Genomic DNA, 144,179 nt, shown 5'->3' with positions numbered 1-144,179 from the left:
TTGGTCCTGAGAGGTGGCTGTTCGGAGGATGAAGTGGAGGATTTCATGTGGACAAGGCTTGAACACATGGCCCAGAGTGTCCACTGCATAAAAGGTGAGATTCCCCATTGGTTCAGGATGAAGTCAGAGTGGGAAGAGAAAGGGACTGGTCAGGCTAGGGCCTCCAATCACATTCTTGCCCTGGGCCCTGTGAATCTTGGAAGCTTCTACTCTTTGACATCTCGGCCCTTCAGTTCCTTGAGGATTTTCAGCATCCTTCGTTTGAGTTTATCACTGCTCTTTTCCTGCATGCCAGCTGTGGAGAAGAGCTCTCAGCTGGTGTACCCTGGTGTTAGAGCAGGCAGACAGCTAGATATGAACAGAGAAAGGGGGACACAGACCAAATGACAGGAATTGGGCAAAAAGGAGGGGCACAGGCCAAATGCAGGAAACATACATATGCACCAGGTGTCCCTGGCCAGAGAAAGAAAAGTAGGAATCTTTGGGCTGATAAGGGGCCACAGCTTTGGCTTGGGGACCAACAAGGAAAGGTCAGAAAAGGCAGGAATTTCCAGTATCCGAATGTAACCTTTTGCTCATTATGCCCTCATTTCAAAAAATTAGCCTTGCAGATCAGAAGTACCCATCATGCACCAACGCCATGATACTTCTAATCCAGAAAAATAAAGACAAAAATCCCTCCTCGCTTTGGGAAGGTGGAGTTGGGATGATAATCAGGAAATATGACCCCAGCCCTTCCCTCCTCAATGAATATTCCGCTCATTCATTTTACACCCTATGTAACTACCTTGCCAAAGAAACTCAGAGCAGCTGCTCACCTGAGCCTGCCCGCTCTCCCCTTGAGATGTACTATCCATCTGTTAATAAATCCTCATTTTACTCTTTTTAACCTCTAAGTCTTGTCTCTGAATTCTTTCTGGGACGGGGCAAGAACCTGGAACGCCAGTTGGATCCACCGGCAACACTGGGACAGGGCAAACCCAGCCATGTCTTTGCCACCCGTCTTTGCCTCCATGGCCTTCCTCACCCTTGCTGCCCTCCTACTCATCTCTTAGAAGGTGGGGTGGGCAGGATGCTGCCAGCTACAAGGGGGGTCACAGAAAGGAGGTCATGGGGCAGTGGATCAAGACCAACCTCCATATTTTACAGACAGGGACTCTGTCCTCAGGTGATATTGCACAGAAAGTGGAGAGCTTTGGTCTCGAAATCTTTCGCAGACGAGCATTGTGTCTTGGAGAAGCTGGGACTCCTCAAAGACTCCTGACTACACACAAACCAAGGAAATGGTGGCACTGCTGACAGCACTGTTAGAGCCACTGTGATGGGGACAGAGCCCCTGGACAACTTTAGTTTCTGGAAGTTAACGACAACCTTTGATCTCGAGGGAATTAGCATCTTATAACTCTGTATTTACGCATTGTATTAAATGTCTAAGACAACATTTCTATGGTCTATGATGTAATTTGATACAACTACAATCTGCCTAAATTGGACTTGGGAGACATTTTACCATCAGGAGGATAAAGTAACCAATCCCATTGTTCCTCTTGCCTTCCTTTGGCTGAGGGCTCCCTCATCCTTTGTGTCAGTACTTAGGGGTCACCTCCTCAGAGTGGTCTTCTCTGACTACCGTATCTCCCGCAGGTATTCCTGGATATTCTCCCACATTCGTTATTTCATCAGCCACTGCTGAATGCGTGTGAAGTGCCCGGATCCCTCGATCCACGTCCTCATGGAACTTCCGTTAACACACATTTAGTAACGTACCAGGCATTGTGCTAAGAGTGTTACTTAAATTTTGTCTAATCCTATGAGGTACGTACTGTTATCATCACCACTTTACCTGTAAGGAAGTTGAGGCACAGAGTGGTTAAGTAGTGGGCCTAAGGACACATAATTAGTAAGGGGCAGAACTGGAATTTGAACCTAAGAAGTCTGATTCCAGCACAGAGACATTTCCCCTCCCAGCACTGTGTTCGTTTCCTTCATCACGTGTCTCACAATTATAATGTTATCTGCAATAGGATGTTGAGTGAGACCTTTTCTGTTGTCTTGGAATGGCTGTCACGATCCACAGGCGACACAAAAGGTCCTAAACTCTCTCTGTTTCTAAAGAGAGCTCCCAACCCATTTTCAGCAACTGAAACGGCAGACTTGGCCCCAGACTGTCCCCTCGGCCTGGGTCCCAGGTCTAGGAGGAGAAGGCTGAGCCGGAGGGGGTGGGGATCCTCAGAGTCAGCCTGGAGGAGGAGCAGAGCTCCTGGTGAGAATGTTTCCCGCTGGGGCAGGGAAAGGGGCTCCTCCTCCCTCCTCCAAGCCAAGGTCTGGGGTGCACTTCGGGAATCACAAGTGTCCTATTTCCTGGCTGGACATCTGCTTGGGCAGCAGAACTGCTTTCTGCACTGCGTCTGTTTGTGTGCCAGGGGAGGAAAACCTTGAAGAGAGAAGGTGCAGCTGAAAGAAAGGATGGCAGTGGGGCAGGGTCTCTCCCAAGCCGGGGAGACCTGGCAGGCTGCTTGAATTTCCCATGGGTCAGAAAGGCACAAGGAAGTTACTGGCCCCCAGCCATGATGGCCACTCTCCGGGTGAGGGCACCTCCAGCAGCAAGCGTCTGTGAGGTGGGCTGCAGGTGGCAAGGGCCAGGAGTGGAGAGAAAGAGCTCAGGGTCTCCTGCACCTCCACGCCAAGCCCCCCGCCCCCAGCAGCAAGTTCTGGCCACTCTAGGTGGAGGGCAGAGGGCTTTAGATCAGATATGAGATGGGAGTTTCAATTGGCTCAGACTAAATTTCAATAACTGAAAGTGACAGGAAGTAATGGGAACTGTCTGAGATGTTTTAAGGGGGGCACAGAGGGAGGGAGATCATTTGACCTCGCAGAGTTGAGAAAAGCATTTGGAAAAAATTAAAACTATGTCCTGGTTATTCTCTGTTGATTTGGAACTTTTTGGTGAACTGGTGTATGTATTTAATTGTATGTTCCTTTGTGGATCGTCTGCCCTAACCTGACTGTAAGCTCTGTGAGGACAGGACCTGTCTGTCTTAATTACTGCTCTATTCACAATACCTGGTCCAGAGTCTGGCAAAGTAAATGTGCATTGAAGTGAAGAGTAAAGGATGTCATGGCTGGTCTGGAGAAGTTTAACTGGTTATGAATCCTGGCATTCCTGATGACTGACTAGACGCCCCCAAATAGATGCTCTGGAATCTCAGATGCTCAAGGACTCTTAGAAGACCTCAGGGTGGGGGTTGAGAGCATGTGCATTGTGGTCACAAAGATCTGAGTTCAGAACTCAGCACCTACACTCTTCACTTAGGATCTCAGTCAAGTAACATAGCATCAGAGCTTCCCTTCCCTTAGCCACTAAATGCCTCTGTCATAGAGACAACTGTGGATTCTTAAGGAATTTTAATGAGATCATGCACATCAAGCACTTAGCAGTGCCTGCAACAGAGCAAATGTTTAATAGATCATGGCTCTGTTTATCAGGGGTGTGCAAAAAAGTGTGTTAAGGTATACATGGCCTGACCTGTAGGTGATTCTTTTGAGTAGCATGACCTGAACTTGTAGTATTAAGGCTCAGACCTTGGACAGTGTGAGTGTGGGGGACACTTGATTCTGTGCATGGGACTTACGGGACCCTTCAACGTGTGTGGTGCAGGAACCAGGGGAAGATCATTGGTGGGACCGGGCTTTGCAAACCACGAAGTGAGGAAGAGTGTGAGGATTTCTATGTATGCAGGCATGTATGCATGTATGAATGGAACTGTAGCTGATATGCAGTGTTAGTTTCAGGTGTACAGCAAAACGTTTCAGTTATACGTATACATACATATATATCTATTTTCTTTTCAGATTCTTTTCCATTACAGCTTATTACAAGAAATTGAATTTGTGCTATCCAGTAGGTCCTCGGCATGAGGATTTATACACTTACAGCCTGAACACTGCAAGAGTTAATAATGGGCCACAGGCAGGCTCAGGGTCTTATTGTTTATTTATAGAAATGCCTTGGAGAGTTAGAGAAGGGGAGGGAAAGCAAAGAATGTGTTCCTGTGCAGGAGTGAGTGAGTGTGTGTGTGTGTGAGAGAGAGAGAGAGAGGGGGAGGGAGGGAGGAGGGCAAGCTTTCGGGCTTCCATTAACATGCACACCCTGCCTTCGCCCTTGTCCCCTTCTGCAAGCCCTTATCTCCCAGCTGTCTTAATGCCACCTCCTCTGGCCAGTCCTCTCTGGACACCTCATCTGACCTTGGGCTGTCACTCAATCCTTCCGAGTACTGCCTCAGCCAGCCAGGGAGAGCCTGGTGCTGGCAGAGGCCGCACTGAAAACAATTCACTCTGAAAGCTGGGCTTGTTGGCTTCCAAGGGTGAAGCCGGCTAAAGAGAAGGGATGAGGGAGTCCCCCCACCCCCTCCACTCCCTCCCGCACAAGCCCTCTCTTGGAAACTACCCTGCCCCTCCCCGGGATGACCTCCGTCCTTAATGAAATGGGAGAAACAGAACGTCACAACTTGTTTCCTCTCCAGTTGAAAAGATGAACACCCTGGAGTGCATTTTAAATGCTGCCTGGCCAGCGTGGGGTGGCTGGGGGAAGGGTGGAGGCTGACTTGCCCTTTCTTTGCCAGACATCTGGGAACCTAGCCCATGCGCACTTTGCCAGTGAAACTTGAAGGGCAGCGAGTCATTGTGGGAGAGAGACTGCAGTTCCTCCAGATAGAAGCCCACCCCTTCTTAGGGTCTTCATTTACAAGGTCAGTTGTGTTCACTGACCACTAACATTGTTAGTGTTTAGAGAGATGGAAATTGATCAGGAGCCACCAAACAAGTTTTAGGTTAAGACTTTGGCTCTGCTTCAGGGCCTATGCCCTTGACAGCCGGTAAAGAAAAGGAAGGCTTAAAACATTGGGAACTGTAAGGAGTCGAATGAGAGTTGACTGAATCCCTGATGGAGTTGAGAGTCTGTGATACAACTCGCGCGAGAGAAATGGGGCAAGAGAAGATGGCTGTGCTCCAGGCGTCGGGTGGGTCCCTGGTTCGTGCCTCATCAAATGAGGGTCCTTGGCTTCGTGCAGGAAAGAATTCAAGAGTGAGCCATAGTAGAGTGAAGGTAGATTTATTCGAAAAATACATACTCGGTAGACAGAGTGCCGACCATCTTAAAGGCAAGAGAGCGACGGAGGCCTAGGAGATACACATTCCACAGGCAGAATGCAGGCCGTCTGGACAGGCGAGAGGTGCCCCCAGAGCACAGGGTCATTTAGGAAAGTGAGATCCGCCACGGGGTGTGGTGGTTCTAGTTTTCATGGGCTTAGTAACATCATATGCTAACTTCATATGCTAACAAGTGGGAGGATTATTCCAATTACTTGGGGAAGGGGCTAGGATTTCCAGGAACTGGGCCACAGCCCACTTTTTGACCTTTTATGGCCCACCTTGGAACTGTCCTGACCCCTGTGGGAGTGTCATTTAGCATGCTAGTGTATTACAAAGAGCCTATAATGAAGCTCAAAACCTACCAGGAGTTGAATCTTCCCATCTTGGTGCTAACTGCTGTGTCATTCTTTCAGTGGCTGTGCCCTGCCCCCTCCCCTCCTATCTCAGTTGGGAATGGCTTCTTGAGTAGAGAGAGCTGTAATTAACATGAATTGCAGACCTCTTCTGTGCTTTACGAACACAGTTGGCCAGGCCTTTCCAACAGAGATTCACATCAGTGAGGCGGAGGCCCCAGCACCAGCATTTTTTAAGCTCTCCAAATGATTCTCAGGGGCGGCCAGGGTTGGGAACCACTGGTCTACAGGGCTGCAAAGGTTGTTAAGGTGCCCTACGGGTGGGTGACTAAAGAGTAAGAGAGAAAGACCAGAGCGTCAAGGGAACCCTGGTTTGCTCTCCTAGGAAGGCAGGGCCCAGCAGAGAGGCACTTCCAATTGTCCCAGTCTCCGTTTTCCTTGGGGAGGGAGAGGCCTCCCAGGCATGCTGGATACAGCCACCAGGAGCAGCTGCAAAGTGCAAGAGTGGAGAACCGAGACGGTGGAGGCCAGAACTGATTTATAACCTGCAGTCAGCCAGGAGCACAGAGGATCTGGACTCCGAAGTGCTGGGCTGAACCTTTGAAATGCCTCATCTGGCCTCTGAAGAGCTCACCTATGACGTCAGCTGCTTCTCATCTGGTGTCATAATAATGATGTACTATTAATTTTATCTTTCACTCAAAGTCACCTCACAAACTTCTTGTGATGAGTTGGATTTGAGTAAGCTCAGTTTAGAAAACCTGCATACGGTTTGTATTTGAGGATTTCCTCATGGTGGAGGAGACAGGGTGTCCAAGGGAACTGAAGTTTAGAGAGGGGGGAGCATTCTCCCAAAGCCACACAGCGTGTCACAAGTCCACTGCTGTCTTCACTGAGCCACAGTGTTTCTCGGCGATATCATTCCAAAGGGGTTTCCAGGCTGGGGAGTTGTATTTATCATGCATGTAACTGCTCATTGGGGTTTTTTGTACTTTACTCTAGAACCCAGAAAGGTCAATTTGTTCATCTATTTCTTTAGTAGAGAGTGGGCCTTATTGATATACAACAGTCACAGGTCAGCTTTCCTTTGGCCTCTCAGATAGGACTCAGCTGGTCGATCTGGTTTTCCTGTGCCCTGGTCCTGAGTAAAGGATAAAGAAAACCAAAACGCAATAAAAATGAATGGTGAGTAAGAAGTTGCTAATAACTGTAGTTTTGAGAGCGTCCTCATGGCTTTTTTCTTTTCCAATTCAAGTCTCTTTCCTTTTTCTGGGACTTCATACAACATAGCGGGGGTGGGGAAGGGGTTTGCTGTGGGGTAGGGGCAGAACCCAGCCCCCCCACGACTCCCACCCGCACTGTCTCTCTTCTCCTCTCTCCCCTCTCTTCTTTCCTTGGTCCATCTTCCTGCGCCGGTGGAACTGGTCTGTCTTGGGGTGGGAGGGAAAGAGACTGTGGGTTCGGCTGAATATTTTCATCTGTGATCTGGGTGATGGAATCAAAAGGGCTCAACATGAGGATTTTTCCCAGATGAGACGAGTGACCCTTTAGAAGAGGGGATTCAAAGCCCCAATGATCATCCGTCACGTGCCCCCAGTTTTCCGGAGCCTTGATGTGCTGTGTAGGCTCTGGAGATAGACAGGGAACAAGGGATGCAGGGCTTGTAATCTGCCCGGGGGTCAGCCACGGCCAGTCCTGAGAGGGTGGAGACTAGGGGACAAGCCTGGATGAAGGAAGAGGAGTGGGGGGTTGTGGGGAAGGAAAAGTACCCTGGGGGCAGACCCCAGGCACACACCCGAGGCCAGCGGGAAGCAACGCAGAGTTGGCGAGGCAAACCAGCCGAGGGCAGAAGTCAGATAGATTAGTATCTAAGTGCAAGCCTGTCTTTACAAGCTGTGCGAAATAATGGGTAAGCATTTTCCCTTTTGAGCCCCATTTTCCTCATCTATGAAATGAAGCCGATATATGTACTTGCCTTCTTAGGCCGTTGTGAAAGTGAAAGGTGTATCGCTTATCTCAGCTCCTGACCCTCAGCAATCAATATTCAGCCAATGTCCAGCAGAGAAAAGTCGACCTTTCTGTCTTCCTTAATGCATTAGGCTAGAAAACAGAAGATTGAGCCGTGGCAGAAGTGAATCATGTCTCTTTAGATGTCTTAGCAGGGAAACTGACAATCAGCATTGAAGAAATTCCTCCCCTCATTTCTTAAAATTGATGTCTTCTTGCGAACAAAGAAGCAAGCAAAACTCAGATGTCTCAAAGGGCAGCTGTAAACACGATCATTCCTTTGTCCAGAGAAATCTTTCCTTTTGAAATCAATTATTTCAACCCACATGACTGCGCTGGGCTATTGGATATCTCTGCTTCAAATTATATTTGCTTTGGGCAATTCGGAATTATAGGAGAATCAAATGTCTCTTAGCAGATTCTTTGCTGTATTTGGAGAGTAAGAGAAACCTCTGCCAGTAGACCTCACAGCTACATTTATGATTTGTTTTCACTGTCACTGGTCCCAAAAGTTGGGCTTCTTGATGGTTTTCAAGTGAGTTTATTTTCACAAAATCAGTATGTGTGTGATGAGATCCGATAAGGCCTTTCTACAAAAAAGAACAACATTCTGCAGTCTGACTTGCTCTTAAAAAATCCGTGGCCCTAAATCAAAGTTGGAGACATATTTATGTTTGGGGTTTAAAGGACTAACTGAGACTTGGTAAACAAGCAAATGAACATGGAACTGGACCGTAAGGAGAAGAATTGGAGCTTTGATAAATGGCAACCTGATTTGGAAAAGAGATGCCTTTATTTAAACACCATCGAAGCCAAGTAGTCTGGGATGAAGGTTTTGCAATAGGTTCCCGAGTGGACCACACGAAGGGCTCTGAACTGCAGTGGAGTTCAAAACTGCGCCAGCTTCTGAAAGAAGGTTTTCATACTGAAAAGAGAATTTAATTGCAAGAACTTGTCGAATCTCTTATATAATTCTGCAGAACTTGCCCCTGTAGGTCAACCTTACTGGTGTTAGAACTAACTTCGCAGCACCTTAAATATAGAACGGTTCAACTTTGTTTTATTCCTTTTTGATCTGGAATTTGGGGGAAGCCAGAGTGTTGCTGGACCGTGTTCCCCATGTTCAATTTAAACACATGATTTATCTTCTATGCTTTGGAGGTAACAGTGCAACCTTGTACGAGTAGCAGCCATTAGAATTATAAGCAGTTATTTGTCTTTGCTCATTGTGGCTCCAAAGAAGGAATGAGTTGAAATGGATAAACCCGAAGTATGCAGGCTTGGCAGCCTTCTTGCTTGTCATGTATTAATGGAGGGGAGGGCGGTTTCCTGCTTTGGGTTGCAGCCCATTCTCCACCTTCTGTGCAGGGGGAGGAGATGAATGGTGGTGATTGAGAGCCGCAGAGGATTCTCTGCTGTGCATCTGTTACTGAGGGCTGTGTGTCAGGCACTGGGCTAGATCCTAGAGATTCACCAGTAAAAAGAAACAGGTACAGTCCAAGAGAGAGCCCAGAAGTAAATCCACACATATAAGGTCAACTAATATTTTTTGTTGAGATAAAACTGACATATACCATTAGATTAGTCTCCAGTGTGCAACATAATAATTTGATATTTGTGTATACTGTGAAGTTTAGTTACCATCCATATGGTCAACTAATCTTTGACAAGTGCGCCAAGGGTGCACAATGCAAAAAGGATAGTCTCTTCAATAAACGGTGTTGGGAAAATTGGATATTTACATGCAAAAGAATGAAATTGGACCCTGTCTTATACCATACTTAAAAATTAACTCGAAATGGATTAAAGACTTAAATTAAAGACCTGAAACCATAAAACTCCTAGACGAGAGCAGAGGAAAAAAATCTCCTTGACACTGGTCTTGGAAATGATTTAGATATGACACCAAAGAGATAGGCAACTAAAGCAAAAATATACAAATGGGACTACATCAAGGTAAAAAGCTTCTGAATAGCAAAAGAAACAACAAAATGAAAAGGCAACCTCTAGAATGGGAGAAAATATTTGCAAAGCATATATCTGATTAAGAGTTTAATATCCAAAATATATACAGAGTTCATACACCTCAATAGCAAACAAAAACAAAAACAAAAACCAAACAAAAAACCACAAACCACAAATAACCCAATTGAAAAATGGGCAAAGGACCTGAATAGACAATTTCCCAAAGAAGACATACAAATGGCCTAATAGGTACATGATAGGTGTTCAACATCATTAATCATCAGGGAAATGCAATCAAAATCACAATGTGATATCACTTCACACCTGTCAGGATGGCTACTGTCATAAAGACAAGAGGCAAGTGTTGGTGAGGGTGTGAGGAAGAAGAAACTTTTGTGCACTGTTAGAATGTAAACTGGTGCAGGCACTATGGAAAACAATACGGAGACTCCTCAAAACATTAAAAATAGAACTACTCTACAACCCACTAATCCCACTACTGGGTATCTTATCTCACACAAAAGTATGGTAACTATGTGAGGTGATGGGTGTGCTAAGTAGCTTCGTGTGGTAGTCATCTCACAGTGTATACATATATCAAATCATCATGTGGTACACCCTGAAAAAGAAAAAGGACTAGATACAGAAGCTCACAGTCCAGCTGGAGAATCCCACATTAATCAGACACTCTCTCACATTAACTCTTTTATTTTTAATTGAAATATAATCAGTTTACAATGTGTCATTTTCTGGCACAGACATAGTAAACTCTTATTTATAAGCTGGTGTGTTATGAAGGAAAAGCAGTTGGTATTAGGAGAGTTTTAATAGGAAGCCTGACCTATTTTGGGGGTTTTGAGGGGCTGAGATCTGAAGGCTGATACTCAACAGGTAAAACCAGGTTATCAGGTAAAAGGGGGTAAGGTGTTAATGGGATGTTCTACGCAGAGGGAATAGCATGGAAACAGTTCCTGGCTGCATGGAAACTCCATCTGGGTTACGGGAACAGCCTTCTTACCCATGGAAGTCACCCAGTATGTAACTCCTACTGAACTCCTACCTGTCACTCAAAGACCATTACAAAAGTTGCCTCATTTTAAAATGTATTTTTCTTTACTTAATTCTTACTGAAGTATAGTTGATTTACAATGTTGTGTTAACTTTAGTTATACATATATATTCTTTTTCATTATAGGTTATTACAAGCTATTGAATATCATTCCCTGTGCTATACCATAGGACCTTGCTGTTTATCTGTTTTATATATAGTAGTGTGTATCTGCTATGATGCTAACCTCAAACCCTGAAGTCAGCAAAAATTAGTCCCAGACCGGAACTTCTCTTATCCACCTGATAGGACACCGTGAAGACCCTTTGCTTTGAATCTGAGAGGCAGTATATGGCTATGGAGCCAGGCTTTCTGAGTTTAAACCTGACTCAACTATTAACTTTCTGTGTGACCTTGGACAAGCTGCTTAGCATCCCTGTATTTCAGTTTTGCCATCTGTAAAATGGACATAGTGATAGTACCTTTCTCGGAGGTTTGAAGGGAGGGTTGGGAGAGCTCACACATGCAAGGGGCCTGGTTTAGTGCCTGGCACATAGTGAAATACCACCAACTGTAACCTATTCTAATTAGTTCTGAGCATGTCTGAATCCTTCTGAGTTTTGCCTAAGTGCTCAGAGCAGGCTAGAGTCCAATCAGGAAGTCTACTCATATCTCTTAACACCTGGTCCAGTGTTCATCCTGGAATTTCAAACTGTGACCATCACAGTGCCTCTTGAACTTTACTCATATTTGAATGACCAAGGAATCTTATTAAAATGAAGGTTTGATTCAGTTAGTCTGCGGTGGGACCTAAGCGTTTGTATTTCTAATAAGCTCCCAGGTGATACCCCTAGAGCTGATCTGTGGGGCACACTGTGAATAGTGAGGGTCTATGTCAACCTCAGTGAATTCTCTGAGGCTACCTGAGTCTTTAGGAGAGAGACAGGAGCCTATGGAAGGAGGAGGGATTCGCTCTAAAACACATGCCCCTGGGTACCATATGGCACAGTCTGCTGCCTTCTCTTCGTCTGGCCCAGGGCCCCACCTGGGGTAGTTGGTCATGTGAGGGAAATGTCATCAGGCCACCAATTAGTGGTCCAGTTGGTAAGGAGTGTTATCCGTCAGGGGAAGGGGCAGAGAGAGGGAGAGACAGAATTTCGGCTAGCAAGCTGGAAGCTTATAGGAGCTGATATTGAACTGAACTCTTGAGCCTGAAATCTGTAGAGCAGGCCAGCAGGCTGGAAACTCTGGTAGGATTTCTTGCATCAGAATCCCTCCTTCTCCCCGGAAAACTATAGTTTTGGCTTTTAAGGCCATCAGTTGATTGGATGAATCTCTCCTGCATTAATGAGGATAGTCTGCTTTACTTAAAGTCAACTGATTGTAAATGTTCATCACACCTGGAAAGTAGCATCACTGCAAAACCTAGACTAGCATTTGACAGACAGCTGGGCATCAGCAGAGCTGCCACCAGGTTCCAACGAGGGCGGCCTGTTGCATGTCTTCAGACCTTCCCCACCATCTTACAGTGTGAAACCCGCTTCTTTTCTGGGGTAAAACCTCTGTGGTTTGAGGGGCGGCGTCACAGTTGAGAGTTGCCTGTGACTATGGTTTGTGCTCTGTTATACCTGACTGGGACTTGGTCGACCAACTTTTTGGCACTGGAGCCCGAGTTTCTTAGTGAAAAACAGGAAAGTCACTCCAATTCAAATAGCACTTGTCTTGCATTGCCAAGCTCCGGGTTGAGAATTCAGATCCTGTTTACGTGGAGCCATACCACCAGGTTGTAAGCAGTGGGCAGTTCCTTCCAGGGGGTCCTGGAGAGCTGCTGAGACCCCTGCTGTGGCCGTGACCAATTGTGGCCACAGAGCAGAGATGAACAAATGCCCTGCAGTCCTCAGGCACATTCCCGGTGAGTAAACACCATGATGGGGGAAGGCTGTAGCAGGCTTAGAACACAGGAAACTTATTGTTCCACAGTTCTGGAGGCTGGAAGTCTGCAAAGTGTTGGCAAGGTCGCGCTCCCTCTGAAACCTGTAGGAGAAGGATCTTTCCCTGCCTCTTCAGAGCTTCCTGGAGCCTCGATGTTCCTTGACTTGTGCCAAAGCCCCCTGGCCTGTGGCACTTCGTTATGGCAGCCCTAGGAAGTTAATACAGAGGCTTTTAATTTTTTAGTTTTTAAATATCAACTAGTCATCACTTCATTCCTCTGCGTCGCTCTGTCTGCTCTCCTGGGTGGCAATGAAGATCCCGTAAGCCAGGGCGTAGCCTCTGGGAGCACCCTTGTGACTGGGGTGGGGCAGGGCGTTTAGAGAGTAAATCCTCATTCCTTTCAGGAATGTGACAGTGCCCCATGAAGTCACAGAGAAGCTAAAACCTTAATGTAGAAAAGGCAGGTTGCTTGTCCCCTTTCCTGCCCCTTATGAATCTGACCAGGCATTTTCAGTGGCCAACCATATAGTAACAAATGCTGATTCTCTAAATTTGGAGTTTGTGATTGTAGGTAGGGGAGGCGCTCTTCATATCCACGTCCAGGTAAATTCATAGCACGGAGGTGAGCAGCAGGGCTCTGGGGCCAAACTGCTGGAATTTGGATCCTGCAGGCTGCGTGGTTTGGGGTAGGTCGCCTGGTTGAGGGGGCCTCCACCTGTTGGTGTGCATGGGAATCACCCTCAGGGCTTGTTGCAATTCCTTGCTGGCCCCGCCCCGAGGGCTTCTGACTCAGTAGATCTGGGATGGGGCCTGAGAATGTTCTCTTCTTACAAGTTCCCAGGTGATGTTAACGCTGCTGGGCCAGCGACCACACTCTGAGAACTACGAGCCTAGTTTCTCTAAGCCTCTGTTTTCCCATCACTAAAATGGGGTCCATGATGTTCCTAAATTATAGAGTTTTTGTGAGGATTGAGGTGATGGATGATAAGCACTTAGCACACGCAAGGCACAGAGCTTGGTAAATTTCAGTGCTCACTTGCTGTAATTAACACAAATTGAAGCCCTCTTCTGTGCTTGGCTTACTAAGTCACCCCAAGATGAAGAGAAAACGTACACGAGAAGGAAGAATATGAGGATGTTTCAGAGTCAGGGAACATGCAAAGGTAATTCCAGACGGGTTACCTCCTCTTGGGGCTTTCAGAGGGGTTCATTATCCTCCTGAAACTAAGGCATACCTGTTGCTATGCCGAGGATGCTTCTCCTAAACTTTGGGCCCTCGATGAGGCCTTTGGTAGAGTTGGGAATAGAAAAGAGGTTGGGTCTCACCTCCAGGCTCATCGAGCAGAGACCCTGGACTGTCGTGCTTGGGAGCTGGGGAGCACGGCGCCGCCCAGGCCTGCAGCTGGCAGCCTCTGCTTCTCCACACAAGGCCTTGCCCATCCGTTCAGAAAGCATGCCATGTTCTGCGCCCTTTCCCACACTCCCAGACGAAGACAGTGATTGTCTTGGTGTTCAAGCGTCAAGTGTTGTAGCCTTTCAGAAGCCTCTGCGTATGTTTGCCCTGTGTCTCCTCCAGTCTGGGCTGAGCACAGAGAAATGGACTGTTCATGGGTTGGCCTTCCTAACTCAGTATGACATCCTGGCACTGAGTCTTCTCATTAGCTTGGTTCTGGGGATTCCAGCTTCAGAAGCAAGACAGTTTATGCTGATAAATAAGGCTTTGTCTCTGGGATTCTGGCCCTGTCAGAAGGCTGGGAGCTCTGGTTGGGAGGTGCTGGCTAAGGTGCTTGGAGTGTATCCAAATTCACATTTTCCAGGATGGTGGAGAATAGTTAATGATTACAGAGTTCTGAAAATGTATATGCTGGTTTCTTTCCAACACCACTTAAAAACACTAAATTACCAAGAGGAGGTAATTTCTGGTTTTGTTTGGCTTTTGTGGTAGTTGAACTTTGAGGGTAGAACTGGAGTTCTCTTTTTCCGTGTGTATTGGTGAAAGCTCCCTCTATCAACACAGTGAGCTCTTCTTGAGCACTTACAAGTGCAAAGTAAAAATGGGAGGGGCAGGAAGAAAAGGTAAGACTCTTCCAGTTTCTTTGGAGAGCGATGTACCCGACTGAAGAGGCTGTGACATAAAGGTACTGAGAAAGGCAGCTGACATTGGAGGGAGAATGTGTCAAGACATCTTGTTTTCTGTTTCTGTGATTTAAAGTTTTTCTTTGCCCCAAACATGAATCTTTCCCCTTAACTACTACCTGCCATAGGTCTGCTTGAATATCTTGGAAAATATTTCAAGAAAGCTCCCAGTGGTATCTTTTTGAAGCAAATTGTCTCTGAGTTACCCACCCTCCCTACCCACCTACTCCCCTAAATTCTCGTTTGGCTGCACAAACAGATTCACCATGTAAGTTAACGGGGAAACATTCGTTTTCTTGCCTGCTTATTTGTGGATTTTTCCTCTCTGGTACTTCCACCCGAATGGGTTTTAGCTGAATAGTTTTTCATTGTCTCTCCCACTAGAATGTGCAACTCTTGTGGGTCAGGATTTTTTCAGATAGTCGGGCTTGGCAGCCAAATTGAAAAAGGCCAAAATGAAATCATGGGGGCCATTGTATGGCATATTATTCACTAAGTCCTAATAGACTAGAACTTGGGTTTGCACTCTGAAGCTAAACGTTTTGTTTAATGCAAATAAAAAGCAGGCCTGTTTTTTAGCTGTACCCTGTGGGAAGTCATCTCATAACTTTTCTTCTCTGCTGTTTTATGAGATAATGCTGGCTAGAAATATCTTTCTAAATACCAGGCTTACCAAATCTAAACACAGTGTTTGCCATACGACCCAGCAATCGTGTTCTTAGGTATTTACCAAAATGAGTTGAAAACTTGTTGAAGACACACATGCAAACATTTACAGCAGCCCTATTTATTACTGCCTCAAATTGGAAGCAACCAAGATGCCCTTCAATAGATGAATGGATAAACAGTCAAACAGATCTCCCCACGCCTCAGGTAGAGGAGAAATCCAGCATCAGTCACTAGTGGGGCTCCCCCAGATCCTGTCCATTGGATTGTACAAGATTCCTAGTTCTGGGAAAATGTGGGAGGCACTGGGCTGTAACCCATGGTGGTTCCATTGCTGCACTGTTTGCTTCCCAATGCTGCTGTCTGGTCCCATGATCTTCATTTGCCCATGCTGACTTCTTGGAATGGACTGCCAACTGTTCTGGTCTTACTCCACCTTGCAAATCTTCAGCCTTCCACTGACCACAGGGGCCCTATCCACAGCTTAAGGCCAAGGTGCTTAGTGTTCAGCCTCCAGAGCGATCTGGCTGTCACCTCCCATCCAAGGTCAGGCCTCTTTGGGACCCTACGTGGGAACAGGGTATACAACCCTGCCTTTCAGATACTGCCCACTCCTCTTTCTACCATTCTCTTTCTCCAGGAACTTTCCTTGCCTTTCCCTCAAGAGTCTGCCACCATCTTGTTTCAGCCTGGTCTGTATCTCAGTAGAGCTGGGCTTTAGAAAACAAAAGCCCCAAGCTCTCCCGTGGAGAACCTCAGATCTCCCGGAGTAAAGGGAGACTGGAGACGGCAATAGGGGAAAAATGCTTTTCTTTCTTTCCTGGAGAACCTCTGTGAGACATTTCCCAGGGCAGCTATCCTGCCACACCATTAGTGGTACCACTAAGGAATTTAGCTCTTTTTATTTTGAAAACAAAACCACTTTTCATGAACTAAATATCAGTTCCTTTCAGACCGCAGGCCCTGGGTACAGTGACATGCCTCACCATACCACGCCTCCATTGACAGCGGGGTCTCATCCACCGGGGGGTAATTCCAAAGTCAGTACAGAAGATTAAAAGCTTACATGGCTAAAATTCTCCAAGACTCTGCATTAGGAAAGTAGCCCTTTGCAGAATTTCACTCAGACTGCCTCAGAGGTCTTATTTTCTGGTATTTGGGTACATCACATTATAAGCATTATGGAGCTCATAATGCAGGAAAACACCTACCTTTAAACACAGCAACCACTCAGTGTCATCTGAGGCTCCCTCTAAGAGGGAGGGGACCTGGTCTCCGGAGGGACAGCCGACCTGCCACCTCTATTCATAACTAGGGGCATGTGTTCCAGGAGTACAATGACTGATGGAGCCAATGGCACCATTGAAGGGTTCTCTCTCTTCTTCTTTCATCCTCCTTTTCTCTGTCTCCATCTCCACTCTCCCAAGTGCGTTTAGCTGGCTTGGGATGTGAAGGGACCCCACTGTGCTACAAATTGTCGCCTGCTCTGTGCCGGGCCCTGGGTGAGTCAGACAAGCCTCGCTCTGTCGGTCTCCCTCCCTCTCTGTGACCTTCCTGTTGGCTGCTATCTTGGATTGTCCTTTGGTGGCTCTTGCTGGGGTTTTTTGAATCCAGAACTTGACTGTCTACTTTTCACTCAGTCTACAATGGGCTTGGTGATCACTTCTGACTTTGGGTAGCCTGACTTTGGCCCAGGCCCTGTTTGGGGCCATGACAATAGCCGGAAAGACTGCGCTCTGCAGTGATGTAACAGATCTGTCTGTCCCAGTCTCCTGGCCCATTCTCACCAGCCTTTTTAATCTTTTTTTAATTTAAATTTTAATTTTTTCTGAGGTACTATTTGATTTATTAAAGGAAAATCAGCCGCTATTTTCATATTAAATGATTTTATTTTATCCCATTCTCAAGGCCTTGGATGGCCACGAACTGTCAGATAACTTTCATTGCTGGGTTTGTATAGGCAGTGCGGGATAAACTGTGAACTATTTGTACAAATCCTAGCAATTTTCTGTCTATAACTAGATATTTAGAAATTGTTTTGCAAGTGGGCTGATTGACCATAAAGCCAGAAAGGCCTGACTTAGTTATTAACATATGATGTGGTCTGGGTTTAAGCTAAACTCACTTTTTACAAAGGTATTAGGACTTAAGTCCCTTGCCTCTTGCTTCCTTCTCCTTTCTCTCTCACTTGGGAATCCACAACCACGGTCACATCTGGTTACATCCACCTGTCTGCCTGGAGCGGGTTCCTATTCCTGTGAGTGGAGGAGAGCCCAGGAGCCTGCTCACACACAGGTCGTTCCCCTCCGCAGGTGGGTCCTCGTGCTGCCTGGAAATCGTATTTCCCTCCTCCGTTCTCTCTCCCGTCCGCCTACAGCTAGTGCAGACTTTATGTTCCTCCACCGACAACCTTCCTCCTTCCTCCTTGTTCAGCCTAGAACTTGGCTTCTGACTTCACTGCAGGAAATGAAGTGATCTCTGCATCTCTGTCTGTGCACCCTGCCTTCTCTCTCGCTGCTGTGAATAAAGAGCTCACGCACCCGGCAGAGGCCAGAAGCCATCCCCTCACACGTGCCGGAAGGGACTGCTCTGGTGACTTTCCCCGCCTCACCCTGTCATCATTAATCATTTACTGTAGGCTAGCTACCCCCACCACTGCTCCTTGTCTTTCCTTTATGGGACAGACTCCTTGAAAGGGCTGCCTGGACTTGCTGTCTGCCCTCCCTCTCCACCCATTCCCCTTAAGCTCACTTCGATCACCCTCCCCACTCCACAAAATAGTTTTCCCTTTTTAGAGATAGAACCACCTTCCATATATTTCCTACGAGATCCTGCCTCAAGATGAGCCCTTCTCAGCTGAGCACAATTTCTGAGGTCCTTTCTCAGTGATCTTCCCAGAGTTGTAAGCAGTACACTGACTGGTGAGATGCTCCTCACTTCTAAGGTGATGACAGTGGGAAAAAAAAGACTGCATCAAGACAGAGAAATATTGGCTCTGCCTCTAACTGTGTGACCCAGCACAAATTCTTTAGCTTCTCTGAACATCTCTTAAGACCCCACTATAAAATGGAATTGTATTGCCTTCCTTGGAGGTTACTGTGAGGAACAGAGTTATACAAAAGCTGGTGGTACACATGGATGGAGCAACTGTTAGCTCCTCCAAAACCTTAGGATGACTTCATTCAGTTGGGCTAAGGGCTCTGTGGGACCGCTCCTCCTACCTGGTACTCTTGAAGCAATTTCTTCTCTTCCTTTGTTAGAGCTGAACCTGCTCTGCTCTAGACTGAGGTCAAGCACACACCTGGTCTCAGTCCCCACTCTGCCACCCACTTGATGCGAGACTTGGGTGAGCCTTTGGTCTCTCTCAGCTGCAGTTTTCTCATTTACGCGATGAGAGAAACAATACCTACCCGTCATCATCATTGGGAGAGTAAGAAGTGAAGTATGTAAAGTGAGGCTTGGGTCAAATCTTTTCACCTGCTATCCAGGGCACACCTCTCTCAGGTCATAAGTTCTTTGTGGGCAGAGACATGGCTGAGTCACTCCTGGCCCAGCAGCCAGTGATGAGAAAACAAACAATTCTTCTCTCTCTGGTTCTCAGGAGACTTGGCTTGAAGTTTAGCAATTTAAAAGATAAACAATTTAAAAGAGAAACAATCTCAGAATAGGCTCCTACAGCATTAAATACAGCAACTTTCAAATGGGTCACGATGGAAAAATCAAAAATCTCAACTACGTTATATAAAGGAAGGCTCATAGGACTTGGTTCGCATAAGGAAAATCCTCTGGCAAGTTGTACCAGGGATTTCAAACTGAAGACAAATACATTCACAGTGAAACTATTACATATGATTTGCCAAAGGAATTTTTTAAACAAAAACCCCAGAGTTTTAAAGAAAACCACCATGATCACAGCATCCCTGTAAATGTCATGCTGGGACTCAGTTTCCCTTTTTCCAAAGTCTGAGGGCTGGGTTAGTCCATGGGGCCTCATAAGCTTTGGTAACATATTTGAATTTTCCTCTAACCATAGGGAGAAACCAGCAGTGTTTTAAGCAGGGGTAGACCATGATCTGATTTATGTTTTTCAAAGCGCAGACTTCTCCTTGCTTTTCCCCTGCTGCCCTCCGCCCCTTCCCCGTGCTGCCTTTTGTGCTTTAGCTCACATCACCTTTTCCTTCCGCAGGGTCCCTTCCCCCTCCAGCCTGTGGCAATTGCTCTTTTCCCCGAGCCCACAGCACTTGCTGGGAGGCTACTCACACTCCGCCCCGCGACCCGCATGCTATTATTACCTTCCACATATGTTAGTCAATTAATTAATTCAGCAAGCATGTTTTGAACAGCTGTTGCGTGTTAGGCACTGTGCTAAGTGCCAGGGGCGGGGAGGTGATTAAGACAGGTCTCTGCTCCCCAGTAGCCCAGAGTCTGGGGGACGTGGGGACAGCTACATAAACAAATCACTGGAGGCTTAGGTGGTAAGCCCAGTGATATGCATGGCAGGGTTTTACGCGATCCAAGATACGGGGCTTCTAACCGGTGGGGTGGGGGACTCGGGTGGGCTGGGGAGGGCTAGGGTGAGACTTCCTGCATGAGAAGAGGTTGGACTGGCACTGAGGGTGAAGGGATAGGGTGCAGGGGCTGGGGTAAGCCAAGGACGGGGAAGAAACAGAATGGTGAGAAACTGCAGCATCTAGTTAATGGAAGGCTGAGAAGAGTTGGGGATGAGGCCAGAAAAACACGACATGAAGCCAACAACACAATGCCCAGGACGCCTGTCTTCTGCTGGGGAGCTCCTGCAGCTGAACTGGCAAATGCCTATGTGGGCTTCACTTACTTCTTCACTGAAATGCCCGGCTACGGGGTAGCACAGGGAGCCAAACTGACAATGCCTTTGCCCTCAGAGACTGTAGAAGACCAGCTGGTGACCAAGCCAGTAATACAGGGGGATAAGTGCTACATACTGTAGGAAAGAGCCCTGGCCCAACCTCAGGGCCCAGGGAAGGCTTCCTGGAGGTGGTGTCCTCTGGTCAGTACCTCTGGAAGTTGGGCTTTACAGGGTCGAAGGCGTAGGGAGTGAGGAAGGAGCGTGCAGAGGGAGGCCATGGTGGCCCACTTTCCCCTGAGCCCCTCAGGCTTCCAGGCCCAGGAAACCAAGCTGCGGGCCCAGGCTGGAGCAAGGGGTTGGAAAGGAGGCTGGAAATGGCCTGCGGAGAATTGCTGGCTGTTCTGTGGTCTTCCTGGCTGTCTCCTGGCACACAGGCCTGTTTTGCAAATGCAGCAAGCAAGTTAGGTCAAATATGTGGGATTTGGCCCTGGCTCAGCCAACCCAACTCACCGAGCAAATAGCAAAATATTTTTTTTCTCTTTTCTTCCTAAACGAGATCTTTTCTGGGTGCATAATTTATAGAACTCCAGCGAACTGCAGTTTGGCTTGCTTCCCAAGACAGGAAGACATCTCCTCAGATTTTCCACGCACCCTCCCCATACTGCTGGCCGCAGACCAAGACTTCCCAGCCAGGCGGGGGCAGGGCTGCTGCTGTTCCGGAGAAACAGATGTCCCACCGCCCAGAGGCAGCGTGGGCCGTGATTTTAAAGGTAGCTACAGCAGTGGTGCAGGGGGGTCTTCCATTCAGGAGTAGGAGGGTGGAAATCGGTGTGTGGTGGGGCAGGGCAGGAAACCGTGCGGACAGCGGGGTTGCTGGGTATATGCTGGGACCAGCAGACCCAGGAATAGTGCATCAGTGTTTACAAACCACCTTCTCATCCAGTTTGAGTCTCCCAATAACTACATGAGGGCAGACACATATAATTCCTATTCCCGTGTTGCTGATGAATTGCTCAGAGAGTGAACAGGGAACTTGTAATTAACCTGACCAAGTTAGAATCCCACCTCTGTCACTGAGTGACCTTGGGAAAGTGGCAATACCTCTTGCAGCCTCATCTGTCTGGTAGAGACAATGGTAGCCCTTCCCCTGAGGGGTTGTGCTGAGGGTTGAATGAGATACTGCAGGTGAGGAGCCCACACCATGCCTGGCCCCAGCAGATGCTCTCTTGTTTTGATTCCTATGGCTGGAGAGGTTACCTGACTCCTGTGAGCACTTCTGGGACTGTGGTCCAGGTGTTCTGATCCCCAGCACGGCCCTTTATGTTGCCTGTCACCCGTGTGCCCGCCAGGCCAGCCCATCCCAGAGCAGACGCTGCAGGCTTTCCCTGAGCGGTCCCCGCTCAGAGCTCTTGGCTGAGAGCTTGGTCCTTAAGCCCAGTAGATCAGTTCTGAAGTCCAAATGCCTGCCGTGCTCTGTGGGAGCAAATAGCTCTAGAAACTGCGTAGCTCGTGAAACTTAAGCTTCAGAACATGAGCCCTAGCTCACAATCAGCCTGTTTCCTCTTATAGTCAAGGGAGAGCATCCAAACCCCTGACTTCATTTATCATTGTCATTGCTGCTCGGAAAGGTCAGCAAGCATTCCTCTCAGTCGCTTGCAGCCCCTTGGCTCTGAGCCATGATTCCGACTTACAGGCGTTGAGCCTTGCACGCAGTAGGCATTTGTGAACGTTTGCAGGTCAGGTCGTGCCCCTTACTAGGGGCTGGAGGTCTGTGTCATCACAGCGTAGGTGAAAACAGCATTTTCTCGTCCAGGCCAGCTCGGTGGCTCCTGAAATATAGTCCCGGGCGGTTCCCCCAAGGAAAATTTTACAATGTTTTGTAACTGTAATCTCTGCCTGGCACCCTCTTCCCCCAAGGCTGGCTCCTTGTTCAATTCTCAGACTAAACGTGGCTTTCAAAAGGGCCTTGTCTGACTATCCCAACAAGGCTACTTCCTCTGCCCCACCCAAGGCCCTGTCAATCTCTGCATCTCTCTTAATTTCTTTCATGGTATTCCTCACTGCCCAGACTGATTTGTTTATTGTCTCTGTGACTAGAATGTTACGCTCCATTGAGAGCAGGACCAAGCCTGTCTTGTTCATTGTGGTGTCTCCAGCGCTTGGCTCTCCAGGAGCTCGATAGTTACTTCTATAACGGGTAAATGAAACAAGCTGCAGATTGTGGGGTCCAATGTCTTCATCTTGCAGAAAAGAAAAGTGAGGCCAAGCAGGGTTAAGATGCCCGATGTCAGTTCGCTTGCTTCAGACATCCCTGCCGTGAGCTTTCCCCCAGTATTTTCTTCCTTATTTCTCAAAGATCTCTGGAACCAACCTATGATAATGGTCTGCCTTTCTATCTAGGAAGGAGGACCATTTCCTGTTTCTGAAAAAATATCTGATGTGCACGCCAATAAACTAAAGGACAGTTTGCTCACTTGGGCTGAAAAATGGAAAACACACAGAAGCACATATAAACACCCTGAAAAGAAATTCAAATGGGCTAACATGGCAGGGGGTAAGGAATGATTATATAACATGACGTCATCCTGCTGGATGTCAGCTAGCCAGGGACACACCATAAATGCCTCATATTTATGGATGTCAGAGGAGACATTTCCCCCTAGAGGGGATTGTGAAGGAAGAATAGGAGGCTCATGAATGGTCCACGTGGAGGGCTGGCAGCTTCCTCACTGAGTAATTCTAGGATTAATTCTGAAGAGGCAGGTAAAAAGTCCAGCTCAACACTGCTCAGTCAGGGGTAGTTCTGTTATCATCCCTGAAAATGGATCATTCTAGCTGAGAACTCACTTGCTTCTGCATTTCACTGACTCCCGCTGGTTTTCTCATATTTATCCCAGGGGATATGAGATGACTCATACTAAGCAGCAAAACGAGCCAGTGTGCTAGCTCAGGTAAAAGGTTATGCACAGCGGTAAGGAACTAATAATAATGATTATTATAACAGCCACTACTTCATTTATGTTATGCTTTCTGTGTCCCAGGCAATGTGCTAAGAGCTTAGTTGTATTATCTCATTCAATCATATAAGGTTGGAGCCATTTTTGTCCTGCTTAACACATAGGAAACAACCACTCAATCCTAGGAGGAAGAACTATTTTTATTCCTATTTTGGAAATGAAAAAAAAAAAAAGACATTTGGAGAGGTCGAGTGGCTTGCCCAAGTTTCCTCAGGTGGTAAGGGACACAGCAAGAATTCCAACTGTGGCATATGGTCTGAGAGCAAAAGTGATATAAAGTGCAAAAAGTGATATGGTTGGGGAGATGCAAGATGGGGGAGGAGATTAAGAGGTACAAACGATGTATAAAATAAGGAAGCTACAAAGATATATTGTACAACACAGGGAACATAGCCAATATTTTACAATAACTATAAATGGACTATAATCTTTACAAATTGTGAATCACTATGTTGTCCACCTGAAACATATATTATACATCAACTATACCTCAGTTAAAAAAAATTATCTAGTGATATAGGAGGCTGGAGGTGATGGCTAAGGTAAATTAGAGGTGGTAGGGTTTTGGTAACTGGTAGTTGCTCATGGTGTCTCTGGCCTCTTGCTTTTAGTGATTGACTATAACACATATCTACCAAGAATTCCCAGGGTGCATTGTTATAAATTAAGGGAATTGGGTTTTAAAAGAAAACACTGGAAGTGGAGTAAATGACTCTCATAGTCATGACAATCCAATGAAGTAAAGTTTCAAGCACTGAGCATCCTGTGCCCTCAGCACATCGCCTTGCCCCTAAAACACTCAGATTGCATTTTATTTGTCTTTAAGTGAAAAATTATATGTTAAAGCACCTGGCTCAGACCTTGCCCAGTGCCTGGTACAAAGTAGGCACTTGATTGATGGATATTCTCTTCTTATCTTTATTTCCCTACTGCCTCTCACAGTACTTGGCACATAGTAGGTGCTTAAAACACATTTTGTTTTGACTAGCAAGCACATATTACTTAAAAAAAACTAATATTTATTGAGGCTCCATACTAAGCATTTCCAGGCACTATCACTTCTGGCCCTTACACTCATTCAATGAGGTCAGAGAGGTTAACCCCTCCATTTAAAAATAAGGTTCCTTTAAGAGATGAGAAAACAGACTTCCAGAGTTTAAATACTTTCTGAAGGACACTGAGCTATTAAGCAGGTAAGTGGCAGAGCCAGGGGTTTGAATGAATGGGGACTCAGACTCTCCTCTCCTGGTTCCCATAGTGACCAAGGAGGATGAATATCTGTCACTCTCTAAGTGTGAGCCATAGCTCAAAGCTTGACATTCTTAGAAATCTTATCTCTTTCAAAAAATCCATACCATCCTCCCTTTCTAATATACCCATTGTTAATTCAACCTCAGTTAATGTTTTAAACTATTGATCACTTTCATTACTTAATTCGCCTTCTTCCCCAACCTTCATATTATCTGATGCTTCAGAAAGAGGCATCATGTTTGCTTTGTGACTTCATTCTCCTGGCAGGTAAGAATGTGTCTCCAAGGGTACAACATGCTCCAGGTTGAGCAGAATTCTGGAGGAATCTGGTGAGTTTCCTGGGAGAAGTGATTTGTGAATTAGAATTTAATGCGCTGGCAGAGGGAGTCTGGTACCTGGATTTTAAAGCTCTTCTTCCACCCATCCCCCACCTCACCCCTAAATCCTTCTTCAATTTATCCCTAAATCCTTCTTCACTTTATCCTCCAGTAGAGTGGAGGCTCAATATAAGAGTTCAGAATATATAGTAGGTCCAAAGTGGGAAATAAACGAATGAATGACTGGGTGGATGGGTGAGGTCTGGTTAGTGATGGGCATCAGCATTCTCTTAGAAAGGCCAATGACTTGAGAGAGGCGAAGGGGGACATTTGTGTTATAAGGGGGCTCCCTGGAGAAGGAGGCTACAGTCACAAAAGACACCACAGCCTTATCACCTTCATGAATCCTTTCTAGCCCTTCTTAGTCTATTTTGATGCTGCTGTGACTCTAAATGCCAGTCAGTTTGGGAGCATCTTCTGCCACTACCACTAGGCACTCATAATCAGTTGGGATGTTAACTTGGAGTGCTTCATAGATCTTCTAGTGCATTCTTCCCATTTTACAGAGAAGGAAAGTAAGGCACAGAGAGGGAAAATTAATAACCAAGATTACATGGTTTGGTAGAACTTTTCATTGCCTATCCAACAGCCATTTCCTGCTTTGTTCCTTCCTAGCAGAACCCCAGTTTTGTTTGATATTGGGTAGCCATGATTCCAGGGATGACCTTACCTACCCTTCTCTGTCCCCAGAGAACGAATCTTGATTAGTTTGAGCCAATCATAAGAATTCTACTCTCTTTGTCAGTGACTGGTTTGAGGATGAGTGTGTGGTGCAGCTCTAACCAACATGAGGGAAGCCTGTTGAGGGGGATTTTGGGAAAGTTTTCCTCCATCTTAAAGAGCAATGATAGTAAAGGCTATGGTCTTAGTCTCTATGGCTTTGGAGTTTGTTGGATGAGGACAGGATGCTTGGACTAATTGCAGCCAAGAAGGCTCATATTATGGGAGAAAATATTTGCAAATGATGAGACTGACAAGAGCTTAATTTCCAAAATATATAAATAGCTCATACAACTTAATAACAAAAAAATAAACAGCCCAATCCAAAAATGGGAAGACCTAAACAATCAATTCTCCAATGAAGATATACAAATACCCAATAAACACATGAAAAAAAATGCTCAATATCACTAATTATCAGAGAAATGCAAATCAAAACTGCAATGAGATATCACCTCATACCAGTCAGAATAGCCATCATTCACAAGTCCACAAACGATAAATGCTGGGGAGGCTGTGGAGAAAAGGGAACCCTCCTACCATGTTGATGGGAATATAGTTTGGTGCAGCCATTGTGGGAAACAGCATGGAGATTCCTCAAAAAACTAAAAACAGACTTACTATGTGATCCAGCAATCCCACTGCTGGGCATATAACCAAAGGGAACTCTAATTCAAAAAGATACATGCATCCCAGTGTTCAGAGCAGCACTCTATGGAAGTTTGAGATTTGCAGATACTAACAACTATATATAAAATAGATAAACAACAAAGTCCTATTGTATAGCACAGGGAAATATATTCAATATCTTGTAGTAACTTATAAAGGAAAAGAATATGAAAAGGAATATATGTATGTATATGTATGACTGAAACATTATGCTGTACACCAGAAATTGACACAACATTGTAAACTGACTATACTTCAATAAAAAAACAAGAAGGGTCATATTGAGGATGAACACTGATGTAATGTGGGTGGCAACGTGGAATGATGGTTTGTCGAATGAAAAAGTTTTTCGAAATTTTTTCTTCTTCCTGGAGGACTGAATGAAACATCCAGAAGAACTGGTGAAAGACAAAAGCATGTATATCCTTGTCATTTTTAAGCTAATTTTTCCAGTACTTTATTTCTCTCTCTCAAACTGGCAACTTGAAGGCAGAGATTGTGTTACCCATCACATCAGCCTTTCCTTTATAAGGAGAGTTTCCCAAAGTCCCACATGACACGGCCCCTTACATCTTATTGGTTAGATCACAGTTATGTTGCTGGGAACCTGGGAAATTGAGTCTTTTTGCTGAGCGGCAATTGCACAGCTAAAATCTGGGATTCGGTTACTAAGGAAGAAGAGGGAAAGGATATTGGGAAGTCACCAGCAATCTCTTCCACATGACCCTAGAGAGAAAACTAAGGGGCACTGTGGCTGGCAGTCACTGAATTCTGTGCTATAGTAAACAGCATGACTTCTAGGATGTCAGAACTAGATGTGGTCATAAAGTTTCTGGTCCAACTCACTCATTTTACAGGTAGGACGTTTGAGGACCGGAGTAGGAAAGGGATTTACCCAGGGTCACATGACAAAAGAAGCTGTCATTCCAGTTCTCTCTTGTACCCAGTGTCTTCACTGGCTCTTACTAATGTTCAAATTGCAGCATTCAGCCCTCGTGATTCGTCCCTGCCACTGTGATGCACCCACACGCCCTCGCCTCATCGCCACCATCTCACCCTCTTAATCAAATCTCCACCGCTGTCTTTTTCATTCCCTCCCACCCAAAGACAGCTCCTGGTTTTCACCATAGGGAGGGATTGGTGTTCACTGGTAGAGGCTTCCAGGGATGGTCTCCCATGGGAATTCTGAGGGCTCCATGGAAAAGATCACTGGGATTGATCAACGAGGTCTGCTGCGATTGTTGCTCAAGAAATGGAGACTTTGAGGGCAAGGATTTGTTATCTAATCCCTGATTTCCTTTCCTTCTGGAATGAGGAAAAAGCCTTCTTCGTGGGCTTATTGGTCAGGTGCCCGGCACTCACACGTGACAGTCCCGTTCCTGCAAGCTGGGTGAAACTCCAACCACGCCGTAGCCATTGGGGAGGAGAGCGGGTGGTGGCGTGACTTCTCACGTATCAGAAACTCAAGGCCATTCATCACCTGGTGCCCAGACTGCAACAGTCCACTGGGCAGGTCCATCTGACCGTGTCTTGCATCAGAAAGATAACGTTTATCACTGCTCTACAAACTGAGCTTACAAAAATAGACAGGATTAGGTTGTGACCAGTGCCCCGGAGTAACCAAGGCAGTGAGGTTCTACTGACAGCTCTGGCACAGGCCAGATGCTAAATATATCTTGCCCACAGTGACAAGGACAGTGTCAGGGTGCACACCGGCCACATGATCCTTCCCAGTCACAAGGGGAGAAGCCCCAAGCACTCCGCTCTCAGAGTCTATTCCTGAACCAGGCTCAGGCCCAGACTGAGAATCCTGGCTCCTGGCCAGCGGTCCTACTTGTGGTCCCCAGATAAGGTGTCCCGTGTCACACCCTGACAAGCATGTGTGCAGCCATGGAGGAAGTGGCAGGACTCCTGGGCATGGCCGGAGAGAATCCTTTGGATCAGGGAGGGCACACCTTCTACCTGCCTCATAGGCTGGGGTGGGGGAGCCCGGGGCTGGAGGGACTAGAGTGGGAAGGGAGCTGGGAGTCCTCCCCCACCTGCGATTCCACAGAAGGTGCCAATCTGAGTCACCCCTAAGCAGATCCATCGTTGCTGACTTGTGTCTGGTCAGATGTGCCCATTCTTTCCCTAACATTTCATTTCTTTGAAAGGAATACATCTGTTACCAGCTCAGTTAAAATTTTAATTACACAAATATTACATTAATATACCTTGTTGTAAAAAACTTTAACACACAGAAGTTAGTTGAGAAAAAATGAGAATGTCCCTTTTCCCTTCTTTCTCTTCAGTTCTGCCTTTGTCCCCAGGAGTAACTGTGGTCAACACTTTGATATGTATCTCCCATATTTTTTCTATGCCCACACCACACAACACTCCAGAACACCTGCAACACACACACAGTATAGTACACAAGATTACAAGTAGTCACTCTAAGATTGCCTGGGTTCAAATTGCCATACATCCCTCCGCAGATTACTCTGCTTCTCTGCCTTGGTTTCTTCCTTTGTAAAATAAGGGTAACATTGGGCTCTATAGGGTTGTTGGGGGGATTAAATGTAGGTACTTTAAAAATGGTGATTAACACAGAATAAGGGCTTAAGTCTTATTATTTATGCAAATAAGGAGGTCATATTAGTTATCCATCACTGCACCAAAATTACACCAAAACTTAGTGTCTGATAACAGCAAATATTTGTTATCTCCCAGTTCCTGTGGGTCAGTTATTTAGGAGTAGTTTAGCCGGGTGGTTCTAAGTCAGGTCCTCACATGGTTGGATGTCGGCAGGGGCTGCGATCATCTGAAGGCTAGACTGGATGTGTAGAACCTTCTTTCAAGATGGCTCACTCTTGGCTGTTGGCAGGAGGCTTCAGTTTCTTGTCACATGAATGTCTCCATAGGCTGCTTGGGTGTCCTTGTGACTGGCAACTAACTTCCCCCAGAGTGAGCACTCTGAGAGAGCATGAGTGAGGTCGAAGCCACAGCACTTTTTATGATTTTGTCTCTGAAGTCACATACTAGATTCTACTTAGTTCTATTCATTAGAAGTGGATCTTTGAACCCAGCCCACACTCATGGGGAGAGGGGTTGAAGGGAGTTGTATCACAGCATTTATGGACATGTTTACAATCACCACAGACGTTCTCTTAGACATACGTGGTGTCATGCTCTATGTGTTGTCTCACAATTTGACTTTTTTCATCTAACAAAACACCTTGGAGATTTTTCCATGTCAGCACGTATAGAATTGCATCATTCTCTCTAATTGCCATACGGTATTTCATTGTAAAGATATACTACAGTTTCTTTAACTATCCCCCATTTGGTGGGAATTTAGGCTGGTATTTCTTTCTTTGCAGAGAGCGAGTACCTAAGTAAAGAAAGGGGGCACTTAGAGATCTACGGTCTAGGGAGAAGCTTAGTAGGTGCCTAATTCCAAGGAATTAGCTGTAATAGCAGAGAAGACACTTCTAGTGTCTCCAAGTAATCAGACAGGTTATAAGCCCAGGACACATGTAGACAATTGAACATTAACACACAACATGGTCACCACTGATGCCGCAGCAGTGGCTGCTGCTTCTGGCCCTGGTTCCACATTCCCCGCTGAGCGAAGCATGCCTGGGGTCCCAAGGTATGTCCTCAGCCAGATGGGCAGCTGGGACGGCCAGGTGTTTACAGCCTTTGACAGTGAACTCCAGTGGGGTCTCCCCATGTTGGTTTGAATCTCACTCACTGTGACAGACAGTTTTAGTCAGCTACCTGCCATCCCTCCCTACTCCCTGCATGCCAGGACTTTGTTTAGCGCTTCTGATTACCCTGGTTTTGTTCGGGATGACAATGGCCTAGTCTCAGAGGCTGAGTTATGATTAGTCATTCACTGTAATTCCGTTCACCAGCTACTTGTATTTCCAGCCCCCCTTGCACAGCTAGGGCTGATTCCTGCAACCACTTTGGCCAATGGAATCGAAGCAAAGATTAGCTGAGGGACTGCTTGGGAAGTCTTTGCATTTTGAATAAAATAATCAGATCTGGTTGACTCTACTGTCTCTTTTTGCCTTAAGCATAGATATAATATCTAGAGCTGTGGCTGCCATCTTGGGACATGGCAATAAACAAAACTGAAGAGCTATCGTGCTGAAGATTTGGGGTGAACAGAAGGAAACACACAGGGACTTCGATGATACTGTTGAGCTGCTAAAGCAGCCGTGGACTCTCTACCCGCAGACTTTTTGTGATGGAGAAAAATTGTTCTACTTTTTAGAAAGATACTGCTTGCTGGATTTTCTGTTACTTGTAGCTGAGAACATTCCTGATGCATTCCTGTTTCTCTCTAAGCTCTGTAAGTGTAGAGACTCTGGCTAATATGCTTCACATTGAATTATCAGTGCCAAGAACCGTGCCTGGATCACAGAAGGCACTTGATGGATGAGTACACTGAATTAGTAAGCATCTTCTTAGATACTGGGAGTTTCTCTATAAGAATTTTAAACTTTAGGAGACACCATTCTCCTGATCCCCAGACAATTCCTACATTTCTGGCCCAGCAGAGATGAGGGTTCCCTGGACATGCAGTTTTATTCACGTTACCTACGCCACTGCAGACATGTTTCTGCTATATAATGTCTTTTAATTCACTTAGTCACAGCTTCATCACTGGGAAAAATAAGCCATCAAATCATACTACAAAAGCTGAGAAATTAAGTTTCTTTGCATCCTTTTCTAACCAAACACTCTGGGATAGAGTAGAAGTAGACCAGTCATATATCAAATTCTGCTCATCAGCAAATAGCGTCCTAGCAGGGGAGAGACCAGGGAAAACCTCCCACTTGGTGGAGCTGAATCCAGGAATGCTGGCTGGTACATTATGCAGGCGGAAGAGTGATCTCTCCTGGAAAGTGAAGTGGTTCTTTAGTGAAGTGGAGAGAAAATATTTTGAGAGTCTGATTAACTACTGACGTCAGAAGAGATTGAATTTTTAAAAAAAGCATCCTGAGTTTGTTGAATGTAATTGGACTATTGTGGACAATTTTAGGACCAACTTAAATATAACTGGGACTGGTAGCATTTTCATTTTTAGGTGTGTTACAGCAGAAAGGATATCTGGGGTTTGCAAACCTAGATGGAATCCAGTTTCCAGCCCCTACTCACTAGGTGACTCTGGGCCAGTGACTTTCTCTGAGACTTTGTTTCCTCCTTCATAACCTCCAAACTCACAGGGTTGCTATGAAGATTTAAATAAAACCACAGAGGCGAAATCCCTGGCATACATTAGCGCCCCAACCTCTACTACCACTACCGCGACGGCTACTATCACCACCACCGCTATTCTTTATCACGGAAAAGACAAAGCGGGCTTCCCACCACTGTGAGTTCTCTTCTGTTCCAGATGGAGTGATTTTAAATGAGGAAGACAAACCTATCTTTTGTGAATGATAAATATTGCCGGCCATATCAGCAAACAAAGGGTGTTGCTGTCATCAAGCTGTCACGTTGCAGCCACCCCCAGCAGTGCCCCACAGGGAGACTCAGGATGGGAAAGAACAGGATCCTGGCCCTAAGTAGCTAAGGTGCATATCAAAGGAATGATTTCAGTGGGCCCAGAAGTTTACATCTTCCCCTACATAGAAAAGGGCTAAATTCCTTAACTTGGGCTATCTGGTTTTTCCTAATTAACAGTGACCTTTTGACGTTCCCACTACCTGGTCCTTGCAAAATCTTCTAAGAGCAGTCCCTTAGACTGATCTGAGAGGCTGCCTTCCGGGCTTGGTGCCCTCAGAAAGTCTGCCGAGTGAAACGTAACTCTCAGCTATTAGGATGCGAAGTTTTTTTTCCAGTTGACACTTTCAATGAACTCGAGGGCAAGAAGCATAGGATCAAATTCCTTTTCCCTCTTGAAAACAAACCACCTTCCTTGGGCTTTTGGAAGGAGCATCTTGCAAGTGAATTGTCCTCATTGCTTTCTACTGAAGGAGACAGGACAGACGCTATCTGCTTGCCCCAGCCCGGCTCTGGACTAGAGCTCTGGATTGATGGCCTTGCAGGAGGCACACCATCCACCTCAGCTGCCTTCTCTCTGCGGGGCTGGGAGTTTCCATTTTGGTCCCCCAGGGAGAATTGATGATTTCCGCCCTCACTCCCTGTCTCTTCTGAGTCCCTGAATGCAAGACATGGCTCCCCTCACCCACTGTAGATGCTTTGGGGGGTCATTTAAAGTCTGCTCACGTGGCGGGTGTGAGGACAGCCACGTGGCCAACGTGGAATCCCATCCTTTGGGCCCCGCTCCCCCAGCCACGGGGGGCTTTCTCCACGGGTGAGTACAATAATGGTGAAAGCAGTTCTTCTGGTGTGTAAGGAATGCTGTGTCTTTCTTTCTAAAGAAATGCTTTTTCCTTTTGAGAATTGTAATGTGCCTTCACTATGGAAAATACAAATAAGTAAAACAAGGACCATAAACCCACCCTTAGTCAGAGTTACCAGAATTCACAGTGTGCGTGCTTTCAGCCTTTTTCCTATGCATATTTGTATACTTCAATTTTCAAACTGAAATGTAATCACACTTTGTACTGCAGTCTTTGATGTGTCTTCATTCATCAGCGAGAGATCACCAACAGCTCCCCACATCTTTCCTGCGTACTTTCTTTACATACATACTTTCCCACATCCATGTCTTCAGCAGTGTTTTTCACATCTCATGGAATTCTGTTCTGGGCGTACCGCCATTTACTAGTTTAACTAGTCCCCTGCCGTTGGGCATCTGGGTCCCTTACAATTTTCCACTATTACTCACATGCTATGGTGACTAACAGCCCTTGCACTCATACAGGATTCTCTCCCCAGGGTCTATGCCTAGCAGATGATTTGCTGGGAGGAGTGAGTGTATATTAAAGGGTTAAAAACTTGCAGTATATGTGGCAGCCCCTCATGCTTTCAAAGCGCTGTTTCAGCAGATCCTCACTCCAGCCCTATGTGATAGGATTATTCATATTTTGGAAGCGGAGAGAACTTCCAATCGAATGCAAAGGGGTTACAGAAAGTACCCCCAGGTAACCAAGTGAACTGCCACAGAGAGACATTGCAATAATACAACAATGAAATGCTGAGCGACAGTTAATAAAACAGAAGGACTCGGGTAGCTGCTCGGAAGCTCTTCTTTTTGGCAGTAATTAGATCTTGGGCACAATTTTCTGGTAAGGATTTGGCAATAAAACCTTGTCATTGGCCTACATGAGAGAGCTTATCTTTCTGTTTTCTGTCCTCAGAGCAGCTCTTGGACAGTCAGCAGTCCAGCTCGTCCCAAATTCCAGAGTGGGTAAGTGACTTGGTCAGGGACTCCTGGAGAGATAGTGACCAAGTCAGAACCAGAAGCCAGGTCTCCCAGGTCTGGGACCAGTCTCTGTGACACACGGTGTGCCTCTTCAAGACAACTGGGAGCTCACCATTGACCAAGCTGCTCATATGTTGACAGTTGCCTAGACTAGATTAGTGACCCGGGGATCTTGTTAGAATGTGAGTTTTGATCCAGTAGGTCTGAGGTAGGGCCTGAGGTTCTAAATTGCTAGCAAGTTCCCAGGTGATGCCTATGGGTCCTGACCATTCTTTGAGAGGCAAGCACCTAGAGGATGGCTCAGCTGAAGACAAAGCAAATGACCTGGCTAAAGACGGGGCTGGTTGGCCAGTAATACAGCATTTTACACACTGACTGCAAAGGGTGTTCTTGTTGTTATGAGTCTTAAAGGTCTTGTCCTTCGTCCACCAGAAACACCCTCATGTGAGATCAACCAGCAGGTCAAGGGAAGGCCTGGGGCCATGGTGGCCAAGGGATGCTCAGACACACTCACCCACAGCACAGCCAGACCTTCAGGGTGCAGCCTATCAGCCAGAATAAAAGCCACTTTGTTTAACATTCCAAAGGCGTTCTCGGTGTCTCCCAAGTCCTCATTAACGACCTGGAGAACTACCAAGGGTGCCATGACAGCCTCCTTCCACTGCGATTTGCCAACCCTTGTGACACAGGGATGATGAAAAAGCCACCCTTGATGAGGAGAGAAGAGAAGACAGAGCCCGGGTGCAGAAACGGAGGGGTTGGGCTAGTGAGATTTCTCAGTCACAGGCGTGGCTTGCCCTCTTACGAGCAGAGGCAAAAGATGTCAGCATTGTCAACAGTTGTGGGCATAAAGTTTTGGGTTGCAATCATGATAGTTTTCATGGCCTGGAGAGGAGGCGAGGGAGGGCCGCTTGGTGCAGGGAGGAGTGAGGGGCGGGCGCCAGGCTGGCCCAAGCCCTGGGGCCGGGGAAGGAGGTTGTGAGTGACGGTTGTTTCTTTAGACTTGGGACCAGGAAGTGCTGGCATTAAAGCTGGAACAGAATCCCAGGAAAGGCTCTTAGAGGTTACATAACTGTGATGTTTTTAATGTCATGTCCCCTGAAGCTCTAAAGGTTCTATGTGTAGAAGTTTGGGGGACCGCTGTTTGCTGTGAGGCATAAGGGGATGTGGGGCTAGTCCTTCACCCCTACTTTTGTACCACACTTTGTATCCATTTTATACTTTGGGGTTCTGACTATGATTTATTTCTGCAAAGGGTTTTGTACTAAGAAATGGTTGCTGTCCAACCTCTTCATTTGCCAGCTCAGAAAAGGAAGGTAACTCTGAGCCTTAGAGCCAGTTCATGACCTGACCCCGTGGTGTTCACCTCCCCTAGGTGTGGTGGTACTTACGGTGCTGTGGGTCAAACAGGACCCAAAACAGCAGGCTGGATTCTTTCCCCTCACAGAGGCCCATTTATTTTGCTCCATTTCCCCAGTACTAACCTCACCAAAACCCAAACTAGTGGCCAGATTTACAATATTCCATTTACACATGGTCTGGAAGTAAGACTGGCCTGAGGTTTGGTGGGCACGGTTGCCTGTGTGGTGTGATACGTTGGGCCTCAGTCAGCATCCAGTAACTTCCCATCTAACCAGAATTCCCACAGTGGGTTAGGCCAGCAGTTTTTAAGTAAACCCAGGCACCAGTGCACCTGTGGACACTGAATGATTGACTTAATTCCTTCATACAAATGAGTAGCAACTTTACCAGCAGAACATCTAGCTGTATTATAAGCACACAGGATAAGGTACAGAGAACAAACTAGTGGGGACCACTGGTGGAGGGAGGAGCAATATAGGGGTGAAGGAGTGGGATGGACCAACTATGGGGTGTAAGGCTCAAGGATGACTGCAATATGGAGAATATAGCCAGTATTTTGTAATAGCTGTAAACAGAAGTAACCTTTAAAAGTTGCATAAAAATTAAAAAAATTTTTTTTAAATTAAGAGTAAATTTTAAGAGTCCTTATTACAAGGAAAAAATTTTTTCTTCTTTCATTTTGTGTCTATATGGGATGAAGAATGTTCACTAAACTTATTGTGATAATCTTTTCATGACGTAAGTCAAATCATTATGCTGTGCACCCTCCCTAAACTTATACAGTGCTGTATGTCAATAACAGCTCAATAAAACTGGACTGAAAAAAATAAGCACACAGCATAACAAGGTAATCATACACACTGTGTCAGTTGGTAAGCCTAGTCATACATATTCTGGTTCTCTTCCCGGGCACATGGTGAGATTTTACTTCTCCATTTCTTTCCATTAGGCAGGGCCACATACCATGTTTTGGCCAAAGAAATGTTAATGGAAGCTTTTAAAAGTCAGTGTATGATTCTCTTCACCCTCTTCCCGGTGGTGCAGACTTTGCGAGAGGCCAACGTTGGGGTGGAGGCTCTGTTCACCAGAGTCTGGGGGCTGCTGTGATGAGAAGTGCTTTAGACTTGGGACCAGGCACCTCTGCCAACCTGCAGCCAAGGTGGTGTGAACAACAGATGCATCTTTGTTTAAGCCATTAATACACTGGAGTTTGGTTACCATAGCAAAACCTAGCCCATCCCAACTGATACAGACACATCAAAAAATAAACCAGTAATCTGTTAAGTGGAACATTGCTGATTTCCTCATAACTTTGCTGTTAATTCAATAGTTTATCTCCAACTTTGGAGGTATAGTACCAAATAGCCATGTGATTGGAGAATCCATATTTGGGAGATGTAGAACTGTACAGGGAAATTATTCTAAATGGGCAGTGATGGCAGATGAACAGATGAAAGCTTATGAATCACCTGGTGTTTATTAAAATGGATCACAAAGACCAGCTTATGAATCACCTGGTGTTTATTAAAAAGATCACAAAGCATAACAATGACAAAATCATGGTACTTGATATTTAATGATATCAAATACCCATACAATGATATTTAATGCATGTGAAATTAGTAACAGTGGGGTCTGAACCATTAATTTTCATTTCTCATCCCTTATTCAAGAGGACTTCTTCAGGGTCACTCTTCTTAACATGCTAAGGGATTTTTCTTCTGGTCCTCTGTTTCAGGCTCCACGCCTTTCTGATTTAATGACAAGAAGTGGTTGACCTCCACCTCCCTTAGTCCTGCCCTAGTACCAGAGAACTGAAATAATTTGGCTTTTGGAGATTGGAATTATTTTGTGCACTCCATGTTTAATTTTCCTCTCCAGCTCTCTTGCTGGTACATACCCCTAAGCCCTGCTCACGCTAGTGTCTCACAAGCTTTTATGTGGCTTTCAGATAACTTGGTGCCAATTTTGGTTTCAATTTCACATGACTGTATGGCTCCAAATAATGACTCATCCTATAAGTCTTCATTCCTAATTCCTGAAAGAGAGTCGGATTGGCCCGACCTGAGTCAGGGGTGTACTCTTGATGTTGGGGAAGGATCACGTGGTACATGGGGTTGCCTTCTCCTAGCTGGGAGGAAGATGGAATCCCAAAGAGGAGGAAGAAAAACATCAAGGACTCTTTAGCGCAGAGAAACTTGTATACTTAGCAGGAAATGCTTGTGGTTACCAAAAAAAATTCAAATTACATATTATAGAGTTCCATGTGAGGGATTGGAAGAGGCTATTGTTTAGTTTCGTATTTGTTTTGTTGACTGCTAGCATTCACCAGTGGGACGCAGCAGTGAGTGCCAAAAGTAGAAGAAAAAAAATCACTGAAAAACTTAAGTTTATCCACCAATTTATATTTTGTACAAATTAGGGAAATCTTTTTTTTTTAATTTTAGAGGCCTAACATTTTGGGTTGGCTTGTAGAATATCACAGAAGCAATAAATTAGATAGTAAAAGCCCCAAGGGGTCATGGGAGTGGGCAAAAAGTAGAGGTTCTGATCCTCTTCTGTCTATTAGAATCACTTACAACAATGTGATCCCCTCACACACCCACCAGGATGACCACATCATAAAACTGATGATACCAAGTGCAGGTGAAGATGTGGGACAACTCATACAATTAGGTGGCGGGTATATGTTGGTAAACCGCTTTAGACAATTGTCTCACAATAACTGAGCTGAACATAGGCATATCCAATGACCAAGCAACTCCATTCCTAAGTATATACTCAAAAGAAATGCACATATGTTCACCAAAAGAAATGTGCTAGAATGTACACTATTTATAATAGGCCCAAACTGGGAACAACCCAAATGTCCATCAACAGTAGAATGGATCACAAATTGAAGTTCATTCACACAACAAAATACTCTGCTGCATGCAAATGAACAAACCACAACTGTAGCAACAACATGGATGTTGTTGCTCTTACAAGCATACTTCTGAGCAAAAGAAATCAGACATAAAAAAGAACATTCTGTACATTTCATTTACATGAATACAAAAGCAGGCAAAAGTCATCCACGTGCTGGAAATCAGGACAGCATTTATCTTTGGTGAGAGTTTTAGGTGCTAGAGATCTGCTTCTTGGCTTGGGTTTATGGGTGTTTGAAATCCATTAACACGTAAATGTATAATTTATTCACTTTCCTCCATATATATTCTACTTTGATAAAAACTTTTCAAACATTAGTGTTGCCTGGACCCTACTCCAGACAAGTTAAATCTGATTTTCTGGGGGTGAAGCCTGAGTACAGTCCTTAACAAAGCCCTCCAGGCGATCGTCATGTACAGTGGTGAGAACTAGTGATTAATGGGAGGAGCCCTGGCTGGGAGCTGGGAAAGCTGGATTTAGAGTCTCATTTTGGGCAAATCATTCTTATGCCCCGGGCCTTGGTTACCAAGGAGCTTAGCAGGTGACTGCATAGTCCCTTCTAGCCCTTTGAGCCTAAGGTACTAGCATAGGTGTTAATCCAACAGATTAGTTGACATAATAGGTTCTGAAGTGGATATGGTGAAAAATCAGATATTCTGGGAGGCGAGTGCCAGGATTGTGCTCCAGCTGTTTACTGGCTTAGCACAATAGTGTGTCCAAGGGTGGTGACGTCAGAGTGAGGGGTGTGCTCAGGGCATGGGGACCTGCCTTAGTCTCTTCCACAGTTTCTCCTGGAGGGGGACTAAGAGGACACTGAGTTCACTTTTTTCAGTTTGACGTCATCATCCCTTTGGAACAGGCTATGGAGTGACAATCCAGGGAATTAAGTTTCAAAAAATATCAGTGCTTGATGGAATCCTTACAGACCGTCTGCTTGGTAGTTTGCAACCATTTAAAAATAAGATCTATCCCACTGGTTTTTTTTTCAAATAAACTTACACAGAATCCAAATTCATACCCAAATAACAAAAGTGAATGGATTCCTAAGGAGCTAAGACATTCATTTTTCAGTGAACAACATTTTATTTCTCAAGAAGGTCTCAGTACATAGAACAACTTATATGGTCCAACTTCCTAGTTGTATAATTGGGCAACTGAGGTCCAACGAGGGGAAATGACTTGTCCCTAAGTCACCCATTCACTAGTGACAGAGCCACAGCAAAGCCTAGCCCCCTGACGTGGATTTTTTTTCTCATTCAGCGAGCATCTGCTGACCATCTACATGTTCCAAGCACCGTGCCAAGCCCATGAGAGCTGATGATGAACGAGCCACAGGGAGCATGAGCTTACCGGTCTTTCATCGGAGCCTTGTCACTTGGGGTCTAAGCTGGTGTCTGTCACCTTCATCTCTGACTATTCCATGGGCAGGGTCTGACTCTCCATGTCCACCCTTGGGATGACATCTATGGTCCCTGGCGCAGTGGGACTCCGAAGAGGCTCTCCTCTCTGAGCATGCTTTGTGGTGGTTCAAGATAAGCTCGGCTGCAGGAGGTGTTAATGGTGGGAGCGGTGCCACTATAGTTTGCCCGTCACTGACGGATGGTACACAGTCTGGGAACCAACGTCAAGAGATGGCAGAGCCTTGGAACAGTAGGCATCAACTAACCCTCATGGAAGTACTCATATGGACATATGCGAGTGGCCTGAGAGGAAGACTTGTGACCCATTACTGTAGTTGGACCAGTGATCTCAGCCAAGGACAGGGACTCTCTCTTTTGTTCTAGGATTGGCTATGGGTTAGGAATCTTGGCTTTTAATGCAGGTTCCTAAGAAAGAAGGGACTTAGGGTCTGTTTTGCCAGACTACATCTCCTACCCTTGCAGTTTTTAAACTGTGTGCTACCAAGTCCTAGGAGACCCCTCAGGGCCACCACTGGGGGGGTGTGGGGTGTACAATGGAAGGCCTCAGTATTCAAGGTTCAGTGGATCTTACTGCTCCTAGATCCAAACTGCTCATCTTTCTCTAGATTAAATATTGAGCTTTTGCATAAGAATTTACTCTAATAAAGTTTTGTATGACTGACAGTGTTTGACAATCATGGCCCTACCCAATACCTTTCCTGATGACCAGTGAGAATCAGTGATTATTCTTATTATATCTTCACAGAATGCAATCTCACAGCCTTTCTAGATAATCTGTGTTATGAGAGTCTGCCTTACATAAAAATTAGATTTCTTGTGTGGTAGTTTAAGTCTGTTCTAAATATCTCTGTAAACCTTGCAGGGGAGATGGGGACCAGCTGATGCCAAGGTGGTCCCTGGGCTTAGACCATGTGTGTCTTGTGTGGCCCCAGCCCGCCTTCAAGCTCCTTCCTGCTGTCCTGACACAGCCCTTTGTCTTGGGGTCCCACCTGATGTGCCCTTTGTGGGGTGACCACTCTCAGGCTCCTCCCTCTTCTACTACATTGCATCTCACTGGCCACCTGCCTTCTTGCTGCTAGATGTGGCTGGGAGATGTCTTTGCCTGTTTCTGGAAGACTGTGATCACAGCACTAGGTTGAAGTACCATAGGGTCACATCACAATCTCCTTTCTTCCAGTTAGTTGTTCTAGCTTCTCTGCTCTTAGTAGGAGAAAGTCTGATAGCCTCCTTTGAAGTGTATCTCTTTCAAAATTAGCTCTGAATCACAAGTGGCTGTCAATACTGTTTCCAAATCTGGGTGGAGAGAGGGCTGGAATGCCTGATCGTGCCGTTAGAGCCCCTGCTTTGGTGGTGGATTCCATCCTCACGGGGCCGTGCTGCAGAGGGCTGCTCTGGACCCAAGGTCACGGTTCCCAGTTCTCTCATGTGCTCAGTGGATGCTCCAAAGAATAATACTAGTCAAGACGGCTGGGGCCTGAGGGACACTGTGTCCTGTGTCCTCATCCGGGCCACACCAACTGCCTTAACTTTGTGTTAAACTCAGGACCCCAGCCCAGGCCCCTTTTACCTTGTGTCAAGTTCCTCCTGGGGCCACTGGGCCCCTGTCCTGCTGGCTGGGCCGGAGTCAGGGCTACTTACTCGTACCCTCCTGCTCTGGGAAGCAGGGTGTGGCTGTGGTCCTTTCCCTTCCGGTAGGGCTTCTTTGGGAACTCCCTCTCATACCCTCCTGGCCCCAGTGCCCCAGGGCTCCACAGGCAGAGGGGCGAGGGATGGGGAGCAGCCTTGGCTAGACCATGGGAAAAACTCCCTGTTCCTCACTTCCCCAGCCAAGGGGTCACTTGAGTGCTTTTTCCCAGAAACCCAAAGTCTGCTCCAAGGTGACTTGCCGTCTCCACGTCTGGACACAGAAGAGGCTGGCATTGTACAACCCTCCCTCCCCAGCTGCCTCCTTACAAGTCCACGTTCACTCCAGCCGGGACTGTGCCAGCGGTGACTCATGGGTCACACCCTGTGGCGTTCATGTCCCAGGCGGACAATTTGTTGTCTCTTAAACATGCTCAGAATAGTCCCATTTACTGGCCTGTGCACTACCCTCCTTCATCCTTTCTCTTCCAGAAATGCTCTTTTCAATCTCCTCCCATACGTGCTGCTCATCCCCCAGAGGCCCTCTCAGAACCCCCCTTCTCCCCCTTAATCGCAGGTCGCAGAACCACCACTTCTCCTCTTCTTTGAGGTCCCCACCCCCCTTCACGTGTCCGTCTCTCTCACTGCACTGGGCTCTCTGGGCTGAACCCTGGTTCTCTCTTTTCGGCCTGTGTGGCCCCTGGAAATGTACTTAACAATTGTGACTCTGCCCTGGAAAATGAGGGTGGTGATGGTTCTTGCCTCATGAGGTTATTGTGAAGCTTAAGTGGGAACAGTCATGCTTGGCACGTAGGAAGTTAGCGACTCATTCCATAGACATTTACTGTGTGCCTACTATAAGCCAAGCCCTGAGGATGCCATGGTGAATGGACCAAGTGCCTGCCTTCCTGGAGCTCACATTTTAGTGGAGAAGAAACACAAGAAAAAAATGAGTGAGGACAATAGCTGTCGTGTATCAAGCAGTCTCTCTGTGCCAGTCATTGCTCTAAGTATTTTCATTAATTATCCCCGTTGGTCCTTGCAAGAACCCTCTGCGCTACATACAATTATTATCTGCTGACAGACAGGAAACTGAAGGTCAGGGAGTTACTAATCAGTCCGAAGTCACACGGCTGAAAACTGGTGAAACCAGAACCGGCAGCAAGACTTCAAATCCGCCCTAAGTACTAGGAAGAAAAGAAAGCCAGGAAAATGAAATAAAACGAGGAATGGGATGGAGAGGGTGTGTGCGGAGGGGACAGGGGGTGCCAGGGAAGGACTTAGAAAGTGCCCCTGAGCTGGGGAAGGCCAGAAGAGGCAGAGGGAGGGGCAAATCCGGAGACTCAGAGGCAGAACTGAGCTGGACTTGTGCGTCCCTGCCAGGCTGGTCTGGTCAGACCTAGTGACCGAGGGGAGGAGGGTGCGGGGTGAGGCTGAGGAGCTGTTCCTATGGACTGTTGTAGCTGCTATTAGAAAATTTCCAGCCGTAATAATGACAGGTCACGCATCCCCCTTAGCCTGTGCGGCAGGGACTGTGGGTCTTGTTCATGCTCACAGGCCGAGCTCTAATGCCTTGTTAAGGAGCAGGCACTTCATATCGTTGTTGTTGAATTAGACTTCCTGTCTAACAGGGAAGAACATAGGCCCTGGTGGAAAACAAGAGCTGGTTTGCATCATAACTCGGCTGCTTCTGCACCCGTGAGGCCGCTCACTCTCTCTGAATATGTTTCTTCGTTTGCCAAATGCAGAGAGGTCACGTTTCCTTTACAGCATCTTTTTCGGAATGAAGAGATATTCCATGTGAAACAGCACGTGCCTAGTATATATTCAATAATTATACTTCTTAAACTTTCCCACCTCCTAATACCCTGATCTTTTGCCCTAGAATCATTTACCAATCATTCCCCGAGAACTTTTTCTTTTAATTCCTTGAATGCCTTGGGAAGCTGGACTATCCTAGGCAATGGCCTCTTCCTATTGTCTGGGCTTCACGGAAGCTGGCGGCTTAACCCTGGACACGTCCCAGCCAATCCTCGCTCCACGTGTCCTCCGTGGGGATCACCTTGACAACAAGCTAAGATTTCAGGACTGTGCATTGCCTTGAAGCTCACCCAGACAGCGGCTCACTCTCAGCTCACTGATGCCGGCCAGCTGGGGGTGGCGGGGGCGTCCGTGGGATCCACCACTCAGAGGAGAGCTGGGCTGTGGCTGGGACCCTGCCCATGGGTACAGCATGACTGCCTTCCCCCTGCCAACTGGCCGTTTAGGAGGCCTCGTGGTCTCTCTGGTAGACAAATAATTCTTGTAGCTCGTGGTCGGTCCCTGGATGATCACATTATCCGGGACACCATCAACTCCCCAAGGAACTGAGACCTTTTCCTTGTCTCACCTGTGACCCAAGGCCTAAGATTGGACTCCTTGTTCCCCTTTCTCCCTTAAACTTGTTTGTGGTGACTCATCTGAAGCACATGATCCTTCCAGAGCTAAATTTGACTCCCCTGTGCGGAATTTCAGGGCATATGTGTTATGTAGGAAGGCAATTTACAACTAAGCTCCAAGGCCTCCGAGTCCAGCCGGGCCCGGCCGTGTGCATTCAACTGGCTGCCCGTCTGGCCAGCACGTTTTTTCACCCCAGGTCCTGGTGCCGCCCGGTCCCGTTCTGGCTGGCTCTCCAGCCCAGCGCGTCTGCAGCCACTGGGTGCTACTAGTTCTTTCTCCTGGATTCTATGCGTACTCGGAAACCTGTAATATTTCCTCCACCTGGGCCCCTGAGCCTCGGGAAAATTTTATCAGTATCCAGCATCTCAATCAACTTCAAACAGCTTTTTTTTTGGAGGCAGGTACCCACTTACTCCCAGGCCTTCCTTTTTCTTTTACTTCCCCTTCACTCAAAGAGGAATTTAATTTTACAGAACAACTCCATGTATATTAGGGTTATTATTAGTCTCAACAAAAGCAGAGAAAGTCCAGAAGCTGATTCTTTATCAGGCCACGTGGAAGTCACCATGTAAACATTTGTGGAATTGAATCCGTTTTTTGAGAACTACACCAGGTTTTATCCTTTTCAGAAAGCCAATCCAATCCCCAGTGGGTACTGGCCAGCTAAGATGCTTTCAGCCATACCACTGACAAATATTTCTGTAGCAATGATAGGAGGTCCTCTTTCACGGTTCTTTCAAATGGAGCAGGTGCTGATGGGCTGGGGGCAGAAAGACCTAACAGCAACGATCGCGGGAAGGCGGGAGCTGGGCTGCAACCTTCTCTATCATCCACCAGCTTAACTGGAACAGTGGGCCTCCTGCCGTTCCAGCTGTGGGCATAGGCCTTTGGCCACTGTCCTACTGACCAACACAGCCCGATATAGAATCCTATGCCTTGGTAGGTTCTGGAGGCGGAGGCTGTGACCAATTTTGCATCCCCAGTGCCTGGGCCTGGTATAACATTCATTCAATAATGGAATAAATCAAGATATGGACTGTATATAAGCACTATAGGAACTCTAGAGGAGACATTATTTTAGATTTTCTCGGGGCCTTGAAGGAAGAGACATGAGGTGGCTGTGTAGTAAGTTGCTAGGTAGGAACAATCTGAAAAACAGCTTAGAGTGGGATGCTGCCAGCCTCAAGAAGGTGGACACAGCCGGTCACCTTTGTTCACGAAGAGCCCCTCAAGTGGCGTCTCCCAGTGAAGCGGGTCAGCAGACCCTACTGGCCTGGGGGAAAGGTGAAATGAGGACTCGTTCTCTTCTGTGGCTTAACAGCAGCTGCTTCCGCCCTTGGTTTGCAGGGCTCTGAAGGAGCTTGGTCAATTCGCGTCCGAGGCCCAGGAGTCTCCTGGGTTGGAAAGGACCAGAGCACAACTTCCCTGCAGAGTTTGGAAGAGAAGGGGGGTGGCCTGGGTGGCCAGGACCTTTGACTGACTGGCAGAAAATCACTCCGAAACCCACAGGGAGCGACTTACTGTGAGGGAAAGGGATGTCTGGCTTTGTGACTTGGGCTGGACGCAGAGGGCTGTGGAAAAGCTGCTAGAATCAAGCTCTGGGGACCTGGTTCAGGTGTGATTATAGGAGCTGTAACCTGCCACCTGGGTCAGGACCGACAAATGTTCTAAGATGGTCCAGGGGCGACCCTTCAACTGCATCAGGGGATGAGAAGCAATGGCAGGAGTGAACAGATTATATTTTCTAGTAATGTTTCATTTGTATTAAAAAGCCCCTGGGATTCTTAACGCAAATTTTAGGAGAACCTAAAGAGGGAAATACAGTTCTAATAGAAACAAAGAAGACCTGCAGGGGATTAGTTGAAAAAAAAAAAAAAAGAGAGAGAGAGACTAAGCTTGCAGTCTGAGCTCATTAATGAAGCGGGTCACACCTGTTCCAGGCTGAGAAGCGAAGGAAGCTTGTCAGGTGAGGGGCACCCAGTGAGCTGAGGTTTGGAGATGGAAACAAGTCCGCTGTGTGGTTTGTGGGGTGGTGAGAAGTCTTGTCCCCACGTTGGGAAGTGGGGAGTTGGCCAGTGGTCAAACATGAGCCTGTGTGCGTAAATGAAGTCAGATTCTGGCTGGGTTACCATAGGGACAGGCCAGGGGTGTGTGTGTAATTCCCAGGAGGCCATGGCTTTTGGAGCACAGAAGTCCATGAAGTCATTCTGAGGGTGGCCTCAGGGCTGGAGGGGATGGGCAGAAGCCGGGGTGCAGGAGGCCAGCAAAGGCTTTGTTCCAGGGGACGCTATGTGATGCCATGAGGGCAGGGATTGTGTCTTCTTCACCATGGATCCCCAGCAGAGAGTCTGGCACATGGTAGGTATTCAATAAAGGTTTGTTAAAATGAACACAAGAGTTGCTGTCACATGGCAGGAAGCAATTGCTAGGTGTCACACCGAGTTCCTTATCAAAGTCAAAAGACCCAGATTCCAAGTTCTAGCACTTCCTGTCAGTAGAATGTGGTCCAACTCACTTTGCCTTGTTGGAATTTCAGTCCCTCAGGTGTGACGACCCTTCTGACACTCATTCACCGAGCGTTGGCTGAGTACTCATCACGTACCACGTGTTGTACTCAAGTCTCAAAGAGCAACAACATGGAGCCCCCATCTCTGAAGAGCTCAGGACTTGATCGGAGAGACAGATGTGCAAGCAAGTCACTTATTCCTACGTGTGGAGTGTGCTTTTGTGGCGGATAAACACTGTGATTCTAGAACAACCATTAGGGATTCCAGAAGGATCCCTAACATTCACTGAGCACTTACTCTGCATGTGCCGTACATTGTTCAAAGCACTTGCAGGTATGGGCTCATTTAATCCTCAGAACAACCCTGTGAGGTAGCTATTTATGTGAGCCCCATTTTCTAGAAAGGGAACTGAGGCTCAGAGAGTAAGTAATTTGCCCATGTTTCCACAGAACCAATAGCAGATGTGTGTCTGTTATACAACAGATTAGATAGATGATAGATAGATAGACAGATAATCTGAGAAGTCCCAAGATCTGCAGTCAGCAAGCTGGAGACCCAGGAGAGCCGGGAGCCAATGTTCCAGCCTGCAAGTCACCAGGCTGGAGACCCAAGAAGAGGTGATGTTTCAGTCTGAGTCCAAAGGCAGGAAAAGACCCGTGTCTCAGCTCAGATAGCCACACAGGAGGAGCTCCCTCTTACTCAGCCTTTTCGTTCTATTCAGGGTGATCTCCATCCAGTTGATCAGATGAGCTCCTCCTCACTGGGGAGGGCAACCTGCTTGACTCAGTCTACCAACTCAAATGTTCACCTCGCTCAGAAATACCCTCCCAGACACACCCAGAGTCATGTTTGGCCAAGTGTCTGGGCACCCTGTGGCCCCGGGCAAATGACACAGTGAATAACCATCACAGGTATGGGGTGTGAAAGGGCATCTGTACTTGAAGTACACGCTGAGGGCTGTCCATCCCTTCTCCTCTGCTTCCCTAACAGAGCCCCAGTTTTGTTCAGAAATGGCTTTGGCTCCACACAGCCACCTGCTTTGCGGACACTGACCCACCTCCAGCTGGAGGGGGACTGATCAGGGGGAAAGGCTGTTCCCTTTATGTGGTTGATTCAGGAGTGGACACGTGACCTTATTGTTTATCCGTTTTGAGTTGATATTTCCGTCTCTTGCCGCTGTGCCCTACCTGATGCAATCATAAAATCAGACTGGGGGCTTGGCTTAAACAAAGTGAACGAGGGCTTCTTGATTCCAGAACATCTTGAGGCAACAGCACTTATACGTGGATGTGCGTTGCAACTGTCCAAGAGGAGGGTGTAATGTGCAGCATTTCCCAAACGTGTGTGACCAGGCAGAGCATTGCAAAGAACCCTGTGATACTGATGCTCACAGAAATGCTGCTGCAGGCAGCGGGGAGACAGCATTGCGAGCTCAATAAACTCCACCCTTTCCTTCTCCTGCCAAACCAAGAATTATGTCTGATGACCATAAAATTTAAGGAAACTCAAGTAGCTCCCCCAGAAAAAGGGAACAAGCCCTGACTTGCTCGACTAACTGATCTCATCTCTTAGTTCTCAAATTCTCTGGGGCTTGTATAATTTGGTACATTCATCTCTGAGCGTTGAACAAAGTTTCCCTTCTTTTTTTAGTCACTTGCTAACATCTGTGAATGAAGTTAAAGCTGGTGAGAGAGAGATATATATATTTATGCACATGTACTCATTCTTTTTCTGGAGTGAATTATTTAAAACTGAATGAATCCCTGCTCAGCGGGTTTCTGACTAACATTCAAGTTTCACTAAGGCTCTGATCACATTTTTCATTTCTCTGGTTTTCTTTTTTTGGTCCAAGAGCCCCAGGGAAATGGCTTGAAGCCACAAAGGACAGTGTTAGAATGTTTTCTCTGCAGTTAGTGACAGGCTGGACAAATGGCACACAGGCGAAGACTGCTCCATCTCAGATGAGAAAAATTCCTTCTGTGGCTCTTCTTGATCTGTGTTAAATGCATCATGGTCTTTCCAAGCGAAACCACTTTGGCCCCAAAAAAGGCAAAAGGAGAAAAGGAACAGAAAAATCTGTGGCAGATCCCTGCAGGATGCAACCAGATCCCGTGGGGATGTGAACTGGGCAACCGTGGGCAGGACCACTGTCCTCAGTTGTTTCCTACCCACCCTGCACACCGTGGGATGCTGGCTGTGACCCCCAGGAATGGCATGACATTGATGTGAACTAAGGAATGGAGCATGTAGCACCTGCGATGATGAGGTGACAGGTTCCTGCCGTTTTCTGGCCCCAGGAGCTGTGATGAAGTCACTGCTGAGAACAACTGGGCTCCAGGGTGTGAGCGTGTCTGTGGCAGGTGGTGAGCTGGGGGCCATGGGGAAAAGCACTTTCTGTCACATCTCTTCTTTGTTAGAGGAAAGGCCCTGTCCCTACCTTGAAGCTGGGGTCTCACATTGCGCCTGGGTCACCCAACTCAGAAGCCCCTATTTCTCTGCTAAGGTCAGATCGATATGGGAGCTGCCTGAAAAAGCCCAGTGAGGGCCAGGAAGGCCAGACGACTGAGTGGACTTTTCTGGTTGAATAAGGATTGCGTGTTCCTTCAGATGAGGTAATTTTCGGTTATAGGACAAGGAGGAAGCCCGATTACCAATCCACACAGGGAAATTAAAAATTAACATGCTGTTTGCTGAACTGTAATCTTTGAATTAATCAGTACCCAGCAGCTGTGCCAGTTACCCGATTTGAGGGTGACCACAGATTCTGCTCGGAGACCGGCCCAGGTAAACAGTTAAGGCTGAGACCAGTTGAGCTAGACTACGATGAATACATCTGGGGGCCGGACCCTCCCAAGTGCTCAGAGGTTTCTTGAGGGGAACTGGCATTTGTGGTGCTGGTGTGGTAGGCTTGACAGAACCAGAGCCCCAGTCTTTCTGGATGACGTTTATCCCAGCTGTCCATTCCAAGGGAGGCTGAGGTTACAGGCCACGCCTTTCCCCGCCCCTTTCTCTTGTCCCAATCCAACGTGGCAGCCAGTCAGATGGAGGGAGCTGGTCAGAGCTGCGGGGAGAGAGGTGCAATTCTCCCGAGCTGGGGGTGACTCACTCCTACTCCCCTCTTTATTTTAGGTGTGAAAATAGCTGTGAAGTTGTGGGTGATGGTGGAGAATTTAGTTATAGCCTAGTGTTTATTTAAAATAAATCTCTGAACACAGTTCCTAGATGATGGTGAGCACTCATTTTTGGTGAATGAAGAAGAGGATGAATTCATGGACTGGGACCACAGAGGGCTGGGAATCAGGAACAGGAGTTGTAACTTACATTCAACCATTTATACGCAGCTGCCTACACCTATGTCTACCCATCACTCTCTCTGCTCTGTTGCTCTGGCTTACTTGTCCTGTCCCCCGCTGTGTGTGTGTGTGTATGGAATGGTAGTTCTCAACCAGGGGTGATTTTGCCCCCCGGCCCCAGATATTTGGCATGTCAGAAGATATTTTTGGTTATCGCAACCGAGGGGATGCTACTGGCATCCTCTGGGTAGAGGCCAGATATGCTGCTAATCATCCTAGAACAAAGAATTCTTTCGCCCCAAATACCAACGGTACAAAGTTGAAAAAGCCTAGTTTAAAAGGATGTTTGTCACCAAACTGTTAATAACGGTTATTTGTTGGGGAGGAGGATGGGATATAATTTTGGAGAGCTTTCCCCTTACCAAGTGTAATCATTTATGTGATGTGGGACTTTTTAACAACGTGAATGTGTCATATTTGTATTAGTAAGACAGGAATATTTACTGATACTTAGAGTATCTCAGGAATCATCTAGACCATGGGATAGAGAGAGGAGTGTGTAGCAGGTGCTGCATTTAAGAGGCCCAGAGCTCAACAGGGAAGCAAACAGTACCCACTTAGCAAGGTGCAAGTGCTCAGTGCTTGGTGAAACTCAGCACCCCATCACCTTAGCAGCCTCCAGATGTGTCTGCCTGGCCCTGAGCTTGGTCCGTGTTCCCAGGCTAAAGTTTTTATGCCTAGAAGTTTTGGTGGGATTAGGGAGATCCAAGAGCAGCCTGTTCAGACTCACAGGCTGGGCCAGGTGGAACGCCTTCGACCAGCAGAGTCCAGCCAGTGAGGTCTTAAAGGTGGTTATGAGGGGGAACCTCATGTTTGGTAGATGCTGGACACTGCCAGCATGAATAGCCTTGGGGAAGAGTGCGTGTATCATTATACACACGTCTGGGTTCGCACACGTAGATGTGGATTAAGTGTGTGTGTGCACAGCCATTAAAGAGAGTTAGAAATTTTCATACATTGAGATATAGGGAAGTCATTCTGGTGTATGCAGGAGTTAACTTGAATTTTATGCTCCCTAAAATAGCCTGTTAGCGGCCTATCAAACATATACTGTACACCTGCTTTAATTATTAAAGAAAAGTGCTCACTGACCAGAAGTAAAGAATGTCCATGTTAAAAATAAAGACTAAACACCCCTCTCCCTGGGATGCAGTGCTGGCCTTCCTCGGCTAAGGCTTCCTTCCCAGGTGCCAAGGCCATGCACTATGTGCTAGTCTTTTTTTTCTGAAAACTTAAAGAAATGTCTCCCTGACTTGTTCAGTGTTCTTTGTTCTGACCCGATATAAAACTGCTGAAAACCCTGCTTCTGTGGAGCAGCTTCTCAGCGTCATCTGGGAAGCTGGCTTCCAGCTGGTCCTCAGTTGGGTGCAATTAAAGCTCTTTTTAATTCTTATTGTTTACTGGTTATTTTCGTCAACAGAGGCAGCCCTGCCCTTGGAGGGTTGTGCTGGCTGCACCTGGCCGCAGACCTCTGCGCACACATGCTCTAATGGAAGCCAGCGGTTCCAGTGAGAAGCTGTCATTCTTGCCCAAAATGTCCCTGCTTCCTCCATCCCCCCCAAGGCTGGCTGGCAGCAACTTGGGGAGCTTGAGAAGGAGGTGTTCCCTGTGTCATTGGGCAGGTTTTGGGGGTTGAGGTGGCCGGAGCCAGGCTAGTGGGAGCAGCACACAGAGGTGTTTTTGGCGTCTTCCTGATATTTCTGGGCCCTGTCAGTGGGTGGGTCTGTCCTCTAAGGACTTGGGGCACAGAGGAAGGGAACTGTGGCTGCTTTTCCTGCCAGAAAGGCAGAAAAGGGCAGGAGGAGAGGGAGGAGAGGAAAAGGGATGTTCCTTCAGAGAGGCTTCCAAAAAGCCTGGAGGGACATCGCCGAGCCCCTTGCTGACCACCTCAGGGCGTCAGTGTGAGGGTTAATGCCGGGGAAGGGTGGGGGCGGGGAGTGGCTGTGCGTGCTCACGAGGGAAAACCCTGGTCTCCTGGGCAAAAAATCCTGGCCTCTGTGCTCAGTCCTGGCGCCCCTGCTAGAGTGCCTTCACCAGTGCTTCTCCAACCTGCCCAGCTTTGGTTCTGGCCACATCGCCTCCCTCCGGCCCCTGTTCTGGGGGCCGGTGCGGGTTGAGGGGCCGGGGCGGGTCTCCTAGTCATTCCCCTTGTCTCCAGTTGCCCCCCCCAAAACCGGCCACACCACTGCCCAAGAGCCTGCATCAGCTGCCGATGGCTAGTAGGCCTCAACCAAATTCAGCCTTTTCGCTCTGTTCGCCTCTTTTCCGCCCCTTCCCAGGCCAGGTTTCCTGCTTTTCTTCCCCTCAAGCCCTCGGCTGGTCTCCCTGGTGAGCCCTGAGTAATAGACTTCATCTCTGCCGCCGTCCCTCGCTTTGCTGTGGTTCTCGCCCCCTCCTGCGTCAGTCTAGGGCCAACTCTTCTCTCAAGAACTGTTCAAGTTCTGGAAGCCCCTGGAAGCCTCCCTGGTCACTTTGGCCCACGCTGACCACCCATTTGCTGAATCTGACTGCATATGCGATTCAGAGCACCCACAATTTTGCTTCCCATTGCTTTTGTCCCCAGCCATATGCAGGCTCCTTTAAGGCATAAACCATGTTTTTTGCTTTCCCCTCCACCCCAACCCAAGACCGGGATCATTGACTAAAACAGGGAAACTATCACAAAAGAGACTAGGGGAGGCAGAGTGCTTAGAACAGCCCAGAATCTTCCTCCCAGGCCTTCTTTAGCTGAAGGTCATCTTCCGGGGCTTTGTCCACATGCGTGGACACGCTAGGTTTCGCCAGCACTGTGGCAGACCCTTGGATGCTCAATTGCGTGGAGCCATTTGTTTTCTCCCTCCCCGTGGGCACTGCCCAGGTGGCTATTACAGAGCCACAAAACATCAGAGTGAAAGATAGATTTGAGAGTCATTTCTCCTGCTCATTCCTTGATGAAAGTTTGTTACTGAGCCAGGTTCTTTTTGCCCCACCACCCAAGAAGCCAAAACCCTGAGATACGGAGGTTTGCAGCAAAGAGAGGAGTTGTTCACAAAGCAACCAAGTGAGAAGCCAGGAGAGTAAATCTTCACCTTCCCCCCAGGCCAGGGGCTGGGGTATTTATAGGATAAGGAGTAAAGCAGCAGGGCGGTTTGAGGCGTGGGGGGCGTGGGGCGCGTGGGGAGGGCGGGGAGAGGTGACTGGTATCGTTCTGCGCAGGCGTAACTAGGCTTCAGGATTCTGCATGTTCGAAAGGTCACGAGCAGGCACTCACGCATGCCCAGTTGGAGGGTCCGTGGTCCTATCCAGTCTTACCCAGCTCAGCTCCAACTAGACACAGCTGACCTCAGGTGCCTGGAAAATAATTCGGGCAAACATCTTACTGTTTAGGCTACATGCCGCTTGGGGGCCGTGCAAGTCTAAGAACAACCTTGACTGGTAAAAGCAGGTGAGATGGATTTGACCAGTCATTACACGGGGTTTCAAACTGAATCACTGCAGCCAATTTCAGTGACCAGAAGCTCCCTGGCTCTTCAAACCATCCACTGAATCTCCAGTATTTCCACGTGTGGGGGCATTTACCCTTTGTCAGAGGGCAACGTGCAGTGGGGAAATGTGCTGGCCGTCCTGTCACTGGCTTTTGGAATTTTCCCCTGTACTTCCTCTCTGTGATGTGGTGGACTCTCTTTTCACAGAATAAGAGGTCAAGGAGGGTGGATTTGAATGAGCTTATCAGTAAGGTTCCTCACAATCTAGGTTTCTGTTCCAATTATGATACAGATCTTTATTACCTTTGTAATGAGTCAGGAATCTCTGGTTCCAAGTGACAAAAGCCCTCCAGGTGTCTTCAGGGGCCCACGTTCTTCCAGTAAGTCCATCTGTCAACCAAGTATCAATATGCCTGGTGGACACTGTTGTCACCCCCTACGGCCATTCCACTGGTCTTCTCCACTGACGGAGCCCCAGTGTGACCAGCCCCAGGGGCTGAATCTAAAACTGGGGAAGCTGTCTGTGGGGGGGGTTCTTAAGACCACTCCCCAGTTCCAGTGATTTGCTAGGAGGACTCATAAGACTTAGCTTATAGTTGTACTCACGACTAAGGTTCATTACAGTGAAAGGATACAGAGCCACATCACAATGGAATGAAGTCCAGAGGAACCCAGCTTCAGGAGTTTCTCCCCGTGCAGTCACACAGGACATGCTTAATTCCTCCAGCGAGTTGTGACAATCCATGTGAAACGCTGTCTAGCAGTGAAGCTCATTACAGACTCAGTGCCCAGGGTTTGTAGTGGGGGCTGGTCACAGAGTCACTCTTCGCCTAGCACATACCAAGGTTCCAGACTCCCAGAAGGAAAGCAAGTGTGCAGCATAAACCATATGATTTGCACACACAGTTTCCACCCAGTGCGCCACTCATAAGTTCTGGGAACGGTGGGAAACCCCCAAGTCCAAGTTCTCAGATGCCTGCAAAGGGTCAACCTCATAAGCAAGACTTCCTAGAGACAGCAGTCTCAGGCCTGCTACATTCACACTTTTCTGCAGCCTATCCATTTTTCTTGTTCTGGTACTTGTTTTGCCACCCTCCCTTGCAACGTGAGTAGTTACATGACACTCAATTCTGGCCAGTCAGTTGCAAGGGAGGAGTGTCATGGTAATATCTAAACTGTGGTAGCCATCTTTTGACGAATGTGAGGACAAAACCCCAATACATCAGAGGTAGCACATGGACAGGTGAAAAGAAACCAGGTCCTTGGTCAGTGCACCATTCTGGAACAAAATATCACCACGCTTCTTTTGTTATGTGAGATAATAAGATGTCTTTATTACTTAAGTAATTGTTATTTGGATTAAGTTGAATGCAGGTTAAATGCATTCCTGTGTAATATGTTTTCTTCTCTGCTACAGCATGAATTTTGTCCTCTCCAAATTCCTATGTTGAAGCTGTAATCTCCAGTGCATCAGAAAGCGACTGCATTTGGAGACAGGGCCTTTAAAGAGGTGACTATGTTAAAAAGAAGCCGTCAGGGGTGGGCCCTAATGCAATATGACTGGTGTCCTTGTAAGAAGAGAAGATTTGTACATAGACAGGTACAGAGGAAAATCACGTGAGGACACGGTGAGAAGGAGGCCATTACTAAACCAAGGAGAGAAGGCCTCAGAAAAAAACAAACCTTTCAACACCTTGATCTCGGACTTCTAGCATCCAGAACTGTGAGAAAAAATGTTTCTGTTTTAAGATACCCAGTCTATGGTGTCTTGTTATAGGAGTCATAACAAACTAACACCCTCTGTATGTGGACATAGGATGAGGAAACACAGCGAATTATCACTGACAAAAGCTGAGTCTTAGAGAAAATGGTCAGATCTGGTGGTCACATACAACTCCGAGGCAGGAAAAGGGTGCAAAGGGCTGAGGCAAGAGGACGAATCATCCAAACACCTTTAGAGGAGAGGGGGCTGCACCCACTCAATCTCTCATCTTCCAGAGGCTACAGCTTCTGTATAACTGCGCTCATTGTAATGAGAGAGTCATGAGGCCTAACAAGGTAGATGGAGACAGGACATCCGGTGACCGTAAGCTGATGGACAAAGTAGAGGAGGTGGCAGGGCATGGGGATGTTCCCGGAGAAGGGGTAGAGAGGAGAAAGACCACACCCCTGGACCGTAGATAAGCCAGTTGCTCTTTACATCCCCAGGTCTTGGACAGACCACAGCAGGTCATGGGCTTTCTCCTGAGATAAGGACCCTCAGGTGGGAATCATATGGAAGTACTTACCACCGTGTGGCCTCTGCTTGTCACAAGGGAAGATGGTCAGTTTCTGTGGGAGGCCTGGGATATGTCCTTCTGGTCATCATTCTGATTTGGGGCCTTTGGAGGACACTGTGTGCTCCAAGATTACTGGCTAATGTATGAGTGAGTCAGATTACACAAACTCAACTACAAACCCAACTCAGATTAATTTAAGCAAAAAGAGGAATTTATTGGTCTATGAAACTGGAAGGTCCAGCCCTGCAAGTGGCTTCAGCTGGATCAAGGAGCTCATGGGTTGGTTTTCTTTCTCTACCTCCCTGTTCACCTTGTCTCTGTGCAGCTTCTCCTCTGACTGGCTCTCCCTACATGACTATCAGGAAAGCTGCTGGTACTCCTGCCAAATGTGAATCCAGTCATGAGGAAACAATCAGACAAACCTAAATTCACAAACATTCTACAGAACAACTGGCCTATATTAAAAAAAATATCCAATGTCATGAAAGACAGAGAAAGGCTAAGAACTCTTCAAATCAAATGAGGCTAACGTCTCATTTTCACTTAAGAAAACTAAATGCAATGCATCAACCTGGATCCTAGACTAGATTTTGGACGGAAAAAAAGGTTATAAAGAAATATCCTGCGTTGTGTCAATGTTAAATTTTCTGAATTTGATCTTTGTGTTGTGGTTATGTAAAAGAATATCCTTGTTCTTAAGAGAGAAAGGCGAGGTAGGGATAAAGGAGCAAGATGTCTGCAACTTACTCTCAAATACAGTAATAATAACAACAGCAAGGTACTATAATATCATAGAAAAGAAGAGAATATGCAAAGAAAGGTAATGACAAAGCAAAATAAGAACCAGCATATCCATCACAATCCTCTGTCAGTCTTCTCTCTTCTCCCAGCTTTCAGGCCCCTAGATCCTCTCTTGCTGGTCTCCCAATATTCACACGGCTCCATCTTTCCAGAGCATCCCTCCCTCCAAGATGGCACCAGACAGAGGAAGAGTCCCCTCACCAAACAGCGCCACACTTGGGCTTTGGGGGATTCCTCTCTCCTCTCATCACATCCATCTGAATCTCATTCCTCTTGGTCCTACTTTCTTAGTTCGATGATGAAGGAATCTGTTCACGTAAAACTGTCACCAAGGATTATCTGTGTGCTCTTCCTCTCAGCTTCCAGAGTCACATTTTTGACCGGGCCTCACTTACTCCAGGCCAGAGAAGCCAATGGCAGGAGTTTCAAGCACAGAAGCAGTCTAAGGAGGTAAGTAATTTTGGGCAGGTGGACCTCTGGCTTCCTTCACACCCCACTGTGTTGGTGGCCTTTTCCTTCATCTCAGGCCAGAGTTTCTGATAGGGGGCTGAGTGCCGTGCCTCCAAGTTAGAGGAAGCCAGGGGAGCCAAAAGGAACCAGGCCACCATCACTTCATTTCCCAAACAGGCAATTTTGACAATTGATTTGTTCCCAAGCAGTAAAGCAGAGTGAGCAAAGAGGCCGCTGGAACTCAATCAGTGCAGTCTTGGCATGGATACCTCGGCATTCAGCCTTCTTAAGAACAAGGCAGCATTTAGGGAACCCATCGGCTGAGGGTGAAACTAGAAAGAAGAAATTAAGAGAATTCATTCACTCTTCATGTACTGATCCGCTCATTTATTCATTTATGAAAGGCTGAGTAGTATCGTGGTAAAGGTAGGTCCACATGAAAATTCTTAAAGGTTGTGCTGTGTTCTGCACAACTCCAGGGGGTGCTGTTCACAAAGATCGTATATGGCAGCCCTAGGCTAGAGGCACTTGTGCTAGGACTGCATCACCTGGTTTCAGATCTGCCTTCATCACCTCCAGCTGTGTGACCCTGGGTAGATTTTTTCATATCTCTGTGACTTAGTGACCTCATACGTAAAGATGCTGTCTGCCTCGGAGGGATGTTGTGAGGAGTAAGTGAGCGAATACATCTCCAATACCCTGAGCAGTTTAGACAGCATTGTAATGATCAGTTCCTAAAGGATTGGTAGAATTTTCAGGATGTTGTCTGGGCCTGGGGCTTTTCTCTGTGTACGTTTTCCTGGACATTTTAAAGGCAAATCCCAGACAGCATATTATTTCACCCATAAATACTGTATGTGCCTATAACAGAAAAGGACTAAAGCAAAAAACGAACATAATGACAACACACCCATATACAATGCCATTATCACATAAACATAGTTAATTTCTAACATCCAGTTCATAGTAGAATTTCTCTGTCTCCATTACATTTTTTCTTTTGGTATCCAAAACGTGACTATAGGGAGTTTCCCACTCATCCCCATGCACAGGGCTTTCGGTGCTGCTTCTGTCTGAGGAGCATCCTTCTGTAAACCTTGCTTTGCCTCCTGCAGGCTGGCAGCGACAGTGCAGTAGCCAGCACACAAAATTACCATTTGCGCTTGGCCACAGGCGGTGGCAATTTGATAGCATCTGGGTATTTCGAATCCATGAAGTGGGAACCGAGGCTCTGCACCAGGCACGCCATGTGTTTCCTCTTTTCCTCTTCCGGAAAGGGACGAAGGCATGAAGGAGATGCTTTGAGATGTTCTCATGGGAAGGTTGTCACTGCAAGAAACTGTACTTTTCATAGTTGGTTTTCAATTCAGAATCCAAATACAGTTCACAGATAGTATTTATGTGACATTTTACCCGACCTGTGGTATCTGGCTTCAAATGCCTCAAACCCCCGCCCCACAGACTGTGGACGGCCCTGGGTCCTGTGCCTTTTTCCGGACACTCATCTTGGTCAGCTCCCTTTTTTAAATTGAATTTAAAATGCTGTGTTAGTATCTGGTGTACAGCATAGTAATTCAGTTATACATTTATGTATATTCTTCTTTTTACTTATGGGTTTTATAAGATATTGAATATAGTTCCCTCCTGCTCACCTCTTCTTCCAATTTTCTCCTCTGAAGACTCAAGATCCACTTTTCGAGGCTACTTCCTTTTTTCCTCCAAGTGCCCAGGCAGACATGGATCATGGCCCAATTCCCTTCATTTTCTCAAAACACTACTTGCCCGTAGCTCTCCGGGGACTCGAGAGAAATTATAAGCAGTCGTAGTATGGGTGGAGAATTCATTAAACAGTAGCAACCCACAGCACAAAACCAGATTGTGGTTCTTACCTGTCCCTCTGCTATCCGCATCACCCGAGGCTTCTCACTGGTCCTTGCTTCTCTCTGGAATCCTGGCCGCTCCCCATCTTGCTGCGCTACCCACCGCCCCACCTCCGTTTCTCCAATGTCTCTCCACTCCAGTGCCTCCTTGTCCCTTCCTTTGGGATTGCCCACAGGGACCTGAGCTTCTTCCCCCATTATTAGGCCAGGCACCTGGTTCCCTTAGTCTTCAGCCTCTGGATAAGCCCCAGGGCCTCTTACTACAATGAAAAGGCCCATCAGAGTGTTTTGTTAAACAAAGAGTTTTCAGCTCCCCAGCTCCCTTCCTCTCCTATAGCCTCGGGTGCTGTGCTGATTGAGGCTGGCACCATTGTTCATTTGGACTATGGCAGTAGCCTTTGGCCTGGACTCTCTGACATCATTCTCGGTTCTCTCCGACTCAAACAGTATACTGATTGTAGAGTGAGCTTTCCAAGACATTAATGTGCTCACATGGCTTAAAATACATCAGTGGTGTCCCACTGTACTTCAGACGACATTTTACATCCTCAGTGTGCTCACAGTCTCTGCCTGAGGCCAGCCCTGTCCACTCCCCTCCCCCTTGCTCTTCCTCCTGCTTTCCCCACCCACTGGTCCCCGCTCAGTTCCTCAAATACCCGCAGTTTTCTCTAGTGGCCAGACCTTGGCCAGGCTTTTTCCTCCACCAGCTCTGCTCTCCTCTCTCCTTTCCTCTGTTACCGCCCCCTCCTCTTTTGAGTATCTGCTCAGAGAGAACGCCCCTGACCTCGGTGGGCACCTGCACCTCCCTCTCCCTTTGTAGTACTCAGATACTTGTCTCGTTTGCCTAACGTCTGTTGTCACTGCTGGAGTGTGACTTGTGTAAAGGCAGGGACCATGGCTGTCTTGTTCATGACTCCTAATGTCTGTTGTCACTGCTGGAGTGTGACTTGTGTAAAGGCAGGGACCATGGCTGTCTTGTTCATGACTCCATCTCCAACACTTGACATGGTGTCTGACACAAACACTCAACAAATAATTGCAAATTCAACTGAACATCTAAGAGGATACTACTGGTGCCGTGGACGCTGAGGATGATGGAAAAACCCCAGTGACTCCAAAGTGGAATCATCACTCTTAAGGAAATCAACAATGCTGCAGGTGCCAAGATTCTGTCATTTCAAAAGGGAAAAAAGGAAAAAAAAAAGTGCATCCAAAGCTGTCCAGCTGGTGCTTACAGAAACATTGCTCTGCAATTTTTCTTTCTTCACCCAGGAGAGAATTTTTTTAAGCCACATTTCCAGAATTATACAGTTGCATGCGAAATGCCTCAGCTCCCGCTGATGAAGTGATTTCTGCAGAGAACTGGCTGCCTTCCAAGAGGAAGGAAGGGCCCCTGAGATGTCTCTAAAAAAGATGAAAGAATTTCCAAAATAGCAGCTTAATGTTGTACCACATATGGGACTTTCAAATTCACAGCTGGTTGGAAAACCATTTCCGGCTTCAAGCCATTGACTTGCTGTCTCCATGGCTTAGAGCACCCAAAGATTTATGTATCTTCTGGTTACCCAGGGGGTTTCTCTGCCTTTTTTCTCCCCCATTTCTTCCTTCCTGTTGAAGATTTCCAGTTGTGTGATACTAGTATTTGAGTAAGTGTCCACATACAAGAGAAACTCCATGGAGCTGGTACCTCATTTGTGCTTTGTCCCTTTGATCTTGCATATAGCTGTATCGTAATATGTATTCTTGAATAAATGAGTCCTCAATCAAAAGGTTAAATGCCAATCAACAAAGCATACAGAAGAGAATCACCTATCAATAATAAGAGGACACTGTTACCACTCTAAACCTTCAACTTAAATATGCTCACTCATGCTTGTGTTATGCACACTCCAGTTACTACTGCTGTGTACTGGACTACCCCAAAACTTACTGGCCCAACTGCCATTTTTATTATACTCACAGATTCTTTGGGTCAGGAATTTAGACAGGGCACAAAGGAGATGGCTTGTCACTACTCTGTGACATCTGGGACCTCAGCTGGGAAGACTCAAAGGCTGGGAGAGACTCAACAGGTGGGAGCTGTCAATTGAAAAAAAATGCACAATCTAAAAGCTGAGAATTATGTTTTATTCAGTGGACGTACTGAGGCCTTGTTGATAGCCTCTCAAATAGCCCTGAGGGACTGTTCTGAAGAGGGAAGGGAGGACCCAGGAAATACAGGAGTTTTTTGGGGGAAAAAAAAAACCCAGGTTGTTGGAACATCGAAAGATTACTGTTAATTAAAGAAAAACAGACATTTCAAGTTAATGAATTTAGTGCTCTACTATGTATGGGAAGACGCAAGAGTCTGGGCTCACTGAAATCACTTTGATTTGCACCTTAACTCTCTAGGATCAGTGTCCTGCTTTTCTTCATCCTGAATCCCCTCAGGGTGCACAGCTGGGGCTGGCTGCAGTGGCTGATGGCTTGATGGCCACAGCATCCCTTGTTTACTGATATGACAAGTGACATTCTCTGACCACAGGGCTGTAATCATCTGCAGGTTCTTCCACTCACATGTCTGGTACATAGGCTGATATGACTTCGAGCCCAGGACTGCTAACCTACATGTGGCCTCTCCTTGGGCCTTGGCTTCCTCACAGCATGGCAGCCTCAGGCTAGCTGGGCTTCTTACATGGCTGTGAATTTCCAGTGAGCAAGGTAGAAGCCGCCTCACTTTTTATGACTCAGCCCCGGAAGTCACACAGCCTTACTTCCCTGCCACATCCTATTGGTCAAAGCCATCACAAGGCCATTGAGATTCAAGATGAAGAGAAATTGATTCTGCCTCCTAATAGTATCTTAGCAAGTCTGCATTGTAGAAAAGATTGTGGGTCAGGAGATATTTTTACAGCTATCCTTGGAAACTTCAGTCTGGCCTTACTCCCTCAAGCCTCACCCACTGAGAGGTGGGTAACCAACTTCCAGTCCTCAGGTTTAGGAGGAAGGACCTGGGGCCAAGGTCATCTCATGCTCATACTGAATCTTAACTTGGGACTTATTAGGATGTTTTTTCCCCAGAAGAGGTCTCTGTTTTTATCTTCTTAATCATGACTGATTTTTGGCTTAGGAAATGATTACTTTTTAGATGCAAATAGATCAGAAAGATGAGACCAACATTTCCCATCTGTGTTATTTATTAAGGCATTGATAAGTGTTTCTTATGAGAAGAGGACTTAAAGTTTGGAAAAAGTATTATAAATGATTTTACTCATATATTAATGTACATTACATGAAGACTGAAAAATCCTACAATAAAGAAACACTTTAAATTTTAATTTGTGCACCTATCAGCTGTTCAACAAAATGCTAATTTGGGGAGACCAGAGTCTTGTTCCCAGCTCCACACTGACCATCTCATGACCCTGGGACGTTGCTTCCCTTCTTTGGGCCTCAACTGATTCTGTTTATAAAATGAGAAAGGCAGATTAAGATGACACGGAAGGTCTAGTCATCCCCAGGGGCAGCTATTGGTTCCCCAGGTCACCCCCAAGACAGTCTACAGCAGTGTTCTTTCATGCACACCAAGTCTCAGGATGGTCCTCTTTCCAGATTGCTGATCCAAAGAAATGGCAATTTAGAAAACCTAGCACAGATGCCAAAGGTCCATCTACTCTTAACCTCCTGGGACAGCCTTGCCCCACTGGCCTCATGGGGTTGCTGGGAGGACTGAGAGCTCGTGTGTAGCAAAGATGCTGCTTGTGCTGGACAGATGTTGTGTCCCACTGTGTCATCATAACAGCTTAGAGGCGAGATCAAAGTCTGACCTGACCCATGTTTAAACTGACTGAGTTGAGGAGTGGGTGGACTGTTGATGATATATACCACTGATTACTTAAAGTTGAACTTTTAAACCACCTGTTAGAAAGTTTCAGACAGACAGGTTAGAATTCACAGGATGGAGGCAGAGCCAAGAGGCGAGTGTTGAAATCAGTTGAGCAAATAGAACTTTCCACAAAGACTTGGTGACATTGGGCAGAGTGGTCTTTGATGAAGGGATGCATCAAAAGCTTGTGGTTGTGCCTGCTCTCTCTGTAGCCTCTGAGGGACCCTTACCCTGTGTCCCCACTAGATGCCATCTGGGATTTGTGTTGGGGAGTGATGTGTACCAGTCAGCCCGGGCTGCAGGAGTCCACAAACTGTGACATTTAGCCAACATTTAGTAAGTGCTTAAAAATGCCAGGCTCTGAGGTAATCATCTGACAATCTTCTTCCTTCTAGTTCTCCCAGCAACCCTCTGAGTCGGGTCCTGTTATTCCCATTTTAGAGCTGGACTCTCTAGGCACGAGTCCCATAGAACTTGTGCATAGAGAGTTCAGGAAATTCACATCCTTTCTGGAGCACCCTGAGTGAAACTGAAAATGTGATGTGCAAAGGTGGTTACTGCCCTGAGACGATCCCCAGAGCTGTGAGAGCCTTATTTGCCTAACAGCATCCATCCCCTTGGCGATCTTGTGTACAGAGCCCCCAGCGGTGTGACTGTGTTCTGTCCTGGGGGGGGGGTCTCTGAGTTCTGAGGTTTCTGTGTAGGTTCTGGTCCTGTGGGAGCCATCCGTCCTCCCTTACAGCCAGGCTGCCATACTGGCCACAGTAAGGAGGCAAGAAAGCAGCAGGCCTTCAATAAATCAACCCCTAGTTATACAGAAATGACTTCACCGTGGTCCCCAGGCGTTTGAACAGGGGAGCTCAGAAGGAACAAAATGTCTCTGACGGGACATAGACCTTCCAGATGTTTGAGATCTGGTCTCAAATCTACCATACACCCCATACCTGCCATCCTGAGTAGGATTCTAGGTGGAAGACCTGGGGAGGGGCTCCCCACTTACCAACACTTGCAAGGCTTATAAGCAGTGGGTGTGTGTTGGAGGGTGGGAGAGAACAGCTCCTTTTCCCTGACCCTCTGTGCTCTTGGCTGGGACAGAAGGACCACCCCTCCGGCACAGAGAGCAGCTGGTTGGCTTCCCTGACTGGTGAGTCCATGGAAATGGGGATCAGTGAGAGCAAAACTGTAGGCAACTCTGGAGGAGCTGCTTCTGTGGTAAAGAATGCTGAGTCGGGGTGGATGGTCCATTCTTATTCATCTCACCCCCACTGAACAACGCATATGTTTCCAGCTTTCAAAGGATGGAGCAGTGCAGTGGCTGGACTTCTAAGCTCTGGCCCTGGGATTCAAGTTCCTGGGAGACGAAGCTTAGTGCCTTCCTGGGGTCAGGCTTTGCTCACAGGTGGTGACATCCTGAGGTGTCACACAGAAGCATCTCTACCCAGCTCACCAATGCCTCATGTCCCCAGCATCCGCCATGGCATAGCCTGTCCTGGTGGGGAGAGGGGATGGTGGCCACATCCATACTAGCAAAGAGTCTAGGAAGAAAATGCCAAGCAGCGTTTCCAGGCTGGTTACCAGCCGGGCTACCTTTCTGCCTACACTCCTGCTCACTGGTGAGCCCCAGGGCAAATGCTGCTGTGTCCTGGGACCACCTATCCTGACCCTCTGGGTGAATCTCCCAGCTCACCTGATGCTTGGTAGAGAATATAAACACCACTCCATGATTCCTGGAAGCTGCTCCTGCTTGTCTGCATTGATGGTCTTACTGACCAGAACCATTCTGGGGTCCATGAGTCATATCACATTTAGTTCAGTCAAGAGAGTGGCCTGGTTGTAAAACTTCACATTTAAGGAGCCAAGAGCGACCCAAGGGATTGTCAAGACTGTGATGTTAACCCAGCTGGTACTGCTTTGCAGCAGGAGCAGCCCGCCACTTGTGACAGGTGCATCTCCAGGCCATTTGGGTGACAGATGCTCCCAGTCACTCCCCATGGTCACCAGTATCCCAGCCCAAGGTGCAGTGGGCCACGAGTGGGACCACTACTGCACATCTGGGCTGTGCCAGTCTCTGGAGCCCTCGGCTGGAATCCTAGGAAGGACCAGGGGGCAGTCAAGCGGCAAGAGCATGGCATCAGGAGTGCCCCAGACCTGGTATGACTCCCAGCACTGCTGCTTACTAGCTGGTGACCTAGCTCTGGGCCTCAGGGTACAACAAGGGCCCTGGCTTGCAGCAACCCCAGCACTCCTCCTCTCGAGAAAGCTCTAGGATTCTGCCCTCAGGAATCGGAACTGGACTATTTTGCCCGAATGTACTGAGTGTTTTCCAAAGTAAATAAACCCTGGTTACTAATTACCTGACCTACATTCCCTGTGATTGCAATGACAAGAGGGAGAGCTAAGATTTCCAAGGAGGGATTGGAAAGCAGGGACTAGACAGCACTCAGAGGTGAGGCCTAAGGCTCACATTGATTGGCCAGAATACTGAAATTCTGGTTGATGCAATTCTCCAGAAGAAGCTGTTTTAGAAGAGCCCCTTAGTCTTTAAACACAAACAAGCACTGTCCTATTTTTTCATAGTTACAAAACTAATATGAGTTTACTATATATATCATATTGTATAATTCTATTATCTATTATACATTATGTTACTTATGTTTTATTAATACAATTATATTGTTTTATATTTATATATAATAGAATTATATTAATGTAATATAACTTATATTCTTGTGTTATATATGTATTATTATATTAATACAATTATATTTTTATAATTATATATAAATTATATATAACAATATAATCGTATTAATGTTATATATTCTTGTAATTATATACAACTATATAATATATATAATGTATAGAATTATAATCAAGCATTATAGATATTATGATTTAGAGAGTGAAACCCTCCTGGAGTTCTGCCTCCTCTCTGCTGCCTCCAGTCCCCAGGAAAACACATACAGTTAACAGTTCAGTTTATATTCTTGTGGGGATATTCTATGTAAAAACAAAAATACATCTATTATTTTATGGAAATGGGATCACACTAAACACGCTGCTCTGAGGCGTGTTTCTCATACTGAACCACCTATTTTGCACGTCTGTCCAGGTTAGCACATGTCGATCTGTTTCATTCCTTTTAACAAGAAGAGGTCTTCTCAATGCATTGGGGAATCTAGAAAAGGGAGGTCACCAAGAAATATATAAAGCTTGTTTTTTTTTTTCATTTCCAGTATTATTTCTGCCATATTTAGGAAGTGGAGAATATCTGAAATTAGTTTTTGGATGCTGCAGATACAGTTAGTTAAAAAACACATCACAGGAAAGATGGTTGGCTTGTTGTAGGAAACCAGTGAAGGAATGGAAGACTCACTGTGCCGTTTGGACCATTCCTTATTATTTTGTCCATTTTGTCTTCTACTTGACAGTGGAAATCTTTCTATGGCAGGGAGAATAGTGGCCCCCAAAGACGTCCAGGTCTTAACCCCAGGAACCTGTGATTATGTCACCTCACACAGCAAGTGGGATGCGATTAAATAAACCACAGTTGTGATTAAATCAGGGATCTTGAGCTGGGTGGTTGATCCTGGATTATCTGGGTGGGCCTAATGTAATCACAGAGCTCTTGCAAGTGGCAGAGGGAGGCCAGAAAGTTCACTGCCAACTTTGAAGATGAAGAAGAAAGGGGCCACAAACCAAGGAATACGGGCGCCCTCTTGGAGCTTGAAAATGCAAGGAAACAGATTCTCCCCTAGAGCCTCCAGAAGGAATGCAGCCCTCGGACACCTCGGTTCTAGCCTCGAATCTAGTGAGATCCATTTCACATGTCTGAGCTCCAGAACTGTAAGATGATAAATCTGTGTTGTTTGAAGCCTCTAAGTTGGTGGTAATCCATCACAGCAGCAATAGGAAACTAGTACACCTCCAACCACTCGTCCGTCTTGTGTGCTGAGATGACATACGATCCTCCCTTGGATCCAAAGGCAAATGCTGTGTCTGAAATCATGATGCATCTGTGATTCTTGCTGACCAGGAACTAACCAGAGTCCGCTGGTGGTTATCACTTTAGGTTATCAAAATCAAAAGGAAAAATGACAGAGGAGAGCCCACTGGCCTCTGGGAGGATGTGCATGGAACCCCTGGTTTAAAAGGTCACCAGATAGGTAGATAGACTTGATATTCTCACTCCATTTAACGGCTGCATCACAGAGGCTCTGTGAGATCACCCGCCCAAAGTCACAGAGTGGGCTAGGGCCTGAGCAGGGAATGAGATGGTCTCTTCCCCGACCTCTGTGATGGTTCCTCTACTCCTTAAAAGGAATGCCAGTTTTGGGTACCACTGAGGTGGCAGGAGGAGGAGTGCGCCCAGATTTGCCCAGCCAGCCAGGCCTGAGACTCACCCACCTAGGCCGGCAGTCAGACGGGTTCCCGGCTCAATAATCATGATTCTGTGGCACATCCCTGCTTATTTAATGCAACTACTTCTCATTCCTAATCGGGTGTGTTTTTCCTGATTAATGTTTGCTAGAAGTTTGTTGATTTTATCAGCTTTTTCAAGCTCAAATATGCTTTTGGATTTATGTCTCAATTATTGTGTTTTTATGTTTTCTAATTGAATTATTTCTTGATGCTTTTATCTTTTTCTCTTTATTTTTCTTTGTTCCCAGCTTGCTGTCCCCACCCCATCCCAAAATTTTAATTTATTTGTGAAATTCATTAATTTTATCTTTTGGTAATAAAAATATTTAGAGCTATAAATTTCCTCACAAATACTCTTAGCCTATATCCCAGGTGATCAAATACACCACTCTACCATTAAGCTATACCTTCCCCACCTCTGCCCACTGGTTTTGTTTCATTTGATGAGCAGGCTGCTCAGTAACTGGAGGTGGACAGGCAGAGGCTCTGTGTGGCTGGAAGTGGAAAGGCCGGCCTAGACTGATGGGAACCTGATGGTGGGTGGGGGTTAAGAAGGCGTTTCCCTGAGGCTGACACACCGAAGTCTTAATAGTCAGGGTGAGAGCGGGTCTGTGTGAGGCAGGGCAAGAGGCTATAACGTAAAAATGAAACTACTTACCCGTGCAGGTTTCTGGTTCACTCCACTGATTCAATGAGTGTTTCACCTGCCCAGTCAAGTCAACAAGTCAGGTAAGATTTTCTCTGAGTTCACTGACCTGGCTCTGTGCTAGGTGGGGACACAGGAAATGTCTCTATTCTCAAGTTGCTGATCTGCACACAACGAACCCCACGCAAATTTGAAATAGTAAGAGTCACCTGAGCAATAAAGGTAGGTGGGATGGGTGTTAAATGAGGGACATGTGCCTTCCAGCTAGTTTTTTTGTTTGGGGGGTGGTGGTGATTCAGGGCAAGGTTTGGTTGGGGTGAGAAAATTCTAGTCTGGGGAGGTTTGGACGGAAGGAGACCTGAGCTGGACTGGGCTAGGGCTGAGGGAGGACTTGGTTAGTTGGAGAGGAGCAGGAAGAGCACCTCAGAAGCATGAGGCTGAGCAGCGATGGACTGAGCAGGGTATGTTCAGGAGACAGTAGAGGAGCCATCCTTCCGGAAGTTGGCATTAGGGAGTATGCAAAATAAAAGTGGATCACACACTAGGCTTTGGAGTTGGGAGGGGGTTAGATATACCTTAGACATTGGACAGCAAGACACATGGTAAAAACAGACTTTTATAAAGATCAGCTGTGGGAACCTTAGGATAAATGGGGAAAGAGTAAAGCTATAGTCAGGGAGGACAGTTAGCGATGAAGGATTGTGGGTCTAAACCAAGGAGGAGCCTGCAGGAATGGAGCAGAAAGAAGGGTCAGATCTGAGAAACAGCATGAAGATGAAGCTTGTGGACGCAAGGCAGAAGAGAAGGAAAAGTCAAAATGAGACCAATATTTGCAAGCCAAGCGAATCAGGAGAATGAGATTGCCAGTGACAGAAACAGACAAGTAAGGAAGGCGTACTGAAGATCTTACAAGAGCCAGCCTATATGCAGTGGGAAACACAGCACAGGATTATGTTCCTTGAGGAACCTTACTGAAATAATTCTGTATTTTTTCTATCATAATTTGTGTGTGTGTGTGTGTGCACGCGCATGCGCATGTGTGTGCGTGCATGCGTGAAAAAGTCAAGATGCGTTGCCAAAAAAACCTAGCAGCTTAACTCAATAGTGACTAACGCTCCCCAAGTATGTATATCAGAGTCACAGTATCTAAATGGCATGGAAACACTGAGTTGTATAATTGTCATGAAAATTCTGGAGAAATTTTCTTGCTATGATGCACATTTTAATGCTTCATAAGGTAAGTATTCAGAATCACATTTACTTCTTATGTTTGTGGGGAATAAGCAGATGATGTATGGTGCCAAAGATCAGCCTCCAGCTGAAATGTAACAGGCACTCAATAAACAAGGGTTAAATTAACAAATAAACACTGGTAAAAATGATCTACAGAGAACAGTGTATTTAAAAGTTTTATGCATTGGATGGGGTAAAAAATAACCAAGAAGCAGGCTTATATAGGCTGAGCTGAAATGGAAGAGGCCATTTTCTGTGATAAACTTTTATAAATTTTGGGCAACATATAGCTACAGAATCTTAAACTATAAACGTCCCAGATTAAAAGGAAGGGAGGCAGGGAAATCATTAGTCACAGGAAATGAGGAAGAAAGGAAAAGCCAGAGTAGTAAGCAGGATTCGGTGACTCATGAAGGTCATGAACCCTCTGATGGATTTTAATGCCCAGAGAATTCAATACACATGTCTGAAGTCTATTCAAAGTGAGGAACCAAAACTGATCCCACTTCCTAAAGCCTAGAATTTAAGAGCATTACCATGTCTATGAAAAGGGGATAGAAAAACTTTACCCATGAACCCCAGCCTGTGCCACTATAGGTGAGGGGGTCCAAATTTATACAAGTGGGAAAGGAACCCTAATCCAAGGAAAAGGTAACATAAAAATTGGTGTGGGAAACCTGTGGGGCCTTGGTTGAGAACAACATGAAACTACTCTGCTAGGGCACAAAATGAAATAAGAAAGCAAAAATACAAAATTATAAGTCACATAAAGAAACAAATCACTATAAGAGCCAGTGGATGAACAAATACAAGAATTAGCACTTCAGGAACTGAGGAGAGTGAACAAACTAAATGTATCAAACAAGTATGCTGAACAATATTTTAAGAAAACTGTATGAAAGAAAGAACAGTATGAAAAAAGAGACTTGAAAAGGAACCAAAAGAGTTTCTAGAAATGAAAAATATAGCCCCTGAAATAAACATTGGTTAAAAACAGATTAGGCACAGAGAGAGATTTAATGGTTGAATGAGATGGTACAACACATGTTTAACAGAAGAGATGAGAAAGAACAGGGAGGAGCAATAATAAAAGAAAATGGCTGAAGAATTTTCTAAACTTAAAAGGTAGAAATTCATAGCTTGAAGAACCATAATGAATCTTAAGAGGGATTAAAAAATACACAATATACACATTGTCTTTGATGTTTTGCAGTTTCATGAGAGAAAAAAAAATCTTAAAAGTAGCCACAGTAAAAGAGATCATCTACCAAGGAATGACAGTTATACTGACAGCTAACTTTGTATCAAGAATGAAACCCAAAGACAGTGGATTATACACTAAAAGTCCTAAGAGAACAATAACGATCTTAATAGAAATGCATGAAGAATCTATCTTTCACAAGTAAAGGTGAAGTTAAGTCATTTACAGACAAATGGAAAAAATTTACTACCAACAAACCCTCATAAAACAGTTTCTAATAAATATAATTTAGGAGGAAGAAAATTGATCCCAGGGGTGGGTATGAAGAACAAGAGAAGAGAGAATGGTGAGCAAAGAAACTATAAAAATGCAGTTAAATCTACACAAACATTAACTATATAAAATAATAATTTATGGACTATATTAAAATCTAAAAATTCATATTATTAAAGAGAAAAATCAAGCTACAATGCGAAGATTTCTGTAATCCATGAGCTATAATAGTAGTAATTACAAACACATATGCTTATAGGTCAGACATAAGTAACTATTATTTATACACATATATAGGTTAACTACATTTCTAAGTATATATATATTTTATGTATAAGCATATATGTATATATCTAATTCATATACACAATTATTACATGTATTTATATATAAGATATATACACATAAGTATATGCACACACATATACTTATATACACTTCTACATAGACTTATTTCACAACTCTGTCAGCTATGTATTATTATTTTTACTTTACAGATGGGTAAACTGAGGTCAAGAGATATTAAGTAATTTGTCCCAAGTCACACAGTCAGTGGCAGACCTGAGATTCAAACTGAAGCAACGCAGCTCCTAACTGTTAGCAAAGGATGAGTATCCAGAATAAAGAAAGTACTCCTAAAAACCAATGGGGAAAAGAATAAAAAAAAAAAAATCAAGCAAAGAGTACTGAGCCGGTGATTCACAGAAAAGATCTGAATGGCCTGTAAATGTACCAAATGGTGCAAGGTCATCATCAGTTTTGGAAATATAAATTAAAACACACTGGTCAGATTAGCAAGCAAAGGTCAGCTGGAACCTGGTGTAGGGAGAACGCGGAGAATTACAACTCCTGTAACGTGGAAATTCATGCCGGACAAGTGGATGATACCTGGTAGAGCTGAGGATGTGCAGCCTGTGATCCAGCCGTTTCACACCTGGGCTGGAACCTCGAAAGGCAGCACATGCACACTCAGTCCAGCAAAGGTGCTCACCACACCTCTGGGCCGCAATGGAGAAAACACGGAAACGTTAGTCTGTAGGATGGATCGATAAACTATGGTATATTCATTTCATAGGGTTCCATTCTGCCATTAAAATGGGTGAATTATAGCTTTCTGTATGTATAATCAGGAATAAGGCTAGAGAAGACAATATTGAGTATAAAAAGTTGTTTAAAGACATGGAGAGTAAAATATCTGGGATATGAAACTGTAACAGAATGATGCAGTTGACCCTTGAGCAACATGGGTTTGAACTGCACAGGTCCAACTACGCATGGATTTTTTTCAGTAGTAAGTACTACAGTACTACGTAGATTGTGGTTGGTTGAATCTGATGACGGGGAATTGTGGCTACAGAGGAAACTCAGATATGGAGGGCCAACTATGAGTTATGTGCGGATTTTGGGGTTTTGACTGCATGATGGTCGTGACCCTAACCTCGAATTGTGCAAGGGTCAACTGAATAGCACTTAGAGAAAGACACATGTATAATACAAACGTAGGACAGCGAAAGAAGGATTTGCACCAACTGCAGTTTGATGGGGAAAAGAGAGAAAACATTGGGATTGCAGAAGAGCACAAAAAGGGGCTCCGACTCCATCTATAATTTTTTATTTAAAAAAAAATCTGGCAAAATGTTTGCTAGATCTGAGTGTAGGACATGATATTTTATTCATCTCTGAAATTTTTCTCTACATTTGAAATGTTTCATTAAAAACAAACTGCTCATTTGTGAATTTTCAAATGACATCTTGTCACACAGCTGCAAAACAGTATTAAAAAACCCTTGCCTAAGGAGACATTTATAAGGATAAATTCTAAAGCATTGTTTCTAGAATGAGAGATATTCTCCGAACATGATTTTAATGCCCCCAAAGCACTTTGCGTTCTTTAATCTGTGGTCACACCTGGTGTCTGAAAGTCAAAACCCTCTAGAAGGCTTCAAGCAGTGGTTGGAAGATGTCACCCCACTGGCACCATGATTCCTCCGGCGACATGTCATACTGCTCACCATGCGCCAGGCACTGCGTACATGCTTCACACACATTAATTCATTTAACCCTCCCTGGAACCTTATCACTAAGACGGACGGGTTTATTATTTCCACTTTACAAGTTATTTTCACTTGGCAATTGAGTGAGTCATGGGCAGATTACATAACCTGCCCGAGGAAATGCAACTACTTAGCAGGAAACCCAAACCCAGGTAGTCTGGCTCCAAAGCACAGTTCCTAACAGTTGCTCACTGGACTGAAGGCTGTGTGTCCTCCGGGTGAACTGATCTTGTACCCAGCCCTGTGAAAACCCACCCTAGTCCCCCATCCAGCTCCCAATCTTCCATCCATCACCCATGACACTCTCTCCTACAGTCTCCTAATATCCTCTCTTCTTTCTTTAAGCATAGAAAATGTGGGCAAGGGAAAAAAGGGCCAAGCCAATGGTTTTGGGGGGGAAATATTTAAGATTTGAAGTTACCTACCTTTGGCCAACGACATGTCATACTTAGTTCATTTCTGGGTGGTCTCCATGGCGTTATGATGTTCATTTGATGGAATGTCTGTGTGATCATCCAGACACTGGATATATACTGCTTCATACTGAAAAATAATGCTAGAGACTGGTTATATTTGGTAACAGCATGCATCTTTTAAAGTTGTATACATTAGCAATCTTCCTAAGCACTAGTTTAAGAGACAGTGTAACACAAAGAATAGTTTGCATCTGTAAGATTTTAAACTTATGGTTTTAATTCACTGCTTAATGTTCAAAAAATGAACCAAAGCCTGGAGGATTATATAACTTTAATACTTGAAAAATTTTATCCAGAAATTAACTTAATACAATACATATTTGTACAAAAAAGAGGGACTGTTAAAAACTTCTCATCAAACAGACAAAAATATGATTAAGCTAAGATTAAAAAAAGGACAGGACATTTTGTAAATACTGATAAATACTGTGCAATGCTTTAATTTACTGTGGCAGATACAAAAATCAAGAATTCATTAACAGATTATATTAAAAAAAAAAGCAACTGCATGAATTTTCTAGCTGTTTAAATTAACGAAATATAACAGTAGTGGTTTTTTTTTAAAAAAATGAGGTATTAATTACACTGTAAACCAAAACCAGAGCATAAATAAATAAAGGCAATGTGCAATTTAGTGATAAATGGTTATAAATTTCATCAAGAGACAACAGAAATTTTCCAGTTATTTATGGACTTTGTCATTTAAAAATTTAGCTTGCTTGTGTATTTCTTATTTAAAAATGACATAGCTATCGATATACAAGCACATCATTAAACATGCAGACCAAACCCACACAATTTTTCCATCTCTACCAAATAAAAACTTTGTTTACATTTTTAGTTAAAACACTTAAATCTGGTTTCTTATACATGATTCTTTTGTGCTTATCAGTTAGTAGTAGCCTACATTAAACATCTTACTTTCTAGTTCTAGCAGTATAAGAGAGAAGCAGTTTTATTTGCATATGGATTAAAAACAGAGCAAACAAAACAAAACCATCATGCCTTTAACTCTCATAGGCATTCCAAAAATTTTAAGAAAAACCCTCTAAATAGTCTCTCCAAGTGGAAAAGCAGAGTCACTTCTGTCTCTAAGAGAACAGTAAACTAACTCCTTTTCCTCAGAGATTCACACGTTGGCTTCAGAACTGCAGGACAAGCTGACTAGCCCCTCCACCCTAAAAGAAGCCTGCTGCTGGCTGGACACAGGAAGCAGAGCAATAACCGCATAACTCAGAAAAAAAATTGGGGGCAAGTAGTATTTGCATGTGAACCATATGCTGGTACAAAATGCTGGCTTCATTATTATTGCAAATATATCTTCAGAGTTTTCTGAAGGAAAGCTATCAACATATAATAGAGAAGTCTTGACTTGGAAATATTTGTAACATGCTAATAAAACTGCTTCATTTGCTGGAAATTAAAAAGAAAATCATTTACTGTCTGACTTAAAAATGCAGTTTCTTTTTACATGCTACTTTATTAGAAACTCCAAAAAGGGTACTTCTGAATTTGCTATATTCAGAATCCAGTGAAAAACAAACATTTTGGCCAAAATGTTGAAATTTATTTTTACACCAAGCTACATCATTTTGACACAAATGTTATTATTGTATTCACTTTTGTCAGATACCTTAGCCTACCTTTTCTAAAAACTGGTGATCAAAAAATATTAGAAATAAATCCTGTACATCAATCAAAGTAGATATAAAAACAGCTCTTTTCTTTTGTGCTTGTAATTGACTTAAATTTATCAGTGATTTGTCAGATATGATTTCCTTTCTAATATTCTGACCCTGAAGAAGAAATGACTATACAAGTATTACAGAGTACTCAAAGTAACTAGTTTACTGCCCACGTGCATGCAGACTAACAATACTTAAAAGAATATAACCTTGAATCCAATTAGTCTGAAAATAGTTACACTCTTGTACAATCATCTTTATTGATTTGTAAAAGCTGTATACACATCTAAAACCCTGAATTTACTTTGTAAAAATAAATCTTTAGCAATAAATGGCACTATCAAAATCCCATTATTCTCAGGCTATTATGTAGTTATTTACATGCTTTTCAGTAACAGTTGAAAAGAATCTTATAGGATCAAAGCCAGTATATCAAAAAACCCTGTAAATTGCAGCTGCAATTATACTGTTGTTTGACCGCTATATGAAAATATGGCTACATGCCTTACATTAATGATAATGTAGCTATCTGTGTTGCTACTGTGTGCTAGCAGCACACAACCTGCCACTGGGCTTCTCTCTGTCATCAATGCATTCTTGACTGCACGATGCTTTCCCAGTGGAACACCTGTGACAAACTACTTATGGAGAATGATAAAGTGCTATAAAAAAGAAGGACTGGACCCACACCTGTCTCTGCCACCTGGTCTTTTCCTCACTCAAACAATGTCTGTGTCTTTAGGAAACCATGCCTCCACTGAACATACTTCATACTTGATTAAAAGGAAAATTAGTACTTTAAAGTTGCTGAGCTTTGCCAAGGTGTTTTGAGACAGAAACATGAAAAGGTTAAAGGCACAATAAGAGGGAGGTGAATGCTACATATAAAATATATTTCAAGTCTTTTAGGTTACTCAAGTCCAAAACCTTCTGAATTTGAAATTCCAATGATCAATTTCTGTTTCAGGTCTTTTTTGCTCTTGTAGGGGGGAAGGCAAAGTTGATTGAAGCAGGTGTGGGCCACAGGCAACCTATGGAAGAAAATTTTTTTAAAGATACTAAGTCTTAAAACACACACAGAACGACTGCTAAGCAACTTTCAGAGTTACCTGGACACACACATTCAAATCTATTTGACTATGCTAAGAACTGACTCATCCGATCCTTTACTGAATAAAAACTCCTGGAGTAACAGGTACACTGTAGACACAGGGCTGGATTTACAGACAAGTCAGTCAGTGTCCCCGCTCTCAGGAAACTTTCATTACAGAGGCATTATTTTTGGAGTCAGATAAATCTGAATTTGAATACCATCTCCCCCACTTTTCTGTTTCCTCCATCACTGTGATAAGGTAAACTATTCAAATGAGTTGTTTGAAAGATTAAAAGAGGTGTCTACATAAAACACCCAGCAGGGTAGTAGATAATGTAACTCTTATTATTTACTTTAGTCTTGACTGTCAAAAAATAATAAAAGGAACATTTCTGGGATGCTTGATACCCACACTTCCAATGTTGCTGCCCTCAAAGTACAGGCAACATTCATCTTCCAACCCTCTACCCGATGACACTGTTATCTTTAGTCAAGATTTCTACAGGTTTCTGAGACCCTTTCCCTCAGTCTTTATGCACTCCACAGCAACAGAATAGCTGTTGGTGGTGGCAGTGGGAACAGTGGGAAGGGAAAGGATAGATTCCAATTCTAAAATGAAAGGAAGAACTGACAGGACTCAGGGAACATATGGGGCAGGAGAAAAAATGATTACAATTAAAGTAGTGTCAACTCAAATTAGCTTTAGAAATTACAAGATGATTAGTAAAAGAAGTAGGTCAGTATTAACCCATTAATACTATAGAAAATAATTTAAAGCCATCATCATCATCATCATCATCATCACCACTTTCATATGCAAAGAGCACTAGATAAAGAAAAAAAGACTAGCACTAGAGGTACTTCCACAGTACAAAAGGACTTTCTGGTACTAGTTATGATAACCAAAAGACTCTCCGGTATTTTAAATAAAAAATACCTTTAAGTATTTTTAAATACAATATACTATGAAAAGCAAGCAAGAGTCTAGAAACAACCATAAAATGGTTGACTTAGCAAAGTAAAAAGCTGATTGAAAGGATTATTATCTGTTAGTATTGGTATGTCTCAAAATTAATATAGAACTTAAAGCTATAGTCTCTCTTCTCTCAGGGCCATGTTTACGCCCAATATTTTTCTAGGAAAATGATTTCAGATTAAGAGAACCTTCTAATTTCAAACATATTATTAGCAAAACCTGTAGATTAAAAAAAAATTACAGTCTGGAAATTTACCAGTTAGTAGAAGTTTCATTCTTTGAGATTTTAAAGTTCAAATCAGCCATTCCTCCTACAGGTACTCTGTCACTTCCTGTAGTAAAATGTAGCAACTTCTTTTGAAGATCAAGAGGAAATCCAAGCACAACATCCCAAAAGTATCTAGAGAACACCAAAGAAATTTATGTAAAATATTGTGACAAAAACCTTGCAGATGAGAATACAGTAATATAAAGTAAGCTCTAGGGAAACAACTGCCCTTAAACATACACAGAACTCTTAATGTGAAATTAAGGAGTGACAGGCTTCTAGATATGAATTAGATTTCTTACTAATATTATTATAAAAATAGTCCAACAATGAAGAGTACAAATGCCATTTTTCTCCTCTATAATTTTTCTTATTTTTTTCAACCCGGTGCTGTTAAAGTGCTATTTGTAAGCGCAGCATCCCTGTGATTCTAGAACCAGTCATTTTTTAAAAAAGTAAAATCTCTGTGCTTTTGTAGAATCTTATTCATACCACTTTCTCCCAGGGGGATTGCCAAGTGATTTCATATTGAACATTCTTGCATTACTTTCAAGAGATAAAGGGTATTCAAATAAACCAGTTGCATTCTCTTCCCTTCCCTCTTCCGCTGCCTCACTCTCAGAAGTAGAGAGAGCTCACCGTATAGTCAGGTCAGTTTTCGCATAGCCATCATACTGAGTGCTTCTCTGCAGAGCATGCATGTCCAGTTCAGGACTTCCACAGACCAGGATTTCGACCTCTTCTGGACGAAGCAGCTGCCAATAATGATTCATCAAAAATGAGAATAAAAAGTGATGATTTTTTAAAAAGGGAAATGAGAACTATTTTCACTGAATCAAATTATAAACATCATGACTTTCTAAGGTAAATCAAACCATTTTTCCCAAAGGAAAAAATCTGGTTATATTTTTCCCACTGAGGTGAGGTATTTTTGCTTCTGAAAGTTTATAAATCTTGTCAAACTGTTGGGTTCCCCCTCTTGCAAATAGCAGTCAGCAGCTTTGGCAGAAAAACAAGCAGATGAATAAGCATGAATCCAAATCATAACTCTTCCCCAAAACCCAGCTTGAAACTCTCTCAGCTATTCCAGCATCTACTGGCAAGCCTGGCTCCAACACTCCATAATGCCTCCTGGGTAGAGTCTGGGTACTAGGTCACAATCTGTCTTGTGTTGTTCTCTTGTTTTTTTCACCTACATAGGTTGTCTCCCACCTAAAGAGATTAAGACTTAAAACTAGAGACCTGCTCTGCTATTTATTTATTACCCACTCCCCACCCCCATCACTACAGTGCATCACAGACGAAACTCAATTAGAACTCAACAAATGCTCCACTTTCTAAGGTACTTTCAACAGATATGTGACAAAGGTCACTCTAAAATAAGCTCTCTCCTATGAAAAATAATTCACATGGAAGACCTCACTCCAAACCCTCCTGATAAAACCAAAGGGAGGAACCAACGGCATGATGGAGTGTGCCTGTGCCCAGGGCAGCTGGGGAGAACAGAAACGAGGCTTTTATCTCATGGTCTTTCCGACACAGTGTTCCCGACAGCAGCTGCCCCACATTCAGGTGGCTCAGAGAAAGTCAAACCAACCGGAGTCCATTATGACTCCGGAAACAAACTACTTCCGGTGGGTAAAAGGCAATTAAGAGTCACTGGGGGACCCCTGAAGCGGCAGGAAGCAGTTATAAATATGTTCCTTAATCGGTGAAAAGTTGTGGCTTTTGCTTTGGAGCTTATGTTAACTCTGTTTTCTGGGCTTTGCCCCTTAGTATTAAAGACCCGGATGCCTTCCTCCACTCTACCTGGGGAAAACAGCTAAAGCCCTAAAAGACACAGCGTAAGACACAGCATAAGGGCGGGGGCAGGGGAATGTCTTTTTTTCCTTTAGGCTGAAATGAGAGAACTATTTTTATTTCTAGCTCTATCTTTAAAAAGTATAAGATTTATTTTCAAAGCTTATCTACGAAACTATGTAAGGAATTATTTGTTTATATTATACTATTACAAAACCTAACTGAAAGCATACTTTAACATTTTAAACTCACCATTAGGGCATTTGAAGCACACACACTATGAAATCCATAATAAAATGCAGCAAACTGCTTATAGATGGATTTGTTGAGAAGGAAGTCAATATAAAGCTGTACATATTCTGCAAAGCAATTTTACATCTGTTAAATGTAAAAGTAAATGCCAACAACTCTAATGCACTTTAATTAAGAAATGGTGTCTTAGCTTACCTTTCCTGTTTTGGTTGGTGACTGGAATTTTATCACCACCTGGCTTTAAATTATAGGACTTAATTATTCCAAATTCTTCTTGAAAAACCTGATGGGACATCCCAACACAGCATATTTACTGGTATGACTGACATATTAACAGGCTTTGAAGAACAGGTTTGTAAAATGAAAAAAGAACATGGCTATCCCCTCTTCTAAATATACAAACTACAGAAAGGACAGGCTCTTGTGGTATCTGTATTAAGGATGAGGGGTCGTGAAAGCATTTTGGGGTAAAAAAGTAGAGTCTTAACCCTCTCTGTTGAATGATGTTAAATACAGATGTTTTCCAAACTTGCGTGGCCATCTAGGTAGCACTCAGGTCTTTGGAGCTCTGTGGATTACTAAAATTTTCACTTCCCTATTATTATTAGGGGAGTAGAAATGGGAGTTTGGGTCTGACCTGTTAGTTTCTGCTCATAACTTCCTGTGCTGAAGCTACAAGAGAGATTTGTTTTTCAAAGCTGAAAAGTTCTAAGGCAGTAACTGGGTCAAGGGCAGAGGCCAGGTGCCTGGCAGAGTCCCCTCACCCTTGGTGACTTTCAGCGCCTTCCCTGACTGCTCACCTACACGTGTCTGCTTCACGGTGTCTGCTTTATCAGGTTAAGAGTCTTCATGAAAGGGGATGGTATGTGTTGATCAATCCCTGCTTGTCTTTTCTAACGATGGGTGTATGGTTAACAAATGGTATTTTTCATATATGAAATACATGGTTAACAGAAAGCTATTTGCCCTTGATGGTACCTGAAATGTTGAAAAGAAATCTTCCTCAACATTGCCTTCATATGATAGGAGTTCGCTTAATCCATGGGCCAACTCCTGTAAAGAGAAAGCTGTTACCTGTGTTTTTAAATCAAATAGAACTACCCAAAACAGTTAAGCAGATCAATTGTAGTTCATTTACATGTGAGATAAATGGTTTCAGATTCTGAAACAAAGATAATATTAGAGGTGTATTTTCCAGGGCTGAAAATGCTTGTTAATGATTTCTACCATGTACAAGACGTGGAAAAATTCACTGGAAAAGGTCACGTAAGAGGAAAACATCTAGTCAAAACCATGGAGCATAACTCTAGGTCTATTCTTACGCAGCCGGCTAAGAGCTCAGTCTCCATCATGAGTCACTGCTCCCTGCAGCATCACTAGTGATGAATTTATAGTATTTCTCACTTTCAATCTATATTTTTTAAAAATCTGCTAATGTTTTAGGATTCATCCTTTAAACATAAAAATACACAGTTTATACATGTTAAGTGGTTTTTACATTTCACTTACAGCACCCTCCTCTCCCAAGAAAAAGTTGAGAACACTGGGAGAAAGTTTTCCTACATTATAACTCATGTTTTCCATGAACAGAGATTTAAAAACAGAAAAAACAAACCAATATTAAAAAAATTTAGGTTTTATGAAAAAAATGTTTTATTTTAAATATTAGAAGAAATAAAGAATAGCATGATTAGAAGGAGCTTACATACTTTTAATAATAAATTTTCTACTCCATTAAAACCAGAAATTTTAAAATAGATTTAGGCTGGCATAGATTTGATATGATTTTCATCATTTGTTTTAATTATTAATAAAATTATAGATGCTGAAAATTATAACTTATTATAACTGGGAGATATGCAGTTTTTTTTTTCCTCTAAAGAATTTCAGGGACTAGTAGGTGAATCCAATGGAAAGGATTTACCACCTTCTTTCAAATATTAAACTTTTAATGACAAAATACAAATTCAATTAGGTAATGAAATTATATACTCAGATCTCTTTACTCAGGACTGTAAGCTTTTTATTTGCAACCTCTGTATTTTCAAAACCCAATTTTTGTTGATTTTTCAAATCTATAACTGTATATAGATAACTCTTAATTGTAATATGCTATCTCTAAAATATTAATTACCCATCTATTTCAACATTTTAATGATTTTGTAAACCTAAAATTTAAAAAAACAGTGTGTGAAGATACAGACTTGGTTTTCACACTGAATACTCCAGTCTTACTTAATACCGAATATTTGAGAGTGACTTAAACAGAAAGAAAAGAGCTATTACAGTTGCTGGTTCAAGTTAAACCTCTCCTCCACTGTCAACTAAAACCCTCAAGTGTGATTTTCATAAGACTGCGTGGGGAAGATCTGTGGGTGGTGCTGGACAATTCTGATGCTTTGAGTCATGGACTCCAGAGAGAACCAATGGGAGTTTTCATCAACATGGTCATGGAAAAGCACTGGTCTATTAACACTATACTGAAGGCTCCATAGTTGAATATTTTGCTTACTTTCTGTATTTTTTGTCCTTATTCACAGATACTGTGTTTAGATTAAGAAATGTATCACCATATGCTTCTTTTTGCTTTCCTGTTTATTTTTCTTGAAACACATAGTGTACAAATACAAATGGTAAAGTACTGAATAAAAAAAGCATTTAAAACTTTTTAATAGCTGTTTTACCATATGTGAAATGGAAATTAGGTGCTAACAGATGTCATTAATGAATTGATAATCCATTAGAAGCTTTTTAGAAGAATTACCCACATTCCACTATCCTAACACAGCAGCAGTTTTCTTGCTTCCTTTTAAGCTTTATTCATGCATGTATTGAAACTCAAGCTTTTTCTACAGTTGATCTAATATATGCACAGTCTGGGTTCATTATTAAAGAGCCAGTATAAGAATATAAAATTAATTCAGTGTCATCTTCAGTTCTATAATATAAAACAACATATTGGCATAGTCGTTCATAAAATATCCATTATTATTAATTAAAAAACCTAGATCTAAATGAGTCAAATTCAAATAGCTTTACCCATAAAATTACATCATTTATTGGTTAAAAAAAAAAATAAAATTAGGGAATTTATTGGTAAGAAATTTGGTAAAAACTGCATCTATGGGACAAAAAATCACAGAAATCTAAAATGAGAAGGTAGCTTGAACATTAGTATATATTACATACTAATTAGTATATATTAGTATATATAGAACAGTAACTCCCATTTTTATACCAACAAGGAGATTAAGTGACTCACCCAGAGTCATAGGTAGTGTGTTGCAAAAATACAAAACCATAGAGGGCAGATCTTTCAGTTTCTTAAGCAGAGCCTGTTCTATTATACCTTTTGCAATTTTTTCCAACTTTTGAGATCTTATGAAAATATGAATTGAGGCTTGTAATCTGAAAGAACCCAAACCAAATTCCAAAAATGTGTGATATCACATGAAGAATGGTTTGCTAAATTGGTCATGTTTGGAGAGGTTTCTCAACTTTGGTAGGAAGGTGCCACCCCTACACCAAACTCACCTGTCCATTAAAACACAGAGATATTTAGATAGGACCTTAATGAGCAAAGGAAATGTTCACCTCCAGGTACTTGGTAAGAATATTATGGGGAATTCTCTGCTGACCAACAGTTATCAAAACTCAGCTGTAAAAAGTACTATTATTAGAGAGGATTGTCAGGATGATGTGTATACTACCGATTCGTCTACTGAATTTTAATACTGAATTAAATTTGATGATCAGAATTCTAATTTCTGGACTGAGAAATATTATCAGACAGGCCTGTGAAATTCACTAATTTTATTCAGAGATGCTGTTGCACACATTGTTAATGATATTGCATAGTGACATGTTAACAAATCCACAGAAGCAACCAAGTACTAACTCCCTTATTATCTCATGGAATCCCTCCAATATATATATTTTACTATCCCATTGTTCATATGAGGAAACTACAGCTCAGAAAGGTTAAACAATTGATCCAATTTCACAGAGCTAACAAGTAGCAGAGCCTGGATTCAAATCTCTGCCTCTGACTCAAAGCCTATACTACTATGCTGTAGGAGCTCAGAAGTGCTGCAAAGTGGGTTATGTGTCTCTATAAGGAAGGAAATAGCTAGATGAGAAAGGAGATGGGTTACAAAGGTAGGGGGAAACCATATGTAAACATAAGAATTGTGTTAGGAGGACAGAGACTGCAGTAGAAAAGAGATGATTTAGCATTAAGGGATAAGATGCTAAACAACGTCATACTTACAGGCATAATTTGGCATAAATCATCCGTGGTAACATTGCAGATGCCCACTGGAGTATTTTGATCACTAGGAACGATGGGAGGGCTCAATAATTTCTTGTAGCAGCAGGGCGGGAAACGAATATCCAAGGTAATGCTGTTATAAACAGCTAGTCCCATAAGCTATGCATACTAAATGTTAAGCATTAACATAAAATCCATGACAACAAATGAGTTGTGAATTATGCATCAGTCTATTTCTTGCATACTTCTACCAGATCTAACACTGACTTTCTAATTAATCCCACATACTTCCTCTTTCCTTTATTTTCCCTTTATTTTACACAGTGTAATTCCTTGATTACGAAACAGCATGTAAAAAGGACAGGTTCAAGTGATAGTACTGAATGATTTCCCTAGGAAAGTTTATCTAAGATCACAAGAGATAGAAATTTCATACATTTCTATAAATTATTTAACACATAAGAAAGCATTTTCTAAATCTAAACAAAGATGTTTATGATTTTATAGGCAACAGCAGCAATTTACTCAGTAGAACTCACTGCAGAACACACCACTGATTTTGGTGATCATTTTAGCTATTTAAAAACTAAATACAAGCTATGCAGAGAGAGCTGTATTAAATAAACATATGGACACACACAGATGTGTGTACACATATGCACATACTATTGATAAGCTAATAGCACAATTAATGTCCCACAGTAATACTTGAAAGACTTTCATTACTTGGAGTTTACTCAAAGTGTTAAAGTTAAAAAGCTATAGAAGCATTTCTAAACTTGGTCCAATTGCATTTTGTTTATCAGTTCTATGGCAGAATGTAACTTATCCACTTGCTAAAAGAGAGATTTTAGATCAAATTTCATAATATTTCAACTATCAAAGATTATAATATTAAGTTCTTAAGGAAGTCATTAATTTTACAGGCTCAAAAGGAAATCTAAACATTTGGGCTGGATAAATTCTTGAAAACAATTAAAAAAATTAGAAGACAGACAACATTTTAATTTGCTATGGCAGAATGAAGGCTAATAGTAATTTAAGAAATAGATATGCTATTTTATAGGTAGCCACATCAACAGAGACAGTGTGTTCTAGGGGAAAGACACTAAAATAAGGTCAAATGTACGTCCATAATTGCGGTAACAGCAAGAACAGTAGTAACTACAACACTACTGTGGTCACCAGCTATGATCATGTAGTAGGGTGGCAAGTTTTCATTAAAGCTTAAAAAAAAATTACAATCCTGAAGGGAGGTTTTTGACAGGTGAGGAAGTAGGTTCACAGGATTTGCTTTTGGGCGCTCTCATAGGAAGAAGCAGCATGTTTCGTTTCACACTAAATCAAGCTGCTCTGGTTGAAGCAGAAATGGGGGTGGGGATTCTGCTGGAGCCACTGAGGTGTCATGTGATGCAAACAGACCAGAGTTTGCAAACCGTGCACAATATTATATCGCCCCTACCCTTAGCTACAATGTCCCTTTGGTGTAGGCCATTCTAATTAAAAAAAAAAGGTTAGATTATGGCTGTTAATGTAATCTTCAAAACAGTTAACAATTATTTATATAGGTTTTACTATATTTCCTGTAAACCTCAAGCCTTAATACTTAAAAATAATTGCATTAGAAACACAATACTATCACACCTACTAAAACAATAAAACTTTGGTTCTGAAATTTAGAAACTGGAAATATGCATGGAACTAACTATATTTTCTTACTCATCATGCCTGTTACTTCTCAGTTTCTAATTCTCACCTTTGACAGATTTCTCAACCACTTAAATGATCACAATCTACTATTATCTCACATTTTTTCTATACATCATCATGCTTTTTAGAGTATCAACCTTACTTTCTACAATTTATTTTTTGTGAGATAAATACATATGAGACAGTAGTGGCTATAATTTAATTTTAGATTCAACTGTTTAACTTGTAATATGCAACATGAAAATTATACTTAATATGCTCTTTGAGGGTAATGATGAATAGAAACTAATGTCTATTGCAAAAAAAAACCTATAAGCAAATTTATGATATTACATATAATCCCACTCTAAAAATGTGGTGTAAGATCTAATAGTTTATTATAAATATTAGAAAGCCAAAATACACCCAAATCCAAGCCATGATAAGAATGTAAAATATGACAAACAGATTTATCAGAGAATTTAACCAGTTCACACTGTAGTGAGAAGCATCGACGACTCAAGCCTTCAATGAGGCTGAAACATTCAACAAATGATTACTGTAGATAACAGAATGAAAACAGAAGACTAAGAATTGTTAAGCATTCCATACTGTGGACTTAGCACTTTGGACCTTAGATATGACAACATATACAAAATTTTAAATTTATTTTACCATCTCAATGTGTGATTTTCTCCCTACTAACTTTCCTGCCACTCCGCCTCTCAATTTTCATATTTATTCCTCAGGATTGATTCCAACAAATGCAACAAAGACAGACATTCAAAGCCCTCTGTCAGGTGGCTCTTCTTTGACAGCTCCTTCCATAAATCTCAGAGTATCCCCTGCTCCCACCAAGTGGCCCTACACATTGCTCTGTAATAGGGCCAGCACCACGTGGACTTTTCCCCAGCCATTCTCCCACTCTCTGCCCTGCTCTCTCTAGTCCTGTGTTAATCAAATATATTGGTTGCACTTAAAAATCTCTACTTACTCTTGAAGGAATACATTGAATCTTTTCCTTCATAGAACTCCTCAGTATTTAATGCCAAATGGTCAGTTGACTCGGGGAACAGATTACCCCTTACATGGGTAGTCATCTGTCCATCTAGACGGTAAGCTTCTTAAAGGTAGATTTTTTTCCCTTCTTTTAATCTATGTATCTCCAGTGCATGCTCATTTATTTATTCCTCCCTTCTTTCTTCCACAAATACATTTTTTTAGAATTTAAAAAGGTGATGAAGAAGGCACCCTGTCCCATCTCCCACCCAGTGCAGGGATGGCCTCTCCAATATACCTGACAGGGATCAGAGGATGGCACAGGCATTTATGTAATCTTGAAAAACAGTGTAAAGTAATGCCATATGCTTCAAATGCTCCCATTCTATTCAATTTTTAATTTTTATGACTGCCTCAGGATTTGAGGCCATATTAAGAGTTTTAATTTAATTTAATTTCTACAGTTTCAATTAAGAAAACTAAGTGAAATAAACACAAAGTGAAAGAACAGAAAAATAATTATGAGAATAATTATGAATAGGAAAGATACTTTGACTTTTTAAAAAATGTCTTAAATTTCTGATAATCTACATTATATATGAAATAGGAAATAATTTTTATTTTGAGATAAGGTTTTCAGAGAAAAATATTTAAAATTCAGTTATTCCTCTCAGTTAACTAAATATGCTGATACTGTATAACTGTGATATTACAAACAATAAACATTACTGAAAGTCTACTAGTAAATTTGACAAGAATATTTAATCTGAATAAAATGCTTAATGAGAATAGTTTTCCAAAATTCAGATAGAATTTTTAAAAATCCTCAGTCCACTAGCACCTCCTAGTGGAAAGTTTAAAGGATACAATTCCAACCAATCGGAATTCAGAATAGTTATCACATTTAAAGCTGCTAAACCAATGGCAGTATGAATCCTTATGATATGTAAACATGCCTGGAAAATAGAAACAATTTTATTAATATGATTGATTTAAAAAATCAGAGTGGTAAACACATACATGACATCTCATCTATTAGAGGCAAAACAGTTCAGCAATAGTTAACAAACCATCTTTCACTTTAAGATGTATCAAATATATGTCCAGAGAGTGTGTAAGAGTATTTTATTGTTCATTGCTATCCCGAACCAAGGGTGAAAATGCAGAACAAAAAGACAGTTAATTTAATCAGTTGATTTTCTTCTATAAAAACTGTAGTTTTATACTTTACAGGTTATGGTCAAAATTAATTTTGAGCATTTCTGCAGATTTCAACTTATCCGTGTCATCCCTATTTCCCATTGCCAGAAAGATGATATATATACATATATATATATATTTAAGATAAATAAAGAACAAGAAAAACACTTAAAACTCTTCCTTGAAGAAAAACATTTAACAGTTACTAAAGATTACTTAGGTGTTGTCTCTAAATAAAAGAAAACCAAATAAATTTCAAAGGGTTATTTAATGATTCTTATTTATTAAAATGGCTCATTATTTAAGAGGCTTCAAATATTAGCGAAGAGCAAACTATAGTTTTGTTTTTTATTTTGAATGTTCTTTTTATTTCAATGACAAGTTATTATGTATTTGGCTTATTCAGAAAAGATGTGGATGCTTCCTTGCAAATACGTACTTTCAGTCTTTATACATTTTGTGTAGGATTCCCAGTAAGATAATGAATATTTTGATTGTCAATTTGGTCAATTTTTAAAATGCAAATAAATCTTTAAATTATTCAACATTTATGGTTGACCGAAAAATCTGGAAAATCACAGGGTAGATTAAAAATGAGTGACTACTTGAATCTAACAATTATGAAGAAACACTGTTTATAAAACTTTACTCACCATAATCTGGATGAAAAATTTGGCGAATGAGAAGAAGAAACCATTCTTTAGTCAAGCCACCCATATCCAAACCAGCTTCCCCTACAAATGTAACTTTCAACTTCTTTTTCAAGTCTGCTCTTTTCCGGGTTAACTATTTGAAGAAATTATATAACAGAGGACAACAAAGGGCAATAAAAAGGAAATTAACTTTTTTAATCTGGGGAAATGTAGTATGTACGCATTCTTTATCTTATCTAAAATGGCACAAAACTCCATCCATCCATCCACCCATCCATTCAACATATCTGCTGAACACTGTGTGAACTAAGTATTCTGATGTTTGTTGTATAGATCAAGAAACAGAATTAGAGAGGTCAAGTACCTTGCCCAAGGTTACTGCCTCTCAGTATCATTGCCTCCAAGATTTTAATTTAGCAAATTACAGTATAAAGTAATTCATTTCCTTTTCTTTCACTTGCCTTAACACTAAACTTCAAAAAAATCACATAACTAAATCAGGTATTATCTTATAATAGCCACATGAAGATATGGGTAAAGAACTACACAGCATGAAGCTCTATAACACATGTACATACAATCAAACTATGTTCATCCTAAGTAGACCTAATACACCGTGTACATAGGATGAAATTTTTAATTTTACAGATGAATAGTCTGGGACTAGGAGAAGTTAAAATGACTTGTTACACAACAAACCCAGAACAAAGATGGTCTAGAATCTAGGTTACATATTCAGAAACATGAATTACTCACTTAAGTGTCCTACATAAAATCTTTTTCTGAAGATTTAACAGCAAACCATTAATAAACATATAAAAAATGAACATAAGGTTTAATTGTGAACACAGAACTGTTTTTAACTATGGTATCAAAAGAAATATATAAGAAAGCACACTTACTGGTATGCAGAAGTAAAAGTCAGACTACTAAGGTTTTAGTAATAAACCATATTGTCAAATTTATTTAAAGCTTTAATCAATTAATATCATTTTGGAATAAATGATCTATACCTCATCAAGAGAATCGCTAACCAGATGTGTCCGCCTTACTTTCATATTTAGAAATAGCATATTCATATCAGGTCTCTGTCTTCGAGATACTTTATCCACCAGACTTTGCTGATTAAAAAAGAAAGCAAACATTTTCATTTTTACTTAAACTATAATTTCATTTAAAACATTTAAACACGTTAGTAAAAATCACATATTCTTCTCTATGCATCTCTTAAACAATTTCATGAACTCAATTACACAAACTTTGATTTATGAAAATGCCTTATGCTTATTTCATTTTGGAACAATGGTAACCAAAGGGGGTCCAAAATGGAGGACCAAAAATAATTCACCACCTATAGTAAAGAATGTTGTATTATAGCTTCTATATGTTTCATCTCTTAAGTAGCAAGGTTTTCTGATTAATAAATACAAGCATAAAGTGGGAATGTTTGAAACAAGGTATATATTTTTGATGATAAAATTTGCTTGAGCTTTTTTTAGATATTGAATTTACTCTAAAAGTACAATTAGTCTACTTTTAGGAAGTAATTTGTCAACATTTATCAGAAACCATTAATTATGTTCAGAGCCTTAGTCCCAGTAATTTCACTTCTGAGAATTCTAAATACAGAAAATACAGTGAGATGTTCATCACAACATCATTTATAAAGGCAAACCTCTAGAAATATCCTAAATATGTATCTACCTAATGGAAGATAATACACTTATTAAAAATAACGGTCATAAAAACTATGTAAATAACACAGAAAATGTTTAAGGCAGGCACAACTGGAAAAAGGGGGAACAAAATAGCACATACAATACTGCTTCTACTTCATTGCCTTTTAAAGATGTATAATATAGATAATACAGATAAAAATATCAAAAGAAAATTTACTAAAATGTTAAGAATAGTTATGTTTGGGTAATGGAAATATGGATGATTTTCAAAATATAAGGAAAATATCAATATCATTTATCATATAAAGTCTATCTGCTTGCATAGTGAATTGAATCTAAAGCTTTTTCAAACTATATGATCTTCTTTGGTACAAAGAAAATGAATTATTGTGCAAGTTAAAGATGAACATTTCAGACATTTTAAATATCTGCAGCAATAAGCTTTATAGATCAAATTTTAATACCTCAAATATATATAATAAGGTGACTTTCATTATTTTGTAGATTACTATAATAAAACACTAATTCAAAGCCCTTCTTTATCTCTCCAATATCCAACTTTAAAGGTTTTTAATAGTTTTTTCTTCTATGGGTCCTCCCTTTAGTGCTCAAGCAGATCTGTATTTCCAGGATAGTATCCTCTGTCATGGACCTGTTTTCCAACCCTTTCCTATCTGCTGTTCCCAGTCTAGCTCCTGGGAAGCTGTCACACTGGAAATACCCAACACACAAATTTAAACTAGGATGCTCATGGAAGACAAGGCTTAGGGCTATTCCTTCCATCAGGAATTCATACTGAATAGAAAGTGCTTCTAATGAAAGAAATAACTCAACGATGGTAGAATTTTAGACATAGTCTGATGAGGAAGTTATTTTTAGGTTAAGGAATCTCTTGCAACTTCAGATTATGCTACATAAATTCTTGCTTACATTAACTACCTATAGGGCTGTCCTTGGGTCAAAATAGTCACCAGCCATTAATTCCAAGTGGTATGGCAGTTCATCAGTTAAAATGTTGGGAAACATCCATAACTGGTAATCCCACTTGACTCTTTCAGTCTGTACTCATCTGTTTCTGTGCTCTGTGGAAGACTCAGCCTGTGACACAATCTACAGCTGCCACTCTCCTTTTAATTGGAAGAAAAGTTTCACAAAAGAAGACACTTAACATCTTACGTGTCAGTGACACAGCAGAAAACTGCTCAGGGGAACTTAGATAAGCTTCTAGCTCTTTAGAGTTTTTCTTATTAATATGAAAAATCATAGCCCAAGGTAGATAAAAGTATGAAAAATGCACATGAAACTGCATCAATGCAACTAACAGAAAATGTCAAAATGACTACCTATATAGACTAATCTTTAAGCCAGTATCTACCCAAGATTAATAATTCTGGTGCTAAATATACCTGTTTAAACTTACTTTTCAGGGGGGTAGTGTGGCTATGTTACTCCCTTGATACACACAGGCAGTAAAATTTCTTCTAATATTCCCATAATCAGTGTAAGCTGACTCTGGGATGTCAGGAGGCACTTAAATCTTTTGTCTCGCTCTCTGATAGATAAAAATACTCACCTTCTGGTGACCTACTGAATAATAAACACTTTTTTGATCTTTGATTTGATTTAGTAAGTTATAACCATTTTTTTCCCTTCCACAGATTAGGTTTTAAAGTATCAGCTAATTACATTCAGTAAGGTAAACACTGTTTCTTGCACATTTCTTTCAGTTATATACCATTTATGCATGGGCACACTAAATTGTTTTGAAAATCATATTATTTACTGGGTGCAGCCCAAAAGGTATGAGAAACACTGACCAACTCTGTCATCAATAACCGTATCACTTCAAAAATCTTGATTTTAAACATCCCGTTTTCTAACTACCACCTTCTCATTTTAGAGCTAAACAACTCTTACTTTTTATGGTATTTTGAAGTCTCTTGGGTCTCTTTATTTGAAGGAGACTACAACCAACCTTCCCTCTAAGTTTAAAAGTTGTAAGTAATCATGTCACAAAAGCAGATCTTCAAAATACATGAGCATTTAAATGTACAGTTTAGAGCTCTAGCTTTTTTTTTTTTTTTTTTAAAGCTGGGTCAATCTGGTCTGTATTTAGAGCAAGGCCATAACTGTGCTGTGCTGAAAACACAAGTGGTAGCGAGTAGAAACGACAGGCCCAGAGACCAACTTCATCCTGCTCCATAAGGTGCCTCACACCAGCCTGCCTGCTCCCCCGGTTTCAATGAGCCTCCGTGCACGTGGTCTCCTAAGAATCAGTAAAACATCTCTCATCTTCTTGGGATATATTTCTCAGTTTTCCAAGATTATATCTTTTGCTACATCTTCTAATTTTTCGTTTGTCTCTATTTGTTTGTTGTAAAACCTAGAAAACGTGTCAGTGGTCTGAGTGGTTTGCTGTTAAGGACAGGCCTTCCCTTGTCCTCAATGTAGTTCTCACCCTTGCTCTGCGAGTTACCCCGGAGGATGGGATCTACAGAATAATGTCCAACAAGCTCCCAGGACTTCGGATCTGTGAGAGGCATTTGATCTTCCTGCTATGCATTTACGATATAATGAGAAGCTGATGAGGGGTATCTTTTTCCCATATCATGAATAGGTAGGTTTAAGCACTTTTTGAGGGAGTATAATATAAATTTTACTTTTAACATTTCCTGGTTATGCTAGAACAATTCACAAGACAGTTGACTTATTTGTTCAATTATTTACTATATTGATTATAGTCAGCATAAATGTTTTCATAGCTGGCTTACCCTTGCGATGCTTATCATCTGTTGTTCTGAGTCTCTTTGAATAATGATTTTTTTTGCAGCTATAGAAATAACGAATGGGTACTGACAGAAGGAAAACCTGCTCAACAAGTGAAAACAGAAAAAGCAAAATGGTGTATTTTTAGCAAAATTATACTAAGGGAATCTAAGGTACCCCTTCTAACAATATTAAACATTACTTTTGTATTGTGTTTTACCACTTACAAAATGATTTTATGTGCACCATTTAATCCCCACAGCCCTGTGAAGTATGTTCCATTAGTAGATGTGCAGTGCCTTTATTCTCTAGAGGAAGCTACATCTAATGTTCTGAAATAAGCGCTAATCTACTTACATTGTTTATAGACAGTAATTTCAGTTTACACAGTCACTTGTACATCATTACCTGTGAAAAATATGGACAACACCAGAACCAGAAGGCAGAAGTCCTGATGAAGGATTAGGACAGAAAATTCATGTGCAGAAATTAACATAAGAATCCACTATTATATGGGTATTTCTGATGTGTGAGCTTCAGAAATCAGGAATTCTAGCAATAACTACAGTAGGAAAAGTGAAGTAATAAATTTAAGAGAATAAAATGAAAGTTAAGAAAAAGTGTGTTGCTTTAGCATTGTATTTAATGCTATAGAAATATGAAATGATATGTATCTGTAAAAACCAAACCAAGGATATGAAAATAACTTTTTTCTGGGGTCAGCGATCACATTCATTGCTTTGTAAAAGAGCCACAAACTTCACTGAGAGAAATGCATTTAGACAGAACTAGTATGGTGGCAATGACACTCAGGAGTTAGACTCCCAGCAGAAGTGGCTGCAGTGACTCAATCGGTTATAGCTGGAACACATCCAAGTAGTCAAGCAGCACATCTGTGACCACTGGGTGCAAGGCAGGCATTATGGGGAAAAAGGAGACAGCCCTAGTGCAAACTGAAAATAAAATGGCTTTCCCTTTGGAACGAAACCATTAAAAGGCAGTAATAAACTGCTCACGAGTACTACTGTGCAATAATTTTGAATCACTAAGTGCTCACTAAAAATTTGGAAGTGAAAAGAAATGTAATGAACTTCTTTTAGCAGGATGGATGTTGCTCTTATTATGTGCTTTAAAACAGTGTGTCTCAACCTTTCCCTAGTCATGGCACACAGGCAAATGATACCGTGTGTCTGACACACTGAGAAAACAGATGAGGCCGCCCATGGCCAGACATGTGACTTGCCCTGGGCCTCCAGGTCCCTCTCTAGGTCCAGACTGGCTTCCCAAGGGCTGAAGGGATCATAGGCTCAAACCTCTGGAACTCATTTTTGGGACACTAACAATATGGCACAGTGGTTAGAGGATTAAAATATGTCACTGAAATATGCACAATAACTCTTGGAATTGTTTTGTGGTTTTTGTCTACATTAAAATTATATTAAAGTGGGACAAAAGGTGTGTTTGTAGAACAAATTTGGTCAAGAAAATACCCATTAGACTGACCAAGTTCCCCAGAAATGGAATTCTTATTCAGTTCTGAGTGTTCAGATGTGGACTGAGATATGTCCAGAAGGCCAGTCTCTGTTTTAGGCCAATTCTGGGAGAAAGGATCCCTGGAGGCTTGAACCAATTTATGAACTAACCTGGGGTTTTAGGTTACTTATATCCACACCATATTTCTTGGTCAGTCTCTTTTAGATAATGCATTTGGCAGGATATCTCATGGTCTGGGAACAAATTATGTCTGTGACAGTCTTGCTGGTTTAATCCAAACTTTAAGTGTGGCTATCAGGTGCAGGATAACAAAGAATTTGGTCAAGTTTTTTGAAAATCTATTATATTGTCATAATAAATCATTTCTGGTGAAGCCCTTTCGCTATAATACCCATTCTTTTAATACTATATATAAAGGACAACCACTTTATCTACAGAAAAAGGGAGAAAAGGAGTGAGTGTATGCATGTACGTGCACACGTGAGTGACTGCTGTGTTAGATCAGGCACCAGCAAACTATGGCCTGTGGGACAAATGTTGCCTATGCTTGTGAATAAGCTTTTGGGACACAGACACAACCCTTCATTTACATAGTTTCTAAGGCTGTCTTGTGCTATAATGGTAGACCAGAAACTGTACAGCCCAAAGAGCCAAAAACACTTATAATCTAGTATTTGGCAGAAGAAGTTTGGTGACTGCTGTGCTGGATGACAGCACACAGAATAAGAAGATACAAGAAACTGCATACTAAGACAGAACTTTTCTTTCTTAAAAAGATGTTATTAATCAAATCCAAACCATATTAACATATATATATAAATTCAAAATATCACAGAAAAAGCTTTAAGAAATATAGTATTTCAAGGCTAGATATCTACACTACAAGTTTATATGTAAAGATATGTGTATATTTAAATTTATTTACACAAACTTAAAAGCCAGTCATTACTTTGTATAGTATTTTATTTTGTGAGTAATCAAATGAGCTTTTGACCATACCTGTGAGAGTTTCCAAAGCTCTGCCAGGTGTGGTATTCTTCCATGAGATCAATGTGATCCAGGGTGGAATTATAGAAATCAGTGTAAGGAATAAGGGGAGGGTGAACCAGACTGTTTGCAGAATCTGCAAAGATAAATTCTAACATAATGATCTTTTCCATGTGCATGATTCATTCTAATAAGAACATTTTAAAGTCTACCAGATAGCTTTTATCTAGAAATTCCTATTTCTAGCGATTGTAGCTCTGAATTAAAAAGGCAGTTTTAAAACTGGTCAAAAGGCAGCCAACAATTTCTTGCTTTTTAAAAAAAACTTTTGGTAGGGATTACATTAGTATAGCAAAGGGAGTGTGCAGATGGCAAGCTACCCATACTAGTCCCCCATCAGTGTTCTCTCTGAGGAGTCATCAGGAATTAATGGAAGTTTCAGTATTCCTAGAAATCACTACTTAGCAGGTCATAAGCAGGTGACAGTCATAACACAGAATACTGCCCAATAAAATGCATAAAGCGTTTTCATTCTTATACATGACTTGTGAAATCCATTAGCAAAACAGAAAACAAATTACTACAACTCTTCTCTTCAAAGGAATGGTTAAAGATGTAAGAATGCAACTACAGAATTTTGAGATCCTTATGGAAATACTCCTATATTTAACAAAGAAAAGTAAAGATGATGGAATAATAAAACCTACTAAGTAAAGCCAACACTTTAGATGCTGAGGGGATCCACCAGGAACACTTTGATATAGGTGGAAATTCTTCAGGCTTTGCAGGAAACAGGCGCAAAGAGATAAACTGGAGCAATCTCTCTACCAATTGTTTGAACCTCTTCTGGGATAATCTGGTAAAGATTTTTGAAATAACTCCAATCAAAATTCACATTTGCTATTTTGGCAATATATTTGTTAGATATCAAAGTTCATCCTTGATGCATACAATTTTAGAATAGTGCCCCAAATTCTATTAAGTTGCCAAAAATTTGAAAAGATGCAAAATCTTACCTCGAATATTATTTCTTAATATGAAATTAAACACTAAAATGACCATAAAGTTAGCATTAAACATTTCACTTTTAAGGCTTTCAATATTCAGTCAATTCTCATTAGTCATAGACTCTGTATTTGCAAATTCACCCTCTTGCTACAATTTAATTCTAATCCCCACATCAATAGCTGTGGTGCTTTCCTGGTCAATTCACGGCTGTGGCAAGAGTGGCAGAAAATGTGAGTCGTCAACAGTGCTGATGCTGAGGCTGAACAAGGCGATGCTCTGCCTTCCTGCTTCAGCTCGCATACTGCAAACAAGCATCCTTTATGCAGTCTATTCAGTGTCATGTTTTTCACACTTTTATGCTTTATGTTTGTGATTCTGCTGTTTTAAAATGGCCCCTAAATACAGTGATAAAGTTCTGTCTAGTGTTCCTAAGTACAAGAAAGCTGTGATGTGCCTTATGGAGATGGTACCTATGCCATATAAAATTCACTCAGGCATGAGTTCAATGTTAATCAACAACAATTTAATATCAAATAAGGTGTCTTTAAATAGAAATATAGATAAAGCAAGGTTATGTACTGATTGGTTGATGAAAATGTCATGACCAAAGGCTCGCAGGAACCTAACACTGCATTTCTTGTGGAAGCAATGGTTCAGGATTCACCAATTCAGTGTTCACAGTAGCTTTACAGAACACAACTATTGTGAATAATGGGAATTAGCTGAATATAAAGTATTTCTGAAAATATTTTGCTTCTTAAACTTTTATCAATCATAGGGAAAATGTTGTTAATGTAAGTATAGTTCTGTGAAAAAGTGTTATACTGTTTAAAGTTGATATTAATGGCTAACATATTTTATAATGACACTTTTAGGGAAGATAAGGCATTATGTAAATAATGGTGAAATAAAAAGACACAAATTAAAACAGTAATGTCTAAGCAAATCCAATCACCACCTTTGAGATATATGAAAAACCAATGATAGGAATATGCTGCATAAAATGCAAAAGCAATGGACAGAAATCTCAACACCAGCTGGCACAAGTAGAATGGTTACTTATATTAAAAACAGATTTTTAATGTATCCTCTATGTAGTACTAAAAAGTATGCTTATAATTGTGAATTATAAGTATCATTTCTAAAGACCTGAAAACATTTGAATTGTGAGTATCATTTCTAAAGACCTGAAAACATTTAATATATTTTATTATAAAACTACTAATAAACTTAAAACTGTAAGATTATAAAAATTCTTAATATCATAGAATAATTTACTTTTTAAACCAGTGAACTAGGAAATGATGGTCAGCTTCCACTAAGGTAGCTATCTGTCGGAGCAAGTGAGCATAGATGACATACGTAGATGTGTTATTAAATTGAGGATTCTGAAAAAGATATTAAAGATAATTGTGTTAAAATTCTGTCAACATGTAAAAGGAAAGATACTAGGCTTAATGAGCTAAGTGGCAAATGCAGAAAACTAAACTTGAGATTATAAAACAGTAGGTGCAGTCCTTTAAAACACTAATCTATTTGTTTAACTCTCTAACAGAGGCTTGGATTCCCACTGTGGTACAGTGGAAAGAGCACGGGCTTTGGAATTGATACAGATCTGGATCTCAGTGCTAATTCTGTCACTTACTAGCTATACACTCTTCGGGATGTTCCTTAAACTTTGATTCTCAATTTCCTCATCTGTAAAATGGGAATAATAATATCTTAGAGGTTGTTTTGAGTATTAAAAAAAAATGTAGGTCAAGCACTTAGCTTAGTGCCTGGTACAAATGGTGGCAATCACTCCTACCCAATTAAACAAAAACCTGGTTCTTCCTTGATTACAAATAGGTTAGGGTGGAGAGAATGCTAGAAAAAATGAAATAAAAGCTGGCTATGAAAAACCTGCCATTGTGAAATGAGTTATTTGCATATCTCACAAAGAAAAAGGGGAGAACCACATAATAGCTTCTAAGAACTTTTAAACGTTAAAGGAGAGCTTGTAAAGTAAGCAAAACCTCGAGTTATAGTCCCCAAATCTAAAACTCCATCACCATGTACATTTCAGAACTCCATGGGAAAAATGAATATTATTGAAAGATAAAATGAAATTGTGAAAAATAGAAGAGCAGCGTGTATTTTTCAAAACTGACTGACTGGCAGTTAAGTTCAAAATTAGGGAGTGACCCCAGCTGAAAACCTCACCAAACGATAGCTCAAAGAACAAGATGTCATGAGCAGAGCTACTGCTGACTAACGTACTCACTTAAAAATCCAAGCTTCGTGTTGTCACTTTCTAGCTTTTACCATCTCTACATATATTTCTTCTTTTTTCCAGTTTTGTTTTTCCCTTCTTACCTCTTTACTTCTCCTTGTATCTCTTAACTATCTCTTACCTATTTTTCCCCTTTTTCCACATTTTCTTTTTTCCTCTCACCTCCTTCTATCCCTAGCTTGCGTATTTCTTTTTATTGACCATAATATTGAGCTAAGTGCCATATCTTAATGTAATTTTTTTATCTTTAAAAATGAGATAATAATCTGCATGAACACCTTTTGTAAATTGTAAAGAATAATACAGTCATAGTATGCTAGCTATGGGAATAACACATTTCCTTTTCAAAACACTGAAATTGCTTTTCATTTGTCTGGACCTTATTTTTTCATGTCAATGACTATCATTTAAGAGGAAAAAGTTCATCATCTTTGCTTTAGCAAATAAAAACAACCACTTTGATTTTTTCCATTAGGACTCTATCTTAAACATTTATTGAAAATACACAGAAAAGTTAGAAACCACTAACTGGGAAATAAAAGAAAATTTTGGAGCCCCTTAAAAAACTAGTTATAAGAAAGGAAACTTATTGATGGAGGAAGTTCTTTGACTCTGTTCCTGAATCTCACAGGAAGAACGCAAGAACTAAATTAAAATATTAATCCGAGAGATAATTTAGCCTCCCACTGTTTATCTGTTCTAGTTTTAATTCTCTGGTTATAAGTAATTATAATTTAAAAAGTATCAAAAATGTTGTTAAAAATAATACCTAGTATTTGACATAAGTTCACTTACAATTGCATAGACTGAGATATGAATTATACAACTTAGTTCAACCAAGTTCTTGCTTTCTTACCTGTAAAAGTATAAAATATGCTCTAAGATCATCTTTTGTTCGTGGTCTGAAAAAGAAATAAGTGTAACTGATTACAGATGAATGTTTAATCTTAGAATACCTAATAAAAAATGATCAATAAATGTTTCTGTGAGAACTTATATGATAAAAGCCAAAAACCAGGCTTAGGTTAATATGTATTATTATTAAGACAGTAACATATCCACATTATGTTGGGAATATAGGTTCCTCTGTACTTACTCTAGACTGGTTCTGAAGAAACCTAAAAACTAAGTTAACTAGGAGGGAGAGAAAGCAAAGGCAAATGTGGTAAAAAGGTAATAAATGGTGAATCTAGGTGAAGGGTGAATGAGTTTTCATTGTCTCCTTTAACTGATCTGTAGCTTGAAATCCTATAAAATTAAATATTGGAGAAAAATGGTTCACCACCAACTATTTCCTTGAATTTCCCTTAAGAAAATAAAATGACCAAGTGATTATTTACTTTTCTGTTATAGTTACAAAATCTGAAAACATAAGTCATTGCCCAAAATGTACTAGATGACCTTTACAGAATGTAAAGCCATATCATCTGAAATATAAATATAAGTAACATGTATTAAAATTCGAAATTCATATGCATATATATGTATATATAATTTTCAAATTAGTAGTAATATTTCTCTGTGGAAGAATTATCTCAACTGAGTAATGATTTAAATTATTTAGATTTAAATCAAATCTAAACTATTTCTTTCTATAATATTCTACATAATTGTCAGATTATTTTCTCAACAGGACTACTGTTTTGCTTTAGAAGCTATGTTTGAAAAGATTTTTTAAAAGCTCAAGGCAATTCCTAAATATGAAAATTCCTGATGGTAGAAGAGTCCAATTTTTTTCCATCTTATAGCTATACCATGGAAATTTCCATTTTCCTGTCCTATGCACCAGTATTTTAGTACAGTATACAGTTCTGGGTACAGAAGTTGTGGTTAAGATCTCAGGCCCTTTCTTGCCAGACTGCCTGGGTTCTAATTCTGACTCAGGCACTTACTGTGTTAACTTGGGCAATTTACTTCTCTGTGAATTAGTTTCCTCAACTTTGAAATGAAAATAATCATATTCCCTATTTCACAGGATTGCAGTGAAGATTCAATGAGAACTACATGTAAAATTTAGAAAGGTGCCTAGCCCATAGTAAATAGTCAATCAACTTTAGATCTTGTTGTTACCACCATAAACCCAAAATAAACCAAGATTTTTAGGGTCAAGACCACATGTTCCTTTGACAAGTAAGTCCCATCAGATTACCATTTCACTCTGTCTTGGGCACACAGTTGAGGAGCAGGGGTTAGGCAGCTGTGCGAGTGTGCTTAGGGGGGGACTGAGGTCCCTGCAGTGCCATCAGACCACTGGACTTCTTTCCTCCTAAGCATTCTCTTTACATTCCAACTTTTTTTCATTTTCAGTGAGGCATTTGTATTCAACCAGAAACGTAAAATTCAAAGAAAATGCAAATGTATTACTAGAATGATAAACTAGGAAAATACTGTTAAAGTTAAAAATCACATGAAAAATATAGTATGACTTCAATTGTTTTTAAAAAGCTGACTAGAAAAAACTGTAAAATGTTGACTTTTACTTTTTTAATACTATTCTGCCTTTTCTAATTTTTTTATAGTAACTATGAATTTCTTTGAGAATTGGAACAACGTTATTAAAATATATAGAGTACACTTAACATATTTAAGAATTCTAGTTTGGTATTATTTTTAACTTGGGTTTAATACAAACATTTAAATTATAATTTAATGGTATTCCTTTGGCTTTAGTAGAAGCTATTATTTAAAATATAATGTTATTAAGTAATATAAATTAAAATAATATGTAATTTTAAAAGTATATTTTTGTGTTCTGCATATTCACAATTCAAAACATTATTAATTATATTGTCCATCATTCCTAACAATTCAATATTCAGTGCCAAGAAAAAGACATTTCAGTAGCTAAGCTTACTTTTCCTTATATTGAGAAATAAGAAAATTTTGCTCTGGCTACCAGAAAACCCAAGGCTAAATGTAGTGCCCAAATTATTTCATTCTAGGTTACTGATGTAACTACCCATCCTAGTTTTGTCAAACACATGTCTATCTGTACCCAACAAATTTTATATACAATTTTAAAGGATTCACAGATCCCTGAAGCTCACCTGCGAACCCTCCTGAGAAGTCATAAATTTTGAGGTAAAAAGCTTTGTTACATATGGTTTATAATTTCTTCTGATCTGTTTTTATTATAGAAACTAAAATCTTTTCTGAGAGTAAAATACATACATATATATTAGAGATGCATGAGGTGTATAAATTAACCACCTGAACTAATTAATTAGCCAAATATTAGTTCAAATTACCCTTTCCATTCTCGTAACAGGCTGTTAATGATTCCCTTTAATACTGTCTTCTGAATGTCTTGAGGCTGTAGGCAAAAGAGAATCAAGACATAGTTAGGATTAGCCACTTAGGTGACTTTTATATGTTTATTATATTTACAGATTTGTTTCAACAGTTAAAATCAGAGTTGATGACTGAGGACTGCCATTTACAGTGGTCTCAATTTCATATCTGAGAGCCTGAGTGAGCACCAATGACACAGATCTCAAGAACGCTCCCTGGGATGTGCACTGCACAACCTGCACAAACATATGGTGCCCCTTTAATGACCAACATCAGTTTTATATGGCAGTGAAAAACAGAAAAGCAATCTCCCTTTCTCTGGATTCACAGGATAAAACCATGAACACAAGTCCAAGAGTAGCATGTTTAACAATATAAAATGATTGCATAAATTTTGGACATATTTCACCCTACCAATACCAAGTTATAATTAGCAGTTAAACCCACAATTCATTATTAAGCACAACCAAATTATATTCAAGAAAAAATAAGGTAACAAGATAAAAATGTTACAGGATTTGAAAAAAGCACTACATAATATTCCTTTATAGTTTAATAATTCAAATACTAAAAATATCTTATTTACTACCAAATGTGTCACAAAAGAATGAGTAAAAATAAGACACATCTAGATGGTGCTTTAGTATGAGAAATATGACTAAAACATTCATTAATTTAGAAGCTTCAAGTAAATAGTCATTACACTTTCTCTGTGTCATGTTGTTATATGAAAGATGCATATGTCAGGAAAACAAGTATCTGTCATGGATTTATTTTAAAGAATGACAATCACTTTTAAGACATTCTGCACTGTCTGTTCACACTCATTCAGCCTAGTATTTTACTTTATACACATACTAAATATGTCATTCCTTTCCTCTCCTCTGCTTGGAGTGACCCTTCACACCCAGAAGGCCACCACCACCCCTGAACAGTGGACAGCTGCAGAAGAAAAATCAGACAAATGTGCTGACTGGACACAATGAGTTTATGACACAAATCTCAAAAGGATGCTCAGCATGTTTTCTGGCTCCCACTACTGCTGGGAAGATGTCTGTGGACAGTTAACTACTGTTCCTTTGTGGATGATCTGTCTTTTCTCTGTGGTTATTTGTAAGATCTTCTCTTTATTTAGATGTTACACAGTTTCACCTCAATGTGTCTAGGTTTACATTTCTTTTAACTTGCCTGGTATATATTGTGTTTCCTATGTTATTTGTGGATTCACATCTTGTGTCAGTTCTGCAAAACCCTCAGCCATTAAACATACCTTCATTCTTTCTATCCTCTGTATCTGAGACTCCAAATGAAATGTATCCTGTTATCTTTACTTTCTTCACACTTCTTTCTTTTTCCCTGTGTCTATGCTGAGACATTTTTTTCTCCTCTAATTCACTTCACAGCTGTCTCTAATCTGCTATTTAATGAATGCATCTACTGATTTTTCTACTTCTAAAAATTCTATCTGGTGTCAAATCTAATTATTTTAGATAGTCTGTTGATAGTCTCAGTATCTGAATTCTCAGGGGATCAAAATCTGTGTTATTTTTTCTGACTCTCATTTAGTTAATTTTTCATCTAAATGCTTATCCTTCATATTTAGTTTATTATATTCTGTGGGAATCCTAGGACCCTAAAAGTGAGGATTTTAATTTTTCTTCTAGAAGCTGGTGGGCAGGGGGGCAAAATGGTGAGGACAGTGGGGAAAAGACACTCTTTGGACTTGGGACTACTTTGGCACCCACCCTTTCAGAGTCTCTGGTTTATCCTGGATCGCTTATTCAACTACCTCAACTTGCTGCTGAGACAAAGCTTAAACTCCAAGTTTCAGTGTGATGCCAGTACAGTGATTTCTTACTGCTCTCTCCAGTCTCAACTATTTTTCAAAACTTTCTTTTTGAATAAATCCAGGTTTAGCAGTGTTGTCAGTAAAGTACAAAGAACTCTTTTTTTTTTCGATCTTTCAATTGAAGATATATAAAGCACAGTGTATAAAAGTTACTTGGCTTAGGTTTTTTTTCCTCCAGTATGGTTATGGTATTCATTTGAAATGTAGTTTTTTTCTTGTTTCTATTCCATTTTTAAGAGTTTTTCCTCATGTTGTAGATTTAATTTTTTTGGTGTCTATAGAATATTAACATCATCCCAAGTTAAAAGAGGTCAGAGAAACGTCCCTCAGAGTGGAACTTGGGGTCACAGTGTATGCATATGCTTAGTGCTAGTAATAATACCAGGCAGTTTTCCTAAGTGGTTGAACTAGTTATACTTTATCAGGGTAGAAAAGTTCCAATTGCTCTACAATATTGCCAATTCTGGGCAAGGTTTTAAACTTTTTTTTAAAATTAATTTTGAAATGTGCAATGTTAACAATGATAACAAATGTTAGTTACGTACCCTTCCATGTACTTAAAAATGAAGTGCTGAGATTAGGAATAAGACAAGTATGTTTGCTATTACTTCTCTTATTTGAAATTATACAAAAAGTGTTAGCCAGTGTAATAAGGCAAATACGTACATCCATCCATATACACATACAAGACACAAAGGATTGGAAAGAGACAAAACTCTTGCTTTTCACAAACGACATGAGTACAGAGAAAATCCAAATAAATAAACTGATATATTAGAATTAATGAGTGAATTTAGCAAGGTAATTAGATAACAATAAATATATGAAAGTATTTTCATATACTAATAACAATTAGAAAGTGAAATTATAATAGCATTAAAAAAAAATCAAGTTCCTAGAAATAAATAAAACAAGAAATGTGTTAGACCTTTACCCAGAAAACTATAAAACATGACTAAGAGAAACTAAAAATTTAAGTAATGAATCTTAAAGGGATATACCACGCTCATAGACGGAAATGGTGTCAAATCTTCATAAAGTGATCTGTAGCAGTGAGGTTCTCAAAATCTGGTCCCTGGGTCAGGAAGATCAACATATCCTGGAACCTGTTAGACTTTCATCCTAAACCTGCTGAATCTGAAACTCTGTATATTAAGAAGACTTTCTGCAATTCTGATACATGCTAAAATTTGAGAACCACTGGTCTATAGATTCAGTGTTAATTCCAACACAATTGAGTAACCTATCTCCTTTTGCTGAGTCAGTAAAATATGATTTTTATTTTAGCAAGTCTTTCTAAACAAGGACTGGACATGAAAGTATTTTCTGCTGAATTCTTATTTAGTTAGAAATCTAACTTTCTGAGAACTCCAACTAAATTTACCATAAAATTATGTCAGAGTTTCTAATGTAATTATGTTACAAGATGACTTTTACAATATTTATGTGGCTATTTTTAAAATACAGCAGAATCAAAGAATTACACTATTTGCATGTGTTCATAAACAATACTTACAGTATTAAGTAAGGCATCATATACAGCATTCACAAATTTAGCATTAATCCCAGAGTCTTCAATAGTATTAAATGAGGCGGAGGCATCTTTCTGCAAATTCAATTAAGAAATTATGTGTACATACCATTTTATGAAGTAGTCTAAGTAACATCTGAACCATAATGATTCCTACATAACTTCTAATAATTTTAGTATAATGATTAAAACAACAACTGTTAGGGCAAAACTGCTAAAAATAAAAATAAATATATAAGGATTATTTTAATAACTTTTTTAAAACTGAAAGAATGGAGTCAAACATTAACATCAGTACAAATAAAAACAATCCAAGATATCACTTAAGTAATATTTACTTGTGATACATGTAATTTCAGAATTAATACATATTTATGTTGCTTAAATAGTTGCTTAAGCCCACACTTGTTATAAAAAGAAGTAAACTTATGTATCTCTTTTTGGAAAATTTAAAATGACACCTGCACCCCAATGTTCATAGAAGCACTATTTACAATAGCCAAGACATGGAGACAGCCTAAAAGTCCATCAACAGATGACTGGATAAAGAAGCTGTGGTATATTTACACAATGGAATACTATTCAGCCACAAAAACGACAACATAACGCCACTTGCAGCAACATGGATATTCCTGGAGAATGTCATTCTAAGTGAAGTAAGCCAGAAAGAGAAAGCAAAATACCATATGAGATTGCTCACATGAGGAATCCAAAAACAACAACAACAAAAAAGAACATAAATACAAAACAGAAACAGACTCATAGACAGAATACAAACTTGTGGTTGCCAAGGGGAAGGAGGGTGGGAAGGGACAGACTGGGATTTCCAAACTTGTAGATACTGACAGGCATATGCAGAATAGATAAACAAGATTATACTGCACAGCACAGGGAAATATATACAAGATCTTGTGGTAGTTCACAGAGAAAAAAAATGTGACAATGAATATATGTATATTCATGTGTAACTGAAAAATTTGTGCTCTACACTGGAATTTGACACAACATTGCAAAATGACTATAACTCAATAAAAAATGTTAAAAAAAAAACAACTAAAAGTGAAAAATGTGTTTTATGTATTATTACCTTAAATGCACCATTTAGTTCTGGGAAAGAATCAAATGTTGTGAGATAAAAATCATGTACTGTTTTCCAATCTCCTGATGACTTAACTTTTTCTACATCTTCCCTAAAATAAAAACATTTATTAGACATAATTAATAAAAATATTATTCATATAAAATAGCATTAATTCTTTACAAAGAAATGTCACCAAACTTGCAACTTGACATAACAAAGCTGAATACAGAAATATGTTCCAGTTAATGTAAATAGTTTATAAATTTATAATTCCTAATTGGAGTAAGATATTAATCCAGTTTCAACTTACCCATTTTTTGCTTTTTAAAAAGCCGATTTTCAACATCCTCCTTATAACTATCACTCTTTTCTTCACTTTACAGTCAAATTTCTTGACAGATTTTATTTACTTTATCTCTACTTTCTCATTCTCACTTAGTCCTTCAAGTTACCCATCTGGGTTTTTTTAGTAGTGACATAGTTTTTATGGTTTTTGTGACAAACAGTAGAGGAAAAAAATTGTTTTTAAAAAGAAAGCATTCTATTATTTTATTACCACCTTTGTCTCCTTTTGCTTGCTTTGACTCATTTTCTCTTATTTAGTGTTTCTTTTGCTGCAACATTATCTACCCCTTTACCTGTTACTTATATGTTTGTTTTCATCTTCAACTTGAGATACCTGAGTCTTTTGTGCCTTGGCTAATACCTTATAACAAGCCGTAAGTTCAATTAATTTCTCACCAAAACACATTAAATTATGTAAAGTGCTGACATGCGGGTGACTGTATGTCTACACATAACAGTGAGCCAAACTTACAGAAAGTCTTTCATAGTTTTGGGCTGAACTGGAAGGACAGGTTCTGGAAGAACTGGGGCCTTTGTTTCGGATGATCCTGCATCTACAGAGATGCGCTGTTTCTGTCTAACATCAAGGCAAATTGGTGGTAGGTCTCTCACTGTGAAGCATAAAAAAGCATTCAGTGTAATTGATCATAAAATTTCCCCAAACTACAAAATGCCAGACTAACTCAACATGAACAAAACACAAACAGATTTTTTTGAATTGCATTCACCTTGGGATCATGTAACAGAGAAACCTACCTTAGAGAAGGGCACTTACCGAAGGGTCTATTGCCAGTTCCCTCCAACTTCACCCACAACAGATGAATTAGGCTGTATTTGACATTAAAAGTTATCTATAGATGTCATAAAGAATTTTTCTTTCCCCTCCTCCCTTCCCCTAAGTTGCCTTTCAGGACATGTTTCTGTGACACTGGATGTTTTTAGTTGTTTGGCAGCTTTCTGACTAGAGCTGACCCATCAACAATGCAGGAGTTTGGGCACTGACCCCCAGTGCGGTCGCAAATCCACACGTAACGTTATAGTTGGCCCTCTGTATCCACAGATTCAACCAACCATGGATCCTGCAGTGCTATAGTACATATTTACTGAAGTTCATTGAAAAAAATCAGCATATAAGTGTATCTGTACAGTTCAAAGCCATGTTGCTCAAGAGTCAACTATATGTGCAAATCATTTTTTTTAATCTTTTTTTTTTAATGAAAGTACTGGTGATCGAACCCAAGACTTGTGTATGGGGCTATACCTCCAACCCCCTGCATATGCAATTCTTTATTGGCATTTAGCATTTTCTTACCAATTTACATGAACATATTATGTATTTTTTCCCAAATATCCACCAGCTCATTTCTTGTCTTTTTGTTGCATTTCAGTACCTTATAACTGTTAAATAAAACAAGTACAGAAAAACCTCATACAACAAATGTATGGCTTAATAAATTACTATAAGGCTTAATGAACTATCTTCAAAATCACTAACCAGTTAAGGAATAGAGTGTTACCAGCTCTTCCTTACTCTGCCTATTCCAATTTTAGCTAATTTCTCTCAATCTCTTTTTAAATTTTAAATATTTCCTCCTTTCCATCTTCTAGTTCTCTAATGGTATTACCTGTTATGTTTACTTGTATTCCTTCTAGTTTATTTCTAAAATTAAGAAAAAAATCAAATTTCTTTCTTTATTGTCACCTTTTTCAGTTTTTGCGATTCTTTTTGTGTGTGTATGCAGGGGGAAGTGATTAGGTTTATTCATTTATTTTATTTTTGGAGGAGGTACTGGGGATTGAATGCAGTACCTCATGCATGCTAAGCACACATTCTACCATTGAGCTATCCTCTCCCTCCTAGTTTCTGCAATTCTGATTTATGTTTTTCTCAAGTGCTATATTATTTTCTTAATGAATTTTAGCTCATTTTGAAAGAGTATTTTTTTGTGTGTGTGTGGGCATGTGTTTCTGACGTGCTCTAACCGTTCAAGTGGCTGTTACTCTGTTTTTTATTCTTTTTTTATTACAATAAATTTTGTAATTAAATATTGTAATCTACAGTTTTATAGTTAAAAACTATAGAATTTGACCTTGCTTCTCTTCTGTAGCCAATTTTATTTGAAATTAATTTCCCCAAACTTTTAGAAGGGGTAGCTCCCTTTTTTGTTGTTTTTATGTAGAATGCAAATATATTGCAGCTTGCTTTCTGAGATTTCCAGGCTCTGTTTCCCTCCTCCATGTTTAAGTACTCTCTTTCCTTAATTTCTATTGTCCCAGTGCTGCACAGATTTGATTCTAATCTCAGAAGGGGCCCCTGTCCTGGAAGGGAGCCATGGATTTGAGAATTCATGGGGTCACCTGCTCCTTTCAGATCTCAGCATGGGCCCTCTGCATCCATCTATTCTTGGCAAAACCCCTCATTACATAATATCACTCTCTGGCTCCAGCAATTTTCTTTGTTCTAAGTCTACTTTATCTGATGTTAATATACCTGTTACTGTTTCCATCATTTTATTTTCAACCTGCCCATACTGCCATATTTGAATTGAGTTTCTTGTAGACAACATATAGTTGGGGCATGTTTTTAATCTACTCTGCCAATCTCTGTCTTTTAATTGATATATTTAGACCATTTACATTTAATATAATTATTGATATGTCATTTAATTTTTTTGTTTTCTATTTGTTTTCTCTTATTTTTCCTACCTCAATGGGTTACTTGGACATTTTTCAGAATTTCATTTTGATTTATCTGCAGTGTTACTGAAAGGTTGCTCTGGATATTACATTGTATACACATAACTTATTTTGGTCCACTGGTGTCATCATTTTACCAGCTGAAGTATAGAAATTGTACTGCTTTGACATTTCTTTACCTTTCTCTGTTTATAATTATCTTAAATATTTCCTTACATACATTTAGAACCATACCAGTCAGTGTTATAATGTTTGCTTCCACTGTCAACCACAATTTAGAAAACACAAAAGGAAAAGGAAAGTCTATTGCATTTACCTATTTTTGCTTATCATGTTCCTTCTTTTTATTGATGTTTGAAGATTCCTTCTTTTATTGTTTTCTTTCTGTTTAGAGAACCTCTGAATTCATACTTTTAGACCATCTACTGGCAACAAATCTTTTCATTTTCATTTTCCTGAGAATGTCTTGATATTCTCTCCATTCCTGAAAAATATTTTTGCCAAGTACAAGATTCTGGGTTGGCAGTTCTTTCAGCCATTTCCTTCTGGCCTCCATGGTTACTGAGAAGAAATCTGCTGTCATTTGGAATGTTTTCCCCTATAGGTAAAGGTGTCCTGTTTCTCTGGCTGCTTTTCAACATTTTGTTGCTGTTGTTTTTAGTGTTCAGAGGTCTAATTATGACTTGATGAGGATTCTTTGAGTTTATCATGTATGGGATTTGCTCAGCATCCTACACCTGTAAGTTTATGTCTCTTGCCAAATGTGGGAAGATTTTAGTCACTTCTTGAGTATTTTTTCAGCCTACCCTCATTTTCCTCTCCTTCTAAGACTCCAGTGACAAGAATATAATATCTTTGGTTATAGTCCCACAGGTCTGAAACAATTGACTTTTTCTTTCCAGTCTATTTTTCTCTTTATTATTCAGATTGGGAAATTCCCATTGGTCTATATTTCAGCTCATTAATTCCTATCCCCTCCATTCTGCTGTTGAGCCCATCCACTAAGCATTTTACTTTGGTACTGTATTTTCTCAAGTATCAGTACTTCCAAACAATAGAATAGATTAATATTTTATAGATTCTAAATTCTCCAATAATGAAATGTACATATATAGAACTTAATTCCACTCTAATGTAATCAGGGTATATATTTCAACTAAGCAAACACAACAGTATCAATCATCATAGCAGTAACATAGATATAAGGTCCTCCTTCCTTATTCACTCTCCCAATCAAGCATCTAAACTTGGATCTGTCACTGACTTCAACAGACTGAGACAAATTTTATTAGTGTTAGGGTATCTTTTAAAACAAACTTTCATATTAGAAGATAGTACAGAGATGCCAATTTCTTATACTCAACAGCAATGGTTTTCAAATTTTATTGTATATCAGAATCACTGGAAGATCTTGTTGAAATAACACACAGATTACTAAGGCCGTCTCAAAGTTTGTGATTCAGTGGGTCTGGAGTGGGGCCCAAGAATCTGCATTTATAACATGCTAGTCTGGGGATCACACTGAGAAACACTGTTCAGTGGTTTAAGGAGAGAACAATGATACTGAAAGTATAAAACAGATGATTAAATTTCTAATTCAGTTCTATAATTAATTTTTTAAATATTTTATTTATTTATTTACTGGGGGGAGGTAATTAGATTTACTATTTTTTTAATGGCGGTACTGGGGATTGAACCTAAGACCTTGTGCAAGCTAACCATGCACTCTACCACTGAGCTATACATACCCTCTCCCTTATAATTTTTATTAAATATGGAAATGTCCAATTTCTAGCAATTTGTACTTTAAGCACAAATCGGACAGAAGTTCAACTTTTTAGCAAGTAAAATTAGGTATCTCTGCAAATGATTTCTTATGGGCTTTGAAATCTTTGTTAATGGGAAAGAATGTTACAGAAAAGAACCTCTCTCCAACATCAGTCTTGTTACTATTATCTTTTGAGGCTCCTCAATAGTTTCTCTTCCTCTTCACCAGGCTTATCCTTCCCTATCCCTTCCCACACACCTTTCCCAACCTGGGTATAAACACCCACTATTAGATACAAACAGACTCATTCACATATAAATTAACTTCTTCACTCACAGAGCATATATACACATTTTTATACCCACTCATTTTTATTAATACCATGCTGAGATGGAAGAGGGAAATTTTTATTAGTAAGAGAACTGGATTTTGGCAAAAACTGAGAGTGGGGAGATACTTACATAAGAGCAATTGTAATGCCAAAGCTGAGAGGATTATAGGGTGAGGTTAGAACCAGAGGCCCAGATGGAATTTATTTTTAGTTCAGAAGGTAACTTGGACTGAAGAGTAATGAAGAATGTTAACGTACTATGTTAATGGAACTTGAGTCAGAAAGAAAGGCAGAATCCTTTGCTCACATTAGTGAATGAAAGCCAAACTACAGGATGTGACATTCAACTATTAAGAAAGGCAGAATAACAGCTCACAGCTGCTCACATGTCCCTGAATATCAAGGCATTGTTTCCAGAGACAGGCTTTCAGCCTGTTCTCACAGATGGTTATTAAAATCTAATTCAAAAGAGAAAATCAATAACTGTGGCGATGAGGAATTAATTAAATCTCAAACTGATATTATAAATAGAACGAATCTTTGTTTTATCATATGCAGCTTTTTCTGAAATACAGAATATCTTAATACACTGAAAAAAGTCAAAATAAATTTATCAGTGAAACTGTCATTTAGGTTTCATTCAGCCAATACTTGGGAACACTCTGTGCTAAATTGATAAGCAGTAATCATTTTCCCTTTCTTTTAATATAGTGTTGCCAATTTTAGTTGGTTGCTTAGTAACATTAAGTAAAACACTTGATACCAGTATAAGAAGAAAAAGGGTTATAGTAGGGGTTGGTAGTATATTTTTAAAAATGTGAAGATCATAATACAGCAATACATAAGGGTGTGAGATTATTAGCCAAATTTTACCAGCTCACTGTTCTCAAGAAGCTATCACAGGCTGATTCTGGTTGGAGACCAATAATATGTAGCTTTCCATAACTGTAGCCACCAAGATGAAGACTGACATTGCAAACTGGCCACATGATTAGGAAACTGAAGACTGTTTCTGGTCAGACAGCACAGGTAGCAACAGCGGCATCAAAGGTAAACAAAGTCTTGACGTAGGTTAGGTGTTCAGGAGGAGGAACCTGGGTCTCCGTCCCTTATCCTGCTATTACTGGGAGAAAACACTGATATAAAGGTTTCCCGCTGGTGACACACTGTTGCAAAATGCTATACCCTAAGCTTCATCCCAAATAATCTGTAACTAAATAATAAGTAATGGGAAAAGCACCAGCCTTGCAAGTAAGGGCTAAGGTCCTGTTGCTGGCTAGGTTACTAACTTTCATGAAACTCCTTAGGCCTCAGCTGTGGCATAAAATGAAAAAGATGGCCTAAGTCTGTCATTCCCAAGAAGAACTTCAAGGGCCACCTCAGGGGAATGGTGCTGTGTTGATGTGTACTCAAAGCAGCTCAGCTTTTCTCTGCTTCATATAATGATGCTCTAAGAAAAATTTTGTTTTTCAAAAACTGTTTTGCTATGAAAAGAAAAAATAACAAATATAGGTTTGAAAACCACTGGTTCAATAACTTCTAATTTCCATCTCTACAACATTAAAGAACAAAATGCACAGGACTTATAAACCAGCCAAAAAAAGTAGAAAAAAATTATCTACTAGAGTGAACTACATAATGACCTATAACAGAAAAATTTAAGAAGCCTGGAAATTTGAAGAAGCCTGGAAACTTAACACTCATATGTCATCTAAAGACCTGCTTTTAGTTACAACTTCTTGCCTTACAACAGGGTAAAAGAAAAAGGTCTGAAATAAAGAGTCAAAAGACCTGGCTTCCCTTTCTAGATCTACATTTTACATTCACATGATGTGGTGGTTTTAAAATGTGTCCATAAATGCTTCGCTATTCCTCCCATCAAAAGATGGAGTCCAATTCTTCTCCCTTTGAATATGGGCCAGCCTTAGTGGCTCCAAGCTGATGAAAAATGTGGCAGAAGTGATGCTGTATGACTAGATTACAAAAGGCAATAAAATTTCTGCTTGGCTGTCTCTTTTGGGATGCTCGCCCTTGGAATCCAGTCACCATGCTGCAAGGAAGCCAAGCTGCCAATGAAAAGGCCAGGAGTAGGTATTCTAGCTAGAATCAACATCACCAGCATGTGAGTGAACAAGCCTTCAGGTGATTCCAACGTGGAAGACAGACACCAAAACAAATAAGCAAAAACAACTTGGAAGAATCAGAAATCATGCAGGAAGGGAAAAAAAATGTAAACCTATCACTAATTCACTCAGAGGGATAAAAGTACAATCACGAAATAAGAAGGAACTGTAAAAAAAAGAAATATTCAGAGAAGGGAAAAAAATTTTTGTCAATTAAAAGCATATAAGCAGAAATAAAATACTTAATAGAAGGGTTTTCAGGAAATTCTAAAAAATATAGAGTAGAAGGATAAAGAAATGGAAAATAGGAGTGCAAAAGTAAGAACATGAAGCATTCAGAAAGTCTGGGTTTTGAATAATAGGGGACCCAGAAAGAAAAGCTAGAAAAAGCATATGGGAGAAAATCACCAATAAAAAATATTCTAGAAAATTTCTTGGAATTCAAGGACATGAGCTGCTTGATGGAAAGGGCCTACTAGATACACAGCACAAAGAATGAAAGCAGACCCACACCAAGGCTCAGCACTGTGCAATTCCAAAATCCCCAAGACAAAGTGACAGCTCTACAAGCTTCCAGAGACAGAGATAGAAGCAGAGAGATGGAGATGCAGACGTATTATACACAGGACCAGGAATCACAACAGCCAAAGATGAGAGCTGCAGTCTGCACAGATGAGAACAGACTGGTCTATGAGTGAGCAATTTTGGTGCCTGTCATGACCGTCTTTGTACTCTTTCTAACTGAAGACAGAATGACACTGTTATCTGTACTTTGATTTGTCTTGCCAGCGGGGTGATAAAATTCCTGCTCTCCACTGGTCTCAATCAGCTGCGGACACTCGGTTCACCTCACTGCTCTAACCTGTGGCGCTCCTGACAGCTGGAGAGGCCTTCTGTCTCCCAGACATCTAATACACAGCGCAAATCGCAGCTCTGTCAGGTGTCCTTACATTTGTCCTTTGTTCCCTGGGACTCACTTATGACCTTGCCCACTGACTACCTCAGAAGGGACATTTTTGGGGAAGTCCGAGCCAGATCTGATTCACAGACTCTGTTCTGGTTATCATCTCCTGGAAATATTCATTTAACAGTAGCAATATTGTCCCTTACACATCCAGGTCTGTGCTTGCTATCCAGTTTTTCAAAACTAAGCAGTTTGTTGTTTATGGAAAGGTACAAAGGTAACTAAACTTTTATAAAATTGAGGGAATAGTAGCTACCTCTGGACAGAAAGGCAGGGCAATGTGATTGGGGTGGGCTCACTGCAGCTTTTAAGGGGACTGTAATGTTCTTTTTCTTAAATTTGAGTGTTAAGTTCATGAGTTTTCATTTTATTATTATTGAAACCATATACAAATGTTGATTATATTCTTCTATATGTGTGACATGTTTCAAATTTTAAAAAACCCGTGGGGTCATTTACTCATGAGGCAAGAGTGATGGGCAGTCCTGCGCCATCACAATCCCCTGCCCTACAACTTACTGCTTATATGTATTACCCTCACATTTAGTGCATTTCATAAGGCACAAAACAATGCTTTTAAATGCTTTTTTCCATTTTCCTTACAACCTTATGAGGTAGCTTCTTTATTATCCTCTTGTACAGATAGGAAAACAAGCATGAGAGGGCAAGTAATTTTTCCAAGATTATTCAGCTGCTAAGTTACAGAGCAAATCCACCCTGGGAAGTTACAAACTCCCTGTTTTTCCACTACTGAACAAAGCCAAACCCTCTACCAGGTATAAAAACAAGCAGCAAAACTGAATCCTAAACTTACATAGAAGTAGGAGCTAGCAAACTATGAAATGTCAAACAAAACAAAGATTAATAAAATCAGTACGTTGGAAAACTAACCCTTTAAATCATAAAACTCAGGTGAAGATATTTTACAACTCACAAAGCCCCGTTTCCTCATTCTACGAATGAGTAGATGAAGGTTCATGAGGGCTAAGGCCCCAGTGAGAGAGACTGGGAGTAGGAAACTCAAAGACTCTGTTCTTACTTAATACCACCACTGACAAGCTGTGAGTACTGGCAGGTGACAGACAAGCCACACTTCGGAGGCTCCCTCCAGCAGTGCAGACCTTCGTACTGCTTTTGGCCACCTCAGCAGTGGGAAGCCACTGAACAGGGAGAGACCGCAGGAGATTAGTCATAACAGGTGGTGTTTACATCACTGTCTATAGGATGACTTTCCTGAACATTTGGCAAAAAATAAAACTGCAAGTGGGAGAGAGAAAGGAAGAAAGAGGGGAAAAATATCCACTCTGACTCACAGGACTTTAGCCATCAGAGCCAAATAAAGTGATACATTCACTGGAGTGTGGAGATGTACTTTTGACTAAATTCAGTGATGTGTGTGTTTGTAAAACTCCAATAAAAGCATGCACAAAATGTTCTTACGGGTCTAGTTATAAACATCCCCAAAAGTCCTTTTTATAGATGGTTATCTTTAATGGAATACATGCCTTACACTGGAAGTATCTTAGAGAATTTATTGCAGCGTTGAGATAGGTTACAGGGCAAACTGGTCAGAAACCCAGAAAAAGCACCTCCCATATATTTCCTCATTCAGTCAACTATTTACTGAGTAAAGACTCTGTGTAGCATGGACCCTGGATCCTGGAGATAACACAGAGATTATAAGTGCATTTACTCTTGGACTCAACAATACTACTTCTAAGACTATCCTACAGATAAACCTGCATGGGAACAAAATGACATCTGGACAGAGCCATTCACTGTGGCTTTGGTTACAATAGCAAAAGACAAAATAAACAATTTATTTTAATAGAATCTTAGTACACCCAATACAGTGGAATGTATTTATAAAGAAAGAGTAAGGAAGTTCTTTAAGTACTGATATAGAAAGATATCCAGGGTACCTTAAGTGAAAAAAACAAGGTGGGGGACGATGTGTAGGTAGTTACTTTTTAAGTAAAGTGGAAAATTAGAATGTATATTAATATTTGCTTTTATTTGCATAAAGATGCAAAGGATACAAAAGACAGCAGGGAAGAGTGTGAAAGTCAGACATCTGAAACACACCTATTTAGTTTTGATTTTTGAAACACATGAATGTGTTAATCATTCAAAAAATTAACTTAATATAAAAAAGTAGACTAGCCCTTTCCCTCTCAAAAAAAAAAAAAAACTTAAGGAGCTTGTAGACTAGTAAAGACACATAAGTCAACAAATCAATGCAGTTATGTACTCCAAGTTCTTGATAGATATATCTCTCCCACAGGTGTGGTTAGGAAAAGCTAGGTCCAAGGTTACTCACTCGACCTAGAAAAGGATCTTGGAGATTCATCCAAAATCAATTCATTCTCCCAGAAAACCGGGAGATGGGGTCATTTGAGGCCTTGGAGATACTTCTTCCAAGGTAGGAATCTTACAGCAGTTACTGCAAGTCCTTTTCTCTCCCCAGATGGCAAGTCCTGGGCTGGGTTTCTTCTAACAGTTTGTTTCCCTGTCTGCCTCTAAAGCTGCTCTTGGAGAAACTGTGAAAACTCTGTGGTACTTCACTTGTGAATAGATCACAGCAGCCTACCACACACAGATCCAATCCCATCTAAGCCGAAGCCTGCTCTGTTCTTCCCTGGCTGTTTCAGTGGCAAAGAGCATGGGACGCATGTCTCCAGAGTGTGTAAAAATGACAGTTCATTATGTCACATCAGGGCTCTTCTAGAGTAAACTCATAAAAGGGACTGAGCTGGGAAAGGAGCAGTGCCCCTGAACTAAATGACAGAGTTCATGTCTCCTCTTTATAAACCACCAAGAGCACAAAGATATTTCAAAAGGGATGGGGAGGACTTATTTCCTTTCTTTTAAAGATTGTCTGTGCTAGTCAAAGATGTTTTAAATCATCTGAAAGGGGCATCCTCACTTTAGAAAGGAAGATAGAAAAGAGTAACTGTTAACCTCCCTCCACCGTTACTTACCATTTATATTGTTTCTCTGAAGATGTATCATCCCTAGCAGCTGTTATAGTAGGTAAAACTCCTACACTTCTCTGATCTTTAAAAGGACAGCCAACTCGACAGGCACACCTAGTCATGTGATCTACAGGGAGGAAGGGCATCCCTCAGCTGTTAGGTAAACCCACGCTGGGCTTTTGCAGCTTCTCTAATGCCACTTGAAGATCAGACAAGGAGACAAGCTGTTAGCGAATACCCGGCATAGGTCATAGCGGGAGGGAAATTGTAATAAACTGCCAAGAATGATGCATCTTTGAGGAAACAATCTTACTGGCAAGAGAGGTTTCCTAAAAGATCAAGGAATTATAAACATGCTTACAGTTGGAAGACTTGGTCTAACTTCCCATTCGGTAACAGACTTCTTTCTGCGGCAGCCCTGCCATATGAACGCCATGTCATACCCGACTTCAAGTGGATTCCAGACAGAAGCACTATGAGAAGTCAGCACTAGGAGTTCCCATGTGGTAAAGGAAGTCTGCTAAGAGGCCTGGTTCTCCACAGTGATGTACACAAATATCCCAAGCCCAGGGTGGGGCTGAGTCCAGATTCCACAAGAATGGAACAGATGAGAGGGGAGCAGACAAGTGGTAGGTGCTCAAGTAGGTAGACCATGTCCAAATCAATACATCCACCCGAGGAGGAGCCAGGCAGGTTGTGGGCAACGAGCTGGCAAGCAGGGTGTAAAGGTCAAGATACCAGCACACAAAGAATGGAATACACGAATCAGCGGGAATCAAAGGCTAAGGCATTTGAACAAACAGTTCAGACAAAGAAGGTTATGGCTATCCACCCTTTCTTTTCTATCATTCTCCAGAGCAGACATTCCAGTGTCCCTAAGGTTCCTAACCTGTTCTGGGCTGAACTGTGTCTGCCAAAAAGATATGTTGAAGTCCTAACCCCCCAGAACCTGTGATGTGACCTTATTTGGAAATAAGGTCTTTGCAGATGTAATCAGGTTAAGATGGGGTCATACTGCATTAGAGTGGACCCTAGTCCAATGACTGGTGTCCTTATAAAAAAAGGGAAATTTGAGCACAGAAAGACATACTGGGGAGAAGGCCATGTGAAGACAGAGGCAGTGACTGAAGTGAGGCATCTACAAGCCACAGGACACCAGCAGTTACTGGCAACCAGCAGAGGCTGGGAGACAGGCAGGGGATAGATGTTCCTTCAGAAACTTCAAAAGGAACCACCTCTGCCAACACCTGCATTTTAGACTTCCAGCCTCCAGAACCAAGAGAGAATACATTTCTCCTCTCACTTGTGCCAAGTCTGTGGTACTTGTCACAGCAGCCCTAGGAAACCAACACCCCCTGCATGGAGACCATTGAATTTATGGTGAGAAGTGAGTTTCCTACTTCCATTTCCTCCTCCTACTTCCTCTCTGCCCAGCTGTCCAGAGTCTGAGTAGGAAGTGCCCGTCTCTTCTCGCTGAAGCCCACATCTCAGCCCCTGCGCTGGCATTCCTCCTAACCTTGCACCACTTCTCTATTCTATCTTTCATTTTTATTTTATATTCCTACTGCAACTTTCATCTCTCCTTCTGGGTTAGATCCTTTTACTGACCGTACAGCTCGGCAAGAGTCCATTCTTCTCTTCTGTCAGTTTAAGTGACTCTACTGGCTAATCTACACTTGCCCCTAGATCCTCACCACTAATCTATTCCTTAACTTTTTACCACATGAAGTCTCCTCATACCATCCCACTGAAACTGTGCCCAAAGTCACCAATAAACACATTCGCCAACAAATCCTCAGCTTTGTCTCAGTGCTGCTCATCTAGTCCTCCCTCAGCAATGGCACTATGGACTGAATCCTCTTTAAATTTTCTTTTCCCTTGAATTTGCAAGTCATTGCACAGCCTGGTTCCTTGACCTCCTTCTGGGCTCATTTCCTTTTCTTTCACCAACTCTCCCTCTTTTAAACTACCTCTGGCTTTCTTTCCAGTCTCAGCTGTTCAACAGCTGTGGAAGTTCATGCAGGGCAAGTCACTTACAACTCTCTGTGGCTTAAGTTTCCTTATCCTTGAAAAGGAAAATCATTCTTACCTCAGACTGCTGTAAGGACTGCATGAGTCAGTAACCAAACAGTGCTTAGAACTGTGCCTGACATGTGGTGGGCACCATATGAAGCTGTTGCCCTGGCAGCTGCTGTCAATGCTCTGGGGCACCCACCCTCACGACTATTTCCCCTCAACCCCTAGAGTTCTCTCTTGTTTTCATCTAGGCGATAAATACTCGTAAGGCCCTCTGATGGACAGGGCAACTGCCCTGGGCTCCGCGGGGGATGAAACATACAGTCTAGGAGATTAAAGTACATAAATGATGCTATGCAAGACTGAAAGGCTAAAAGAGGTAACCAACAACCCAAAGCCGTAAGACAGGAAAAATTACATGTGGTTAGGAAGAATCAGCAATGGTTTAGTAAAAAGGCAGCTCTGAAGAACAGATAGGATCTGATGGGTAGAGAAGAGGAGAGAGGACATTCCAGGCAGTGGGAACAAACTGCAAAAACTGAGGTAAGAACATGCGAGGCATCCAGAAGAGTTAAAACATAAGTTACATGTAGGAGAAAAGTGGGAGATAAAGTTGAAAAGCTGTCATATTATGAATATCCTTGAGTGTCAAGGTAAAAATTTTTTATTTAATTTTGGAAGCATTAAGGAGTATAGAGATGATGTAATTAGAGTTGTATGATTAATGTGATACGATTAATCAGGCAAGAGAAACAAGTCAATCAGGAGTTTCCTCTATCTGTGAGAACAAGAGTTTGGTTGTCAGAGAATGTAAGGCTGAATTTTGATTCTGTTACTTAGCAGTGTGACCTTGGCCAAGTCATTTACCCTCTCTGATCTCTAGTTTCCTTACTTAAAAAATGGGTGTGAGGGGGTGGGTATAGCTCAGTGGTAGAGTGCTCCTGGGTTCAGTCCCCAGAACCTCCATTAAAAAAAATGGGTTTGATAAGCAGAATTTTAAGATGGCCCTGTGATTCTCAGCCTCCTGGTGTTCCATCTTGATTACACTGATTGTATTATATGACAAAAGGGATTGCGCAGATCTAATTAAGGCTACTAACTGGTTGACCTTAAAACAGGGAAATTATCCAGGTAGGCAGGACCTAATAACATGAGGCCTTTGTAAGCAGAGAGTTTTGCCCCACTGGTCGTAGAAGACAAAGTCAGAGGCACTGGAAGCACGAAGGGGATGTGACACAAGGGCTCCTACTATCAGCCCTGAAACAGCTGCCGTACAGCGGGAGGTTCCTGTGAGCAGCCCCGCGGCAAACTGTGAGTGGTCCCCGGGAGCTGGGAGCAGCCCCGGCTGACAGCCAGCGAGGAGAAAGGACCTCAGTCTTACAACTGCAAACAAGGTGTTCTGCCAGCAACCTGAGGAGCCTGGAGAAGGGTTCTTCCCCAGAGTACAGTCCAGCCTCCACCTTGGGAGACCCCAAGAAGAAAATCCAGCCACACCCACCACGACCTCTGACTTAAAGAGCTGTGAGCTAATAAATGGTATTGTTTTTAAGCTACTGGGTTTGTGAGAATTTGTTATGCAGCAATGCTAGTATCTACTCTATTGTACACGATTGCTATGATGCTCAGATAAAATACGAAAGTTCTCTCTAAATTATAAATATTACACATATAAAAGTTACAGTTACCACCAAGTTAATGTGATTAAAATAGAAATCACCTCTCTCAATTCCTATCCCCCATCAAACAGATTCATTTTATTCCTTTATTTCTATAATGGTATTACAGTAAGTTTGTTTTGTTGTGGGTTGGGGGACTGTGACTTACTTCCTTAGGGTAAGACTGAGATAATGAAATACGTTTGTATGTGTAAATAAAAGAAGAAAGAAATTATCAAAGGCAAAGGTTGATAAATGAGATAATGTAAATACTAACCTGCAAGAGTGTAGAATAGGTCACTCTTTTTGACCTTGGAGTGTCAACAGAGAATATGTGCAAGAATAATTTATGCCACACGCAGTTCATGGACACAGGCAATTTACTGGGAACTGTGTCCTTCATTTCTAGGTTTGTTTTGTTTGGGTGTGAGAGGCATTTAAAACTTTGCAAATTTGTTTTGTTTTGTTACAGGGCAAGGGACACTTAAAATTATGCAAGTAATGTACACTTCCTGTGATTAAAACAATTTAGAGTTGTATAAAGAAAAAGTCATATTAATAATATCCACCCAATCCTACTTTCCTGAGGAAACAATTAACAGATTGGTGGGCATCCTTCCATACCTCTTCATACACGGAAAGAAGTATAAAAGGTTTCCCAACACCAAAAAGAACTGGAGTCATACTCTACCTATTATTAACTTGCATTTTTCATTTTATGGTGTATTGTGAGCATTTCTCCTAGACGATTTATATACATGTCACATTTCTCTTAATAGAGGCATGGTATTTACAATACGGATTACCATAATTTAGTCAACCAATTCATTTAGACTCCTTCAAACACCACTATTATAAACAATGTACATTCTCTCCATATGTCTTTGAACATATGCTATTTCCTTAGAATAAATTCCTAGAAATGGAATACTGGGTCAGTGAGTATATGAACATTTAAAAATTTGAATATGTGTCAATAATTTGCTCTCCAGAAAAGCTGTATCAACTTCCAAGCCCTCCACTCATAAAAGTGCCAATTTTCACACTCCTTAGACAATGTCACAGATACGCATCCCTCCGTTCTCTGCAACTGAGTAGGGAAATGTTAGCTCCTTCTCTGAATTTGTATTTCCTTTAATACTAGTAAGATTGAGCATCCTTTCACAGGTGTATTAATTGTTCATACTTCCTTTTTTGATTGGTCTGTTCATATCCTTTGCCCTTTTTTTCTACTGGAATGTTCATTTTCCTGATTCGTTAATGATCTCTATAAGTCAAGGATTTTGTTTTTCACCCACTATGACAACTTACTTTATGACTTTAAAAAAAATCCTATAGAAGTTTTAAATTATCTTATGTCTTCAAACTTAGCAATTTTTGGTTTTATGGCTGTTGGCATTATCATTACAAGAATTTAAGTATGAAAAAATTTCCTGCGTTTTCTTCTAGTACTTTTGTAGTTTAAAAAAATCTAAATCTAAAGTTACTATTTTCAATAGGTTGGCTAGGCGGCCTAATCAGTTTTTTGAATAATACCATGTATATGGTATTATACACATATGTTTTACTCATCCATCTCCATCTGTTTGGCTATCTTGGTGGCGGTCTGATCATCAGTATAGCTTTGTAATACATGGTACTACAGGGAATAGTCTCCCTCATCACTTTTTCTTACATCATCCCATTTATTCTTATACATCAAACAGAACAACATTTTCTTAAGTTTCCCCCAGAACACTGTTGAAAACTTCATTAAATGTTAGAGAGTAAACTAGGTTTATCTGACATCTCTATGATAGTTAAGTTTTTCCCCCTCAAACCATCTTTTTAGCCTTTGATAAAGTTGTATAGTTTTCTTCATACAAGTAGTACTCATTTTCTCTTAGGCTTATTTCTAAACATTTCACATATTTTCCATAAAGTCAACTGATTACTGCTCAAATAAAGGAAATCTATTGAATTTTTGCATGTTTATATTGTGCCAGGCTTGCTAGCCAAACTTTCTTATTCATTAGCTTTGTATTTTATTCTCTTACTCTGGGTAACAATTACCTAAAAGTAATGATTCTGCTCCTTTCTGTAAATATTTATAGAACTTACTTCTTTTTCTTATTGTATTAACTAACGAGACCTACCAGAACAATGATGAATTATTAAAATCTACTCTTTTAACTGTTTGATAATATACTTTCAGCCAAGATATATATATGTATACTTTTAATAACTGTAATTACATTTTTAAATTTATAAATGTTTACCATTCTTGATGTTAGGGAAAACAAGATGTGTAGGTGAACTTCTGTTTTCAGCGGCTTCTTTCTTCTGATTAACAGTTGAAACAAAACTGCTGAAAGTAGAAATTTGGCCTTTTGATCCTCTGTCCAAACCCTAAAAACAGAAAAGTTAACACTGCAGCGTAATCCCTGATAGCTGTATTTAACTTATTGTATTGCAAAAATCATAAGCACTTATAAAAGAGATTTTAATTTGATGATAGATACATGACTGATAAAATGCGTATCTAATACTGACTTACCTTTTTTAAGACCAAACTGTTTTAAATATGAAATGAAAATAGTTGTATCATCTAACTGTTCACAAATTGATACAGTTTGGAAATGGGGATAAGAACAGCCCCTTCCCCACAGGGTTACTGTGAGGCTTAACTGAGATAATGCCTGTAAAACAATCAGCACAGCTCTTTGTCCACACTACACGCTCCATTCATGTTAACTGCTACTTTAACTTGGTATTAGGTAACACTATTTTTGTGACCTCCACAAATAATTTTTTCAATAGTTAACATGCATGTGATACTTCACAGGTTGATTCATTGAAGGTTTTCTTGTCTTTTGATGCAACTTTAAAAAGGTAAAAAGGTAAACCCTTTAGAGTTCATTTCTCTCTAAGCACGTGATTAGACTCTGGGTGTAGTGGGATTTTAAAAAGAAGTGCTAGGCACATAAGCGCAAATAACAGAGCAATCTTCCTATAGCATAGAATCTATCCATTAATGTACTTTCCACAAAATAACAACTATAAAATTCATAATGTATAATTAATCTGCACTTTGTAATTATAAATAAAATCACATTACCAGTGCAATACTTAGCTGTAAAACTACTTTGGGGCTTATTCTCAGCTCTTCCCTACTAACACTGTGTTCCAGCCTCCAGATGCTTGATAGAAATACAGTAGTTAACTTCTTCCCTAACATTCACTGCTTTACTCTAAAGGTACATAATTTCTTTGCTTTCACAGTAGTTTCTTTTTCATGTCCTCCTTCTTCATTCAGCGGAATGATTTCTATTTACCTTTTTAGAATCAGCTCAGATGATACGTAGCAAAAACATTTACACTCACCCAGTCTTCACTCTCCCACATTCCCCACTCTCTTACAGATAAGTGGAGCCACTTGATTTATTCTGATCGGCCACAAGTAGATGTGATGTCTGTCATTTGTGGACCAGAAAGTACTAATGCGTTTCAGGCTGGTGGGAAAATCTCCAGCTCCTCTCTCTTTTCCTCCACTGTGACAACTGTCAAGGCTACAAACTGAAATGTTAGTGCGTCCACCAGCTTGGGTCCCTGAGTGACTATGTGGAGCAGAGTCACAGCTGACTGACATCAGATTACACTGTAGCAATAAATAAACCTTTACAATTTTCAAACACTGAAACTTGGGGCTACTTTGTAAATGCAGAATAACCCATTCCATCATAACTCCCCAGCAAAGCTTTTTCTGGTGGTCACCTTTTTGACAAAAATCACTCTTATTCATGCTTGTGATTTACTTAAATTATCCCACATAAATTATCATTGTTCTCACACTAGACCTTCATGCTGGACTAGAAATTTCTTATTCATCACAGAGCTTGACATCCAGTGAATCTTGAGCATAGATCCTATACTTTTGGGTAAATTGATTATGTTTTTCTTTTTAAGAGAAAATAACCCAGAAAAATTTTTTTTCAGATACTGTACATATAGAATTTAAAAGCTTCTGGACTTAAGAGAGTTTGAGAAGCTAGTTATTTAACTCCTTTATTTCACAGATAGAAAAAGTGGAATTGAGACCTACAGTCATTCAGCTAACAAGTGACAAAGAGGTGACAGGCACTGAATGAGAACTTGAGGAAGACTTCCATAAGGAAAGTCCATGTGTGCAATTGTGTGTGTGACATCTTTGGCCACTCATAGAATCTGTTGTTGTTTTTGTTTCCTTTATTTGTTTTTGCTTGCTTCTTGGCTAGATTTAGGTTCAGTGAAGTCTGAGTCAGTATTTCTTTGTTAGGATTAGCCTACATGATCCAGTCTATGCAAGTTAAACATACGGCCTAACTGAGATAAAGCAGTCATCTAGTGGATGCAGGGTATGAATCTGAAGTGTTGGAATCACAGATAATACCCTCTAGGGTCTTGTACAGAGCCCATGGCACAATGCTTACTCTACAAATGATTATTTCTGTGGTAACAACACACTAAAATATGTATTAAGTACTTGATATATGCCTACTACTTTATTAGGTGCTTTAACACAACATTCCTATGACTTATGTATTTATACCCCATTTTAAAAATGAGGTTACTAAAGTACCATGCCCAAGTTCACAGAACTGGTAGGTGAGAATTCAAACGCTAGTATGAACGACTTTCATGTCTGCAATCTCAACCCACTACAGCTCAGAGTCTCTGCTACAGTAACTGTCACTTATTAAGGGTTTATCATGTGATAGGAAATGCGTTACACAGATCAGCCTGTTTTCACAACAGCCCTTGTGGCTGATATTATCTTCTGTACTTGTATAAATATACGTTGAATGACATTTCCTAGCTTTAGGAGCAATTCACCTAACCAGAGAAAATTAATGTAAGCAGAAAAACTAAGTGTACTTTCGAGAAACTTTTGATGTCCCAGCAATCTGGGAAAGACTCAATCTTTTATTTTCCTGCCCCTTTCCCTTGCCCTTCTCAATTAAAGGAGACCCTGAAGAACATTTTTAGTTCACTTGTGGAATCTTCAAATAACAACAAAACAAAACAAAACAACAACAAACAAGCCACTGATTCAATCAACAACGCCATTTAACCCACCAGTTCTAAATCCCAGTGTTGCTCAGTAACAGAACTTTGTTAACATGGCTGTAAATATCTACAATAACTTGATGTATCAAGGGCTTTTTCCATTGGTAACTGTCATTGAGGGTATTTAAGACTGAGCAACAGTAGGACTTAGCGAGCAGTGTAGCTGGAATATAGAATCAGAGAGGGAGAATGGCCCCATGAGATGAGACTGGACAAGTAGGCAACGATGGTGTCATGAAACCTTCAGGTGAGGGGGTATAGACTCCATCCTGGAAGGGCACAGGGACAAGTCAAGGAGGACTGTAATAAGGAAGTGACATGGTCCTATCTGTATCTTAGAAAAATCACTCTGTCAGCAGTGTGGGGACAAATGGGAGGGGAGTAATACTAGAAGCTACACCAGGCCTTTGGGGAGAAATGAAGTCTGAACTGAGTCATTAAAGGAAATGAAGACAATCGGCAGCCTGGGCCAAAGGAAGACAGAAGGGTAACAGCTCTTTCAGGTCCAAACATGAAGCATAATGAGAACTAGAGCCCCCTCCCATAAGTGGTAAAATAAATGAAATGAAAAGGTCAAATGGTTTATTTCAAATTTCAGGAGAAGAGACACACTTTGACACCTCATCACGAAGAAGAGGACATATGATTAAAGAATACATAAAAACTTGAAGAAAATTGTCAGCTGGGTTATATAAACATATGATTTGTGAGTGACTAGAAAAGGAACCAGTGGTCACTAGGCAAAAGCATGGTTCTCATGCCAAGATAACGTAATTTTTCCAACTGACAGGGTTACCGTTATGCTGCTGTTATGTGGCAACTGTTACACAAAACTAACGTTAAGGATAGAACCACAGGAAACATTGGCATATGTGGTATGAGCTGACAAAGAAGATTTAGAATGAATGACCAAAAAAGCTGAGAAACCCGTGAAGGTAATTTATTAAAAATTAAGGAAGCAAAAGTTTCAAGGAAAAAAGTAGTCAACAATCTTGAATGATGAAGAGTGATTAGGTCTAAAACGTGCTACTAGAATGAGCAGCTATGAAATCTTGGGGACAAAGGAGATGACAGATTCAGGGAGTATTGGTGGCAGAAACTATGAAATGAGTTGGTAAATGAATAGGAAGTCAGGAAACGAAAACAATGAGCACCAACTGCTCTGACTGCTCTGTCCAGAAGCTTACAGAAGGGGAGAAAGGCCAGTGACTGGAAGGGTACAAAGATTTGAGGGAAGATACAGTGAGCAGTGATCATGGTAGCCAAATTCAACGTTCACTTCTGTGGTCCCCAGAGCATTACTGCCTCTCTCTGTGTAGGAATAGCCATGGATTGGAGCAGAGATAGGCACTCAACCAAAAGGCAGCCATCTGTAGGCTGGGTGGCCATACATTAGCTGGCCTGGCATAAAGGGCACTGATGCTTCCTAGAATGTCAATCAGAGGAGAGCTTTCCAGATTTTAGATGGAGGAATATGGAAATGAGTGACCAGCCAAGAGTGAGAGAGCAGCAGAGGCACAGACAGCAGCCAGTCTCTGTTCCTGTTTGCCTTCTGGTTCCATCTATGTATATCATTTCAATAAATCCCCCTTTTCCAAAAGGAGGCACGGATGGCCTGATTTTCTGCTCCTGGTAGTTAAAAAAGCTTAAACAACATGGAAAAAAAAATCCTAGTCTAGTACAGACATCTTGCTTGTAAGATTAACTATACCCTTGATACTTTACACTTGAGACGATGTGAAATTAATCATGGACAATTTCACAGGTTGACAGTGCACTACAGATCAATAAAAGCAAACCTTCAAAAGAGCAGTTGCCCCGCATAAGAGAAATCTTATCCGTAACCTAACAATTTCATGAAAACGCAGGCAGCATGTTGTGTGAGGGTAAACTGATTAACTAAAAACCAGAGAATCAAGAAGCTGAGTATCAAAAGGACCTCAAACGTCAGCCTAAATTAAAGGTTAGGGAACACTGCAAGTCTTCTAAGGATTGGATCTACCACAGCTATTACATCTGGTTCCCTGAGGAGCTTCAGAAATGTTATCTATGAGACCTACCAAATGAGAACACTGGAGACGACACCCTGGAACACGGCCAGCCTACAGACAGTGGGCTGCACGTGTGAAAGAATGGACAGTAGCAGGAAACCCAACCAGCTGTTGCAGAAGAACAGGACAAGCAGGGAACACGGGAAAAACACTAAGACACACTGAGGAAAAAACTCAAAATACTTACACCTGGCATAATAAACAATAGACTTGACCCTCTCTCTAGGCGGAGGCTGACCATGAATGAGTTTAACAAACAGGCGAAAAATTTTATGTCGTAGCTACAAAGCGAATCAAAGATCGCATTTCACAAGTACCTAACATGGATTTCAGTGGTCTGACTATGTAATCACGCAGATTATATGTAAGATTATAATATAACTTCAAAAATTAATAGACAGAGAATACCTGTTTTGCTCTGTTAACATATAATTCAATAGTGTCAACCTTATTAATACATGAGTTCTTACTTTAAAGCTTTACTGAAGAACAGACTACATCTGAACTAAATTTCTGATTTACCTTATTTTTCTATCAGAAGCCAATAAGAAGGATATTCATGGCTTTTGGTGATACTTTTTGTATTGAATATCAAGTTTTATTACATTCAAAATTCTGATAAAATTTACTGTGCTCATCCTCTATCTCCCAAAAGCTGCCTTAGAAGAGAAAACATTTTTGTTCACATTCCAAACCAATCTTTGATAAAAGAATAATTGCTGGCTCTGTTCCATCATGAAACGCTTTTTAAAGCCATAACATCTCACTATATTAGAATCTCTGAAGTAAAACATTTTAAATTAAATTTCTATGTTTACAAAATTCATTATTCATAACATATTTTAAACTAATAGCTTTGCAAACAAGCTGGAAATGCTAACATTTTAAACCATATCAAGGGAAAATTAATGTTGGATTCTAGCTATCTATTTAGACAGGTCAGACTGGCAGAAGTTTTGTTTATTGTAGAGACAACACACTACAAATGCATAGGTAGACAGATTCTACATGGAGCTCTTTGGTTTGGTCAGCATGCAAAGTTATCACAAGGGATCCAGTCACCAGGATATGTTAAATTGTGTTCAGAATCTTCTATTTGAGAAGAGATGGACATAACGTATTTCAGAAAATGCTCCTTACAATAAATGACTGAGTAGTCAAAAATAACACTTGGCTAGTTGGAAAATTCACTTACACAGAATGCTTGTGGTCAGTAATGCCCAATGAAAAGCATTAATGGTAATAGAACAAAGAAAATTCCAGACACATAAGCGTAGTAGTTCTCAAACTTTCTGATTTCAGGATCTCTTTACACTCTTAAAAATTATTGTATATATATACTAATTCCTTTCAAAATAACAATAAATCCATTTATGGACATTAGCTATATTTTCCCAAACAAACAAAAATCAGTGAGAAGAGTGCCATGGTTTACATTCTGCAAATCTATTTTTAACATCCGGTTTTACAGAAGACAGCTGGATTCTTATACCTGTTTCTGCATTCAATTTGTTGAAACATCATGTATCACATAGCCTCTAGAAAACTACACTGTACAACTCAGGAGAGAATGATCGAGAACAAGACAAGTAACATCCTAGTGTCATTACAAAAGTAGTTTTGATCTCACAGACCTCTAACAGGGTGTTGAGGACTACACTTTGAGGACTGCTGCAATAGGAATAAACAGTAATTAGAACTAGGAATGAATCTAAGAAATCTTGGGAGAATAAGGAGATAACGTGCAAAGCTGCACTAACAGCCATTTACACCTGCGGCTATCGAGCACTTGAAATGTACCACTAAGTGTAAAATGCACCATTTTCAAAGACTTAGCATAAAAAAGAGGTAAAATATCTCTCTATGTGGCTATATTGATTAAATGTTGAAATGTTAAGTTCTACTGGATTAATTAAAATATATTAGTAAAATTTATTTCACTTCTTTATGTTTATTCTTTTTAATGTGGCTATAAGAAAATTTTAAATTACATAAGTGATTCATATTCTTTCTACTGGACAGAGCTGATCAAGATAGAAGAAAACATACTTTTCTAAACAAGACCCAATCCAACATACAATCTTAGGAAGCAGGACAGAATTATTATTCTGATTCATCATTCTGGAAGGGAAAGATCTGCTGGCAAGGTAACAAATTTAAATATGGTATAAAACATAGACAAAGAATGAAAGATATCTGAAGGAATAAAAACTGAGTTTCTTGCTTTGGTAATTTTGGATATTTATACAGGAACAATGGCAAACTGCATACTTTTGGCCTCAGTGAAATGTATTTTTCAGCCCAAAGATGGATACTTCAGTAATACATCAGGTGCTCCTAATAAAAAGCATGTATCCTTCAGACTTGATGAGTCCCAGGACTGACTACCTATGATGCATAGAAAAACTGCTTTACAAACGAGTGGGTGGTTTCCTGAGATTTGAGTAAAGGTTGTTGTGTCAAAAGATTGGTGAACAAATGTACATTTACATATTTTAAGTTAAAATAAAAAGCATTTAAGATACTTTGCTTTCCCCAACTTTTAAAATAAATTGACCTAACTATCAGTTAGGGCCACACCAGATGAGATGCCTCAACTGTATTTAGAGTCTATAAAGGAGACTATTTCAGGCCCTGCTACTGGGTAAAGATACTTTGTTTTTCTTTTTTGTATGTTTTTTCACAGTTCCCTATTTGGATGCTGGGTTATAAAATCAGTGCTCTACATCCTTCAAGATGTGAAAAGTTGGCTACTTTCAAAGTGTGAACCTCCCTCTCAAACTAAATAGCACCCGCCCAAGTGGAACTGCTTTCTTTACGTGAGATAAAGCCCATCTTTCAAAGGAGACTAGGAAGAGTGTGGATCCTGAAAGAAAATTTTAACACTGGAAAAGTCACAAATGTAATCAATCTCATAGAAAGCTGAAAACGAACCCTACTTAATATAAAGGAAATGTTAGTACTGAAACTCAGAAACTTCAGTGTTCACTTAGCAGGAAGGCAAGGTGGCTTGGGAGATTTTATTCACTTATTTTACAACACGGGAAAAAAAGAAATTACAGCAACAGATACCCTTATACAATAATATACTATTTTTAAAGTGTGTGATTTGATGTAGTCACAATTCTCAACTTATTGTTCTTTACTAAAATATGTGGATCAAAACCAAGCTGATTTGAAATATAGCTTTCTTTGATGACTAGGTTCAAACTTCAGAGTGACTTTTCAATTAAGCTGAATTAGTAAAATCCCAGTAATTTCTACTTTTAAAAGGCACATTCATTTATTATAATTATCTACCCCCCCCAAATGTGTTTTGACTACTTACTAAATTGTCACCAAGTTACAAATATCAGCTTAGGAACAACTAGTTATTCACATAAAGCTTGGCAGTCATTTTTGCAGTGCAAGAAGGGATCCTTACAATATGAGAAAAAGTGGAAAAAACCAATCTTTCCAGAGCTTTCTCAACTCCACCCACTTCCTCATTCATCTTCTGTTGATCATCTTTTACTCTTGCTTCCTCGATTCTAACTAAATACAAGCAAGTTAATTTCCAAACACTATGTCAAAATAAGATGCTATATTGGAACACTAGCAGTACCCCTTTCTGAAGCGCTTTCTTTTCCTCTTCAAAAAGAAATGCATATGAACCCAGGCATATCCCAGGCCTGAAGAGTTCAGAGAGCACATGACATCCCTTAATTCATAGGGCGTGTGTGTGTGTGTGTGTGTGTGTGTGTGTACACGTGGTGAGGGAAGAGGAGCAAGATGGGTTGATAAAGGTGTATCTATAGAGATTGAGGCTTGATATAGCAGGTTGTAAAGGAAAGTACCAAAGCCACCAGACAGGAGTGGAAAGAGCTGGCTGGCTTGAGTGCTTACTTTGTCAAGGCTCTTTCTTAAATACTTCACGTGTGTTAATTAATTTAGTCTTCTGATCTACCCTATGAGGTAGGTTCTATTACTATTTCCCCCATTTTATAGAAACAGAGCCACAAATAGCAAGGCAGTATCACACTGGATACTCTGGGAGGGTCTCTGGTTCACAACCTACAATGACCATTTTTCTTCAATTGTTAAATACAGTAAAATTATTTGTGTCCTAACATTCTGAATTAATTATGAATGGGAAAATAAGCACGCAACTACAATATGGCTTTGCAGTTAAAAAAAAAAGTTGACAGACAACTTTACAACTCACTCAAAGTCAGACACCCCGGTTATGTATTTATATAGCTACAGCCCTCGCGTTTTGTGTCTTAAGACTCTGATTATTTTTCTTTTGTGAGACTGTTTTATCTTATATAGAATTTCATGATAATTCATACCATAATTAAAACTGGTATCATCAGATATCCTAGAACACATCTTTCTCTCCCATAATAGTTCTATCTCTGGTAACAAAGTTTTGAACAAACTATCACTGGACCACATCCTCTTTTCTAAAAGAAGAAATCTTGCCATAGGTGCAGGTTCTTTGAACCACCTGACTCCTGGCCACAGATACAGGGTATAGGGGATAAGGGAAAGAACACAGGTTTTTGAGACAGAAAAGTCTCAATCTGAAACCAAGCTCTGTCCCTGAACAGCCATTTCAGCCTTTGGCAAGGTACACCACACGTACCCTCACACTCAGACTCCTGTCTATGAATCGGGGACAGTATCTTCCTCACAGTCACAACCATTAGGTGATTGTGGTTACACTAACTGACTAGATGAGAGATACACAGAAGATGCTTAGCACAGAGTAGGTACTCAAAGAGTAGCAGTCACTTGTATTATTTATATATATTACACATATGCATATGTGATGTATTTTTGTAATATCTATGGTTTATTAAATTGCTTAGAGCCCTTCACCACCATAGCCTTCAGTCTTTCCCATTTCATCTCTTTTTTAGAACATCATGGACAAAGGGTACAAGATTTTCCAAAAATAAGGTTGTTCCAAACACCGAGACAGGCAGGCTTTATCTAAGGTCACACACACATGTTTATTTGGAATGCTGTTGGCTGGACAGCCTTTTTATGTAAATGTTCTTCTCTGAGAGAACTTGTCTGGAAACATTAGAATCCTTTTTCTTCAACTTCCTTCTCTCTCATCCCTGTTCTCTAGGTAGGCTCCACTTCATGTGAGTTCTTCCATCCCTTACACCCTTCATGTGGCCACCACCCTAGTGGCTGCACCATCATCTCAGACATGAACTACAAAGCCCCTTCCGTGACCCCTTTCTCCTCCCTCTTCCAGTCTACCTCTAACCACGACCACTGATTTCATTATGCCACCACTGATTTCATTATGCCGTTCCTCTATTTAAGAACTCCAAAGGTTTCCCTGCTAAGCACAGAAAAAATGTCCCAACTTCCCTGCTTAGTGATCTGGTCCAGCCCCCATGCAATCTTACTCACCTCCCACAAACTGCCAGCAGGCTTCCACTGGGCTTGCAGTGTTACTCCCTAATTCTTCCCTTTAAGTCTTGTTCATGTTGTTTTCCCCACTGGATTATTTTTCCCACTTGCTTCTGCCCATCCAAATCCCATCACCCTTCAATGCCCAGCCAGCTTAAATAATTGCCTTTACTTTCACGCTTTTCTTCCCAGTTCTGCACACACTGATTTCCCTTCTCTGATCTCCCGTAGTGCAAATTGTTTCTACGGCACATGGTGGCTCTTACACATTGTTTTGCTTTGTTGAGTTTTTATGTGTTAGCCCTGCCTACCCTGAGGCAGGAATCTTTTTTTTTTTTTTGAAACTTGTCTTTGTGTTTTCTGCAGCATCTAGTCCCAAGGTAAACATAATAGATGTTCAGTAACAGGCAGTTACATTTTGGCCCAGCGGTTCCAGTGAGTCCACTTCTACATCCTTTAGGCACACAACATATACAAACATCTCATTCTTGTAACTGACTTCCTATCAAATTCTCTCCACACGTCAAACCCTTTATCCTCACAGTCCACCTACCTGACAAGTCTCTTGGCCTTCACTGTGGGCAAAACTGACTTCCTCTGTTCCCCTTCACCTCCCTGCCCTGAGCAGTTTCTTTCTGGAACCCACTTGCTTCCTTGCTACCCTGTCCCACGGAGAACCACCCTTTCTCTTCTCACCCGATTTAAATGTTGAAGAAGACAAACTCACCTTCACTTATCACTATTATTTCTGCTCCCCCTTTGACCGTTTCTCCTTCCCCATTCACCAATTTTTTCTAACTTCTAACTTCTCTATTACATCAGCAACTACTGTATAATATTCTCCTCCAGTCCACTCTGTCAATGTCAGTAAATGTTCACATTAGCCCTTACCCGCCTCAGCTCTGGTTTAACTGGCCTTCATTTGGGCCTCGGCAATGATGGCTTTAAAAGTTCCCCAGGTTATTCCATGGTGCATCAGAGGCTGAGAACTGATGTGCTCAGATGAGATCTGGGAATCAGGGCTTTAACATGCTACCAAGGTAACTCGGGGCTCAGTCAGGTTTGAGACCGTTGTGTTAGGCACTTCTCAGCTAGCATGGACTTCCTGCACACTTAGATGGTCTCAGGATCAATCACTTTAGGGCACCCTGCACCCTCAATCCCACCTCTGCACCTTTCTTTAAACTTCCAGGATACAGTCCCAACTCTTTAGGCTTAATAAAGGTCATCATAACCTGCCTTCTACTTATTTCAGGGAGTTGTCACTCTAAATTATTTCCAACTTTCATAAAAATGTGATACAATGATTTTTGGGAAAAGCTAGTACTGTAGGGCTTCATTAATTGAGTCATAAACTCAATCTACATAGACAGAGGTGTTAACCTGGTGCAAAAAGGAAGGATCACTAAAATGGCTCAAAGAAAGAAGTTACTGATGGCAGTCAGGTTCCTCAGCAAACCTCCAGAAGCTCTGTTTAATCCACATGGAGGCTGGAAAACCACCAACAGGCCACAAGCTATCTCCCTGCCCCCCACACCAGGGCCTTCCACACCTACTGGGGAACTCAGAGGTCATCCCAGTCCCTGGCTTCCTCGCCCTCTGGAGGACCAAGCACAGATTTTCTTGACTAAGGCTTTTCACTGCTATACCTCAGCATCCCAGCTCTAGAAATCTCTCTTTGACAGATACATACACATACACACACACACCATCATCATCATCATCAGTAAATTCCTCATTTTCCCCTTGCTCTTCTGACTCCTGCTACAAAATCTTAGAAAAAATCCTTTTGTCTCCTGTCATGACTCAAAATATCGGTCCTAATTACAAACCTCTGTCAGTTCAAAGAAGACCCTTAAACTGTGAATGTCAGTAAAAAACAAAAACAAAAACAAAACAACAACAAAAAAACTGTCATTAAAAAAAAAAAGCTACCCACCCTGCTTGTAAGGTGCCAGATATTGCCTTCAGAATCTCAAGTTTTTCTATTCATCCTTATCCTCTTCTAATTTAACCTGTGTCTTTGCAAGGTTTTATTCAAGATTTTTTGAAACTTCCTGAACTCTATTCCTCTATTTGACTAGCAGTACAAGTCCATAATCCTTTGATCACACTTCCAAAATCCTAGAAGCTCTTAAAACTGTAAAGTTTTCATACTTCATTTGGTGACAAAACATGTACCTGACCTGAACTCTTACAATCCAACCTGAGCTGAACTGATATGAAGCTACTGATAAGACTTTACCTCATTCAGCTTGAACACACACACATTCCATTGCAGACACATTTCTAAAAACCCGGAAAACTCTGAATTTCAAAGCCCCAAAGGTTTCAGGTGACAGTCTGTAGACCTGTGCCCACACTGCATCAATTTCTCCAAGTTTTTATTTCAAGTCTTCAATTTTTCAGTTACACGAAGATAAAGAAGTTTTTTGGGGGGCGCATGCTTACTTGAGGACTTGATCCATTCACATAACTGTTCCTGTAAGTGTATACGCATTCATTGTTTTAAACAACTAACTTAGAAATGAACTGCTGAGAAACACTGCCTATTTGCCAGTTAAGAACTTCCCAGATAAGCTCTGAAAGCCTAGGATACCACCAGCAGAAACTGGGTCTACAAGCAGTTGGCTGACAAATTCCTTCAAAGCATTTCCCAAAGTAATTCCTACCTGCAACTCCAATTTACCAATCAACTGTAGTCATTTTCTAAAGTGTCATTTTATCACTGTCCACGCTCTGCCGTGTGAATTCTAACAATTTCCAGTTATCACGGTCATCAGACGTTAAAAAAAAAAAACCTACCGAATCAAAACACCATTCCTATAACGCTTTAGTGAGCTATTTTAGTAAGTTCTTAGTCATTTAAGAGGGAGGTTTTAAGAAATGAACTGCAAGCAGGAAGAAAGAAAATATATCATGTTCTCTAAACTTTTACTATTTTGTCACGCACGGCTGCATGACGGGTCCTGGTCTTTAAATGTACTAAAGTTTCAAGAAGTACTTAAATATGATGTAAAATAAAAATCTCAAAAATCAGAGGTTAATTTTGTGTGTGTGCTCCAAAGTAAACAGTCATAACCACCAGTAAAAATAGGGAAGGGGGGCTGGCCCATTACATCATCTGGCAATATGTAGTTTGAAGCCTGAGAATGCTCTCCAAATAATCCTTAAAAAAAATCCAGCTGGGAAATCATCTCCGTGAAGCTCAGATCACTTGAGTTTCAATAAAAGGTTAAAAAAGCTTCCCCACCTTACGTCACACATCTGTATCATACGAAATATAAAACCATCACCCAGGCATCTACCTCCCACTACCCTGACAGCAACGAAAAGGTCACAATTAGGTGGCAACTCGCCGCGGAGCCCGTTCAATCTGAAGGGGGAAGGGAAAGAAAAGCGAAGAAAGGGGGGAAATTTTCGCTCCCCCGAGCCAGACAGGCAGCTCAGTGGAAAACCCACACCCGCCTGCCTGACATCTTATCCTCAACCGACAGATGATGCCCACTCCAAGATGCTGGTGATTTCCTTAGAGAAAGTGAGGGACCCTCAACCAGAAAATAACCAAAAAGAGCTAGCGGACCCAGCCACCCCGACATTTCCCGAGGGTGGAAGGTGCAGCTCGCGAAGTAACCGCGGCTGCCCACGAGGCTCAACTCTTTGATTTCAGCCCGAGGAAGGGCCCGGGCGCTCTCCCCGGGCGGGTCCCGGCGTCCCGGGAGGAGACGCGCGTCCCCGGGCGCCCCTCGGCCCCCTCCCGACCCGCCGTCGGGGCGCCCCGTGGCCCCCGCCCGGCACTTACCGCAGTCGCACCGGCGCCCGCCGACACGATGGGCGGCAGCTTCTCGCGCTCTGGCTCCTTCCCTTTCTTCTCCTCGGGCGCGGCGGCCGCCGCGGCCGCCGCCACCGCCGGCGGCGCGGCAGGCGAGGGTACCCGTTCCGCCTCACTCATGTCGGGCCGGGCGGCGGGAACGCGAGGCGGCGGCAGCGGCGGCGGCGGCGGCCGGGCTGAAGCTGAAGCTCGCGCTGCTGCCGCCGCGGCCGCGAGAGGGCTCTGGGCCGCCGCGTCCAACAGCCGCCGCCGCCGCTCCGCCCCCGCCCGCGCCGGGCGCGCGCCCGGATGCCCCGCCCCCGCCCCCGCCCCCGCGCGCGCCCGGCCGGCTCCTCGCCTCGGCCGCCCCCGCCCAGCTCCCGGCTCGGCTCGCGGGTGGCGGGTCCGGGACGCCCTCGCCCACACCGGGGACCCGGAGAGTAGGCACTGCCGCCGCCGGGCCGCCATGTTGTTTGCGGACCGTCGCCCGAGATGGCCAGGAGGTCCGGGCTAGGGGGTCGGGACTCGTGGGTGTCAGGCGAGGCCTGCAAAGGGTCGCGCGGGGATAGAGCGTGCCGGAGTGGCGCCTGCGGGGTGCGCCGAGCGCGGCAGCCTCCTCTGTCCCGGCGGCCGTGACGTGGGGCGTCTAGACCCGCGGGGTCTGGGCTGGTGGCCTTTCCCTCCCCGGCGCCCGCAAAGCCGTCGCCTAGGGGCCTCTGCTTGTCTCTGCCACCCCTGCCCGCCCGCCCGCCTGCTCCAGGAGAGAGGGCTCGAGCCTGCGCATCCTCAGGAGGCAACCTTCCCTTTTTTGGTTGACGGACCCTTTTTGGATGCCGCGAGCCCCCATCTACCAAGGAAAACCCTGGGAGTGGGGAGGGGGGAGAGACCTCGTGGGCTCCACCTTCCCCACCGCAAGGCCGTACGGCCAGGCCACACTTTCCATTCCTGCTCCTCTCGTCCCCACTTGGACTGCCAAATCCGCCTCTCCCTTCCCGTCCCCACGCGCCTACATCTCTCTCCTTGCATCCTTTTGCTGCCTCCTATCCCTTCCTTGTTCGTTTCTTTTTATAAGTTACAGATGGACAGACCCAAACTCTGCTGCATAATCCTTAATGTCAGAGCATTAATATGGGTACGAACTTTAAAACTGAGGAGGAAAGCTTTTAATCATATTAAACCACCCCCCACCCCCACGACCAAGCCACATAGACAATTTCCTTTCCTTTCCGCCCCCTCCTTTTCCTTTTCTCAGTCTACTGGAGCTGCGGAGACACCTGCTGATCTAACAGAAGGGAGAGAGTAAGAATGCAGTGCGCTGCGTCGGCAGCTAAGAATAGGGAATTTCTCGACATTCAGATCGTCTGATTTTTCGGTTGTGGCTTTGTTATTTTACTTGAAGTTGAGTGAATTTTCAGAACAGGGATATCCAGATCCAAATAAAAGAATCAAAAATATCTCTGAAACACGCTTGGGACGATGTTTGGGTTATCTGTTGTTTTACATAATTCAGTTATTAGCATAACTCAGTACTAGTTAGTTACAGTGCATGGTGAAATGGGGTTGCGTGGTTTTTCAAACCCAGAATTTGTAACAGGCAGATCTGAAGCAAATCACGTAATGAATATGAATATTAGTATTAAAATTACCTTGCAGATGATAAATTCTGATTTTCATTTGTAGAAAGGCTTTCTAGTTTTAATATAGTTGCTATCGTCACCTATTTAAATGTTTATTAGCAAAAGGTATGGCGTAAGTGCCATATAGTCAGCAAAATTCAGTGCTAATTAGCCTTGCCGGGAAATGATGTGTCCATCCGTTACTTTGAAGTCTTCTCATCTCTATTTTTCTTGAATTCTTTTTCAGGATTTTCTTTCCTTCTGAAATACTCATAGGAAGGAACATGCAATTATCTCCTACTTTTAGCAGGTCAGTGTGCTGATCTTTCGATACAGCAACAACTCGAATGTTGTTTTATAGACAGAAACCTTTATTTTAACTACAGTTCAAGATAATCTGTGCTGCCAAGCTAGGCTGATAGAACAAATACTAGGGGAAAACAGTACAATTGGCCCTCCCCATCCATGGGCTCTGCATCCACAGATTGAAACTATTTTAAAAAATTTCCAGGAAGTTCCATAAGGCAAGACTTGAATTTGCCATGTGCCAACAACTATTTATATAGCATTTGCATTGTATTAGGTATTATAAGTACTTTAGAGATTATTTAAAGTATATGGGACCATGTGTGTAGGTTATATGCAAATATTATACCATTTTACAAGGGACTTGAGCATCCTCAAATTTTGGTATCCATGGGAGCCCTGGAAACAATCCTCCTTGGATAGGAGGGACAACTGTGTCCCTATTGTTTTCAAATATATTTAGTAATTTGCGATTAAAATGCTTGGCTGAGAAGCCGCTTGAATTACATGCCTTATGCTTTCTCTTTTCATGTGCGAGACTAAATAAAAGTGGGTCTGTACATGTAGTCACATTCAATAGAACAAAATGCTGAAATATTGGCAAAACAAGGCAAGTCAGAACTTAATTTCTGCTACTCTACCAGAATAGATAACCCATTTCTAAACAAATCCACTGATGAATTCACCTGGGAATTGCATACAAAAAAATAATTTATCGATGTTTTCTTTTTCTTCCTGTTAAATACGTTGCTCTTAATGCACCACCCCTTCCCTGCTTGATGCACATGCACTCCAGGATGGGGGTTTGGCGGGTGGGAAAGAGGTCACTGGGTAGTTGCAGAGTGACAGCTCCAGGGAAACTCTTGGTCTTGAGAAACAGTCCTAACTGCCACCAACATGCTTCTGAGTGCCCAGGGAGGAGTGAGAGGGTTGTAGAGAAGGACATACAGAGAACGCTGATCATTCTGTACATAGGTGTGGAGAAGATGCTTTTCATCTCTGCCAAGTGTCAGCGAGAAGTGGAAGAGTGATGGCTTACAAGTAAAAACTCTTTAGCCCGAGAACAACTGGGAGTGAGGCAGGAGAAATACTTCACCTTCCTAAGTCCAGATGGCAAACGGGAGCTCATTTTATACCTATGGGGGATAGGAGTTTGGCAGTGGGGTAGGGAAGTTAGAGAACTGGTTATTTCTGTGGAAGAAAATGAAAGACCAAATTACAAGGTAACGGAAGGTCTAAATTATAGATAACATTCTACTGTAATTATATACAGTGATACTAATCTAGTGAACAATAGCAAAGTAAGTTCTGACAGGTTGGGTGAAAATGGTTTGTAACTAATACCTTAATTATAGAAGGTATGGCTATGAAATTTTGAACTTTTTTTTTTAAAGAAAACATCTTTTTCAGATTTCAACTGAATGTTTTTCTAAAATAGTAAACTTGGGGAAATAAACTTCTTTTAGCCATGTTGACATCATTAAAAATGGTCTTAGAACTCTCCTTTAGATTTAATGGCTGTGACTTTTAAAAATTACTATTTAAAAAAATAGCTTTTCTTTATTGCATAAACAATACATTGTCATTACAGAAAAAGTTAGAAAATTCGGAATAGCAAAATGAAGAAAATAAACTCTGGATCCTACCCAACTTCAGATAATCACTAAGACCTTGGTCTGTATCTTTACATAATCTCCCATCTATGTATATTTATCTATTGATCTATCTGTCTGTACATACACACACACACACACACACACACACACACACACACACACACACACACACACAGTGTTTCTTGCTTTGTTTTTGTAAAAATGAAACATCCTGAAATACTGTTTTGAATCTGTGCAACTCATTCTTGAGAATACCCCCAGTGGTGAGGGAACTCTATCTTTAAAGGATGAATTTAATTGCTCAATGTTATATAGAGCCAAGACTGAGAAATAGGCTGGATGCTCATCAACCTTTGTATTTTGAATCAGACCTCTCTTGAATCTGTTCTTTCTCTCTGGATACCTGTGGCCATTGACCTAGTCAATCCCTTAACATCACTAACCCAACTGGTTACTGCTTGCCAATTGGTCTTACCTTCAGTTTTTTACCTGCTCTAATTGCTATCAGAATGACCATTTCAAAATACGTAAGTTTTTGTCTGTCCTTTGTTTAACAATACTTCAATAATCTTTCAAAGCAAAACTCTGAAACCCCTAGTGTAACATTCACTTGAATTCTTTATAAAGAAGACTTGTTCTTAACGTCCCAACTAGAATCAATTGTTTGTTTCTTTCTGTTCCCCAAGCATGCTGTACATAGTGATATTTATACACCTGTTACATCATATCTTAGTTATTTGTTCCTTCCATAGGTCATGGCACAGAGGGGAAGGGCCATGTCTCCTCAATCCTTGGATCCCCATGTGCAGCACACTATCTGGAGTGTGCTGTTGAGAAGGCACTCAATAAACTCAGAATCAATGATAATAGGATGTTTTCTTAATGTGGCTTGTGAGGGGCTCTGAAGACCATTCTTAAAGAGGAATGATGAAAATGCTTCAAATGATGGGCTGCATTCATTTAGAGGATTTGGTCTGGTTTTGCATCTTAGAAGTCCTGATCTTCTAGAGCAGTGCTGTCCAATAAGCTTCCTGCAGTGGTGAAAATGTTCTATGTCTGTGCTATCCTAGGCGTAGCTACTACACAGATGGCTACTGAATTCTTGAAATGTGACTACTGTTACTGAAGAACTTAATTTTTCATTTTAGTTAACTTTTATTTAAGTAGCCAGATGTGACTGGTGGCTACCATATTGGACGGCACAGCTCCGGAGTCACATCTGAACTTTAAAAGAATACCCCCAAATGAGTGGCATCCTTATCAATGAACTTTAATGTATCTTAACTTCATTCTTTAGAATATATGTAAGCAAACATTTCTGCAATTATAAATGCAGGTTTAAATGAGCTCTGAAAGACTAAGCTTAAAAGACTAAATAGCGTTTTTCTTTTGGGGGTGGGGTTCTTTTCTTATACTGTTTTCACAGAAGTTCTCGTTTATAGATGAGACAAACTACATTTGGCTACATCTTGTCTTAGCCCATTGCTATGTTGAAATGACCTCAGTCCAGCACTCTGTAGAAGAAAATGTTAATGGCAATAAAATTGAGATATCTGTATATGTTTTCAGGTGGGTTTTAGGTGTCCTCTTTAGACGTTTCCAAAGGAGTATCACTATCTGGGTACATATATTTATACCTCTTCTAAATCTTAATCCCAATTTTAATTTATTTTCCACTCACAGGAGACAAACAACAACAACAACAACAACAACAAAACAGCAAATGGCACAATAAAAGCATCCCATGTACAGTGAACCTATTTCAAATTTTCACGAGTCTATGTTAAAAGAAACTGTTTTCTAAGGTTGCTGAAGACATCAGAACGAGTCCGAATGGCAGACACTGTTACTCATTTTTTCCTTTTGTCTTGCTAGCAGAACCCTGATTTAACTTGTGATGGCAATAGGCCCAGTTAAGAGTGGTTTCTTTTCTGAACTTCCTTGCAACTAGAGGCGGCCATGCCACGTAATTCTGACCAATGTGGTGTAAGCTGAATGTTTTAGGGAAAGTTTTTGCTACTTCTGTCCTGTCTGAAGCAAGGATATGATGAGTGGATATGGTGCTACAATCTTATAATAGTCGGCTGCAAGCATGAGGATGAATATCAGGACAGTGCAGGAAAGACAGAAGGAATCTAGAACATTCCTGAAATTGGGGAAATGATACACCAGCTTGGACTATGTCTGAATTTCTTGTTTTGTGAGACAAATAAATTCCTCTCTTGTTTAAATCCATATTAATTGATTTTTCTGCCATTTGCAGCTAAACATTTCTGTAACACACAACATGCACGTGCACACACACAAATCCACATGTTTTTTCTTAGTTGATCCTAAACTAATAAATTGGTTGACTTTCTACTAGTTTAACCCACTATTTCAGTTATAAAGACACAACCCTAATCAAGTAAAATGCCTCATCTTAATTCTAATGTTTTCAGAAATTGCAGTAACCCTTGTAAAAGCATAAACTTTATTCTTTAGAATTAGAAAAGATACCTCTATATTCCAACACCAGGTATTGGAAAGAGTTAAGTTAGGAGTTGTGAATATTGGCTTTCAGTTCTGGTACTTCCAATTTTTAACCAATTGTGTGGCCTTGGCAAGATCAGTCTGCCTTTGAGTTAGTTTCCTGATCCTTACATGGGTGTTGTAAAGCAAAATGAGAAAACATACAAAAGTGCCTTTTGAATTACGATGCATTTTAATAAATTTAACTTAATGAGCTCTTACAGGGCACCGCAGACTCTGCGATGTATTTTCCAAGGATTGGTTCATGTATTCTTTTTTTAAAAAAAAAATTTTATTGTTAAAAAAACATTAAAACTTCATCAAATAAGAGAAGATTGTAAGATGAACCCCATATTCCTATCACACTGATTCAACAGGTCTAACATTTTACAACACTTGATTTATCTATTTTTTGATTTATGAAACATTTTAAAGCAAATCCCAAAATCATGGCCTTTTTTTCACTAAATTCTTTGGCATCGATCTCTAAAATATTAGGATATTTTCTTACATAATAATATACCATAATCATAACTAATAAAATTGATAATAATTACTTAAAATCATCTAATACCTGGTTCATATTGTTTCCCTGATTGTCTCGAAAATATCTTTTTATTCGTGTATTATTCTTAGGAAACTAATTTTAATATTGCTGTAGAATAGGAACTCACCCCCATTTTATGGATGGGAAAATTAAGGAATCATCTTGTACAGATTCATCTCTTCACTCCCCACAAAGCAGAGTAGGTGTTCAAAAAGTATAGAAGACATAGGTGTGCATTTTATTCCTTCTGAGATCCTGTAATTGTTTACCATTTAGGATGTGCTAAAGTCATCAATTTGGCCACAATAAAAGATGACTGCTGAAGGCCTACTCAACACCTCCCTGTGGCCCAGCATCCTGATGGAACGTTTTCTACCACAGAGACTGAAAGAAGTACCCTTTATTAAGGTGGCCATCCAAGTTAAGCATCTTTGGCTAACAATTTCTGCTGCCTCTAGACATTTCTGAGGACAGATACTGAGGGTCCCCAGCCTTTTGCCACCTCCTGGCCCACAGGCTCAACAAACACAAGTGAATGGATGACTGTTAAGTGTTTCACAAAGACCGTGCTTTTGGGGGCTCTGCAAATGTCACTGTGTTATGGTCATGTTTTGATCAGGGAGCCACAGAGGATATTCTGGAAGTATTTGAGTAAATCTTATGTTATTTAAATGCATCCGGCGTTAGAGTTTATTTCTGAAGGGCAGGCAAGTATGAAATTGGGATTCCCAGTAACACTTTTTAGGGGGAGGCATTAGTACTCAAGGGGTGCACTCACGTGGTAAATTTCCTCCAAAAACAAAGGACATGCATTAAACCTGCCTGGGGCAACTCTACTTCCTATCATATTTTTCTTCATAGGAAGCTGACATGCTGAGTCACTTCATTAGCAACAGGATAAAGGTACCCTGTGATATGGGGACTGCCAACATGAGGACACCTTCCAGAATGTCAAGGAGTTCCTGGTTTCAGGTCTGCGCTGATGCGTTCTGGTGATCACAGACCATTGTTTCTTATCTCTGACCCTTCTTTTCACCATGCAGGAGCTTTGCTTAGTGACAGAATGCTAAATGGCACTGAAACATCTACTTGAAAAAAATGCTGTCAACACAGAAGTATTAATACATTGGTAAACAAACTCATGGCGAAAGTCATGACCACCTTGATACTCATATGCTTTTATAATTATACTGATTACAAACCTCTTCTGGAAACCCATTTCTAAGGACAAATTTGGATTCTTAGTGATGGCCCTACCGTAGAGTTAGATTCTTTTGTCCATCCCTGCAGATGGGACTCCACAAGCCCAGAAAAGCCAGGATGAGTGTCAGTGCCCTCAGCTATCTCCCACTGTAGATATTGTGCCACTGAACGTTTTCATTTTAGAAG

At 41.5% G+C, this 144,179-nt stretch overlaps 1 protein-coding gene and 1 long non-coding RNA gene across 6 annotated transcripts; one reads left to right on the top strand and one right to left on the bottom strand.

The window, feature by feature from the left end:
- Positions 1-74,581: 74,581 nt before the first annotated feature.
- On the bottom strand, positions 74,582-136,459 carry HECTD2 (HECT domain E3 ubiquitin protein ligase 2). 5 transcript variants are annotated; one of them, XR_012077493.1, is made up of 21 exons: positions 136,186-136,459; positions 122,094-122,223; positions 105,779-105,917; positions 104,968-105,070; positions 103,866-103,955; positions 100,458-100,522; positions 98,066-98,111; positions 96,216-96,325; positions 94,637-94,785; positions 93,942-94,065; positions 91,454-91,550; positions 88,017-88,124; positions 87,004-87,136; positions 86,018-86,106; positions 82,463-82,630; positions 79,171-79,245; positions 78,388-78,475; positions 78,193-78,299; positions 76,780-76,895; positions 76,129-76,272; positions 74,582-74,834 (listed from the first exon to the last, which is right to left on the bottom strand). XR_012077493.1 is itself a non-coding variant. In XM_072971595.1 (21 exons), exons 1-21 carry the CDS (start codon positions 136,333-136,335, stop codon positions 74,714-74,716), a joined length of 2,358 nt encoding a protein of 785 aa, XP_072827696.1. In that variant the 5' UTR covers positions 136,336-136,459; the 3' UTR covers positions 74,582-74,713. The 5 variants fall into 5 exon arrangements, 4 of the variants coding, with proteins under 4 accessions (XP_072827696.1, XP_072827697.1, XP_072827698.1 ...); XM_072971595.1 differs by having other exon boundaries at positions 82,463-82,621; positions 93,942-94,080; XM_072971596.1 differs by having other exon boundaries at positions 82,463-82,621.
- An 87-nt stretch (positions 136,460-136,546) lies between these two features.
- On the top strand, positions 136,547-141,967 carry LOC140699361 (uncharacterized). The gene is made up of 3 exons (XR_012077494.1): positions 136,547-136,697; positions 138,058-138,120; positions 141,416-141,967. It is a non-coding gene; the product is annotated as an uncharacterized lncRNA (long non-coding RNA).
- Positions 141,968-144,179: the final 2,212 nt, after the last annotated feature.

Source organism: Vicugna pacos, chromosome 11 (assembly GCF_048564905.1).
Source record: "Vicugna pacos chromosome 11, VicPac4, whole genome shotgun sequence".
Classification (NCBI taxonomy): Eukaryota; Metazoa; Chordata; class Mammalia; order Artiodactyla; family Camelidae; genus Vicugna; species Vicugna pacos.
This window is presented reverse-complemented; position numbering and strand designations above follow the sequence as displayed.

Coding starts and splice junctions, on each gene's coding strand:
- HECTD2 (XM_072971595.1), bottom strand. CDS start 136,335: ATGAGTGAGGCGGAACGGGTACCCTCGCCTGCCGCGCCGCCGGCGGTG. Junction 105,071..105,778: donor AAAACTATGAAAGACTTTCT/GTAAGTTTGGCT, acceptor TTTTTATTTTAG/GGAAGATGTAGAAAAAGTTA. Junction 74,835..76,128: donor AATGAAACTTCTACTAACTG/GTAAATTTCCAG, acceptor TTTCTTCCATAG/GTTGCCTGTGGCCCACACCT.